This window comes from Dermacentor variabilis, chromosome 4, assembly GCF_050947875.1.
Source record: "Dermacentor variabilis isolate Ectoservices chromosome 4, ASM5094787v1, whole genome shotgun sequence".
NCBI lineage: Eukaryota > Metazoa > Arthropoda > Arachnida > Ixodida > Ixodidae > Dermacentor > Dermacentor variabilis.
The window spans coordinates 73,065,805-73,209,983 of NC_134571.1; the positions used below are offsets into that span (position 1 = coordinate 73,065,805).

The following is a 144,179-nucleotide window of genomic DNA, read 5'->3' on the forward strand; positions in this document are numbered from 1 at the left end:
CACGCATCCAAGAAGATCGGTTTGCATTTTTGCACACTGTCATTATCACTCCTTCAGAGAAGAACAGTAGAAAGAAATCCTACGCCGTTGTAAACTGTCTTGCGCTGATCCGTAGGGTTGGAGGGGCGGAGATGTGCTACGGGCGACCTTCTTGGCGTGAAGGGAAGTTTCTTTGCTGCCGATGGCAGCACATCATAGCCAAGCGAAGTATACACCCTAAAGATAATCAGTAGAGCACTCAGGTCGTGAAAAATGATCGGCAGATAAGCGCGCACAAGGACGGTGACCACTCAAGGCCGTGAAGGAAACTCGCCGGTGAACAGCTGCGGATGTCCCACGCAGACTCAAAGATCGTCCTTGTCAGAGGTTGAATCTGCTTTACTGTCAACTTCGGGATCCTAACTCGAGTCCTTATCAATAAATTCCAAGTGCAGGTGCAGCATAGTTTCGAGCAGGACGCTTTTCTCGCGACGCAACCGCGTGGGACGGTCATGGGAGCGACTTTCGATAACTGCACAGCGACACCGGCAGCAGACCTTGCCAGGATTTTACGAGAGAAGCGTTATCGAAACTCTTGGAAACTGGTTGAAAAATTTGGTTCTACATGCTGGATATGCGGCGGACCTTCAGAAATACACTTGGGCGGATAAAACGACTCAGACTCTAAACCAAAGCTCACTAATCAACAGGTGGCGTCACTTTCGGTTTATTACCGCTCAGCACTGTTAGACGGCAAAACCGGCGATATAATTTAATTCGTGACGTGGCGAGAGTCATTTGATTACGAAATTTTGATGCTAGTACAGCGTAATCGTGAGCAGCATGCTTTTTTCTAGAGCGCGGCAAGCGACAGCCACACCTCCTTTCGATACAGCTTATGCACATTAGTTAGCAAAAAGGTCCGTCAAAAATCACATCGCTGGAGTGCGAAAATTTAAACTGATTCTGAAAGTGCAATACCTGTACCAACCACTGGATGGCCTCATATGGATGAGAAACGGCTCCAATAAGTCGAAATTGGCGCTCTAAAGCATCGTTCAGCGGTGATCGATTTGAATAGGCGTGGTAACTAAAGAGTTAAGGCGCTGTGAGCCATTTAACAGCTGCGTTATCGATGGGGCGGACACGTATGGTTCGTACACGTACCGAAGAACAACATGCGTACGAGGAGCGCCGGAGGGAACAACGAGAATGTAAACGGCGCCGGCCCGCAACGACCACCGACGAAAAACGTTCCCGCGATGCTGAACGAAAGCGACAATCGCGAGCCCGGGCAACCATTCCACTCTGTGAAGATGGAATGGCAACGAAAGCGCTTTGCTTTTCGTTTGTGAGTTTTGACTGTCGTCAGCTTTCACTGCCATTCCATCTTCACAGAGTGGAATGGTTGTAATTTTTTCATCCCAGTTTTTCATACCCTTATGCACTCCTCGTTCGCTCTTTCAACCTCCGCTGTGCATGTTAGCTCGGTTACGCCGAGGAAGCCGATGCTCAACACAGGAACGAGCAGCCAAGAGGTGCGCTCTAAAAAAAAAGGAAAAAAAAACAAGCAATGCTGACAACTCTGCGACAACCCTGCACACACATTGGTTCCCTCAGCCATAGTGAAGAGTAGAAGTACGGAGTGGTGCGGCCTGCATTCTAAAAAAGGTTTACACCCTTAGGGGCTTATCTTGTCCCCAAACAATCGTCACCTGCCTTGCTTACATTTCCTCTCAAAAACTCTGCACTCGCTGCTTTCCTGTCCAGAATGCTGTGTCAAGCTCATAATGTGCAAGCTGTTCCCAACTAGGAAGTACCAGGCTCGCAGCATTAAAAAAAGGAAATGTGGGCAAGACAGATGACTGTTATTGTTTGGGGACAAAATAAAACCCAAAGGGTGTAAACTTTTTTTAGAGTGTAGCACAGGACGCACGCACAATGTTTGTGGGCAACGCAGGTTCTGCTACAGGCTGTGCCGGCCATCAGTGCGTATTCCCCACTAATTGCAACAGTTAAGTGCAGCTAAAAGGAATGTGTATAGTGCACACATAGCTAGTTCGTTTTAACACTCATGAGCTACAGCGCGATCATGAGCAGCACGCATTCGCATTCGGGGACGGCAGTCGCATTCCTTGAGCCAGTGACGATATGAGGAGAGTGGAAGCTGACCTGTTCATGTGATCTAATACTCCAGCACTCACGAGGACACTTCGGCTATGCTCAATGACGGCACTGGATTGCTACACCGGTACATAAGATTTCGCAGCACGGTGCGCTTTTTCTTTTTTGTAATTTGCCCTGATCTAATCAGGATCGACGTGCGAATGGACAAAAGATGTAGCTCCTGAAGTCAAGGCTTTTGAATTATATATTAGTCAACGAGGCTTTCGTGCACAGGCGCGAGCGCATGCCACAACAAATTCTACCTACGCTGTTGCATGGAAACAAACTTGCATTCATAAGGACATATTATGCAACGAACACGCTATGTGTCCGTCGGCACACCGCGGCAAACTCAATTAGATCTGTAGTAGAACCTGCCCGCAACCAATTCACGATGAGCGTCCTACGCTTGCCCACATGTTTACCCTTCATGATGGTTGGATGGATGATTGCGGGAAACCAACATGTCAGCATCATGTAAGAGACCTATAGTGCGATTCAGCCTGTTCAAGTGGATTACCTGGAGTGGCATGCACTCCAATTGCACAACCAATTGCAATTTCAGGTAGCTAATCAAAAATATTAAGTACTTCATTTTATTGCAATACCAATAATATGGACATTCCAGGCGAATTTCTTGCGGTGGGTTCAAACCCTGGTGGCCCTGAGATAGCTTATGGCTTCGTCTGTGCTGTTCTTGTGTGCCTAGGTCGCGTTAAAGCGAGAGGCAGCATGAAGGCGACTTTGCTCGCCACTGCTGCCGCTCTTCACCACGCCAGAGTTCTGACAGCAAGCGTGCGCAATCATCAAGAGAGATGTGTTCATGTTTGCCTGTGCATGCGTGACAATGCGCTTGTTAATTTAGCTAGTAAGTGAATGTTTAAAGCAGTTAACGTAGCTGATGAAACTAGCCTTACTTTGTATAGCCAATGCTTTGCCTGTCGGGCAAAACTGGGTCTTCGTTAGTTCACTTTCAGATATGCACTAAGACGGCGAAACTGAAGCTGAGCAGAAGTGTTGTCCTGTCTGCTTATCAGATATTATAGAACTAGGACTGCTTTCAACAAGTCCATCTTTTTAAAATGGGCTAAGAAATACAGTGCTGTTCCAGTTAACACTTCTGAAAAGCTTTTTCTAGCAGTTCATGACAATATTAACTGCAACACCAACGTATGATTTGCAATGCAATGCAGCTAGAAACCTGCATGGTCTACATATGAGCACACCACAGTACACCAATAAACTGGCTCACATCTTTAATTTGAAAAACATATAAAACAGTATGCACAAACATTTTGTATTTCAGCTTTGTGGCTGCTCCTGCTGCTTGCATTGCAGGTGCCACTGTCGATGGCCACCTGAGATGCAAAATTAAAAGTGACTAGCTACTGACACTGTGCAGCTGCTAGTAAATGTCTCCCAACATCTGAAAATATTGTATTGGAGCTTACTTGAGGAGAAGCAGCACGTAGTGGACATTCAGGAACTTATGCATGCTAAAGACCTATCCTAAAAGTAACAGTAACAGACTTGAGCCCTATGAACAACATGGCCCTGCTTTAAAACCTGTACACTAGCCAACACATGCACAACACGTCACGGTTCAGCACTTTTGCAACAAGAGAACCACCACAATGTAGACAGCTTCACACAGTTGTAGTATGACATACCTGGCTCTCAGGGACAACAGCAGCACAGATCTACATTCCTGACTCGAGCTAATATTGCATGCCACTGGAAAGTGCATGCATCGTGCTACAGCTAAATAACAGACATGCACCTTTGTCATCTCTGGGTAGAATCGAAAATGCCACGCCACAACTTTTCCTCTGAAAAAGCAGCCATTGGTGGGGGTTGCTGCTGCGCCACAAGAAACACAGACAGACAGGCACGACAACTATGAGCACCCGGCTATAAAAGTGCAGCTGCCACCATCAACCTGCTGCGCTTTGTGATGTTTTTGCAGAGCCATTTTGTAAAGGGGTGGAGGGCTACAATGGCATGTGGCCGAGATTTCAAGCTGCTGTCAAAGTGCTGCCCCCCTCCTCCCGTGTCATGTTGATGGGACATTTAAACAGTGGGTAATTTTTTCCCAGATGAAGGACAATGTCGTTTTGTCTCTTGCGAGTGTGGGAGGACACTTTGCTGGCTGATGGCTGAAAGGAGTCCCAGGGCACTGGGCTCGGGCTGGGCAAACTTCAAAAGATGTCCGGGCATGAGGTGAAGTTTCGGTCCCAGTACTTGCCAGTGAACTCCCACTCATCATCATGTGAGTGTGCTCCCTTCAAATGGCGAAACCACCTGAGAAGAAAACAAACATGTAAACATACGAGTACAGCTGGGCACTTATGAGTTGTGAATGCGAAGGCATTAATGTCCAATTGAACACAGCTGAGCGATCCTTCAAATAATCAACTCCTTGCGAGCAAGCTAGCCCGCTCAGATGCTAGGCACGTTTTGATTAGGCCTTACCAAGGCACAATTACAATGCAGGTGAGAGCTTGTGTGGACAAGGAACGTGTGGATAACATAGGCTTCTGAGAGTGAAAGCGAGGGTGATTTGGCATAGTGGTGATGCCTTCTCCCCTCACCTGGCGCACTACTCCAGCAGCAGGTGTGCCGTTTTGCACGCTTTGCTTCGATGAGGCATGCTCATGCTGTGGTGTTGCTGCCAATGGGAACTACACCAAGGTGCACCCATGACGCGGCGTCACAGCCAACGGGAATTAAGGAGCCAATTCACTGCTACAGACGCCAGTTTTCTTGCTTAATGAGCCATTTGGCATTTTTGCATAAAAATCCCCAAATGTATTGACACCTTGACTGTGAGTGTGTAATGTTGCAACTGACAGCTGTTGTGGAGAGCACGGATGGAAACCTTCCCAACTGAGATATAACTATTTCAATCTCTCTGCAAGCATGGATACCTTCAACTATAGGTCAGCAGAAGACGATACTCGCTCACCAATATTTTCTTATGCTACGCACTCACTCGCACATGTTCACCTACACTTCTCGGTACTCACTCAGGTTCCTATTTGCATTGTCTCATACTCGCCAATGTTCACGTTCACAGTCACTTTCATTCACACTTACGAGCAACTACTCACCCTCCTACTTGCATCCAATTTCACTCACTGGCATTCATTCACATACACACTATCACCACTCAAGCTCATACTCACATTTGTTCGTACCTACGTTAACAGGCACTCACTCCTGTTCATGATCCCATCCACTCAACTCACTGACACTACCGCCCGTTCACACTCTCGTCCACTCACACTTTCTTTACTAATGCTCTATCTCACGCCTATGAAGTAAGTGTGTAGTGAGCATCAGCCAGAGTACTCGTGAGTGAGTATACTGATCTATGCCTTCAACCGAGTACCAATTGCCACCCGAAGCTGACAACACTAGTTTGACATAAAGCTGACATGTATGACGCTGACAAAAGTAAGGGAGCTTTCCTTCAAGCTGCATTGGCCTGCAACAGCAGCGTCGGTGATAGAAATGACAGAAAAGTATGTGCCGAGTATTGACTCAGGTAGGCTAAAAAAGTGCAAGAAGCCGTGGGTGATGCCTAGGACTGAGATTAACAAGGAAAAGAAGACGAGTCTGCAATACATTAAAAAGAACACAAAGCAGTTATCAATTCAACAGGTTGGTCGAGGTAGCCAATGAATATGAAATTAAAGGACATAGTGTGAAGGGTCAGTACTTCAGGCAACTCAATGACAGTATGAAAACGAATCCAAAGCTTCTTTTGGAAATACATGAAAGAATTTGGATCTGACTCAACTGGAGTCAACGAAATTGTTCCTAATAAACAAGTCTTATCCAGCGATACAGCTAAGGCACCTTGTTTTAATGATTTTTCTTCATCCTATATTTTTACCCAAAACAAGCTTCAAGATATTACGCGTGAGGGCTCAGCCATTAATGCCACCTGTTGAGTGCGAGTGGTATAGAATCATTGTTAAAAAGTATAGATGAAACCAAGGCCCCTGGTCCCGCATATTGAAGCGTTGTGTCTGGCTAATCGCACTTTACCTATATCTAATCTGTACTAGATCTCTTTCTACTGGAGTGCTGCCTGAGGACTGGAAAAGGGCACATGTAGTTCCCGTTCATAAGGGTGGTTCAAAAAAGGGACAAACAACTATAGGCCTATTTCTTTAACATCCATCTCCTGTAAAATATTAGAGCACTTTATAAAAAGATATAATGAAACATTTATTACAACACAGATTATTAATTGACAATCAACATGGCTTTTGCAAGGGACTGTCCTGCACAACACAATTGATAAGAGTTCTTTCAGAACTTAGTGTCTGAGGTGGATGAAAATGGGCAAACAGACAGCGTTTTCTTAGATTTTAGAAAGGTGTTCAACACGGTTTGCCACCCACTTCTGCTTCACAAATTCACAGGGCGAATGTTGATCAGCAAGTGTGCAATTGGACCACCAATTACTTGTCGCAGCGTCGACAATGTGTGATACAGAAAACTACTTTTCCTTGAGTCGAGATGGCATAGGGTGGTCCTCTGCGTCCGTTTCAGGGTCACTATTATTTTTAGTTTATATTAATGACACTCCTGCTGGGATATTTTCATGTTTAGGTTTCTTTGCTGATGCCTAAATCATGTATAGATAAATAAGAAATGAACAGGAGTCAGGGTGTCTACCAAGTTGACATTTTCAAATTCTGCGAGTTTTCCAGGTTTTCCCCGAGTGCCTTTGCGAAATTCCCCGAGTGAAACAGAACTTTGTTTTATGTCAACACGGGCTGACACCATGTTGCCCAATGCTGTCACTTTCTTGTAAGCATGTTAAAAAAGAAAAACAATGCACTCTGTGAAGAAGGACGACCAGCGAAGCTGTGTATGTGGGCCCCTTAATGGCGAAATGCACCATCGCCGCAGGTCGGCCCGGCATTGCCCTATCTTCGGGATCAGCCCATATATGAGGAGTGCTTAACCCCTGCTTCACCTCCGCCACGGGTTGACCGGACATTTCACTATCTTCGGGATCGGCCCACGCATGGAGAGTGCTTAACACCTGCTTCACTTCCACCGTGGGTCAGCTCGGTATATTACTATCTTCGGGATTGACCTACGTATGAAGAGTGCTTGACGGCTGTGTTACTTCCCCCGGGGGTCAGCCCGGCATTACACTACCTTCGGGATTTTTTTCTATATGTGGACACGATAGTGGGGAAAGTAGCCCTTAACAGCGTTGCTGTAAAAACGACTTAATCCAGTTTGAATAGTAAGGAGTAGTGTTTATTTCATTCAAAAAGAAAACAGAAAGGAGGGGTTAGTAAATACACAGCGAATAAAATATATTAGAAAAAAAAAAAGGTAAAGCTCATTGCATATTGAGTTGAACATTCTCAAATACGAATAAAAAGGAGATGCATACCGAAGCAAATATTTTCCAATATGAGCTATTTTGCTATTTGTATTAACTGATATCAAGCTCATTGGTATGAGGCCCGAACTTTGTCACAAGTGAGATTCTCTCTCAACAGCTGGTAAGTCAACCTCAACTGTCCTGACATACCCTCAGCCCCCACACAATGCCTCCATGTTGCGTTTCACTGATTTAAGGAGCCTATTTTGGTTTCGATGAGGGACACCTGCACCTCGGCATCAGCCAACACTTAGTTTTTTGAGCTCAAGCTTCTTCAAAGAAGTGGCTGAATGCTTCCATTCCCGTTCATTCCTCAACGCCTAGGTCCTTCATGTTTGAGCCGTCCTTCCGCTGCGTGTTCGCCCCATGGATGACTTGAAGCATCTTCTTGGCCAGTTGTACAGTTAACTTCAGATTTTTCAGACTTCCAAGTTTCCGTGAAGACGTTCAAGAAATCGGGCAGTTCGAAAAAGGCAAGACGACAAAAAATGAATGCATGTCTTTTACTGACCTTAAGGGCTCCAAATGCCACAAACACATCCGAAAAATCTCTGAAGGACTGCGAGCACACTCATTATGTATATCAGTGCTCGTACTGTGACAGGAGATGGCAGGTACATGCGTACGTACTGAGCCCTGTGACAATTGCCCCTTCCCAAGCTTGTTATGCGTCAACGCATAATATTGCTGTGTTGAGGCAAAGCTGGCTTCCGGGAACCAGCATTATGCAACAAGCTGTGGTTTCCGAGCTTCGAAGCCAATCGTGAGGACCACAAAGGCTATTGCTGACAGCGGCGAATCCTTTCGATGAGAAACAGGGCACCGAACGGCAAGGAGCTTAATAGCGAAGGTCGAAGCAGCTAGGCCTAGCTTTGCCGCCGTGTTGGCTACGGCTGCCAGCGGATCTGCATGCGAGAGCACCGGCTTGAGGCGGTGAAGTAATCAAAATGGCGGCGGCGGTGGCTTTGATTAATACCATTTCAGATCTGGGGTCATGGCAAAAAGTAAGGGAAATCGGACGGCAAAGGGTTCTTGTATCCGAAATTTGAGACATTCTTATACGTTGACTCTACGGGGTACGGGTGGTACTGCGAAGCACTACGAATTATTGGGCATCCGGAAAAATTGGTCGTTGACTGTACACTGGCAACTCCTCCAGCCAACGACATGGTGTCAAAGACTATTCGTTACGATTCCTCTCTGTTACTCAAGCAGGCGTTAGCGTAACTTTCATTCCCAATTTCCCCTCATAGAAGCACAAATTCTCTGGGAATTCCAAGTTTTCCCGGCTGGTAGACACCCCGACCTGGTTTCTATTATTTCATGGTGCGACAAGTGGAAAATACAACTAAATATGAAAAAAAAAAAAAATGTGTTTATGTGTCCTTCACGAAAAAAAGACCAGAAAGAAGAGAAACCTGTTATTTTTTGAAGTGATATATTATTAACCAGCAATTTATGTATAAATATTTGGATGCAACGTTTTAGAGTAATTGTTCCTGGAATGCGCATCTGAATAAACTAGTTGCAAAAGCTGCCAGAGCGCTAAATTTCATTCGACGAAATCTGAAATCCTCGCCCTATACCCTAAAAAACACTGCTTATATTTCATTCGTTCGTCTGACTTTGGAGTATGCGTGTTGTGTTTGGGACCCTCGCTAGAAAACTGACCAAATTGACAGAATACAGAATAGAGCGTCAAGGTTCGTTCTGAGGTGGTACAAGCGAGGTGAGAGCTGCATTGAAATGAAAAGCAAGCTAGAATAAGAAGCGCTCTCCTCTCTCCGAAGAAAACTGCATTTAAAACTGTTATTTCAGATATATCATAACAAGACCGAAATTAACGAAAACACTTATCTCAAACTACCACACTATATATCTAAAGGAACTGATCATGACCTTAAAATTCAGGAATACCGGACTAGAATGAACCTTTATGCTGATTCCTTTTCTTTTTCTCAAACTGTAACAGAGTGGAATTGATTGTCGTACGACTAAGTGTGCTGTATTAATGAATATCTGTTTTTTCCCAAGTTGTAATCGCCCCTGCTTAGACACCCTTACGCAAAGCGGGGTACCTCTGAATAAAGAACAAAAACAAATCTTGATTTTCTGAGGGAGGATCTACAAAATAATGTTTAATACTATTGTAGGCAAGTGTCTGGATGTTTGGCAAAGAGTGCTGACGTACCAAGCATAAGCAGCCTTTGTCTAAATATCACTCGCAAACATGTTACAACACATCTGGGCATGTGTACTACATGCAACAGCAGAAGGCCACAGATTGGCAGGACCTCCCTCTGAAAAATAGCCTTATTTATAAATGAAAGTTAATTTTACAGTCATTTTTTCGTTAATGTGTAGTGCCTCCTATATCTTTTTTTTCCTTTCAGACTGCAAGTTTAAACAAAAGTTCCAATTCTGGGAAAAATGACGCTACATATTTAATTCTGGCTTTCAATCTTGCATGTTTGCAGGCCGCAATCTGCCTCCCCTATGGCAGAATCTGACTTCTAAACACAGAAAAGCTCGAACAACTTCTAAATTAATATTGGAGTCGCCTCTGAAGCTGCAGTTTTATTGAGACTCAAGTCACTGTTAACAACACACTAGTCACATTCAATATACAGGCAATCACACCCTCCCTTAATAAAGATTTGGATTATTAAGCTCTTTCCTAAATGTACAGTAAACTTCTGTTAATTCAACTCCGGTTAATTCAATATTTTGGTAAATTCGATCTAGATCGAAGGTCCCGTCTGGCACCCATGCCCAAAATTTTGTTATTTCGATCCTAAAAATGGCCTTCACATACCTGACCCCTATGTTCATCCCAATAGTGACCTGTTTACTGGCAGCATCTGTCTGAGCAAAGCTTAGTGAACAGTGAATGCGTTGAACACACATACATCTCTTGTCAAAACTGCCTATTTTCAACGTGGCCTAGGGATATTTTCATGCAATTACTGTAGCTCACAATGTCTGATAGTGGTATTTACTCGATTTTACCACAACAGAGCAAAACAATCGCGTTTGCAGCGATCGCATGCTTGGCCACATAACACAGCTGTATTGCGGCGAAAACTGCGGCAAAGCTGGCTTTAAACATAATGTATTAACGCAAGTCTACTGTATCTCATTATTAGAGGTGTACAAAATATGCATGAATAGAAAAATGCAAGGCTTGTTGCAAGTTTTTCATTGTTGCAAGTTTTTCAGACAGTTTTTTCGTCAGTACTGACAGGGCAATAAATATTTATAAGAAAGGTTGCCAAATTCTAAAGATCTCAGAATCTAGGTATCAGAAAATGATATTCTGATTCAGATGTGTGGCTTCCTTGGTTTACTTCTGCTAGCACAAGAGCCTTAGATGAGTGATTACAAAGGCACATGTGTCACTGTGTTTCTATCTTTGCATGCAGATGTGCTCTACCATTCTCTCTATCTAGCTGCTTGACTGGTAACTTGGAGCAATGCAGTTGCTTTGACAACATGAATTTTACGAGTTTCCACCTGCTACAGAGAAGCAAGTTAGGGCATAACCCTCACCATCTATAAATGTGGCTCTTTTGCTTTTCCATTTTTTTCCCCATCTAAATACTAGCTGTCACATGTTGTCAAGTTTTTTCCACTGCATTCTCGCAATCTCTTTGCACAATCTCGGCCAATTGCGCAAAACTGCTAGGGTAGGATGAAGGGAACCGAAGTTACAGACTGGGTCAGCTAGTTGAACACTAAAGGAGACATGCAGGCATTGTATGCATGGAAGTTGAAGTCTCTGCAAGTGAGCCTTAAGTGATGGTGGGGACAATAATGAGCCCATTTTAGTGATGGTTACCGAGTCCATGAATGTGATCAGTAGCTCTGTTGAGTGTAGTTGTGGAGACGGTGGCATTTAACTTTTCATAATCTCTTGTCCATAGAACACCATGTATACAGAACCTCAATGTAACGAAGTGTGTTTGTAGGCGATTTCAATATAATTAAATTTCACTTTTCCTGCGAAGAAATGCAGAGACAATAAATGGAAACTTCCGCAGACACAGACCATCAAATGATTTAATTACCAAACGGCTGCTTGCAAACGCACCTCTCAAATCACACGCAGTGTGACAAAAGCGACTGCCAAAGTGGAGCCGCATCATGTTCCGTGTAAAGTCCAAGTGCATTAAGATCCTATCGTGCCCCGGGCACTTTCTGTTTAGGCACGAGTTAAAGTGTTTGAGGGTGAGACGAGAAAGATGGCGGCTTCAGCAGTGCTGCCTTCGGGCGCGAGCGAAGGGAAAAAGAGGAGGGGAATTCGCTCACTGTAACGCGATCAAGCGCACGCATGGAGCGGAGCTGGGGGGTTAGTTGGCGCGCTTCGAGATTTCTGGCATGCATCTAGGCGGGGGCTGTGCATGGCTGTAAGCATGGCTGAGCGCATATGCAACGGCACACCCTGCTTTAGAGATAATCCGCCACGTATGCAAAGAGCGGAAATGCTGAGACTGCGTGGCATCATATAAGCTGTTTTACTGTGCACTTAGTATTGGAGGTTACATAATCTCGAGTTTCGGTGACTTGTTGGAGTGAGGCAGACAGGCAAAGGATTTGCTCCTCACTGCCAGCGCTCTTCACAATAGCGGTGTCCCAGTGCAGGCAATGCTATCGGCTGTGGGGGCAGAGTGCATGTGAAAGTGTGGCTGACTTCGCCAGCGTGAAGATAATGTCGACGTGCATGAAACCATATCATTTGTCGCCGACTCACAAATTAAAGTGAATTGTTTTCTCATTCAAACTTGCTTTTTTCGATTGCCCAATGATTTGGAAAGTTCTGCGGCCCCTTTCCATGTAAGAAAAATTGATCGGCAACTGTATTTATTTGGATAAAAGGTCGAATTTCAATACAACAATATTTTTATATAATGAAGGGAACTGCTGTTTTTACCTACTTTATTATATTAAAATTTAAGTGTACTATGCAGTAACTGTTTGGCATACGTTAAGCGACTACAGCTTAAGTGGCCAGCCAATACATTAAGTCCGATGGCGACAGGGTGAGGGATTCATCGTGACTATATTTAAAGCGGAATTACTTAAGTGGATACATATTAACGAAGTTTTACTGTATATGGCACCATGCAGCCTTAAGAGAGTTTGAAGTCCAGCTTTATGCGAGATAAGCAGAAAGAGAAAAGGATTCAAGTAAGAGCAAGTAGTCACCTTGGTTCCCAGATGTCCTTGTGCTTCTTACGATGTTTGCGTGCTTCCCTCTGTTTCTCTTCCAAACGATTTTTCTCAGCTGCAGCACCATCTGAGAAGGTAAGAATTAGGTAGTGTATGTAATATGCACTCAGTTCACGGTAAACTTGCAGTACTGGTGTGTCAGCAGGCACTCTACTGCTGCTACCAGCCACTGCACATTGACACCAACTCTTCCACTTAATGTTACACACAACACCTTGGTTGAGTGTCTACTGTCACGCTGGTATGAAAAGTGAACAGCAGAGTGTGTGGCTTGCACTACATGCTGCACCATCTAACTTGTAAATGTGGCCATGATAAATTGCTGCAAAGGCACGGTCAAGTACTCTCTGCACAAGTGGTTGAATGTGCATAAAGCAAGCATTATACATCAAAATTCAACTTAGTTGCTACAGAAAGGTTTGACTGTATTGAAAACAAGCATACCCAGATCTCCTGCCTCCAAACGTCGCATGTCTGGCCGCAGTCGGCAGTCAGTTGGGGGTAGCTTTTTCTCCATACCTTCTTCCATCTCATTCAGCGCAATGGCAAACAGAGTGAAGTTGTAATACTGCACATGAAACAGTGAATGGGAAGAGCCTGTTAGGAAAGCTGAAATCAACTATTGTGCTATTACCAACAGCTACAACTCAACTGCTGTGCTGAATGTACAGTTGGCATCGAACGTTAACAGACTGCAAGATCTGCGAAAAAAAATTTTCAAGAACTTCCTGACTAGCCAGTTAAACTGCACAACACTATGTAGTTTGCATATACAGCAGAACCCCCCGTTGATGCAATTCCGTTTCATACGATTTCCAGACGCCAACGTCCATGATCGAGAACGCAAAGAATGACCAAATACAGTTACGATTCTTTTTACAGCAAAGCTGTATGTGGCTAGGGCACTTCAGTCATCCATGAATAACACGCGAACTAGCACGTTGGCGCCCCTCGGCGCAGCCACGTGAACACGTTTGTGCCTCTGCTCATGCATTCGTCATCCTCGTCTCCTACCACAGCTGGCTCCGTTGCCACTCTTTGCTTAAGGGGGTACGAGCCATTCATTCACAAGGGGAAACTACAGTCATTATCATCAACTATCATCCTCAGCAATGGCTTGAGAATTGTCATATTCTTCCACAGCTTGCACCTTTGCCCCTCATCACTCCTGTGTAGAATTTTATTTCCCTTCTGTCACCGTAATGGGGAGGCCGCATCAAATTTAAAAAATTTACGGTGGTATGAACCGTTGCTTAACAGGGCATGAGCTATTCATGTCTTGTGTGACGGACGCATTCAATAACAGAGGTGATATGACAATGTGTGCGCATACCTATCATAACAATGACTACCGATAAGGACAATAAATATGTTCGTACCTTTGTTAAACATTTTATGTCACGTCTGTGTTGTGAGCTAAACAGCTTCGCTGGTCATCCTTCACAGAGTGGAATGGCTCATAATTTTTACCGTCAAATACGTTCCTGGAAAACGCAATCTTTCGGAACCAACATTCAGTATACAGTCGACTCTCATTACAATAGACCCTGATAATCCGACAAAAAATGTCCATTTTATCTGAAGTCCATAATATCCGAAACGCCTCACTTCTGAAATTTTGGTCACGATGTGTAAGAACGCTATTGCAAAGAGCGAGTGACAAACGTCCAAAGTAAAAAACAAACCAAAAGAAGTCAGTTTTACTTGAGAGGCAAAGCATAGATTGCGATAGAAAATTAGACAGCTATGCAAAGTAAGGATAGTAGTTTTATTGGCAGTATAAAGTTATAAACATTCATCTACTAACTCAATTAACAAGCATGGCGTCACACCCGGACAAGTAAACACGAATCCATCTCGCTCAATGACCGTGGAAAGTTGCTGTGAAAACTGAGTGAGGAAGCGCGGTAGCAGCAGCGAGAAAACTGACCTTCGTGCTGTCTCTCACTTCAACGTGAACTAAACATCAAAAGCACAGTGCATATGAAGCTACCGGCACTGGGTGCACCTTGTCCACATCGCTGATCACTTTCAAGATATAGCACCCATGTGGCCACACCATAAGCAGCAGCTGCCAGAGTAACTGCCCAAGTCCCTCACCTTCCCCTTGTGCCTCGTGCGCTTCCACTCCGCTTCCTGCCTCATGCGCGCAATACTGAGCCGCGATCATCAGCTGTCCCTCGCAAGAGCCTGTGTCGACACAGCAGAAGTTCGTTTTACATGCCTGATTTTGACAAAAATTGTCGCCAATTTCGTAAACTGTAGCCGATAGTCCGTTGTAGCACGGTTCATGAAAAGCAAACTTCATTGCATTATTAAAATAGGTAGAAAAAACTAAGGTTGAAATATGGTCCGTTACATCCAAAAGTCTCTTGTACGCCGGTCTGTTGCAATGAGCGTAGACTGTATTGCCACACTGCAATACAGTGTGATACATCTGTGGCTGCTAGATCCCATGTCAACAAGAAAGGAAACAAAGCACGCGTGTCATGTAAAAATGCTGGCACGCACTTTGTTTCATCTTCCAGCACCAGCAAATCTTCTCGCGGGTCATCGAATGTCGTATTCACAGCTATGCGATGAACACTTTTAACTATCTATTTCGCCGTGTGTGTGATGCAGTGCCTTCGGAAGCGCACTGCACATTTTAAATAGGTGATAACCAAAACACACAGCCGTTCCCTGTTGCAGGAAGCGCAAGATGAGTGCCATGTTTCACTCTGTCGGCAGCGTATTCCGACGTCGCTCACCAGCTCGATTTCGTTTTGTTTTCCCTTTACAGTTTCAAAACACAACACAATATGAACACAACAATGCACGCCTCAGGCGTGCATTTGTTGCAGCTGTTGATCCAGGCCGAATTTGAGGAACGCAAGCGTAAGCTTAGAAAACTTGCAAAAACGACAATGAGTGTCTGGCGCTGCTTGGGCCCCACAGCTATGTGCGTGTCAGCACTCGCGCTGCAACGATTCACACAACACTTTGCATAACGAAGATGTCAACTACAGTAGTCTGCCAAATTTTTTAATGACTTCAGATCGTATGTCTTTCCCAGCTAGTATGTTTCTTCTCGAGCTTTATTCTAAGAATGTAGGAACAAGGTTATGTTGTACAGTCGAACCCACTTATAACAACACCAGTTTTAACTATATATCGGTTATAACAATGAAAAGCTGCTGTACCGTCAACTTCCGTATGTTTTCTGTGGGGAAATAACCCGCTTACTACAATGTCCCCATGCCACCCTATCAGCTATAACGATGAAGTCTGGCTGCTGGGTGCCCGCCACCCCAACTGCCGCCGCGTGTTTCTTTCCATGAGAGATGCACGCCAGCCTTGAGCGTATCTCTCCCATCGCTCTTCCACCCCTCCGAACAGGAATGGGCTGCGCCCGTATCTCTGCTCTGCACCACCCTCCGAAACACGAATGGACCGTACCAACTGTGCTGACAACACTGCTGGCACTGCTCCCAGATTGCTCGTTCAGCCCTCACAGTTGGTTCTTTATTCTATGGCCCTCATTCTGCACAATTCAGCTAACGTATTAAGTCGCTCGTGCTTGTATTTGTTCACTGCATCGAACTCGTTCCTGGCCACCTTGTTTCTCAACCTCGTTTGAATTGCTGCGAAAATGGAAGATGATTGATCAGCCCGCTGATCATCGGCAATGCACGACATTGCTGGTGAAAAGAAAGCGTACTGCTATAGGTTTGGAAATGAAGTGCTTCTAACCGATGAGGCGATCGTTGCGAACATGCTTGCATCGGATAGCGATAGTGACGGCTACGATGGCAGCACTGACGCGGTAGGGCAGCGTGCCTCAATGTTTTCTCCCTGGGAGCTCCTGTAGATGATTCAGTCCCTCATGGACTTGTTTTCGCGAGGGACCTTCCACTTCACTGCCTGGAGCACCTGGATGCCTTCGAGAAGGATGTCAGCAAGTTTCGCATAAAGCTAGCAAGGCTGACGGACATGGTTTTCTCGTGCAAGCCAGTGGGAAAAACGTGCCGAGATGCTTGTGGCGATCTCACTCCAGCGTTTCTTCTGGATCTCTCAAGCTGAGATGCTGCCACGGAAACCTTCCTGCATTCCGACCACCAATGCGGTGGCTCGGCAGAGCTTGTGTGTCACTGGCCGCCCATGACTCTTCTTTGCAGTTGTTATAGCAGCTCCATTCTTGAACGCCGACAGCCATGGCTTGTTAACAACACGTGATTGGAGTGCGTAGAAAGCAGTTAAAACAGCTAAATGAGTCCACACAATCAGAAGCCGGATGGAGAAAAGTGGTGGGGTAGAGAACTGGCCTCCCCACCATTACTATTCTCAGAACAGCTATGACGTCCCCAATTGTAATTTTTGTTTCATGCAACCCAGTTATAACAATTATTGCTTATAACAATGGAATTTCCATGGCACTTAAATATTGTTTGTTATAAGTGGGTTCAACTGTACTAGTACAGATTGGACATTTGAACATTAGGCTGTGTGCAAGCCACAAAAATATGAAGCGTTTTCTCAAATCCCATGGTCCATAATCTTCTAAAAACACATGTACCTTCAGTTCACAGTGTTCAACTATGATGTGTCAGTTAATGTGAAAAATATGCCTGCTATTATTTTAGTAGTCAATATGACAGCTACAACAGAATATGCTTTACACATTCTAAAGAGCTCAACAAGAAGCAACTTGCGGTAGGTAAGCAGAGATATCAAACAGCACATAAAAGAAATCTGCTTTTTAGCACTGCACAGGCTGGCCTCTGCGTAGGGTGAGTAAGAAATTTCTGGCAAAGCATTTCATTTAAAGCTTTAGTGTACAATCCTGATTAAAAATTTAAGATCTATACATTTATAAAAACTGCTCTTGATTATTAAATAGTTCTTGCAGCAAGAAAAAGCTTGAAGTTTTGTCAGGTGAACAGCAAGCAAAAGCAGCTGAAATTTCAAGCATGCATAGCGCAACTCAGGCACGTAAATAATGAATGATGCGCTGCCACACCGACCCTGCAGAGCCCAAGATGAAGCACATCTCGAGTACAGATTTAAGGCCCGCAGGGAACACTGCAGATGTGGTTAATGTGGAAGACATCGATTCATACTGTAGTAACCCCCAAGCAATTCCTAATGCGGTGCAGTAAATCAGTAAATAATAAGTGGTAAAATAGCGCAATCATAATAAGATAGCCATATTGAGAGCAGTAACATAGTGCAATTGCAAAAGCAATAACAGTTGAATTGCATCACAAACAGTTTCTGGCAGAATTTTATTTCCTTTGTATTCATGGAAACAATGCTTGTTTTTGTAGAAACAAGAAAGAATGAAGTAATTACACATATTTATTTTGCTTACCAATGTAATTAAGAGCCAGTTTTTCCAACTTGTCACTAGCTTCACGCAGAATTCCGAACATCTATGCAGAACAGCCACTTCTGTGCAAAGGCCCAACCTACCATCAGTGAACAGGCCGGCCCATCCCCCACCTGAGCTTGTGGCGTCAAGCTCGAGACTAGCCTAGTGCACCAAAAAACACTTTACACAGGCTGGGACCAGGCTTTCAGGTAAGCACCGCAACGTGCAGTGCTCTATCTACTACTCAACTCAATATACACTGCACTGGTACTGTTTGAAGTGCGCTTGAGTTTTACAGGTGAGCGCTGCTTAATAAGCTCATTCCAAGCAACTGCAGCGGCATCGACTGCAAGAAGAATGCTCCTATGACCATCTAAACTAAAACAAAACTGAGCCAAGATTCAGTCAAGCGGACTTGTTGCTAAGTTGGCAGCAAAATGAATTGCAAAAAACTTGCCTAGCTGTCCACTCTATTAGAATGCCTACCTGGGCTGCATACTCCGGTCGTGGAGTGACTCGCCAAAGAAGACGGGAGTTTGGGATGTCGAGTGAGTATGTCGAGTCACTCTTGGGAATCTCCCCATCATCCAGGTCACACGGTTCAGGGCTCTGCAGTGGGAAACAACCAGAACAGTAAATGTGATTTTCTAGTCTAGAGTAGCTTGAGAGAATAGATAGCTTTCAAATTATCTTTTTTTTTTTTTAGACTATACAGAATTTTTTAAAGGGACACTAAAGGAAAATATTAAGTCAAGCTAAAGTGATAGATTAGTGCTTGAGAATCTCTAAGGCATCAATATTATTGCAAACAAAGCCTTAATAATAGAGAAATTACGTAATTTCCATGCTTTCTTTCTGCTTTGGACACATAGAAAATGGGTGTGCATTTGATTCGGGGGCTTGTTGGGATCGAGCAAACACTGCCAAATGAATCAGCGATCCAAGGGTTCCGGTGCAGTGTTTAGACTTGGGGACCCTTGTCTGTATACTTATTTTATCTACTGAATTGTGTCGTGAATGGACAATAAACTGAAACGGAAAAAGAAAGTAAGAAAAAGGAATGTGTCTCGGAATTTTTTCTGCCTTTGTTTAATTCAAAACACCAGATGATTAGATCAATTTTGCCTGTCCCGTCAAGGTTCAACAAATGAAAGCCGACTGTGTTAAAATTGCTATCCCCAACAACCGACTGATCGAGCATGTGGCTCTAGAACAGGAAGAAGCCAGACGTGGATTTTGCATTGAACATGGACATCTACTGCATGACTGCACTCTTCAGATCTTCGCTGTTGTGACTGATAAATGCAGCCATTGCCACTTCATTTCACTTTGTCTCACACTCACCCTGCCACGCATGCATGTGTGCCATATGTACACACCACTAGCATGGATAGCCTGCAAACTGTACTGTTGGCAAAGCACTGCTACCATATCTTTCTCACGGGCCTAGTAGGGCCAAGCCAGAAGAAACCACTTTATGCATTGTTGAAAAGGCAACACGCACCTTGGGTCCTGGCATGTCGCCCTGTGAGCCTCCCGTCAGGGAGCGCGTCAAACTGTTCAGCTTGGCATACATGCGCTTGGGTGTGTGCGCGGGACTTGCTCCCGCACTTGCTGATGTGGAGCTGCCCAGTGGAGGCTGGTCTGGCGCACGGAAGTTATGGGTCTGCATGTACTCCTCGTATTCTGCCACAGGTGCTGCCTTGAGGTAGTCTGTCCACTTGCCGTACAGAAAGCGCAGACGAGATTTTCTGAAAAAAAAAAAAAAAAAGCAGAACCTCACGTATTTAACAGACGCAAACAGAACTCAAGTCCTATGGACGAAATTTATGCACTACCTGGCAAAGTGGCTACAGCTTTCTGCTGCTAAGCAAAAGATCACAGGTTAGATTTCCAGCTGCCACAGCAGCATTCTGATGGACGCAGAATGCAAAAGATGCTCGTGTGCTCAGATTTAGGTGCACATTAAAGAACTTCAGGTGCTTGAAATTAATCCGGAGCATTCCCACTGTTGCATATCTCATAAATTGTTTGTTGTCTTGAGATGTTAAACCTCACAGCTTTATTTGGTTTCTGAAAATTGATGTGTTATTGGAAAATGGAACCCTGCCTAGCTTTTCCTAAACTTCACCATGGGCTGCAATGTCCCATGGTCATTTGGATGTGAAGGAATGCTTACACCAACACATACCAGGAATACTTACACCAACACAACAACTGCAGTGATCAGTAAACAAAAACTGTAATCTATCTCTTCACTATCTAAGTAAAACTACAACAGCAAAAGTCGAAACAAGCAAGCTGTTCTGTCAGACACAGAGTTGAAGCTGAAGTGACGAAAAAAATCACAAGTGATTGCACTTGTAGATGGCAGTTAAAGCACAATAGCTGCCATGCCTTCTTTGACTTCCCACTTTCAACTTACTGGCGAGGGAACCCTACAATCAAGAGTTTTATTGCATCTATAAAAATATTTATGCGTTGCCTATGCATCAGGAGTAGCAGCAAAGAAGAAACATCTAGGTGTATACTATACGACAAACATTGAGCCACTGTACAAAGTGGCATGGCATGATCATAGTTGTTGCTTTGAATTATGGTACTGTCGCCCGATTTGCTCGGACATAGCATGTCTTCACATTTGATCATGTGTGCATGTACTTGTTCCAATACTATCATCCTGTATTGCACTGTCGATGAATATGGTGACGAGACCACTGTCCAGCCTTCCAAGCATACAAAGCGAATTTTAGAGAAGTAACTTCGAGAAGCCAGTCTGGCATGCAATTTATAATGCTTCCGAGATTAAAGATTTCAACTTTAACCGAAAAATGCTAAGGAAATATTCACAGATAGGGAATTCATTTTTGTGCCTTTTCCACCTTTAAATGTCCCTTTCCCAATGAATAAGACTGAAACCTCTTTGCCTCACTGAAGTTTAAAAAATGCTCAGTAGTGTTTCATTTTCCATTAACAAATCAATTTTCAAAAATCCAACTCAATTATGGGGAGAACATCAGCTGTGAGGAGTGGCATTGCGGTTGCTGCGCTCTTACGTGTTTGTTCTCAGGAAGCCACGGCTAACGTTCCTTAAACTGACAGCTGTTATGCAGAAGGTGGCATGCTTTAATACTGCGTGTCCAGAAAGGTTGTAGCAGCAACACTCTTTTAGAGAGTGACTTCCTTTACACGCTAGGAATAGCATGTTGATGAGCATGTCCTTGTTGTGCTCAGCTTGACGAAGACATAAGATTTCATCATTTGAAGGCAACTTTTAAGAGCTATAAAATAATCAATATTTAGAGTTTACAGATCCACACAGTTTTCTTTTAGGCAAATCAATAGGAATATAGCCATTCATTAACAAGACATTATCAGCGGCTTTTTTGTTCTTGCAGGATGTGCTTGTGTTTGTGGAAAGATTCTGCAATAGCTCAGTTAACTAGGGCAAGCTAATGCAAACAGTGTTCTCACTACTGCTTCCATTACAGAATTCCTGGAAGCAGTAAAAAAAAAAAATCTAAAATCTGGTGGGTTTGTGCTCAAATAGTTCAGGAGCACTCGTAAAACAATTTAGCCTAAGCTGCATATTTGACAAAATAAACAAATGAATTTTGCTATTATGATGTAACAGTAAAGAATTTCACCTGCTTATATCACACATTTTCTTTTCGGCCTAAAATACCCGAATATACTTTGTTATGTCTTTCTTATATCCTGGACACTATGGCACGGCAAAACTCCTCTGGTCAGGTGTACGATCCAGTGCATTGGATATTGTATTGTACAGTGAATCGTACCGCGTGTCTCCTACTTTGTCGCACATCAGGTGTCCAATAAGGCGCTATACCATGGCAAAACAGTTTGCTTCCAGCTGCTTTTTTGGTCTATTGGTCACCGAATCGTACTGTGTGTCTACTACTATTAGCAAAACGTCTCAAGTCCAGCTGCTGTTCCGGTGCGTCATACGCCGTATCAGATGCTGCTTCGCAGCATATCTACTACTTTTGTCGCATGCTAGGCATTCGATGTGGTGCTACGGCACGACACAGTGCTTCGGATTTGGCTGCCCTACTGGCATTTGGACCAAATCAGATGCCGAATCATAGCGTGTCTCCTACTTTTGTTGCACGCCAAGCGCCCAATTTGGCGGTACGGCACGGCAAAATGCCTCGAATCCAACTGCCGTTTTGGCACAATGAACACCATATCAGACCGTGCCTCCCACTTTTCTCATAGGCTAGGTGTCCGATTTGGTGCTACGGCAGAGCAACGCGCCTCGGATCCTGCTGCTGTTTCGGATCATCAGGCGCCAAATCAGTACCGTGCGTCTCCTACTTTGAGGCAGCAAATTCAGGATGCGGTTATTATGTGAAGAAAAAAAAAAAAAAACTTTTTGATTGGAAAATTGACAGGTGTGTTCATTAAGCAAGTGTGTTATTGTCGAGTAAATGCGGTAACCAAAATTTCGGACGGCGCATGATGTTTCGGGCATGGACCGCTTGCACAATGCTGCAAACTTAGGCAGCTGTGAATAAAGTTGCCGTTATATCGAATTGACATGACAGTACAACTTTGGTTGCCGACTCCCAATAAAGTGGCATGGGTTAGGCCCTAGGAGCTTTAAGCAGTGCAACTGGCAGAGTGGCTGGTAACACAAGCCACTGCGAGAAGCTTGCCATCAGTATGTTCGCACTCATAGACCTTATCAGTAATTGAGCATGAGGTTAGACACATGGGCTAGATTGACAGGCGTGCTAGTGCAGTATGGATCCACATGCAGACCCCTCTGTGTGCGAGTAGTCTGGCGGCGGCAGCAGCTAGGTTCAGTTGGACCATAGTTGGCAAGCCAACGTACCACTCTTGCATGATAAAACCGATAGCATGGTTGCATCTTTGCAGCAGTGCAGAGTGCATATATGTAATGTATTGTGGTTCCCATCTCTCGTATCGGCACTGCAAGGTGCCGACAGTTATCGAATTCTGCAGGAGACCCTTTGCTGGCACATCGGAGGCTACCCGCTTGCATTTTTTTTTTGCATAAACCTGATCACAATTTTTTGAACACAGATTTCTGTGTGTGCTTTTAACATAACATATAACATAACAAAGATACTTTCATAACTAATGCGACTTCATTATAATGAAGTTTGACTGTATTACTACTTCGCCATACTACTTATTATTGATCATTAAAAAAAACCTTCATACACCGCAAATCCTTGCAACACTCCACCATCGGTGTGAACTTACTGCTTGTCAAAAATAAATCCTTCTATCCGGTGCAAATCTTTGTAGAACCAGCCTGCTTGCTTAAATGTGAGTGATGACGTCAGTCCAGACTTTTGGCAGACAATTTCCATAAGGCCATACTGTAAAAAGCAAGCGGAACATATGTTGTTACAGCAGAAATGCAAATGCTGGGTGCTTGTGCATACCTGTTCAAACCACAGCTTTCCCACAATGATGTTATGGATACAGCAGTTTACGTTGGTCCATGTGTATGACTCGCCATGCCTAAAATCAATGGAGAATGGACTGCCTTAGTGAGCTGATCAACATGGACATCATGACCAAGCACAGGTACTACAGTTGTTTAGAGCAAAGAATGTTACCACACAGGGCAATCGATTTCCACATATTGTCTAGCGAGAGTAATGCCATCATCAGAGAAGGGAATGAACAACCCTAGTTACCAGCATTATACAAACACCATCGATAAACCTGTTGGTCAACTGCTCTCAAAACTTTTGTCCAATGAGCTACACAATTCGAACCACAAACAGAATTGCAATGACATTGTACAGTGCATATTCTGCAAACTCCGATTTTAATAATAAAGGGCAAAAGGAAGCTATCGTTTCAATATTTAGATATATGAGGGCGAATCACAAAGTTATCCCCCCAATTTTTATTAGCCAAAATGAGGTGCATACAGGTAATTACTAATATATGTGCTATTCTACGTACCTCATATATTATTTTTCCACATAGTCCCTGCACCGGTTCAGACATTTTTTCCCATCGCAGCACTAAATTTCAGATGCCCCTGTAGTAGAATTCGTCCGGCTGACTGTCATGCATTTGCAGTTGTCATGCAAGTCTTTGGCCTTTTGCGAACTTACATCACCACCACCTCACATTTCTCAAAGCGAGACACTTTCCCCATACGTGGGCTGCATTTCACTGTGAATCAATGGGAGTTCGTCCCTTGCTCCATAGAAAACTAATCGCACTTTGTTGCTTATATGCCGTAGACATGTGAAGCACAACTGCCACCTTCAACAACTGACGGCAGCGCTATGCCATGGAGCTACTGACAGATAAGGCCGAACTGGTCCAAGAAAGGTCCACTGCTGGGAATGGATATGTTGATTTCGCATTTACGGCCGTAATTTGGATAAAAAAAGATATGTGCAAAGACTTTCTGATTTGCCCTCGTACCCGAGCACAGACTACAGTAAACAGGACATTGTGCAAGTGCTACAGGCTTTGCAAGATCTCAAACTAGGAAGGGCTTATCATTGGGTGTTGCAACGCTATCCTCGGAATCAGGTTACTCACGAGAGGAGCTCCACGGTCAGATGGCCTTCAGGTTTGATCTCGATCGACTTACCCCAAAACTTCAGTTTTGGGTATACGGAGCCATGAACCTTGAAGTGGGATGACTCGGCGTGGAATGCACTCACGGGTGGGTGATGACTCACTTGTTCGCACACCATTCGGAAGCCCACATCTTCTCTGCACAGAGAGAAATAGTAGTAGAACAGTCAGACGTAAGTGGTGCAACTGCAGGGCCCCAATGTCAAAAGCCACGTAACAGCCTCCCTCCTTTTTTGCTTACTCCAGTGAAGTTCTCTGGACAACTTCTGTGTTAACGCATGTTCACTGCAAGTCTGCCTGGCTTGCATGAACTTAAAAAAGAAAGAAAGAAAGAAAGGAAGAAAGAAAGAAAGAAAAAGAAAAAGAAACACAATCTTGTGTTGCACCTCACATAAGTCGTGCGTCATATCAACAACTAGGAAAGATAAAAACAGATGATGTGCACAGAGCTGGCACATCCTACAATACGGACACGCATAGCAGAAGCTGGCCTGCAGGGTCCAATATTAGTATATTATTGTACTCTTTCCTTGCTTCCCTTCACCCCAATAAGGCTTTGGGCCATCCTGTGAGATTAAATATTCATTCATTCATTCACACATTATGTAGATGAGGTGGCGAAGCAAACACAGCAAGCTATCTAAAATTCGGTAATCTCGTTAGCTCCATCAACAATCATCAAGAGCTAAATCAGGCATGGCATTTTCTTTATTTTTGGGGGGGGGGGGGCAAAAGAATAGTCATATTTTGTAGGACTCCCATATTCAGGACACCTAGGAAAAAAAACAGCCACTAAAAGATATACCATGGAAACCAACTCTTATGTTTCCAAACACACTCTACAACCTTTTGAAATGTAACTGCAGCCCTACAAAGATTTACCATTTTACATCATTGGTATGAACTATGTACATGTATATAGGGTATACAATGAAAAAATATTCCAAGCAACTCAAGATGACTGAATAGTATACCTTTGCTCACACTTCGTTACCATTTAAGACAGTCCAAAAAGTGAAAATTCAGTATATTACAGTCGACCAAAGTTATGCGATGTGTTCCCTTAAGGCATATGCAAGCCAAAATTATCCTCCCTAAACTACAACCGAAAAGGCTTCAAGAGCTGCAGCAAAGCTTGAAGCACTGCTACAGGTTATGGAATATGGAGTCGGCCACCTACCTGACTAGCTCGTATGTCTCACCAAGCAGTGGGTTGAAGGGTTTGCTTAATCGTTCAAGGTTGGATGCAAGTGCAGACACTGCGAAAGCAGTCACTAGCTGCAAGACAAAACAATCATTGGCATTTCTCAGGGTCTCATGCTGTACAGAACATTTCTATTTAATTTATATATATATATATGCAGTGTGCAATAGTAAACGACCTCGAATGTGAGCATGCAAATGTCCACTAGTATCATAAACATTCCAAGATTTTAAGTCAATTACGTTTGTTTTCGTACATTTAAAAAAAATATGCATTTACGAAAAGAATTTTCCTTTAATCCAAAACCTACAACCATGAGGCTTTCTTGATGTAATGTCACAGGTGCTACGATCCCAATGTAAATTTTATTGTGATAGCAATTACACGGACATATGAGGCACGTTTGCTCCAATGGTAGTGACAGCACATGTGAAACCCACATGTGAAGGGTTAGAAGGTCTCCAGGGATGTGCAATGCGGAATACTGTAATGATTCTACTCCAATTTATTTTATTATGCTTTGCCAGTGCTCCTCGGGGTGCTCCATCTACATTACCACTACAATCGGCTGCTAGTCGCGATTGGTTGATAATAAGGAATAATATTGAGCAAATGGGATCATTACATATACCATCTTTGATTTGTTCAAAGAATGCAAAAATATGAGGTAAACCATAGAATCATATGCTTGATGATGAGGAATCAAGTGACAACTGTGACACTGAATGCCACTGCTCACTATAGTCGGGTACAACTTTAGAAAGAAGAGGGCATTTACTCCTCCGAGGTGGAGGCACACGAGCACCCACTAATGGGCGCGCACTCTGGACTAACGTCATCAGCCGGACGGCTGGTGAGCCCACCGACGGAGAAAATGGGCGCCCGCGCTTCGAACTGGGTGAGGTCGCGTCAGCTGTGTGCTTCAGCCCCTCGTCAGAGTGCATTCCAGAACTCTTTGTGATGGTCTATCATGCCGGAAATATTACTACGAGCTTACGATACGGCATATGTGCCGCGTTCGTTTATTCTGAGCCGTGATCCGGCGAAAGAACATTGCAGCGAGCATCGCTGGCGCTGCGCTACGCTTTGCCTGAAAACAGGATCCCACGGCAACCGCTACGAACACACATCCTGCGTGTTTGTTCCATGTTGTTTTATTTCGCTCCCGAGTGAAGTTATGACGAGAAAAGTTTTGCAAAGACTGGTGCCTACTGTTAGCGGCGGGTGTGTTCGTGTACTGTGTCGCTGCGTTTTTCGACTGATGGGGTGAAGTGATGGAGCAAAACCATTCTCAGGAGAAATCAGAAAAGTGTGCGCACATGAAACAAACCTACGAGTGTCTCAACAGAAAATATTTGCAGAAGAAGCCTTCAATGCAAAGATTTGTCGCCGTCAACTTAGCGTGAACGATCATTGTCAGCAGTGAGATAACCGAGCGTCTAACAACGGTGTTCGAGCGTTGTGTAGCACCGTCGACTGATTGCTGTCTACCAGTGCTCACTGCACGCGCAAGCTGTAGAATGCGTGCTGTGAAATTGTGAAAACACAAAACCCAAAAATATAAATTTTATGCTATTTAAAACGAAGAGTATTTATTTAAAACGATGAATGAAGCATTTTTGTACCTTCCTGCCTCGCCCGTATTCTTGCCCCAGGTTTGTAATGGCTTCGATAAATGCATTTTATATAAGTACTTTTTCAATATCAACTGATTCATTTTAAGCTGGGAAAACGAGTAGTAGACACGCCGTGTACATGTAAACAAGCGAAAAAGCCATGCAGAGCTGCTTTTTCTACTTTTGTCACTTGCAATGAAGCTAAAGAGCAGACGACGAACAGCGTTGTAGAAGGCACGGGGTTATTTTTCTGTTGCTATACGGCATGTGCTGTAGCACATGAGAGCTCTACTAAACCAGTCATCAAAATACAAAAGTTTTTATTTATACCGAGAATTACGCGTTTCAGGAGCACGATTTTTCGAGTGGGAGTATTTCAGTCGCGGAGGCAATCGGCTGTCATGCTTCGGTCATCTGGGCGGTGCCTCCCCTTTTTTCTAAAGTTGTATCCGACTATAGAGAATTTTAAAGCATACACAAGGTTTCCATTAATTGTACAAATAACCCTTACCCACTGCAAACTATAGCAAGTTTAAGTGTACTGAAAGTTACTTTCCACGTAAAGTTGTATTATTGGTTTTAGAAAACATCTACCCCATTATGAAGTTGGCACATATGTATAACAGAAATCGAAATGAAAAATCCTTGTAATATTGGAGGCAGAGAACTTGCAAATTAAAATTTTATCCAAAGCTTTCTAGTTTAATTCCCATCAGCAGCATCCTCCCACTCAACTGCGGCCGCCTGCGTAGCAATTAAACTTTGGCACGACGAGGGCACAAGAACCTCTGATTGGCTGTCTGAGCAAGCGCTGCGGGCAGGTCAGGATCATTTTTTGCAGGGGTGTGTCGATGGTTCACCCAAAGCAGCGCGGTCATGGTAGGAAGAGCGATTGGACGGAGCCATGCTGCCGGATTTCCCCACTGCCATGAGGGAAAGACAACTTCTGGGAGAACTTCTGCGCCGCTTGTCGTTCGATATATAGGGAGTCTTTTGTTTGATGTAGGCGTGACTTTTCCTATATATATTCATTGTAACTATATCGTGTTCCGAAATTGTCCAATATACAGAATAATTTGATGTAAACAGGCTCGATATAGTCGGGTTCGATTGTAGTCTATTTTACCTTCAAATACATTTCTCCACTTTGTAAAAAAGTGGTTCAGGGTCCTTTAAAGCCACGAAATAGCAGTGAATGTTTAAAGTCATGTGGGCATCTAGTCAGCTACACCTAGTATCAGTAATGCAGTCTAGGCTTGATTGGTTACACATTCGTTCTCCATCTGCAAATGAAAGAGGCGTGTTTAGAAGAAACTTTTATAAGTGCTCTAACTGTCCCACACACACTCACCATAAAAAGACATTACTGGGTTGTGAACGTGCATTGTGTACCGAGATTGGGTGCATCTCTAAGAGGCAGCAATACGAAACGGCAAGCATAAGCAAATGTAGACTGTGTAGGACACAGATTCCTCCAAATCAGATGTGTTGAAGTAGAAGTAGTGGCTTCTCTTAGAGACAACTAAGCAACTGAGAAAAGTGTACAAAGGCATAACTGTGTTGCTGCAAGAAAATTGCATAGAGTAGGTTTTATCAGCAACAAACACAAGAACAGCTGCATGGATGGACATAACAGAGGATGGTGGAATATAGTTGTGTGATAAAGGCACATTCTTAAATTTATTTGAGAGTAAAATATTGGCAAACTTTTTATTCTTGGAGGATACAAGTTGTCTTTTTCTGAGGCACATGAAAACTGCCATAACACTTGATATTGTACATATTCTTGGTTGCAGTGTGAAACATCCTAGGAGCAAGAATCGAGGCAAGGCCCAACAGTATTAATAGCACTGCAACATTGATGCGGTTTGTCATAGTCATGGGACACTTGCTACCAATGCCATGTCGTGCAATTTAAGAATGCTCACGAGAAGTACACATTGCCAATCGAAAACTGGGACATCAAGACACACCCTTAGCAGCCAATCCTTTCAAATCCTGTGTCCCAGATCGGCAAATTAAAACAACTTTTTGGCTTTCTTCTCTTGTGCTCACTATAAAATGTGAACTATACTAGCATTATTTTTAAAGGGTGCCTCACCAGACCCCATAGCAAATTTTGGTTATACACTGGAAGTTGTTACGTGTCCTCTAGGGAGTGTTCTGCCGAAAAAATTTTTTAAATCGGCTCATTAATAGCAGAGACAGAAATGTTTCAGTGTCGCGAACCCCTGATTTCACGAGGCAAGCCCCACTGCTGAGCAAGACACTTTCTCCACTTGCCCAGTCTAGAATCTGCAAGCGAAATTCATTCCCTGCTTTCTCCCATACCGGACCTCAAGGATTGCGTGACGCGTACATCACGGGCCCTGCCTTAATGCTTTATTATTTTTTTCAGCGCTGCGCAGTTCTGCTAATGGTTTTGTGCGAGAGCTGTTGTGACTGTCTGGTTTCGCGCAGCGCACGATTTTGCACGCTGTGCACAAGGACACATGACTAGCGGTATCATTCAGTGCTAGACGAATACTAAGACAGAACAAGTGGATCGCAGAGCATGACCACGTGCTGGAACATGGCAGAAAATGGCGTAGTTTTGGTACCTGTGCACGTGACTGCACGACAGTGGGAACAAGCAGATGAAGCGGAAGTACATCCTTCTTGCTTCGGTGCGAAGTAAAACAAAAAATTTTCGTTTGTGTGTTTTATTATTTCTCTGAACTTCAATTCGTCAATTAAAGCAACAGATCACACAAATAACAGATGTTGCCTTGAATAATTCTCGAAGTCACGTGTCACCACGAGTGACGTGATACTGTGGACACGAGTACGTCACCATCCGGCTTTGAGCGCGGTCAGTGCGAGAGAAAGGGAAAACGGCATTCGGATTGAAATTTCAGACCTTTCCGCAGCGCGTATCAATGTAATTCTTTGTAAGCACGATCATTAGTGCGCATTGTATGCTCTGCGCTTGTCAGCTCAATATGGCCAGACCTGGTGAGGGGCCCTTTAAAGAAACGTAGAAATACTCCATAGCAGGCAAGACACCATCCTGAAAAACATGGCTGCAAGTTCAACATGGTTCACAATTCTACCATATTCTTTGAGTACCTCGATTCTGTCGATGGGGTCGGTAGCTTCATCGGCCTGAACAAGCAAGTGGCTGTACTCCATGTTCTCTGAAATGCGCTGTAGGAAGCTCAATGGCTCGTTGAACACAACGGGCATTGTGATCTTGGACAATTCCTGCATATGGCAAGGATACATGGCTAAGCATAAAACGTGCTCATTCTTTTAATGTAGGTCATAAAAACTGATACAAGTGAAATGACGACAGTCTCTTGTTTATGATGGCAAAATCAGGAAGCCAGAACGGGTTAAAAAAAAAAAAACAGTAATTTTACCACCTCTTGGTATGGTCGTTTGCCTTTCACAAATAAAATACTTCGTTCTTTAACCCTTTCAGGGTCATAACATCAATATACGGCTCCGAGAACAAGTCCAAAATGGTCGATGCCGTATAGTTACGGCAACGGTTATATGTTTAAAAAGCGCACCAATTTCCTGAATTTTTTTTTTTTTCCTGGCATGTGCTTCCATTATGTGGGAATACAGGGAATATTTTTCTCGCGCCTCTCTCTTTTAGAGCTAGTTTACTCTGGCGCGTTTATATACTACCACTCGTGCATTAAAGCGCGTGCGGGCGGGGGGCGATTTGGGTTTTGTTCCATGGGCAGTTTCGCCTTCTTACACTCGCAAAACTGATAGCTATCTCGTTACTAATTGCTCAGAGGATGACCGCCTGTTTCCCACTCATTTAGTGCTCACAGGGGTGCGCGTATAGGAAGGATGGTGCCGTGCATGCATTTTCTTTTCTTTTTTTTGAGATTCGCGAAAAGTAATTGCCTCTGGTTGGCAATAAGATGAAGATTAGCGGAAGTTTGTCAAACGTTTAGCTTTCTTGACGGGCACACAACCACAGAGTTTTCTTGAGTGCGCTCACCTACGCAGTTCGATTACGCTATGGACATAAATATTAGTCTAAGAGCATGAACATTTGAGACTTGCGAAATATTCTTGTGTACACATGTTCTAAGCCCTGAACTATTTGTATAACAATGCATCAAATTTTGAATTCTTATAAGTTTATTTCCTTTCTTTATTGTTGTTATTCAGGAATAAACAGTACATATATACCAACGCACAATATTTTTTTCTCACTTAACGGTCCCCCTAGAAATGCGGTAATTTTTTTTCGAAATAGGTCCCTCAAGCAAATTGGAATCTGCAATAAAAAAAAAAAAAAAAGACCCTGGGCGGTCGCATAAGGTGAAAATAATTGACTCTGAAAGGGTTAAAAAATTTTCAGTGCACCATATAAAATACACTCAGTCTTTTCATTTTATACGCTGTGGATACTGAAAACCCCCTTCAAGGTGTTTACCCACCTGTAAAAGTTTTTCATACGCACATCCAATAGGGAAATGGTAGAACAGAAGGACCCGAAACTTGGTTACATTTAGGTTTCGGCCGAAGTTAAAATAATGCATCTATCTCACCTCCCCATGCTCGGCGAAATGAATGGAAAGTGTGTTAATATGTGTACAAGATCAGGTCATAGGAAGAAAGTGAAGGAGGAGGTAAAACCAGGTAGCTGTCCATCATCTCCCACACCTCACCCCTACACTGCCCAAACACAGCCAGATGAAACTTATTCAGCAGTACTTACTGGCCTTCGTGCCTTTATGTGCAGACTGAAACACACTACATCCTGAACACACCAACACCACAGAAAACATAGTAAGGTTCAGATGCATCCTGTCAATGATGGGTGCGGTGCATCTGCTAAACCTAGCACCTGAGCAGACAAATTTTCATCAAACATTTAACTGTGTATACAAACAACCATAAGGTCCACTAGGGCACAAAAGAGCCCATCAAGCCTTGAAAGATAAACATGCCACTAATTGTCACAGGAGGCCTAGCTGAAGACACTGCTAATAGAAAGTACAATGGTGACAAGATGCAAACACAGCCAACATACAAATATAAACATTGGTGTCTGGAGCTGGCAACAACGAGCCGGAATTTCAAATATTTAGTCCGTCTTGCTAGAGGGCTTACGTGATCTTGTGAAAATGAGCATTTATGTACAATGTGAAATTTTAACAACCGACTCCCTAGAGTGTGTGCATAGCCTGTAACCAAACCTTTTCTTGCTGCTTTGTTAACCGACTTCGCAATTCGTCTGCTATACAGTGGACTCTGTTTAAACAGAACCTCAAGGGACCAGGATAACTCGTTCCGTTTATCAGGTGTTCCACTTACGGAAAGACATTGCAGAAAGCACTGCATGAATAAAAAGCCAACTAACCATGAGGACGGTGTTCCGTTTAAGCGGCAGTTCCATTTAAGTGCTTTCCGTTTATCGAGATTCCACTGTATAAGACACATTCATTGCACTGCGCGTTTTGGCTGATTTTTTACACTTCTCCACACAAGCCTAGCATATCTATGAAAAGAAAATCAGTATAGTTTTGTTAGTGCAGCATACAAACACCATGCTGAACAGCAGTCCACAATACTCCTCGGAATAGAGCTAAACTTATCGACTTGCCGTTCTTCAACCTTTGTATTGTTGACATTAAATCACCCCCCCCCCCCATCACCATTCTCAACAAATAAACTGGAATAAAGAAAACTGCACGATTGAATCTCTAGGTAAGACAACCCTGATTGAAGGAAAATTAGGAAATTACTGGAGAAATCGTACACATAAGCTGTGCATTCAAAAACAACTTGTTGGCAAGACAATGATCACTTGCTGCATTCATTCCTGCTATATATATGCTGCAACAGAAAAGGCAATTATGAACATAGAGCTATGGGTATTCATTCACCAAGCAATACAGTACTAAGGAAATCAGTAATGCTTTTTTGCTTCTTTTCATAGCCACTGAAATTACATTCCGTAGTCATCACTCTTATTAAAAAAAAAAAAAAAGAAACTTGCAGGTGATGCATTTATAGAGTTCGGTTGTACAGCTGCCTGGCTGGCCGTGAACATCATACCACAGCGATAGCTGTTCCACTTTACATCCTTATCTTGCATGGAGCACTTATCCCTGTAGATGCAACACCTTATCAGTATTTGGGTACAAATTGCTGTTCAGATTAGATATGTGGGGCTATACGCAAGTCTTTATTGAATGTGCAATCGACACCACACGAATCACTCCACAAAATGCATATGTCAGTTTTTGTAGTGAAGCTTTAAAATACGTGGAAGAAACAAGTTAATATCACGAGATTTGCGTAAAACGTTATCCTATCCTCAGACTTACCTTGCCTATGCACTGCTTCAGGATGCTCCATAAGCTGAAGTCGTTCTTTGAGAACATGGGCACTGGAAGATGTGTCCTGAAAAAGAAACAATTTTCATAAACCTTGCACAAACATATGTAGAATGTTACAAGTAATGAATTTACTAAAACATTTATTGGTTATATTGTTGCAAAAAAGTTATATATCTTTATGAATAAGTTACATATTCATTACATGTTCACATAACAAATTATTGCAATTGATTACACTTTTTTGCCAACCTTTCTGTAGGTGCACGCAGACTGCTTTGCAGGCTGCAGCACATTTCGAACGCGTGCCTTTCCATGAGCAAAGTTCCAGTAGTGCGTTTCCCGTACCATAATTTCCAACCAATGATTTTGGCTAATGCTATCACTTCTGTAGATGTGTTGTTTCAGGATGAGGGTCCAACAAAGCTGTGTCAGGTAAGTCTTCCGTTAGATGTGAGTTGTCATGGGCCCATGCCTTCATTATAAGAGTATGTTCGCAGTTGGCAGCTCACATGCTCGAGTGGCTGGCACAGTTCCCTCCACAGACATTTTCAGCTTTGTGATCACAAAGAGCGAGGGCTGTGCTCTAAGAACAAAGTTTGACAAATTAATTCAAAATTAAGTTATGGGGTTTTACGTGCCAAAACCACTTCCCGATTATGAGGCACTTGACAATTTCTCAAGAACACAGAGAGCACTTGAAGTGAATTGGAGAGGTGTGACGTGTAGTGGCTGAAATCTTTACATGCAGAAGCAATTGAACATGGCAGGTGTCACTTTTTAGAGCCAATGTCTGCTGAAGTTTAACCCTTTAACTACCAAGCCCGAGCTGTACTCGTCCCCACCACAGCTTCTTTTGCATTGCTTGCCAAAGACGAGCTGTGCTCATCAACTCAGTCCACGTAGTGCATTTGACACTTAACCACCTTTTGATGCTTTCAGTCTCTTCATAAGCTATTCAGATAATTACGCTCGAACCCTCATACATATGCTGAGGTGAAGTCTCTTTTTCGGGTTAGCTGTCTCAATTATATATTGGGTAATTATAACTTATAAGAGATAAACGACATATATAATTTTTTCATCTGAATGTATTACGCAATAATTTGGTGGGAAAATATTAATGGTAAATTTTGTACTTTTTTGCCACAGCACTTAGTAGTTAAAGGATAAATGATGTATAATATTAAGTAGAAATAAATGTTTTTCCAACCATCCGTTGCCTTTTCTGTATCCTTTGAGAAAATAAAATGGCACTAAAGGGAATGCTCCAAAAGTGACAATTATGTTTTAATGTATTGGTGTGTCACTTTTTGTAAAACCTTACTTGTAACAACAATTCCCTGCATTTTGGTGATAAGTATCTGCCAAATGACATTCATTCGTTCTTTAGCAATGTGTACAAGTTTGAGTCTGGTTTGTCATTAGAAGGGCAAACATCAGTGTCATGCGTGTCACAATGAGGAACGGCTTGAAGCTGGAATCTCACGGCAATGTTAAAAGGAGAGTGAGGTCTGTCGGGTAAGGTCAATAGCATCAAAATTCACTGTACAATAAGGCTGAAGAAAAATGTGGACATATGAGAAAATAGCAGTGTGTCACTTGCTTTGATTACCCCTCATCCAAATGTTGGTATACTACTGCAGGGTATTTGACATCTTTCATAGCAGGATGGATGTTGAAGGCAACAAAGTTTTGGCATGAGCATGGTGTTGCGGTATAAAAGCTCGGCAAACCACTTTTGAACAATGAGCCCAACAACAACAATAAGTCCTCTTCAAGCTGCAGCTGATATACAGGATGAATTCAGCATTGTAGAAAGTGTTAAATACCTAAAAAAAACAGGAAGCTTGTGTGGAGCCAAAATAAAGACAAAGGCTGGGCTTCAACTTTCAAATTTGGCACACCTGTCAACGTAGAAGCAAACAGCTGCACACTGCAAAACCGCACACTGCACAGCTGCGAAACCGCACACTGCCTCCCTGCACTGTATAACCTCTAGCTTTTGCACATCCAAGGGAAACTACAGATTCATTTGATTTGTACTCATAAACATATCAGCACTAAAAATACAGAATGGCTTTTTGATCAGATGATATAGGGTTAACCTTGCGATACCAACACACATGCTGCACATCAAGGACAACTGGTAAAAATCATTCCCCTTTATTTCTAGGCATGGAGAATAGTGTGTGTGTGTTTAATTCGATTTTTAGACTAATTCATGGGATTTAATATCCCAAAGCAACTCTGGGGCTTTGAGAGATGCTGTAGTTGAGAGCTGCAGATAAATTTTGACCCCCTGGGACTCTTCAGCATGTGCCAAATTCACGTGCACAAGCGTTTTTGCATTTCGCCCGCCTACAAATGCGACCGGGCATCAATTTCGCGAGCTCGTGCTCATCAACAGAACGCCATGGCCATTGAGTTACCGAGGCAGGTAAAATGTTATTTGAGTTAAGGATGAATTAGTGCAGTAATTAATCAGTTGCTTAGTTGACATATCATCACTGAAATTTCACTACAGCATACAAAATAACGCAACTGTGGCTGTTGTGTTGTTCCCTGCGCTTAAATAAATTTGAGGCATCAAACTCGATCGGCGTAATACATCGGGCGTCACATGGTTTAAACGCACGCTTACAAGTGCACTCGCATGCACAAGCACAAGAAATGGGCAGTTAAAAAGAAAGAAAGAAATAAAGAAAGAAGAAAGAGAGAAAGAAAAGAAGTATCCGCTAGTGAATCACAACTAGCGGGCTTCACCTGTCGACCCTAGAACCCTGCGTATGAAACTACGCACACGTGCACCGGCTGCATGGCCTGGAAGCAGACACACAATACAAAAAAAAAAAAAAAAAAAAGGAAGCCCGTATAGAATTTCAGCCTGATATTGCCGCTCGCCCGTCACCCTTGTCCCGTGCGCCGCTACGGGAGGTTCTTCCACTCGCGGCGCTCAATCGAATGCCGCCGCGCGACGACGACCTTCACGAGTTGCCGCCAGCAACCGCCGCCAGCAGCGACAGGACGAAAAGAAAGGGGAAGGGAGGGGGCGGCCCAAACGCACCGCCGCGAAAGGCATTGAGGCAAAAATGCGACCACAGTAGGGAACACCGAAGGCGTGGATCACGTGAAAACTCTTACCGTCATGCTCGATATTGCTTTTTTTTTACTTCACGAGAGAAGGGGCACGTACACGGGATCGATAGTTATTTTTGACCATATGAAGCAGACAGACAACAAAGACAGGAAGAGCTTAGGGCAAGTTAATTGACATGTAGGAATTATCAGGAAAACGGTAATGAATGAATAGAAAGACCCCCCTGCCCACCTCTATACAAAGCCGAAGGGGAAAAAAAGATTGTTCCAGAAAAGAGCAATCGGCTAGCTCTCAGTGGTGAAACCGTTTCCCTGACATGCGCTTAACCATGGCCATGGTTTCACGCTAGGCGTTGATTGTGCAAGGACAACGTGCAGCTTGTGCTCTGCTGCAAGTTGACACGAGGCTTTTATTTTTCCGACATGTCTGCGCGCATAATTTGCTTCTTGTACAGTACAAACGAGTGAAAATCTTTAAGACTTTGTTATGGCATTGTGAACCCTACAGAACGTGCATGTTATACCTTTCAGATTTATAGCCCTCCGTCAAGCATGGTCGATGGGCAGACGAAACAGCCGTCGCATCGAACACTACATGCACAGACAACTACACGAAAGCCGAGTGTTTCTACATCCTCAGTTATTAAAATCAAGCTCGTTAACCTCCATCATCCTTACGGTACAGGCGTAAAGACGTACTCACTTTGTGTGTGTATGTGATTATATATATATATATATATATATATATATATATATATATATATATATATATATATATATATATAGAGAGAGAGAGAGAGAGAGAGAGAGAGAGTGAAAGAGAGTGTGAGAGAGAGAGAGAGAGAGAGAGAGCTTTCTGATCGACCTTGGTGCTATTCGAATGTGTACAATATGTGCGTTCTTACGGTGTTCCTCCGCTCCCTCAGACTCGTCCTGCCCAGGGCTTACCGAAGAGGCACGGCGCGCGCCCTTTCATCAGTTTTCGATTAGCTCAGGTGAGCGTTGTTACCACAGAACACTGCTTCCAAAATGCGAGAGAAAGTGCAGGACGGAGGTATACACGTCCAACCCCAAGGGGGAGATGGGAAAGCGGTCCCTCGACGGATGCCATATTCACTGCGCGGCGCTTCGAACACAACACACCGTATATATCAGCAACGCTAGATCTCAATCGATGTCTCCCCCCCACCCTCCCCATCCCCTTCCCGGGGATAAAGACATGTGGGACGCGCCGTGTGTCTGTGGGGCCACCGCGCGCGGCCAGGGGTAAACGCTCTGTTATCCGAAAAAGGAAGCTAGCGAAATGAGCTGTCACCGTTTCCTGTTAGACCAGAACCGGACGAGATGGGCTTGGACAACGTCGTGCACGAAGCTCTGTTCCTTTCTTCCTGCTTTATAAGTGCGTCAACTATCCGTTGTGATACATTGACCCGCAACATAGAAGGGCGTAGGCGAAGAAAAGGAAGTCAAACAATATATATCTTGCTCGGAAAGAGGAAGAACACACCGCAACCAAAAGACTCGCAGAAATTGCCGCTCTAAACTTTTTCAGTCCCCAATTTCGTCGAGTCGCATCACAGATGGCCCGTTGAACTAGCTCATGGGAGGACGCAGGCCGCCAAGCAACACGCGCAGATATTAACTTTAGGCAATAAATCATAAGGGAAAGTCCGCTCTGCAATTACGCAAAGTGTACGTACTATAACGTTTGACAGCAGCACCGTTATTTGAGAAGGACGGTCACAATAAAAGAAAGGAAGATCGAAAAATAGAAGACCACCTGTGCGGTCGAGCCATGTCATCCAGCGAAGCAGGAGGCTACACAGCTCGCAGCGATGTTTCACGTATCGGTGGTCTCTCGGACGCTCGACCGGATACGTACAGTACTTCACATACGCGAACGAAAGAGAGATGCGAAACGAACAAACGCGCGCACTCGTCGAAGTCGCAAAAAGAAAACCGTCTCAGCTCCGTGGAGACGGCTGAAAAAATATGCGACACACTTTCTTTTTCGCAGGACGCGTCACGGGGCTTCGAGTATCATCGTCGCGGCGGCTGACGACCCTGCGCAGGGCCGTATGTAGTCGACAGCCGCGAAGCTCAATCACTGTCACAGTGAGTGAGGTTTCACTGACACCTGAGCGAGCACAGTACACTGATGAACGCACTGGTGAAGAAGCGAAGCGGCGGGTACTCTCGACGCTGTCACGTACGTCGTCTTGCAGAGCGGTGTTATTACTGTTCGCCAGTCCCCTCGCCAAACGCCGCTTCCAATATGCCCACGAAGAACTACCAGCGACGACAGGTCTCGCCGAAAAGCAGGACGCCTCCACCGCCCGGAGCGGCTGTGCGTGCGTGTGTGTATGCGTGCCTGCGTGATCCGGAGCTGCTCAGCGGAGCGGGAGCGAAGCGGCGCCCAACTTCTAGATGTCGAAGCGCGGGACAAAACAGCTCCTTCCAAACTCCCGGTAGCCGGAAGGAGGGGTGCTGCTGCTGCTTCTGCTCGCTGGCTTCTAGCGCAGGGTCGAAGTACGCGCGATATTCACACCGTGCTTAGCATATCACGTTGCCGGCAGCGGGCCACACAGTGTGCGCGAGCGCTCGCTCGCGGAAGAGGAGACCGGGCGCATCACATTCCAGAGAGAAGTCGACGGCGGTTTCGTTTTTCCTCCAAGTGGCGCGGAAAAGACGCGGGGGTCGCTTCTCCTCACCCTTAACAAGTGGCCGGACGGATTACTATAAATCGCGCCGACAGAGCGAAAATTTTAATTCGGGTGTGGTCCTTCCCTCCTTCCTTCTCCTGCGAGCGTTCGATATTTACCAGTGTCGTCGTGAGGTCGATCGGTGGCCGAAATGAAGGTCTTTCTTTCGCTGCCTCAAAGAGCTTCGACGGCACGTCAGAGCGGTGGCGCACGCACAAATCGCCCGGCAACGACGGCGCGGCAACGACGGCCGCGCGTCAGACACCGGTTCCAGAGTCGCGTTCCCGCTCTCCGGCGACGCGCGCAGCAACAACCGCGCAACGCTGGGGTCCCGGGGGGAACGCGGGCGCCGCGATCCCGTAATCACGTAAAGAGAGGCGGGCAGGACCGAGGCGGCCAATCGATGCTCGCACAGCTGATACGAAATCCACCTCGGCGCACTAACGCCACACGCCAGCGGAAAAAGGCAAGCGCCCCGATGATGACAGCAGACAGCCGCGGAGTGCGACGAGGCCCCCTGGTGGCAGGCGGGCAACGGGCAACCGAAAGCGAAACTGACTTTCGCGCGCGACGCGCGAAAGTCGCGCTGCGAAGCGTCTTTCGCCGATGCATGTATTTCATGTACGATGCGAGATGCATGACGGAAGAGAAGGCTGCCTCAAGCATGTTGACAAGCTTCCCCCAACTTTCACAAGGCCAATATAAGAGATCTATAAAGTTAATGAATATAAGTGAAGGAAGAATGTGCACAAGGTGTGTGTGTGTGTGTGTGTGTGTGTGTGTGTGTGTGTGTGTGTGTGTGTGTGTGTGTGTGTGTATATATATATATATATATATATATATATATATATATATATATATATATATATATATATATATATATATATATATATATAAAGATTATTAGTTTACCTATCACCACTGGATGGATTAAAATAAGAACAATGTTTAAGAAACATGGAAAGGGAAAGAAAGATATGTGCCACTTGCTACCAATGACTTTGCAGACCCATCAGTACACTGCACATAGAATGAAGCATGAAATTTTACTATCTGGATAAAAACACGTAATGAGAAAGAGCATTTCAGATTTCTACCAAAGTGTTTATCACAATTTTCGTTTCCTATACTACTGGTCAAGCTTATGATGCTTGCCTCAGGCTATTAACCAAAAATAGGATTGCAGCCCATCTGTTAACAGCAACAGCCCTATGTCTATTATTTAAGTACTTAATACCTGGTCATCTCGTCTAGCCTTTCATGCAAGTGTTGCACCAGCATGTGTTGCCTTAGCACTGTGTAATGATGTCTGCCTAGCTTTTGGTATGCGCATCAGTTGCTTGTGTATTTACTTTCCTTATAAAACATATTTTGCACTGCCCCATTCGACCTGCTTAGTGAACTTGAATATGTGACCTGAACATGCACTTTGTTATTTATGTTCATGAGTTTTTGTTTGCTTAAATTTTTTGTCTATGTACTAATGTACCCTTACCAATCAATGCTTCCTAGTGGAGCCTGTAAGGTATCATAAATAAACGAGCACATAGCATACCGTTCTGCCTCATTTTCTGAGCAACCTTGTTTAAGAAATGGAGCAGTGCTGAAACCAATGTTTTATAAGCTTCCCTCATGTTGTCAAAGATGTACACACACTCCACAGCATGGCAATGCTGAACATTCACAAAACGAGCTCTGTGGGAACAAGGCCCCAAATACATTGGTAACTAACCTTCCCCAGAATCCCCGATCCTCTTCCTTGGGCAGTGATGTGCACAGTTCTTCTGGCATGGTGTCTCCCTTTGTGGCTCCTACTTCCCCTGGAACTTGGTTGTCACTGCTTGGAGAAGCCTCTGCGACAGAGAAAGTCAGCGTTTTAAGGTAATACCGACACATGAGCATGCCGATTCCTAAATGGATACTAGTAATGAATTGCTGCTTTGATTGCTTTTTGAAGACTTCTATTGTTGAAAAGTCACTCTTTCCGCTCACTATCAACCACAACAACAGGATGTCCCATGCAGCCTCCCTCAGAAACAGTAATATTTCCAAGACTAATACATCACAAGATGCTAGCTAACTGGGACAAATTCTTAACTATGTGACCTTTAGCACACCCAAATTGCAACCACCAAGCAGTGATTTATGCTACAGCATGCAGCAGAGTTCTCCCGCGTTTAGCATCAGGACAACGCTTGGCCAATCAAGCATTGTAGAATCTTCTCAACAATGTCACATGCACAAAAAAAAAAAAAAACAGTCCACAGTTCATAAATCAAGTGGTGCTGCTCACATCTCATGGTGCGACGCGAACATGCTGCCCAAACTATCCCCGCACTGCAACTGACCAAACCAGATGCAGTGGTTAATGAACAATACCTATACATCCTGCATCACCAATTGTTACGCACAGCTTCAATGAATAAACGACGACAAAAGACTGTCATCCCGCATCAAATAACTGCATGCCTACATCTTACAAGGTGAGAACTACCAGATGGCATTCAAGGTTTTCAATGAACTTCAATGCTATGTTTGTACAACAGGTGCACATTCACAATTCGGAGAAAAGCTGTGCAGCTAAGAAGCAAGCTAGCACTCCAACACAACATTCCCTCTTTGAAAAAAGGCCGCAGAAAGGTAGAGCTGTTTAGCACAAAATCTGCCACCTTTTTTCCACATCAGTTATTCTTATTTCCAGTCGCTTGTATAACAAGGGAAACTTAGAAAAAAAAAAAAGAACATGGCGGTGTGTCGCGGTTGGGCGACCAACCACAGCCGGTCAGGGTCGACTAAATTCCGGTGCTTGGTTGGTTGGCTGGCTGGCTGCCTTTTGGACAATAATCGAATGCCAATATACAAGACCTCCCTCGCCCCTCTATTTTTTTTTTTGCTTTACCTGTTTAGTATAACAAAACATCTGCTAGTACGAACAATATTAACTCGGCGAACGAAGTCTGCTTGGTCGCACGGAAAGGTGACAATAGCATCTCGTCGTGCTTACGTGGCTTCCGCAGGGTTGCAACGATTTAGCCTTATTCACAAACAACAGAAAACAAGTTCCAGCGTTGTCGGAAGAAACCCACTAGAAGTACGTACCAGCCAGTTTAGAACGACAATAAGGGGGGGGGGGCACATTCTCCTCGTGGTCGATATTCAGTACTGGACAAAACAACGGTCAAGCCACGACTTGCTACGCATAGATCAATTATCGAGCCTAGCCCCAGGGAATAAATAAAAATATGGCGAGTATGTGCGCACAAGCTATTAATGAGACTGGACAATTCGACGAGAAGGCAGCGCCACAGATAACGGCTACGGTTCCCCACTCAGGTATTAGGATGATCAAAAAGACGCGGGCGTTTTTTTTTGCTGAGCTGCGCAGCGCCGCACGAGTGATCGCAGGCGCCGACATGCGATAACCATGCGTCCTTCGAAGCCTTTGTGCTGCACACATACTGTGAAGAGAACCAACCTGCGACCTGAAAGCATTCAAAGTAACGATGCAAGACGACGTAAGACGTTGCAGCCAGATGTGTGAACGGCCAATCGTGACAACGGTGAAAGAAAAAAAAAAAGAAGAAAAAAATAAGAAGGACGAGATACCGAAGGAATCGTGACCGCGACAGGATGGATGGAGATTTCGCAAGCACAATACGCGCCGGCTTGCAAAACGCACAAAGCAGCCCCGGAAAGCGATTGCGCACATGCCACGCGCTTCACTAACTACCGTAACACACATATTCAGCTTTGAAACTGACGTTGTAAACTTCGCAAAGCAAAGTATAAAAACGCGATTTCGGAATGCCAATTGGATGCCCAGTGGCGTCGGAACTCGTGGGATATGCAACAGGAAGTGGGAAACAAGATTATCAGAAAAAAAAGAAAGAGCGTATTACGGTTGCTAGGCGGGAAATAAAAGCATATCATAGGCTAGCCAACGCACGTGAAAGCAAACAAGTGGTCGCTGCGGAGGTGGCAGCGACTTTCCTCAGCGCGCACTGCGTGCTGCTGTTTATAGCAGGGACGGGGACAAAACGAGGAAAACTTGGGCAGAAACCAACGATCGGCCCAAGTACGGGAAAGCCCCGCCGGCACTATTCGACGACAATCTTCGTCCCCTCGCCGTTCGACAGCGTCACACCCTTCGCAACCTCCCAGTCATCGATTGGAAAGAGGGTGCATGAACCCGCGGGTGCACGCGTACCGACGGACGCGGTCATCCACGAAACGATCACAGCTGCCGAGATGTGCGCGCGGCGATCTTGGCAACAAGCGCAAGCCAGCGACGTCACATGAACTTGAGATGTCTCTGCCAGTCACCTCTGACGCTTGCCCTGAACCCTGCGATGACGACACCCGGCGCGTTCTGCGGCCTGAACCCGTACGTACCACGACGACAGTTGTGCTGCTGCTTTTCCGGTGCATACTGGCCACTGCTGCCTCCGCCATATGAGTAGAGGTATTCCGCAATGGACGCTAGCATCAACGCAGATGCGACGGAGACCAGCACAGATGTTCACAGGGAGAGAGAGAGAGTGGGGAGAAGCAACAACGAAGACGCTCCACGCAGGGTCGCGGAATCGACACACAACACACAAGTTTCGGGGCGCACTGAGTCACACAAGTCGGGCACAAATAACGGCGGTGCAACGGGTGGTCGGGTGAGCGAGCGAGCGCCGCGTAGTAGAGAGCGCAGCGGCGTCCGTCGACAACGCAGACCGACCAGACACGCCGCTCGTTCACGGCTGCTGCTTGTCGGATGACTCGGCCGCCAGCCGTTCGCAGCGGCTACCAACCAGGTGCGTTGTCAAGCGTGCACGCGCGCTCGGCAATCGCCTTCCAAACAGCGGGCCGACGGAGTTGACGGAGTCGCTCGGAGTCGACCCAGTGCGTGCAGTTGCAGGCTGGCATGCGAGTGAGTGCGAAAGCGAAACGAAAACAGGAAGACATAAAAGGAAACAAAAAAAAAAAAATTCACAGCGCAGCAGCGGGTATCAAGCAAAAGAAAGAAAAAGAAACAGTAAGCACACAACGTGGTAGGCACGAGCGAACAGTTCCGTTCCGGGCACAGCGGCAAAGCCAGTTTCGAGGGTCCGCGCAAAAAAAAAAGAAAGAAAAAGAAAACGCAACGGAAGAAACGCCGAAAACAGATAGAGAAAGAAGAAGTAAAAAAAAAGCGCGAGCCTCTGCGCGAGCGCAGCGTCATGTGGCGACACCTGGGAGTTATAGCGGGAATCGTCTGCTGTGCGGCGTCGCAATGATCGCGCGCTGCAGCGCAGCACCCAGGCCACGTCGCCCGCGTAAGTGTTCAGTGCTCAAACCTCCAATGCGGCTCTTGCTTGCAAGCATATTGTTTCCTCTACGCATCATAAACCATGATTTCCACAAAACAAAGCTTAAGCCTCAGGACCTCAATAAAGTTCTTGACTGACTGACAGACAAAACAGAACGGGCACCTTTGTCTTTCTCAAAGTATCAGGAAAGGTGCCGAAAACGGTGAATAACGCAGCAACGCACTTTTCGCAGGCCGGAATAGTTGGCAAGTTCCCTTTCAATATCTCGTCCTCTCCGGCCAGTGGTGTAGCCAGAATTTTTTTCAGGGAGGGGGGAGAGTCACCAATATGATCGGCGAAGGGAGCAAGGGGGGAGAGGTGCTGAGACGAAAGTTCTCAGTGTGCGGAACCATGGGAAGGAATGCTCTCCAGCGACCGTCAGGACGTCCAACTAGAGCTGATCCGACGGGCCCAGCTGGCAGCGGCATCCAGCGGAGCCCTGGACTAGGGGCAGACGGCCATTGCTAAGAAGATGGAAGACACCATCTGACTCCGGGAAATTCATTAAATTTTTCTAGAGCTCAATAAACGTTTTTCCTTCTCCTCCTCCTCCTCCTCTCAGTGTGTGGGTGGAGGGAGGCACATGCTCGTGTGCAACCGCCTGGCTACGCCACTGCCTCCGGCGACCATTTGATGTAACCTAAAGGCCCACAAACTTCTCATGAGAGAGGAAAGGAATAAAAAAAAAAATGTATAACTTAGAGATCTAGCATGTGTGTCAGCAGTCGGTGCATTGTTTGATAAAGTTGATCAAAAAGTAATTCGTTCTCACAATTCTAGCAAATTGGCAGCTGCCTATTTGCTCAGAACGAACAAACGAAAAAGAAGAAGGCGCTTCAGGCGGCAGTTAATCTGCATACAAGCGGCAAGGTCTGCGCGCAACTGACATTGCCATAAACTCGCGATAGCAGTTTCACGCAGAAGGCGGCAAGTAAAACTACGCAAGATAAGGAGCCTCACGGAGGTGGACAGAATGAACGGTCAGGTTTAAACAACCGGACCTGCGAGTTCCAGTGGGTATGGTAAGCTGATAAGGAAAAGTGGGCCATTCGTCCCGTATCAAAGCTAGAACAGCTGCAGCTATTCGTACCAGTCACGCACCTCGACCCATACAACGCTATATAGGAGATCGTCACGTCCGCTTGAGTGTAAGAGTAAGTCGGGCATACGTTGCGTAAACCGCTACGCGAGGCGCATGAACCACCATTCAAATTCCGGTTCAGGTTGGAATGATTGACGGGATGGAATACAGGTCAATTTTCAGCTGCTACAGGATTTGCTTTCAAATGGGGATGTGACAATAATCCCAATTAAAGAAAAGTTTCTTTTTCAACCAGTGATTTTTCTCCAAGGAAGAGAGAGTGAAAAAAAACTTATTTTTACGCCAGCGTCCGGCGCTTCTCCAAGGGAGACGAGCGTCCAGGAAGTGTATTCTGGTGGACTGTCCGCTTAGGCCGCTGCTGATTGGTTGCAGCTGTGCGAGAGAGGAGGAGACTAGCGGCCCCAGCCAATCAGCAGCGGCCAAAATGGACAGTCCACGAAGTGGACTCTTACAAAATATCCCCCCCAGGTAATAAATTTTTGAGGACGCTTAAGGTTCGCCGCCGTTAAGAATGTAACGCGATAGCGTTCGAAGACCCCTTACTGCTTTTCATACTTGCCGGCAACTGCAGCTTATGTAACCGTAACGTTTAGCGGGAAACGCTGGCTGCGAACTCTTTGCGCGAAGGCGAGCTTTCTCGTAGAAACGCGGCCTCTTGCGTGGGTCGATGTCCTTGTATTATTTCGCACTTTTAATATTTCAGTCTGAGAAGAGCTAACATAAAGGACATGCGCTGTCAGTATTTTTTTCGCATTACATTTGTTTGTGGGCTGTCGTTCTCAATATTCCGAGGAATAACTTTGTGAAGAATGAAAGACAAGGTATGAGCAACTTCGGTGGTAGAGAAGTGGTTGGGTATGCGTTGTCCGGAAGTTTGGTGGATTTTCCGCGATAAGGGCTCCTTCACGCTTTCGCGTTAAAAGCCGAAATCGATTCGGATCACTGCATCTGCGAGAGATTGGCAATGTGTCCTTCGTTTAATAATGAGCGACAAACAGTGAATCAACGTCGCTCGCTGTCGAGCCCAATGACCTTTCGACGATCAGTCCCGTGGACCCCCGTGTTCGCAGTACGTGCGTCACATGACGAATCTCTGAACGCCCGCAACGGCGGATGGAGCAGCGCTTCGGCGTATAAGCGGACAAGTTGCAGGAAACACAGCTGCCTGTGACCTCGGCACACTATGATGCGCAGTCAACAGCTCGACAATCTGTCAATTCCTGTTAGAAGCTAAAACCTTCAAGCGCAATTCCATACCTGTTTGACGCCCTCTCGCTACAACCCACGCGCAAACACGTTAACCACGGACACGCGCCGGTCATAACATGGACAACCTAGTTAGCAATACGATGACGACAACATTTCGTTCACTGACGTATTTGAGCCGTCTTTCTACGGGGAACGATGACTGCGCGGTGAATGCGGCGAACGACAGTGCTTCACTTGGCAAACCAATTACGATTATGTAGAATTGCGAAGTCGATATTTCGTAAATCTCACCTTCCGCTCTACGATTCTCTCTGCGACAAATATTGTTACTACATGTGTAGCTCTTTCATCGTGCCAAGTAGAGCAACTTAAAATGTGCCCTCTGGACCTTTATGCCTACAACATCATGTCACAAAGACGCCCAAACTTGGTTTTCTGCGACAATAATAAATCTCTAGACAGAAAAAGAAAATTATGCATGTCCTTGGCACCGGGAGAACATTCGTTAACCCTGCAGCAGTCATTTTCCTTAGCCATGTTTCATAATGATGAGCTGCGATGTTCTCCAGCAACGTAAGCAACGTAATTTTTTTCCCGTTCATTTCGTCGCCGGACTCATCATTGCTGCTAGCTGGGGCCTGAAAAGAATGCCGCTCTTGCTCTATTTCTCAATATTGAAGACTAGTTTTTGAAACGGGAGCTGCACAAGCAGTCATTCATAAATGAGGAAAACACACACACACACACACACACACACACACACACACACACACACACACACACACACACACACACACACACACACACACACACACACACACACACACACACACAGCCGATCTTTCGGTGTCTGTTACCAAACAGCGCAGAGTCATTATGAAGTCATTCGAACACCCTGTATAAACCAAGTAACGTGGTCAATGACCCACCCCTTTCGAACACACGATGTTAGTTTCCGTATAGGACGATATCTTGCGCGGATATATGAGTGATACATCGCCATGTTCGGGGCCAGCTCCTACAGTTGAAGCAGAAGATTACGCTACGTTTTGTTCTCTATTGTCGCAAGAGTAGAACGGGCATTCTACTCTCTCTCAGAATGGCAGAGTGAAAAGCCCATTTCACTCTCCCCTCCTTGGTGACGCAGTGAACAATGCATTTCACTCCACTCGACATTTTGCGAGAGTAAAACAACGCTTTGAAGAGTAAATCAGCCGCTTCACTCCTGCGATACCCTCCCTAGTTTTTAGAGTGTAGTTGCCACATTTCTACACACTATAAAACAAAATTACACCCTTTGGGTCGTATCTTGCCACACAACAATAACATCATCTGTCTTGTCCGTATTTCCATTCTTCAACGCTGCGAGCCCGGTACTTCCCAGTAACTAACGGCATGCGCGTTATCAGCATGACACAGCATTCTCAGGAGGAAAGTAGCGAGCACCGAGTTTTCGAGAAAGGAAACGCAAGCAAAGCAGATGACGATTGTTGTTGTGGGACAAATATACACCCGAAATGGTGCAACCATTTTACGAAAGGGTGTAATTTTGTTTTAGAGTGTAAGTTTACACCCTTTCAGTCGTATCTTGCCACACAACGATAAACGTCATCTGTCTTGTCCGCATTTCCTTTCTTTAACGCTGCGAGCCCGGTACTTCCCAGTAAGGAACGGCATGCGCGTTATCAGCATGACAGCATTGCCGACAGGAAAGTAGCGGGCGTGGGCGTTTTCAAGAAAGGAAACGCAAGCAAGGCAGATGATTATTGTTGTGAGGCAGATATACACCCCCAAAGGGTGTAAACGTTTTTTTAGAGTGTAAGAATGTACAAAGCTACACATGAGAACGTAAGCCAGGAAATGCACTCCTGGGGGGGAAAAACGCCGTTTCACCGCGTTATTCGCCATTAAGGACCCAGCCATGCCCCTCGGACGAATCTCTCAAGTATAAACGATGAAAAATAATGCATAATGGGAGGTTTCACAACATATACATATCGTTATACCTGTAATTTAATATTTTTGAGTACTTTAACACGTTTTTTTATACATTCTAAAACCTGGACAGAGTGTAAATATAAAGCGAAGTTTCTTTAGGAAAAGCCCCCCCCCCCCCCCCCAATGCGCGATTACTGCTCTATTCCAATATGGCTTCTTCCTGCGATTATGGCTTTTTCCAAGGGATTCCGCGCGGATCTGAGATTACAATATGGCCGGACGTGTTAACTTTGTGTAATTTACTTGCGAAGCACGCCTCGCATCACCGCACAGACATGCGAGTACGCGGTGCAGCGTTCTTTGGGGGCTCGCATCAGTGAATTGCAAGGCGCATTATACTCACAACCTCACGCATGTCTTCAATATACACACAGCGCGTACAGCGCATCACGTGCTTCGTCGTAACAGTCGATATCCGACGAGGTCTCCGCCTTCACCGCAGACGCCATTAGCAGGCCTGTGCCGCAATCGTCGCACTTGGTGCTATACGCGTGTCGCCTGCAAAGCCCGCTCCGACGACGCCTGCCTCGAGATAGACGTCATTTTGCCAGATCGCCCGGTGCACCGTCACACCGCGACGGGAGTCGCCGCCGCCCCCTCGATCATTTCAAGGTTGTTGAAGCAAAACAAATTTCGCTTGAACGAGGAAAACAAAGATAAAGGAAAAACAAGCAAGAAACCTCCCGTCGTCGATTTTTTCTACCGCGGCTGCTCTCTCCCTCTCAACTCGTACGGACTGCGCCACGTAAGACTAATGGAGGCGTTTCGAAAGCGAACGCCGACAGCACGAGGCCGCGGCCAAGGTCACGAGGGTGCACAGATGCCGTGCACAGATGTCTCGTGATGGCAAATCATTACACGTTAAATTGTTTACACGGCGCTTAGAGGTCGGGGCATATGGAGCACGCTCCTCAATGGGCACGGGGTGGCGAGACGGCTTGGCGAACCAGGGCCGTCGCCTCCCGTCGCGCCTATACGATCGCTGCGCGGGGCTCAAGGCGAGACGAGATGCCGCCACGCGACGCGACGCGGGCGAGCGGCGCTAACTTGGGCTGCGCTCCAAACTGCTTTAAACGGAACACGCGCTCGAACGGTGCAAAAGCCGTCACGCTGGGCTTGATATGGCGATCACGTTGGAGTTTGTTAGCAGCTGCAGTAAACAGGCTGAACAACCAGCCAACCAACTGAAACGGCGCGCGCCAAGCGAAACGCAATGAGAAAAGCAGGAAAATGCTGGGGTGGCATACTCTCGGACGATCACTGCGAGATTATGCGCGACCACGCAGCCCCGGGCACCTCGGGCGACAGCGTGACAGGGATGCTATAGACGCGGGCGCCTCTATGACCGATAATGGTTCAGTGTACGTTCCATAAGGGCCAGTCTTTACTCTGCTCGCGCATCTTCTTTCCTTCGCGCTTCTAAAGTTCTGCGAGAATGAATTTAAGTTTACTGTGTGATTTGGTCCCATGTGATAATTTAGCGTGCAAAAGTTAAAAAAAAATAATTTCAGCAAACGAACACCTCAGGCCGGAACCTAAGTTTATAACAAAGCGGGTGGCGCAACGTCTCCAGGGCACCCAAGGCGAAGCGGGAACATCAAAACATCAAAGCTAAAAAAATCAAACTCTACGACCAGAGGCGGTGGCAGGTGCTGCACGGAGTTCCGAACGCGTTGCTTGAGAAAGTGGCGCTCGAAGTACCTGTTGGCTTTCACGTACGGGTAAGGCACGGTGGTAAGAGGGAGCACCCCTCCCCCCATAACAGAGTGCAATATAGTGTGCAATATATATATATATATATATATATATATATATATATATATATATATATATATATATATATATATATATATATACTGTGTTCAAAGAGTTAGTTTAAGGAGTATGAAGGACGGTTAACGATTCTTATCTTCAAATTAATGCGTTGCCGTTGCCCATAGTGCTAATTAAATGTGCAGATGAAACTTGCCGACAAACCAGAGTCGGCGCGGAGGCCCAAGCGCCTTCCTCGTTCGCTTGCTTCGCGGCTTCAGACAAACACAGCCCATTTCACGAGCTGGCCAGTTACACGCTAGCGCGTAAAAGAGAGGCGCGAGCAGAAGAGACATGACGTGGGCATATCGTAAAAGCATGAGCGGTATAACGGCAGAAGTGAAGGAAACGTGACAGGACAGACGCTCAATGTAGACAAACAGGCAAGTAGTATCTTACCAAGTGTTTACTAAACGACGTAGACGCTATAACGTGATCTTTCTGCAAATTTTGAGCAAGAACAGTGCAGCGGTAATCGCAAGATCTTTTATTTCGAACACGTTAAGCGAAATATGCAGGACCGTGTATACATTCAATGACACCTTACATGCAACGGCGGTGCGAGCGCCAATAACGAGGAATTCTGATGTGCCGCAGGTAGGACACGCAAGCCGGTGTTAACATCGATGCATCTACGCGAGTCGTTCCTTGGTAGCCAGTCGCCATCGGTCGCCCGGCCTCTGTCAATAACCGCCTGTGTGAATGCGCCTTAAGACCTAACGAGAGCTTCATGGGCATCGCCATAATGTTCTCTGGACTGTAGTAATTACGCTTGAGCCACCCGTAACAGCACTACAGAAGAAGCAGTGCGTGCCTTTGTTCTCACGCGCAATCGTCCAATGAGGAGGTGCTCTCTCTCCCTGATGGAAAAGCCTTGCTATAAAGGGTACTTCGCTTTCGGGTAAAACGGCCGATAGTTCCCTATATTTGCACACCCAACAAATTCGGGTTAAAAAAATCGGGTTACACCCGATTTCTCCCTCAAAGGGCCCCTCGCCAGGTCTGGCCATTCTGAGCTGACAGGCGCAGAGCATACATTGCGTGATAACGATCGTGCTTGCAAAGTATTACATCGCTACGCGCCGCGGAAAGATATGAAATTTCAAACCGAACGCCATTTTTCCTTCTCATCACAGCCGCCGCGCTCCAAGCCGGACGATGACGTACTCGCGTCCCTACGCCTACGCACTCGAGCCCGCAGTGTGACGTCGCTCGTGGTGACACGTGACTTCGAGAATTATTCAAGGCACCATCTGTTATTTGTGTGATCTGTTGCTTGAATTGAATTGAAGTTTAGAGGAATAACAAAACACACAAATGGATGTCTGCGTGCTTTTTGTTTTACTTCCCACCGAAGCAAGAGAGATGTACTTCCGCTTCGTCTGCTTGTTCCCACGGTCGTGCGGTCACGTGCGCAGTTACCGAAACTATGCCATTTTCTACCCTGCTCCAGCGCGTGATCATGCTCTGCGATCAGCTTGTTCTGCCTCAGTATTCGCGTTGCACTGAATTATACTGCTAGTCAAGTGTCCTTGTGCACAGCGCGCAAAATCGTGCGCTGCACGAAACCAGACGACCAGAACAGCTCGCGCGCAACGACATTAGCGGAACTGCGCAGCGCCGAAAAGAAAACAAGAAGGCTGGTTCCGTGACGTATGCGACACGCAATCCTCGAGGTCCGGTATAAGAGAAAGCAGGGAAGCAATTTCGTTTGCGGAGGCTAGACGGGGCGCGTGGAGAAAGTGTCTTGCTTGGCAGTGGAGCTTGCCTCTTGAAATCATGGGTTTGCGGCACTGAAATATTTCTATTTCGGCTATTAATGAGCCTACTTGAACATTTTTTTTCCCCGCAGAACGCTCCCTAGAGGACACGTAACAACTTCCAGAGTATGACGTAGTAGTTCTGCAGAAACCCGCAGTACTACGCAGAGTATAACCAAAATTTGCTATGGGGCCTGGTGAGGGCCCCTTCAATACGATTCAGAAGCCTGTTTTTATTTGTCCAAATTTCACCGTAACTTTTTTTCGGTTTTTTTATTACTACTTTGAAAGTCACGCAGGTTTTCTTTTTCTTCTATACTTCTTATTTCAGGAATATATCCTTCCAAATGAACTTTCCCCCGTTTTTTCTCCGTGTACAACTTTCCACGTCAAGTTTACCTTCTCTCTCTTTCCCTTATCACTTCTCCGTACTGGCAGCCGACGACTTATAGCTCTCTGGTAAATTTGCGTTCACCGACCCTTTCCGATAAAAAATAAATAAATTTCTTTGGAAGAAATATCCGCGTACTTGATCCCATGGGTAATCAACGCTGACGAGGTAGGTCAAATGTGACGCTGTCCAAAGTCAGTGAAGGTCTTCTCTGTTGCTCGAGCAAATCGCGACACGGCTAACTCTGGCTCAGTGTGTAGTGGGACAAAGGCACGCAGACACCGATAGTAGGATAAGCAGGCGCGCCTTTGTTTTCGCAAAGCACGCTCAGAGGGCGACGCCCGGCGTTTGGCCCAAGAAATTAAGTTCATGCGTTTATAACGCCCACGATATCACGGTTGGCCGATTCACTGTATACATATTATGTAGTTCTATAATTGTAACTGGTGTTACACGTGAGCCGCCTTAATTGGGAGCTGCACTGGCTTACAGCTCGGATAAGCCTTTCTATTTTTTTGTTTTTATTTAAAGAGCTTGAACTTGCTCAAGTCAGGATGAATTTATTCGGACATGCATTTCTCCGGCCAGACCACGCTGTGTATGGAACAACCGTTTCCAACTCTCTTTCAATATTTTCTTCTTAACTTCAGTACTTTCCGTTGAGTCAGCCTGGGCGGCGTTGATCACGTTTTTCAGATTTTTTTTTTTTTCTGCGACCTGGCGTGTCAAACCTTTTTCAGCTCTGTTGTTCTGCGTATAATGACAAAAAGACGGTTAACAGTGTGCGCTTTGATATATATATATATATATATATATATATATATATATATATATATATATATATATATATATATATATTCACAACTTGCGCTTAATATATTGCACTTAAGGTCCCCTATACGCGTGCACGCGTGTATTAAATCTAGTGGTGCGAAACGAGGCCAAAAATATGACGGTCCCGCCTTCGTCACATGTATACAACGCGACGCCACGAGCGGCACTTCCGAGACTGCTTCCCGAAACGCATAAACCACAATAGATTCCAACCAGCTATTCTCCTGTATTCGTCTCTTCTTATACAAATGACGCCCTCTTCAATTTAGTGCTTCACGTAGAATGCAAGTGTTCACTTCAGATTTTCAACGTGCCTTTCGCTCTTTCCGCACCCCTACCGTCGGCGGTATGGTAGTATAGCCCGTCTCACTACAGCGCGAGTCACAATGCATTGATTGGCTGATGGCGGTTAGTCAGTTTGCCGAATTAAGCTAGTGCTCAGGAAGCGCTAGCAATTTCACAGCGGACTCGATCAATCGCGGGAAAGCCACATATGTGTCGGTGGTGTGTCTTAATTATTTAGCTTAATGAGCCTACGATTCCCCGACGTTCATTCTAATAATAATAATTGTTTATTCGTTCAAAATCCGCTGTACACCAGTGCGTTGGCTCCTGAAAATGTCGAAGAGCGGCGATTATCAGCGAGAAATACCTCATACAAATTGATCGAAGCGAAAAAAAAAATACTGAAAATCAATATTATCTGTATTTTATGCATGCAATTCCTGAATGGCAGCTGTGAGACCGGTACCATTGTTCTCGTACGTGAGACATTCCCTTACTATAACGTACAACTATTCTAGTAATTATACCGTTATAATATTAGCATAACGGAGACATAAGAGAAAAAAAAGAAGACTTAAAGCCGAAGAGCAAAGCTGGTGGCGACATTCTATGACGCCATGCATACAGCCAAAGCACGCATTGTAATCATTTTCAAATGAGCCGGAAGTAAAACTAAACCGAAGGTATACATACAGTCACCAACGAAAGAACGCGATGTTTTTTTGTGAACGCTGCTTACAGAAAATACGGCTCTTCTGCCTACACACAGCTCACGAAGATTTAGCCGCAGTGCTTAAAGTCGGGAGGGGGGGGGGGGGGGGGGCTCCGTTATTTAAGGAGGGGTTTCTGTCAGGAACCGGCCAAAACCTACGTAAAAGTCTAGATATATTCCGTGACCTTTTTTACTGTCAAGTCCTGCCACTCAACACTTCAGTGACGCACACACACACACAAGCAGGCGCTCACACTACGAGCCCCCTCCACCGACGGGAGACAGCCCTGCTTTAGCCGCAAGACAAACAAAGACACCACAAAAGAACAGCACGCCGCCAGCGCACGACGAAAATGCGCTCAACACGTGAGAAGTATAATTGCAACTTCCTGCTGGGTCCCGGAGGAGCTGAAGGGCGGCGATAAACTCCCGCGCTACTTGTGTGTGGCAATACCGCCCGCCCGTCAGATTTTTGTTACGGGATGGGATGATAAGTGCACAGCCTGGAATGCGATTTCCCTTATCGCATGCGAGAGCTGAACACAGGGGAACTCACGAAGGCTCGATGATGCTCTTTGCATTTACACAGGCGTACAGACTGACTGTCTTATCACGTGCAACGATACATCGTATAGGTACGAACGATACGCTCTGACGCGAACGAGTGTGTCTGCACGTGCATTGGCAGGACCGCATTCCCGACAGCCCACGCCAGTTGTGGCTGCCAAGCCAGAGTCACATGATCAGGAAACGAAGTATACATTTCGCGACAATCTGCGCATTTATGTTTATCCTACTTGGCTCTCGAATGCACGCCTCTGCAGAAAGCTGTTCGTCCTTGATTAGCATTCATGCATAGCGTGCAAGCAGTGTTTGCCATGTTCATGCGTTATTAAAATGCGCATTACTGAAGTTAAAGAAAAAAGAAAAGAACGACAAGTTTCACCAAGCAGCGTTGGTCCACATGGCCCTTCATTTCCCACGAAGCGCAGGACCTTTAGAAGCTTTCTTGATGTGAACAGAAAGTCATGCAGAAGAAGAGACAGTTGTGGCAAGACGATTTTAGAAATATTTGAGATACATCTCTAGAGCTTATCTAGATGTTACTGGGCAAAAGAAGAAATATTGCACATTCACCAATTGCCCGAATACTGCCAGATATTTGCTGGCAAAATTGAGCTAAAAAAAGAAAGTACATTATTAACTTTTGAGAAAGAATATATAATGGTGATAACCGAGGAAAACCAATGTTTCCTCCAATAAATGTTTGTACACAAGGTTTCCACAACATGTATGTCACTTTTGATGTGTGGAGATTACTTATTCGCTGACACTCCCTCTAACAAGCGTAACGAGCGTTTAACATTCATCTAACGAGGAACCTGGAGTATGCTTTTCATGGTCCAACAATGTTGCAGTGCTTACAGTGTGAGACATCCTTTGAGTAGCATCACAAAGCTGGGCAACATGCTTCCACTATTTACAAATACACTACCGTAGTTCATTGGGCAGACTCGCAAACAAAGAAATAAGTTTGAATAACACTTGAGGGCCATTAATTTCAGCTAAGGTTTTGTAAAGTGGTTGTGGTGCTAATTGAGATAAGGAATGTTCGTCCTTTCTAATCCCATGCCAACTATCCCAACAGCAGAGATTGCATTACTTCAGCTCAGATGTTTTTTAATGATTGTATGAATGGTTACAGCCATTAAAATTGCTCTAACCTAACTACATTTATTGGAAAGTTTAACAGTGAGTCAGTTTATAAATAAAAACTCTATATCTAAAAAGGTTCTTAAGAAAGCTTCCTGCAAGATGTTTTCTGGACCACTATAGTCTATTTCGTACTTAGCAGGCAACATTGTGGAAGCTAAGCAAATAGTACAATTGCTGTAGTCTCCCTCCAAATGTTTCGTGGTGCAGTTGTTTTTGACCTGTGACAATTTTCATGGAACTGTAACTAGTAGATGTTAGGTTAAGTCAAATCAGATATTATTTGGGCTGTTTGTGCTTCCAGTATGTGAGGGCTATGAAACAACTACTTCATATATCACAGCCACTGCTGGTGGATGTAAGGATAAGTCAAATCATAATGCAATTTGTGCTTCCAGTAGAGTGCTAGCCATGCACTGTGGCTACTGGTTGCAGAAATATGTCACCTGGTGGTAAATAGGTTCAATTCTGTGACACCTTCCACATCATACATATGTCATAATTTGTGACAAAGTATGGTACTTAGTGTAGCATCAATGTACACGATGCACTGTTATGTGTTTCTTTCATATTTAGCACATTACTTTTTTGGTTGCAAATGCAAGCAGCAAGAGCAGTCACATTACATGCTATGCATGAAATGAAGCACTACAGTTGTAAACCTGCTCTAATACGTTTTTCACGAGACCACGGGAACAAAGCGTTAATATCCAAAAAACATATTACGCCAACATGCTGTTAAACACTAAAACAAAGACGCGCTGCACATGGCTCAGCCTCTAAAGGGTTTACAGTTGCTTTCTGATAATGCTGACTCAACGGTGACTGCCTAAACGTATGAATAATTGGGATTCGGTGGAGAATGAGTGACCTAATTTTTCTACAAGTGTTTGAAAACAGTGTGTTTTATTCTCAGATGAACACTTTCGGGGATGCCTTCATCTTCACATGACTAGCGCCAGCTGCACCGAGGTCTGCAAGCGCCCACATTCTTGGCGCAGTGACGAAATAGTGATGGCCGGTCGACGCATCTGGCACTACAAAAGTAAAAGCATCTTTGGAAGTGGTCGCCCGAGAATACGACCGAAGTTTGTCAACAAGTTGCCGTGTGCACGTATGCTTGCTTGCAGCCTGGCTATTCTGTATTTCCACCGTTCATGCTGATGATGATATGTGATGTTTAATGGCACGAGGGCCAGGTCTGGCCAAAGAGCGCCATGCAAGTGCGTATGAGTATTTAATGGGACAATGAAGTGGAAAGTATTGAGGGAACATGGCTGTATATGCGCCTAAATATACAGCCGCTGTGCAGCGCGTAAAACATAAATGTATTCAAATTATGGCAATGGCTTTCAGCCACTCATGCTGCCACTACAGGTAAAACGAAAGTGCAGTCAATGCATGTACAAAATATTCATTCTTGATACTGTAGCTGAGTTGACCAAGCTGTGATAGCTGAATGATTGTGAGATTCTTGGCAACAGTCATTGTTCGGCACTTTTCTAACCCTTAAAGTGGGTCGACACTTTGTTTGGTCGAATATGTTGATTTCCTTATTTTGCCTTCTTTTGATAAAGCATGTCTAGCTTTCACAAAATTTGTAACACATATGTATGCGCTTCTGTAATACTTATTTTACTCGCCGGGGTGGCTTAGCGGCTATGGTGTTGTGCTGCTAAGCACGAGGTTGTGGGATCAAGTTACAGCCGCCGCGGCCACATTTCGATGGGGGCGAAATGCAAAAACGCCCAAGTCTCGTGCATTCGGGACATGTTAACCATCCCCTGGTGTTCAAAATTAATCTGGAGTCCCCCACTATGGCATGCCTCATAATCAAATTGTGGTTTTGGCACGTAAAACCCCAAAATTCATTCATAAAATACTTATTTAATTCAATTGTGTAGCTGCGCTTACTAAAAAGTTGGCATGCTCCGTTGTCAAGTCTATTTCACATGAAGCTTTCATCACATAAAAACAACTTGTGCTCGACACAAGTTTCGATTTTGGTTTTGCGACTATCTTTAGTCATAAGGTAGATCTCTGTAGCGCTTTTTTGCACCTCTTTTGTTCGTTAATGGTGGTGCACACTTTTCAGAGAGTTCCCTGTGTCTTTCAAGGACCTAGTTCGTGCCTTTTCCAGTGTCGCTGATGGGGTGAATGCAAATACTGACAAAAAGACAAGCTTTATAGCAACTGTTACAGTGCCAATGTACTAAAGCACCTAGGGATCACATATGGACTTTTATGTGCTTCTATGAGCACACTATCGATGGACCTGCACCGGGTACAGAAAGCAAGTTCAAACTGAATGCCAAAGCGAAATGGCAAAGAAAGGACTGCAAAAACAGACAGAAAGGCTACTTATAATTTTGACCACAAAAAACACTATAATCCTGGGACGTTTTGATAGATAAAGCAGTTTGACAACACATTATTCGCATTTTTCTGAGAATGCAATTTTAGGACACCTTTGTACCTTTTTCTAAAAACAAGAAATTGTTGGGTGTATGTCAATTAAATTTTATGAACATCTGAGTGAGCACCTCTTACAGCTGCAGAACTAGAATGAATAGCCACAAGCTAATGAGAGTTTGGCAAATAAATAAAAAGCATGTCATAGAGGGAATGGGAGCAGTGACAACGGCATGGCTCCAATGCTTCGTTTTTTCACCGTGCAGGCTGTGCTGTCACTCATTGTGACGTCATCCTCAGCTGCACCCTGTGGCTTGCTGACTGATCTTGGCCCAGCGGCTGAACTTCCTGGAATTTTCTGCACTGACAGCTTCTGCACATCTGGTTGTGGTTTCCCACTCACAGAGTGGCTCGTCCACAGCCGTCCAGCGTCATTGACAATGCCATCATTACCCACACTGGATTTTAGAAGCCAACACGCCTGCTTTCCCTTCAGTAAGCATGGGAGCAGTGACAACGGCATGGTTCCAATGCTTCGTTTTCTCAGCGTGCAGGTGTGTATGCAGTATTCTTTGCACGCAAAAAGGAGCGATGATCGCTGTTTGTTACTGTTCCTGTGCTCACGGGTTTGCTGTGATACTGCTTGTGATTGTTTTTCGCTATTGTTTTTCGTGCTATTGCGCTCAGGTGACATTGAGTCGAACCCGGGTCCTACAACTTGCTCCGAGGCCCTCCTAGATGTGGATAGCCTACCAGACAATCCATCTCATCAAAGAAGGTTATGTTTTATCTTCTGAAAGAAGTACATTTTCGTATGCTGCAAGGCTTGAAAGGTCAAGCTGAAATAACTGCGGACATAAAAGCCATTAAAAATAGTCAAAAGAACATTGAATCAAAGTTAGCTGGCATGCACAAGAGGCTTGATGAACTCGAGGAAAAGGCCACGAAATTTGACGTTAGTCAAGAACTTTCATACTTAAAGGAATTGATGGATGAGCTGCATAATCGAAATGATTCTCTGCAGTCTCGTTTTGATGAAGCTGAAGATAGATCAAGGCGTGAGAACTTAATATTTCGGGGTATACCAGATGCTAAAGAATCTTGGGCAGATACCGAATTTAAACTATTGGAAGCATTGACTGAGGTCGTCGACTCGTGCTCTGGTGCTTTATCCAGTGTGCACGCTGCATGGGCATTTTTTCACATGATAAGTGTCATCCTGTCATAGTCGAATTTACCGACTCAAAAATGAAAGAAAGGATTGTGTAATGAATTCAAGTCGAAAGGCATCACTATCAGTGAAAATTTCTCGCCTGCAACATGCTTGGCTCGAAAAAAAAAACTGTTTGAATTCGGTAGAACCCATGCTGGCCCTCACTTTTTTAAACTATGATACAACAAGCTATGCTACAATAACCAATGCTTTATGTACAACGCAATCACCGGCACTGTCGATGAGGTCGTGACACGTGCCAAACATGGTGTGCAGGGGACAGTGACCGCTGACACTGCCAATGGGATTGTCACACGTGGCGAAGCCAGTGGATTAGATACCGATTCTGTATTGGAAGTTGTATCGTAGGGAATCACGAGGGGTAGTGGGAAGTTATCTCTTATGTCTGTCCTTTTCACCAACATCAGAAGTGTTCTTAATAAACATGCTAACTTATCTTCCGTCATTGACACATGTACACCTCACATTGTAGCACTAACAGAAACCTGGCTCCTAACGCACATGTCTGATTTTGAAATCTTTCACGATGCTCATCACTACTCGATGTATTGTTCCGATAGGACGGCAAGACGTGGCGGTGTTTCGCTTGCCATTTCAAAAGATATTCTTACTAAATGCATTCAAATCTGCAGTGAGTTGGAACTAGTTTTTGCCTTGGTAGTCATTGACCATCTGAAAATAATTATTGTTGTATGCTACCGCCCTCCATCCTATTCGTCTACATTTACTAACGAACTACTCCAGGATGCTATAAACTTAGTTCGCACATGCTATCCAACATCACCACTTTTTATACTCGGAGACTAACTTTCCAAGTATCTTGTGGACTGCTCATCCGCCTTATTCATCGCTGGCCTTGTCACAAGCTAAAGATTTCTTAGATCTATGTACATTGTTTTCGCTAACAAAGTTGGTAACGCAAGCCACTAGGACTGTAACAAGTACCACAAATACTCTAGATTTAATCCTAACCATAAATCCAGAGCTAGCTACAGATCTAACATATTTGCCAGGTATCAGTGATCATCTTCTGCTCAATTTCGTTATTAATATGCCACGTCCTAAAACAAATAAAAAAACATCCTAGACTACAAACAGGCTAACTTTGCCGCTATTAAGAGGACACTAAAGGTTACTATGAAGTCAAGTTAAAGTGACAAAGCAATGCTCTAGAATGTCTAAGGCATCAATATATAATCGCGAGCAGAGCTTGAGTAACCGAGAAATTAAGGTAAATGCATGACACGATTTGAGACTGCCCAGCGACATTCCGGTACTAGCCCTATGACGAAGGCACTCCTCATCATAATTTATGTCACTAGTACTCAACTACTCGTATTAAAGAGATAAAGACGGAAGAAAATGCTACTTGTCTACTTCTATTCGATTCTAAGAAAAAATAACATTTTGACGTTACCCTTGAGTAGTATGGGTGATCGAAAGGCTTCGTTTTCGCTCAACTCTGCACACTCGACTTTGCGCCGCGCGCGCTTTGGAGTTTCAGTTGCTTAGCTATCGCGTCATGCTGCGGTGGTCCTGCTGGCTTGCGAAACTTGCATTTGGAACAAGCAGTGAGAATGCCATGTCCATGTGATGTCGTAGGATGCGTGAACGGTCCGCAGAACTTGGCCAAGGGCAGTTGCAGCAGCGAATCCAACGTTACTTATCACTGTATGCCAACGAGTGAACCTCTCCGTTCGAAGTGGTTAAGTGCCGTACCTCTGCCACAGCGTGCTGGCAAAGAGCTGAAAAATCATGCAGTGTGCTCGATGCACTTTCGTCCAGAGGATTATGAGTTCAACGCCGACTTACTGAAGTCGTGTGGAGTGCCTTTCAAAGCAGGCCACCATCGTAGTAGTATGCAACAACGCCGGCAGCGCGAGCCCTCAGCAGCAGGTCACGTTCATCATTGCTTAAATCGCTGAAGTCAAGCCCGGAATCGAGAGCCAATGTGTCGTTGTCAGGGTCATCCATTGCAACGAGCGTCGAAGTTGGCGTCATAAAATGAAGAACCAGCTTATAGTCGCGCACTTTCCCTTCCGCTAGCCACCATAGTTCCACTTTCACACTGCTGTTGGCTCTGTCTTGGCTCTGTTTCTGACCGTGCATTTGTGTTTTGCACAGAAAAGCCGTAGCGCCGTCTGCGGGCGCCGTTTTACTCATTGACCGAGCAACGTCGCTATGAGACCATGACGTCACCAGTCCTCGATCGGAGGGCGGGCGATTTGAACTGCGCTAGAGGTACGCGGGCGCTTCAGAACGCATTTTCTCTTAAAATAAGTCTCTTCTTCGCAAGAAACAAGCGTTTCGAGGTTTCTGGGATGGTATTTCAACAGTCCACGTTGACTTAGTATTAACCTTTAGTGTCACTTTAATAATGAACTATCTGCATTTGTTGATCATTTTCTTGTTAATTTCAATAGTTGTTCTGTCGAAGAAAATTGGCTACTGTTCAAAACGAAGGTACACCAACTATTAGACAAATATATTCCTAAGCGTGTCGTCGCCTCTAACCCTCAAGCACCCTGGTGCAATTCATACATCAGGCGACTATCTAACAAAAAGAAATGTTTGTTCCGTCTAGCCAAACTTCCACTTTCTATTGAGCGATGGTTGACATACAAGACTGCTTCTGACACATACGTGAAAACGCTGAAACTTGCAAAGAACAACTTTGTCTTCTACTTTACCATCTATTTTGAAAACAAATGTTAAAAAGTTCTGGCGCATTATACATCCTGCACACAACCTTTAATAACATTGCAAGACACCTCCGGCAATGTAATCCCAAATAATTTTTGTGCTACCACACTGAATAGAACATTCATTGAAAGCTTTTCCTCGAGCACAACAGTTGATCTTCCAGATATGCCGCACCACAGGTTTTCCATTATGTCACCGATAACTATTGATGCTCCTGGCGTTGCTAAATAATTCGAGTTTTTAAAACATGATTCATCTCCGGGGTGTGATAAAATTAGTTCTAAATTCCTAAAAAGTAGTTGCGCTTGTAGTTCAATTATACTAACAAAACTTTTCCAGCAGGTGTTTGATTCATCAAGCCTCCCTAGCGACCTCAAAAACGGGAAGGTGGTCCACTTCAGAAATCCGGTAATAAGCACTTGCCTCAAAATTATCGCCCCCATTTCATTCACTAGCACATGCTGCAAATTACTAGAACATATAATTTTTTTAAAACATCGCCACCTTTAATGATGATAACTCTTCTTTTTCTTCTGCGCAACATGGTTTCCGCCAAACATATTCCTGCGAAACGCATTTACTGTCATTCACTGATAAATTACATTGCACTCTTGACAAGTCATCTTGCACCGAGTGCACCTTTTTAGACTTCTCGAAAGCTTTCGATAAGGTGTGCCATCAATTGTTGCTTTATAAATTGAGTCATCTTAATCTTGATCCACATTCTTTAGATGGATTCAATCTGTCCTTCTCAACCACTGGCAGTTTGTTTTCACTAATGGCACAACCTCACCGCTTACTAACGTGCTATCTGGTGTACCACAAGGATCGGTCCTCAAACCACTTCTATTTTTAATTTATATTAATGACCTTCCATCCACCCTATCTTCTGCCAGCCACCTTTTTGCTGACGACTGTGCAATTTTCCGAGAAATACGTAACATCAACGACATTAATACTCTCCAGAACGATCTTAATTTGTTCAAAACATGGAAAATAGAATTAACTATTAACAAATTTATGTTCATGCGCGTTTCTTGCTGCTCTAACACTTCGCCTTCTTGTCTTAATAGCATTCCTCTTGATTCCGTTGCATCCTATAAATATCTAGCCGTACATATATCATGAAAATTAACATGGAATGCTCACACTGAATACGTTACCAATAACGCTAATCGCATGTTAGGGTATTTACGCCGCAACTTTTCTGCTGCTCCATCGTCCTTAAAACTCTTATTTTATAAATCACTAATACGACCTAAACTTGAATATGCATCATCTATATGGGAACTTGGGCATGATAATCTCGTATCTTCTCTCGAACTTATACAAAATAACTTCGTTCGCTTAATCTTCTCAAATTACAACCGTACCGCAAGTATCACAGCCATGAAAACTAACCTTTCACTCCCGCCTTTAGAATCTTGCTGGAAAACCAGTCGCCTCACTCTATTCCACAAGGTATATCATCATGTCACGCTACACGGCAATTTTGTTTCACCACTGGAATACATCTCCCATCGCATTGACCATCGGCACAAGGTTGGCATAAAAAAATGCAATAGTACTAAAGCTGTTCAGTCCTACCTTCCCCAGACATCTGTCGAATGGAACCGCCTCCCTCACGATATTGCAGCCATTGAAGATAAAGATTTCGCGATGCACTAACAACCTTTGTTTATTTTGGAGAATGTTGAAATTATGTTCTAACAAAATTCACTGTATTGTATTGATTGCCTTTGTAACCTATATTACCCACTCCCTTCTGTAATGACTTTGGCCCTGAGGGTACAATAAATAAATAAATAAAATAAATAAATAGTGGTAGTCGCATTACGACAAAGGAGGAAAAAAAAAAGTCTTCCTTGCCCTAACTTCTTTAGGTATCTGCATAACCCTAGTTCCAAATGCGTAGCATAGTACTGTCCTTTTCGTAAACTTGGGGGAACTGTTAGACTACCGTATTTACTTGGATAATGATTGCACTTTTTTGTTTAAAAAATTTACGCAAATTCAGGGGTGCAATCATTGTGTGGGTTAAATTTTCCGCAAAAAGAATGAAAATTTGTTTTTTCATCCTGCACTTGCTGCAGGATGACAACAGGTCAACAAACAGGCGGCTGCTGCTGTAACAGTGCGGGATGCCAAAACAAAAATGGCGGCCGGCGGAGCAAGCCAAACGCGCCGAACGAATTTTTTTCTTTTCGTGAGTATATTACATGCATTGAAACAGCTTCTTCCGTATCGGTAATGAATGACATCGTTAATATCGGCAAGTTTGCGGCTATAACGTAGCCATGTCCTCTTTGAGGGGACAGAAACAGAGATGGGTGCACTTAGCTGCCAGTGACATAGAAACACATGGCTGGCATGCTGCGGAAACTGCGGCATTTGTCCTTGCTACTATCCTAATACAGCACGTTTCCGCTAAGAATGGGCGAATATCTTAGCTGTGTTACAAGCGTTGGCGAATGAATAGGGTACACTTCTAACGTATCAGTGTAAACGTGGCTACTATCGTTGCTGCTCGCGATTTGTTGCATGCCCACGAGTACAGACGAGAGGAATTAGAAGGCGCCTTTTTTGTTGTTGTTGTTGTTGACCACAACCATTATAAAGCCTATAAATAATAAAGCCAAGGCAAGTTTGGTTGTAGCTTTGTTTTTTTTTTCATGGAACTGTGGAAAGTGATGAAAGGAATGAAATGGGGCATCTGCTTAAAGGGCCCCTAACCAGGTCTGGCCATCTCGAGCTGACAAGTACAGAGCACACAATGTGCGCTATAGAATGTTAGCGCTAACACTAACGATCGTATTTGTAATGAATTACATCACTACGCACCGCAGAAAGGTCTGAAATTTCAATCCAAACATCGTTTTCCCTTTCCCTCCCGGTGACTGCGCTCCAAGCCGGATGGTGACATACTCATGTCCCTACACCTACGCACTCGTGTCCGCAGTGTGACGTCGCTAGTGGTTACATGTGACTTCGAGAATTATTTAAGGCAACACCTGTTATTTGTGTGATCTGTTGCTTTAACTGACGAATTGAAGTTCAGAGAAATAATAAAATGCACAAACAGAATGTCTGCGTGTTTTTTGTTTTACTTTGCACTGAAGCAAGAGAGATGTACGTCCGCTTCATCTGCTTGTTCCCACGGTCGTGCAGTCACGTGTGCACATACCGAAACTATGCCGTTTTCTACTGTGTTCCAGCACGTGATCATGCTCTGCGATCCGCTTGTCCTGCCTCAGTATTCGTGTAGCACTGAATTATACCTCTAGTTATGTGTCCTTGTGCACAGCGTGCAAAATTGTGCGCTGCGCGAACAAGACAACAGCCCACATGCGGCGCTGTTAGCGGAAGTGCGAAGCGCAAAAAAGAAAGAAAGAAAAGAAAGAGAAAAAGAAGGTGGGGCCTGTGACATATGCATCACGCGATCCTTGAGGTCTAGTATGGAAGAATGCAGGGAAGGAATTTCGCTTGCGGAGGCTAGACAGGGCAAGTGGAGAGAGCGTCTTGCTTGGCAGTGAAGCCCACCTGCTGAAATCGTGTTCGCGGCACTGAAATATTTTTATTTCAGCTATTAATGAGCCAATTTGAAAAATAATTTTTCCACAGAACACTCCCTAGAGAACATGTAACAACTCGCAGCGTATGTCCAAAATTTGCTGTGGGGTCTGGTGAAGGGCCCTTTAAGAATGTTTGGTGCGTGCAGACTGCTTGGTATGCCTCAAAGAGTCGTTCAAATGGCGTTCTAGAGATGGTAAGCGTGATCATCATTAGCTAGACTTGGCACACGACATACCGCTGCGGCAAGTTTGGGGTGTGATCATTACACAGGAAAGAAGAAAAAAATCGAATTTTGACGAAAAAATTCAGGGGTGCAATAATTAAGCGAGTGCAATCATTACGCAAATAAACACCGGATTATTTCTGAAAAAGAAAAATGGTACATTCGTGATAAAAAGAACAAAAAAAATTAAAACTGAGAAGTTTTTTTTATTGAGATTTCGACTTTTATAGACAGCACAGCTATAACTAATACCACATGGAGAATTTAAAAAGCACAACCATGTTTATGACTCCTCTTATTGCTATTCTTCTGGACTGCCTTTCAAGGTCTCCCCCCACCTTAATCACTGTCCTCCTTGGTACAGACATGGACAGCAGAGTTGGCACCACTTGAAGCTGCCTGAAGAAGTCACCCAACACTGTGTAGCTATTTAACAGGTAAATGAACAAACGATATATGCACGGGACTCTTACAACAAGCAGCAAATGTAGCTGATGTGATGCAGCAGACGCAGCCTTCCACACTTAGCTGCTTGGCTCGACCCGATTTGTAGTTTGGGTGTAGTCGGAGCCTACTGGATCAATAAAGCATCACTCGTTTCAGTTTTGAGGAGGCGCCGGCAACATGGCTGATGACCATACCAGCAACATATTAAAATGAACATACTATTGCCATTACTTCGAATTCAGGCCGAATTGGCAAGCGGTCAACGTAGATTTCGAATATTAAATGGTGTGGTGTAAGGTGTCCAAAATTTCAAAAATTTTCACCAAAACCGTGGTGCATCGAAGGCATGCATTGGTGGTCAGAAGTACATAGCTAGGATGTCTAGCACAGTTGATAATTTTCTTTTAGATTTCTTTAAAGTTATACATGGTACACTTGATATTTTTTATAATTATATATGCCAAAGACACAATGCATAATGTGACAATGTTGCGGTAATAGTGACAAGGGAATTCTAATACATAGGTGTCCTTGATTCCTTTGCTGGGACCAGGATTCAGCAATGTTATACAGTAGACTTCCATTATTTAAACACAGGTTAATTCAATTTTCAGTTACCTTCTGACAGAAAGTCCCGGCTGGCTTTCATTATTTTAACCCTGAAATTAGCATTCTGGTTGGTCATCACAAACTCGCCTGACCCCAACGGCAACCACAGGGGTGACTTCAATAACTGCAGCATCCTGCTTGGCAGTGCTTAGAGCACAGTGAATGTGTCAAGCGCACGCCATCTTGTCAAAAATGGCTATTTTGGCCTGCCCCAGGAAGATTTTAAAGTGAGAACAATAGCTCACAATCAATTATTACAATATTCAACTAATTCTAATGCGGGATTTTTTTTTTTTTTTCAGGAAAAGTTGTCCGGAAATTGCTTGGGTGAACCAATCTGACACGAAACCAAAAGTGCGTTCAAGGCATTCGCAAAAGCTAATGTCAGAGCCAGCCTAGCCAGCATCATTGCCATCACAGGATGGTGACCATGGATGGTGAAAGTTCTCGCATAGCATGACAATGATTATGAGCCACTTCCAGTCCAATCATACAAGCGCTTTCAAATGATAAGTTATTGCACACATTAACACAGTGGCAATAAGTCACATCAAATGTTCTTGGCGTCTGGAGAATTATAAGTGTCGCAGGACGAACTACCGAACTGGGTGGTCTAGGCATGGGCCACCATCTCGTTTGGGTTTGTTGTGGAGTTTTATTACAAATGCAGAATATCGAACGCGCTGTGGACCTTATGGAGGACAGCTTGTTGTGGTTCTTCATAGACAACACTCCAAGAGTGATGATGATGGACATTAAGCAAATAAATTTCCATACTGTGAAGGTAAAATTAACTGATTTTCTCTTTTCTTTTATTACCAGAATCAGATAAATACTATGTTTTTCTTGTTAAAAAATCAGGTGCGCGTTTAATTTTTACTTTGTTAAGGAGTGTCACGAGCTGAAGTAGAAGAAGACAAAGTATATATACTAGCACAAAGTGGAAAATACAGAAAAGTAGCGTAGACAGCACGGCATTTACCCTAAAAAGAAGAGAAGAAGACAGCGTGCCTCCCGAGGGAAAAAGAAGATGGACGACAAGAAAGAAGAGGAGGAAGGCGGACATGGCCTGGAAGGAGCGAGGTGTCGAGTGGTGGTATACCACTAGAAGAAGCGAGATAGGTGCCTAAGGACACTGCAGAAAGGCAGTGAACCGGTGGCGTGGGCGCCGAAGACCCGAGCAGGAGGAGGACACCAGTGGCATTGCACCAGTCTGGCTTGATCCTCCATGCCTCGCAGCTGTGCCCGTAGTCTCCGGCAAAGGCTCGGTCCAAGGCCAACGGCCCCGTCCTACGCTACGGTGACAATCTTGCCCTCACCGGCGGCAATGCTCAACAAGCCAGGTCTACCCTATGGAGACAAACCCTCAGCAGAGATGCCAGTAGTCCACCGGGATATATGAAAGGACTACACCAAAGCAGACATAAGCACCCCATCACACTTTACTTATTGGGACACTTAGCGAGAAATGAGAACAGGATGGTTGAACTAGTGAAATATATTCGAGGGAAGGGGAGAGACCAAACTCAAAGTGTAACCAGCTATCCGGGTTTATGCAGATTTGATGCGGACTTGTGTATTGCGAGGTAGTGTTATAAATGTGCTTTGTGTGTCTTTGTCTGTATTCTTTACGTTAGTTTTCTAGTTTAAATCCATAAAAGTGTTTGAACTACTGCATAGACTGCTTACAATGCAAATCACTAGATTTATAAATTTCCACATTATAAGCAGTACTGCACCGTAACCCAAACAACATTTTGCAAAGTCTGCATGCTCGAGAAATGTAGACCAAGTAGCCGCATTTGTCTGGAAATTGAAGTCTATGACCGGGATGTGCCCTCATTTTCATTGACGAGGTGATTCCTCCATTTTCCAAGTGCCATACAGCCACTGCGAAGCATTTCATTGACTACGGACCAAATCACAACGCTGGCTACCGACTCCCAACGAGACGACGCTGGTTAGGCCTAGCCGGCAGGAGTGTTGAGCAGCATGCTGCTGTGGGAAGCTTGCGCTTGATAAATGTTTGTACCCATAGATGAATACACATTGATCTGACAGGAGATATGCGCACAGGCTGCGCTGATTGCAGCGCACATGAAGCAGGGTTCACAGGTGATTCACCAGCAACTACTATGAATGCGTATAGCAAATGTTTTTATGTGCGCATACTGGTATAAGAATGGTGAAAGGTTGTGCGAGGACAAAATTCCGAACAGATGCAGTAGTCGATCACAGTTTAAACTGACAACGTTGTGAAGTCAAGCTCGCATGCACGATATCTGCACTTTGTGACGACGCGCACATGCAATGCGACAGGTGAACGCAGGACGTACTCATGGCCTAAACCGATTTTTCCCCTGTGCTGGAATTGTAAAAAATATCAAATTAACTTTACCATCGAAATAAATTTTTACAGCCTGTACGATAATTCAGATGTTCAAACTTCATCTGCTTTCCGCACACAAACTGGAGCCAAAGAGTGCCAATCTGCAAGCGTTTGGAGCAAACTGCGCGCCACTGACCAGTGGCTAGAGCAAAAGGTTCTATCACCTAAGCAGCCCCTGCAAGCCTGCTGAGCCAGCACACTGCTGCCGTGTATTTTCCCCTCTTCGTTCCTTCTAGGTTCACTCGCTCTGCATCTCCCCCTTCTCCTTTGCATCGCCCTCCTCGCTCTCCCATCTGCTGGCGCACCTCGTTGAGAAGCGCGCTCACTGCCTCACTTGTGTGCGGGATTTCCCAGCAACCCCACTATAACCAGCATTTCATCTCACACAGCTGCACTATAAATGGTGTGCATATGTAAATTGAATTCTATGGGAAGATAAACAAGAGTCAGAAGAGACCACATTATATCTAGTCCTGCGCTGTAAGCAGTTATGTTATAAGTGGCCTGAGCTGTACTTGAAGCCATGTGTTAGAATTGGGGCAAAAACTGACAAATTAGTCAGCGGTGTGTTTTGTTGTTCTTCCTGCCTCTTTTTAAATTTGATCCGCTAAATAATTTGACCAATTTCGTCAGTCCCATCAGGGTCGAACTAACGAAAGTCAGAGATTGTACCTAGGAAAATGCACGAACGAGGAAGGTATCAGTGGTGGTCTACTGTACCCTTTTGTTGTTTTTCACCTTCAGACTTCCAACAGTAGGGTCGAAGACAGATAGGCAAGACTTTTTTTACAAACAATTTATTTTTCATAAAGCTTGACACAACATTTCAACCTTTTTAAAACTGTAGAACGAGACCAAATGTGTAAACTTCACGAAAAATGCAGAAGTGCTGGTAGGTTTGTATACCAATGCTGAAAAACAAGCCAAACCTGACAGTAGACATGAGCAGCACTTACTGACAACTTTACAGTGCAGTGACAACCTTACCATGCCAAGTTGGGTGCACACGCATAGGAGACTCTCCCACTCACCCCCTTCGAAGGCATCGAAGAATTCCTCTTCAGATTCGTTTTCCGGGATGTGGTTGAGGCGTGGATTGCTTAGAGTGCACTCCAACTGGTGGTGCTCTCTTGCAAGGACGCTGAGGCTTTCCTGCAGGACCCGTGATCGCTCTCGTTCTCGTGCCAGCTCAGCTGCCCTGGACTGCATGCAGAAGAGAAGCAACAGAACTCGAGCTATACATTCTTCGTTAACACAAGCACACTAACTAACTGCAAGGTTTTTGCAGTTGTATGCAGTGTGGTTTTCGTAGTTCCTCCCATCCACCTCATACTTCACGCTGCTTGCACGACCATCGTAGTTTCAAGTGCGTTTTTGGGCACACGAAAGCGTTTAATTCTTCAGCCCTCCCAAACTTCAGTGAACTGTCGAACAATCTACCTGACAATATTAAGGTAAAAGCCTTATATGCCCCATGAAGCGGAAAATGCAGCGAGCATCTGGCGTTAAGCAGAAGCTTCAGCTCAGGACCAACTTCGATGCTGCCTACTCAAATAGTACATGTTAAACGCAGGAACGCTTTTCTGAGATAACTGGGCCGATTTTAAAGAAATTTGTTGCATTTGCAAGAGAACATTAAATTCTAGTGACTTTTGGAAGCGGAATTTCGATTTAGGCCTGAAATATTTAGAAGGAATTTTCAAAAATTGGTAAGCTTAAAAAAGTAGAAGAAGTAAGTTTACAAATTCGTAGCTCTGCACCTAGAATAGGTATCACAGTTCTGTAAACTGCATCCATTAGAGCATCAAAGCAGACAAATTTTATGTCAGGTTTTGTATTACACGAATTTGTTACATTGTCTACAAGGGTTTTACAAAATTCCTATTCATATATTAGTGATAAATTTGAGAGCCATGTGCAATACATCAATTTTGTCCACTCTAGATGTGCTATTATGTACTTTATGCAATTTACAGAATTATCGTTTTTCATTGCCGATCTACAGAGTTGTAAACTTCATAGTTTTGTTTTCTGAGAACTTGCGATATTTAACAATTTTTATTAAAAGATTGATGGCCTAAATAAAAGATTTGCTACCAACAGTCACTAGATTTTAACTTTTTCTTTTAACTGCAACAAACACTTCATGCAGTAGTTGTCAAGAAAAACTATTTCTCCTTTCCCATGTATTTAGATAGGTGCCCCCAAGCTAAAGCTTCCTCTTAACATCTGATGGCAAGAAAACCCATGACCAAGTGATGACGTCACCTTCCCAGCGCTAGACCTGCTGCAGCTTGCACTGCGAAATCACACAATGAACAGACAAAGCGTCAGACAGACGTTGTGGCTCACTCGCAAAATTGGATTAAGGTGGATTAAAGTAGATTAAAGTTGGTACAAATTAAAGCAAGACAAGGTGGATTAAAGTGGATTTGCTTCATGGATTAAATGGACTTGCTTCATAATAAGCTCAAATGCATAGAATTATGGTGTAACGAATGGCTGATGACATTAAATACTAGAAAAACCTCACTACTTTCTTTCCATCATAGACAGCATCACCAACCAGGGAGATACACCATAGTATACCATAGTATACGGTTCCGAAATATCATCTGTTGAATCATATAAATACCTCGACATCACCTTTTCAGCTACCCTAACTTGATCCCATCATGTCTTTAACATAACCACTGACACGAATCAAGATGTCAGTTTTTTATGCCGGAACCTAAGACTCGCTCCCTTATCAGTAAGAGTACTAGCAGAGCTGATAGTTGGGTGAGATAGTTGGGCTTGTGTATCCCCCTTCACTGTGTCCTTGTCAATTGTGCGTGCAAAATATTTCACTATGAAGAATAGTAGCTCACATTGCATAAGTATGTCTGTCATAAGTTCGATTATGCATGCTCTGTCTGGGATCCTTATCAACATAACCTACCTAATACACTTGAATCAGTTCAAAACTGTGCAGCCTTGTTTATTCATTCTGAATATTCTTATCATGCAAGTGTTTCTGAACTAAAAAGCCGTGCCGGTCTTGCTAATCTAGAATCTCGACGTCATATTTTCAGACTGTCTTTATCACAAATTCTATCATTCGCCACTTCAAATTTCAGCTATATTACTAGCTCATCGCCAGTCCAGCTGCATTAACCACAAAAAAGCCGTTTAAACCCCCCCCCCCGCATGGACAGCTTCCCATCTACGCTCATTCTTTTTTTTTAAACTGCAAGGGACTGGAACGGTCTGCCTGCATACGCTACGCACCACTACGACGCACATCAATTCACACCTGTTCTCGAATTGCTGTTTTGCTAAACTTGGCCCATTCCTCATGTAACACCCCTTCTCTGGTGCCTTTGAGGTGTAATAAATAAATTAAGGTTGGCACAAATTAGAGCAAGGTGGATTAAGGTGGAGCTTTAATTTAAAGTGATAACAGACAAGTGCTAACGCTTTTGCATTAAAATCATGTAAGGATACTTAAGTGACTGAATCATCGTGACAGACGGAACGGTACTTGCCAAGCGCGTCTTCAAGGTGTCGTGTCTCTCCGAGAACGATGCCAATCCGAAGTCACAATATACCGGCCTTCCCATGCATACCCCAGCGCAGCAGCGCCAGATTTCCCTCTAGGTAATGTAGTGAGAAACTCTATGCATCGTACCATATCGTATTTACTCGCATAATGATAGCACTTTTTTGTCAGAAAAACTGATGCAAATTCAGTGGTGCGATCATTACGCGGGGTAAATTTCCCACGAAAAAAAAATTTATTGTGTCCCGCGTTTGCTATGGGATGCGGGTGCGGGACACCAAAACAAAAATGGTGGCCGGCAGCGCAAGCCGAATGCGATTTTTTTTTTCTTCTCGTGAGTACATTACGTGCATTGAAACAGTTTCTTCCGTATCAGTGATGAATAATATCGTTAATATCGGCAAGTTTGCGGCAATAACGTAGCCATGTCCACTTTGAGAGGACAGATACAGATGGGCGCACTTAGCTGCCAGTGACAGAAACGCATGGCCGGCGTGCTGCGGAAAGTGCGGCATCTGTCTTCACTACTATCCTAACACTGCACGTTTCCGCTTAGGGTGGGTGCATATCTTAGCTGTGTTACAAGCGTCGGCGTATAAATAGGGTACACTTTTAACGTATCAGTGTAAACATGGCTACTATCATTGCCGTGCACAATTTGTCGCGTGCTCATGAGTGCAGATGAAAATAATCGAAAGGGCCTTTTTTGTTTTTGTTGACCACAACCATTATAAAGCCTACCCATAATAATGGCAAGTTTGGTTGTACCTCTTTTTGTCATGGACGTGCGGAAAGTGATGAAAGTAATGAAATGAGGCATCTACTTAAGAATGTTTGGTGCGTGCAGACAAGTCGTTCGCGTAGCATTCGACAGATGGTAAGCGCAATCATTATTAGCTAGACTTGGCACACAACATATCGCTGCGGCAAGTTCGGGGTGCGATCATTACACGGGAAATAAAAAAAGTTGAATTTTGACGACAAAATTCAGGGGTGCGATCATTACGCGAGTGCGATCATTATGCAAGTAAATACGGTACTTACATGACAGTAAGCTCAGCTACCTTTTTTTAACTTGTAAATGGCGGGAAGGCTTGATTTACAAACAAAACCAAAGCATGGTATTGCTATTCAATAAAGGCGAGACGAATGAGAAATGAGGGATGCTGCGGCGTGGTTACAATTTTGTTTGCTCTACAGCTCTACCTTAGCATTAGTTTATTCTATGTGTTTGTTAAAAACATTTATCACATTTTTTTAGACATTTACAATGGACCCAGTACTCACGCGAGTGTTGATAGTTGATGGAAGGATCGCTGTTCCAATCGCGGTGGCACTGACACTCTGAATGGCAGCACTTCCGGGGAGTTTTGATGGTTGACAGAAGAGTCGACACCACTCACGCTCACTCTTAGGCTCTTTGTTTGACACATTTAACCTGACTGCTAGCCATGTTTTATTGTTGTGCTTCCGTCAATTGTCATGAATGCTCCATGTCTGATAAGTCTTTGGTGCTCGTTCACAGCAACGTTAGGAGGGCTGCCATTCTTTACGCTGAAGAAACAAATAAGTGCGAGGCGGGCTGCAAGTCTGACGTTTGTACTCTTCAGTACTACCAGTGGCTGGTAGTGGAAGGCCACAAACTTACACTAACAGTGCGTGTGAAAAGAGCCTCCCTGACGGAAGTGTGCAGTTGAGTGCTTTCTGCATGGGCGGCTGTCCCACATGATGTCATGGTGCGACCGTTAGTGAAGTGCGAGCTTTCACTGGACAACAACCTGCTGTAGGACTGCAGCAGTGATGACAACAGCAGCGCTGGCGAGGAGGTTGGCAAAAGTTGGGACGAGTGGTCCAGCAACTAATAAACTTTTTTTGTTGTAGAATCCGCCCAAGGGCCCACCCCCTTGTTTCTCTCCCCCAACACGCCATTTAGAGGGGTTGACTTACTTGACTTACACAATCACGTGAACTTGGTACTTTGTGACATAAATGTCTAAGAAGGGGAAGGGAAGGTTTCAACCCAAAATTTAAAAAAATCTTTATTTGAGTTATGGTGCTCAGAACTGGCAGATACTATACAGAATTTTATGTGTTTATAATGAATACGAGCACTACTTTTGTTGATCTCATTTGGTTCTAATTTTATGTGGTTCAGGTTTTATGCACGCTTACCTAATTTTCAAATATATTTTTTCCGAAATGTCAGTACTGCAGATTTTATTAGACAAGGTATCAGCGGTTTCTGCATGATTCAAGAGATGCAATAAGACCAACCTTCTTGCTCTTGTCTACCCTAGAACAAAAGTTGCAAAAATTCAAAGAATACATTTAAAATATTGAAGAAAGAAACAACAGGAGTGTTCCCTCCCTTATGTTATCAAAGAAATGCATGATGCATACCTATATCTTTCATATGTAACACACTATTTTTTGGTCGCCATTGCGGGAACTGAGAGACGTCTGTCCAGACTTCATAGCCTTGCCTGCTATGTATGAAACAAAGTACTACAGTACTTTGTAACCAGTGTCATGGAAAGAAGCCACCAGCGGGAAGAGAGGAGCATTAGAATGAATGGCGCTCACCTCTTCCTGCTGCTTGAGCAGCAACGTGCACTTGGAAAGGCTGCTGGCCACAGACCGGGACAGCAGCAGCAGCTCGTGCCACTGGGACAGCAGCTCCTGGCAGGGGCCAATGATGCCCAGGCGGTGGGCATCCATCAGGGGAACCAGGTTGGCATGCAGTGAGCCCGCCCTATCCACGCCCCGCTCCAGAAGCTGCTGCTGGGCCTGTGCTGTCTGACAGGAAGAGGCAGACATGGCGGAAAAGGAGTATCATAGCAGCACCTCAAGTTCACAAATGGCCAATGCTGAAAGCTGGGCTAGCTGGTTACCAGCACTATGAAATATGGCTTGAGCACTAGGGAAAACGGAGACAAGAATGTTCTGTGCAGTTCGTGTTCCCTAGCGCTGTAACTTTGTTTTTATAATTTACTAATGATGCTAAATTTATGCAGTTGTGAAGAAAATAAACTTCATTGAAAAGAATGGTCTGGCAGTTTTGGTTGTGATGGCCTTAGGTGGTGGCTCGATGTCCTTGGACTCGGGTGGCCTCTTTGTCTTGTTGGATGGCCCAGAGCTGGTCTTCCAGCTCTGAACTTTTGAGCGCCGCCTCCTTTGAGATGCCATTGTGAATGATTTTTATTGAAGCACCTGTCAACTCTTTAGGCAGTTATACACAAACACACTGCATAAAACGTATGGGCAAAAGAATGCCAACACCTCGAGCAACCATAACTCGGCACACTCACTCATGAGTATGTTTGCTCATACTAACTCGTGGTACGTGCTGGCTGCATCTGCAAAACTGAACAGGTGCTGCATGGTGCTCAAACTTTTGGTTGTCGTTAGGGTTGCCACCTTTTCAGCGGTGTTCCGAAGCAGAGTTGCAAACTGACCTTGGTTCTAGTAACTCTGGCTGCGATGGCATGCACTGAAAGGCACGCACACTGGTGCTGAATTAGAGGAGAACTGGAAAAACAGCAACTGGGGTGCCGATATGGGGTCAAACTGGCAGCCAGAACAGTGAGAATAAAAAAAACCAAGAAGGGGGTCGAAGCCCATTCACCCCCCCAAACTCAGTTCCTCCTTTCCTCACCGAGTAGAAATTCAGATAGAGTGACAAGGATAAAAGAGAAGCTGAATGTGAAAACACGAGGGCTAGTGGTGATTTGAAGGGTGAGGGGGGGTTATGGGTGTGATGCCCCCTCTCAAGTAGATGCACAAAATGTCTTTGCCGTCACACCAAGACCAAATAGACAGAAGCGCATGTGTGAATGTGGAAAAAGCCACTACATTTGTGGTTAATCAAAGAAAGAAAGAATTCTGCTGGCCACACTGGTGATGGAAGACACCTGATTATTGGCCAGCAAGGGGGAGTTGCAATGAAGAAGGAACAGAATAGGAGAAAGCACAGAGTGCGGAGCAAAAAAGTGCCTATTTCCAATAATGACTGTACTTATAATAGTGAACATTATGAAATTTTACTCAGACATTTCGCATCCCTTGCCGAGGACGCACTGGCCAGTGGGGATGAATAGAGCGAGCAGACAATTAAGAGAGTCCATTTCAAGAGAGGCAAGGTGGCGGGCCAATGTATCTAGTAAGATTCTAGAAATTTTGGGGGGGCCTTAGCTTCATTCATGGCCAGTGCTGAGGGATTTTCGAAGTGAACACACAAGTTCATCTGCGTCGCTGCTCCTCCAAGGTATGCATGCCTATGATAGGCACATATCAATCATCGGAGCAGAGAGAGAGTAAAACTTTATTGAATGGAAATTGATAAGGATGCAAAAAGCTCTCTGAAGCAATGCACGTAAATGAACACAAGAATGAAGGTGGCGCAAAATTAGGGACATCAGAAGAGCACCTCATCACTGCCCATTCCCTCGACACCAGATGGCCGTGGCCAGTGGCCTTACAGTTCACCTACCTTATCAGTATATGTGCTGTTTGCTGCTGAGAGCCGATCCTAACAAAACACCTCCGCAGTCTTCAGAACATATGGGTGTCAGCAGACAGAACACGTTCAAATCTCTTGGAGCTGCTAGCCGTTACTTTACTGAATACTTTGAATGCCATAATTTTGACATAGGCTTAACACAGGAAACAGCTCTGCTTCAGATTGTCTGCTTCAGATTCCAGAGTGTGATCGAACAACGATATGTGTCGGGTGATGAATACAATGCCATGATTGCAAGTTCGTTCCAAACATCTCTTCAAGCAAGCTGGCCAGCAGGTCACCGAAAGTGAGTGAAACTTGCATCATATGATACTATTGAAGTGCTGGTGCAAAGCTTCGTTCCTGAATTTAAAATGTAGAAGAATATGGCACGGGCACAACGCAGGGAGAGTGAGTAATATGCGATTTGCAAAACAGTATGCGCCTTCTTACATATGTAGTTGAACCACTCCCTCACTAGCAGATCTGGTTGGAAAACAAAGCTTATCTCCACTGTTACTCGGGCTACAACAGGTCTCCTTTTGCTCTTTGCCTTTCTTTCCATTTCTATGAACATTTCTTGTTCTCGTGGTTACCTAGCTGCCAAGAGGGAGTATACTGTTGCCATTTAACAGCCTTTCCTATCACTGAAACCTAGAAGACTGAGTAGTGGGGTTTGGCGTGGTAAAGGTGAAGCTGTTCAATGGTAGCATATTTTTCTGAGCGTCTGTGTACGAGCATACTGTGGTTGCAAAATACATCTCTTGCATATATGTAGAATATATCTGCAAATGGTGGGCCACTATGGGTTACATTGTTCACTATGGGTTTGTAAGCGATGCTGCTTGTATAGATGCTTGGAAAAACAAGAAGCACTAAATATGGAACTGAACAAGAAGACACAAGATTGCATGCTGTTTTGTTTTTGTTTGGTCCCGTGTTAAGTGCTGTTCATTTTTCCATGTCGCATACCAACTAGCTCATCAACATATGTTATATAAATGCATCAAGTTGTAAACGAAATAGTATGGCCCTTTTTTTTAAATATAATTTTTTTTAATTACCATAAACATGATAGCATAACTTGAGATGTGGCTGCACACCAGAACAATGAAAAGCTTTTGTCAGAAATTAAGCGAAGTGTTGTTTTGGCAACAAAAAAATGCACATCCTCGTTAATAAAGCATGCTTTTTCGGGGAGTGCTAGGAGTTTGTGTATTTGTGTGGTGTGCAACCTCTCTTTCTGGGTCTTTCTCATATATATATATAGAGAGAAAGGAGTGAGGGGAGGGGGTAGTGGCCGTCAGAGAGCACCCCCAAAATAAATTTCTGGCTACCCCACTGTATCCAGTCTTACAATGCCATACTAGACAAGGTAGTGGCTATTTGTAAATAAAAATAAAAGTACCGTCTTTTTTTTAATTCTTTACAGAAAGGTGGTCTTTTGTGCCACAAAACTTACCGACAGAACATCTTCGATAGAGCCCAGGGGCACTAGTTCATCCTCCTCGCTATCCGAGGCTCGCATGCCCTGATGCGTGTAGTGCCGGCTGAACTCAATGTGTTCCTTGAGCTTGGCCACCCACTTCTGCAGGGAACATAGGCAAAGTGCCAATATGAACTGCCATCAGAAGGTCACTGAAGGCAAGCTCTAAACCAGGATAGAGTAATAAATGTGTCAGCCTTATCTTTAGGAACTCTGTCACAGAAGACATGGCAAAGCAATGCTAGATACTTCATATTCCAAAATCAGTGTATAACGCGCACCCTTTCCTGTACTGTTTAGTACAGGAACAGTCTGTACTGTTTTAGGACTTTCGTTTCTTTCATTTTCGGATCTTTTTTTGCTGGCAATCTGTACTTTTCGTTGTTGTTTTTCTTTGTTGTTCCCACTCCTGTAAGAGCCTGTAAAGGCTTACAGTATTAATAAAATAAAAATAAAAAAATAAAATAAAATAAGAGATGCCACCATGAAGGGCTTCAAATTAATTCTGTTCTCCATTTGTTTAATAAAAAAGTATTAAAGAAAGGAACTGAATCAGTCTGTAATGGCATTAATTACTAAAATGATAGCCTAGTAATAGAAAGGTAGAAAGCCCGAGTTTCCTAATTTTGTGCCTGAGCTGTGTCACAAGCAGTACCACTGTGACGTCACAAATTTTACAATACTTTCATGTATATGGGTCATTTTAGGGCAGGGAGAGCCAATGAAAAGTACCAGGGAGAACCTTCATTTACTTTCGATTGCAATCTGGTTATATATGACCATTTAACTACCATTGGCCATTGTCCTCGAAAGCCTTCTAACCTATGTAACTTGCTTCACAAGATTTATTATAAAACATATGCTAAACTCAATGTGGAGCAGGGACCTCAGTCAGGCTGTTAACGCCTTTAGTTTCCGAGTCCTCGTTATTGCAAGAAAAATGAATAGACTTCAATGAAATCAAGGGAAACTGGTACAGTCTTTTTTTTTTTTTTCAGTGGCTTTCATTGTTGCATCCCCTCTTATACACTAATCTTCTGCTCAAGGTGAGACAGATCTGTTTGGCTGGCCCGCCAACAGCATAACATACCAATCCAGCTAATTTAGCATTTCTTTTCAGTGTGCCTTTATAATTTACCTAGATTTACATGGCTGCCTTCGCACAATGACCCTGTTGCTACTGTGGTTACTGAAGCTTCCTTTACGACCCGCGACGTTTTTTGCTCAGCAGCACTCATGACATAAGAGAGACCAGTGTGGTTGGTTGGCGAGGGCAATGACTCACTAACCGAGGAAATGAACGCTGAACTTCCTGTCCTTTCACAACTACGCACCTAAAGCAAGTGACTAACATCAATGTCCATCCATGCAATCCGTGTATAGTAGTGTCACTGTGCCAAAACAGCAAATCGGGTATTAAGCAGACTCGTGTAGGTTACGGAAAACAAGTAACTAATCAGAATTACAATTACTACTTTCAAATATGTAATTGATTAGAGTTACCAGTTAGTCTGGTAGGAGAGTAATTTAGCAATTATGAAAAAGTAATCCATTACTTTAACATTACTTACCTCCCTATTTTTATTTACATTGCACAAATACAGTAACGAGCTCGCCTGGCTCTTTCAAAGTGTCCTCTGTAGACCTTCGTAAGTTGTTTATCTTCACTAAGACTTGCTTTTCAAAGTTATCTTCGGTAATCTTCCATGGTTTTTTTTTAAGACATCAGGAAGATACCTATAAAGAAAGGGGTCAGACAAGGAGACACAATCTCTCCACTGCATGCTTGGAAGAAGTATTCAAGCTATTAAACTGGGAAGGTTTAGGAGTAAGGATCGACAGCGAATACCTCAGAAGCCTTCGGGTTGCCGACGACATTGTTCTATTCAGCAACACTGCGGATGAGTTACAACAAATGATTGAGGACCTTAACAGGGAGAGTGTAAGAGTGGGGTTGAAGATTAATGTGCAGAAGAAAAAGGTAATGATAAATAGCCGGGCAAGAGAACAAGAGTTCAAAATTGCAAGTCAGCCTCTAGAGTCTGTGAAGGAGCACATTTGCCTTGGTCAACCAATCACAGAGAACCCTGACCGTGAGAAGGAAATTCATAGAAGAATAAAAATAGGTTGGATCGCATACGGCAGACATCGTGCGCTCCTAACTGAGAGCTTACTGTTATCATTGAAACGGAAGGTACACGATCAGCGCATTTTACCAGTGCTGACATATGGGGCCGAGATTTGGAGACTGACAAAGAAGCTTGAGAACAAGTTAAGGGCCATGCAAGAGCGATGGCAAGAAGAATGCTAGGCATAACTTTAAGAGACAGAAAGAGAGCAGTTTGGGTCAGAGAGAAAACAGGTATAGGCAATATTCTAATAGACATTAAGAGGAAAAGATGGTGCTGGGCAGGTCATGTAATGCACAGATTAGATAACCATTGGACCATTAGGGTGATAGAATGGGTACAAAGAGAAGGGAAGCACAGTAGAGGATGGTAGAAAGCTAGGTGGTGCGACGAAATTAGGAAATTTGAGGGTGCTAGTTGGAATCGGTTGGTGCAGAACAGGGGTAATTGGAGATCGCAGGGAGAGGCCTTCGTCCTGCAGTGGACATAAAATAGGCTGATGATGATGATAGTTCCACTGAAAACTTGCTTGAGAGAAGACTTTCTCGAAGAGAAAGGCTGTGTAGTAATGTATAAACACCTTGCTCACAAGATTGTAGTTACTTAGTGCCGCGATGCTGGGGTCTGGGTCCAGTGCTTCATTGTAGCTGGGCCTAGGGGAAGGTGCTCCTGATAGGGCAAGTGAAAAACTGCAAAGTTGTCTATGGGTTATTTCCTGACACCAACATTTGAAGTGGCCGTGGCTATCGAGCCATGGAAGCGATGTTCCAGCTTGTTGACTACTATTTCGTGAACTGGCATCTTTCACTCGTTAGCCATTTAGACTTATTAATTGTAATGGATTCCAGCAAACGTTCACATTCCTAGAAAAGGTGACCAAACCTGCAATTAGATTAAAATGAAGCTGCTCAGTATTCAGCCATAAAAATACTGTTCGCGTGCTACAATTGCAAGAATAGATATACGAGTGACATTTTAGACAGAAAGATACGAGTTTTACGGCCAAAAACTTGCGCCTATATCAGAGAAATCATTGAATGCACTAAGCTAAGGAGAATTGAGCTGAAGCTATTGCTGCCAATGAAGTACACTTAAAAGCCCTTCCAGGATAGAGAGAGAGGGGAATTCATTATAAGAGAAAAGCTCAAAGGTTCCATTTCCAAGAGAAGTGTGCAGGTCTGCCAGCCTGGCATGTTCAGGTTATCAAGGTGCAGCTGCAGGACAGTGATCGTCGCAAACAGGTAAACCACGTACACATTTTCATCCCTTCAAAATTTAAGCGCTCAAAGCTCTGTCGCCTGTTATAGCTTGTTTCATCAAAGACGTAACTGGTTATGGGCAATTAGTTACTGAAAAAGGTAAATGAATTACAGCAAGCTTTACCGAGCAAACAAGTAATCATTAAATTACAATATTACAAAGAGATGTAACTGATTACGAGTAATTAATTATGTGTAATTCGTTACATGCAAGCCTGGTATCAAGAGCACCAAACACAAGGTGCACTGAACAGAACATGGCAAATTAATAGCATCAATTTGGTAGTACAATGAAACTATTAGATAAAACGTTATAGTATAAATGCACTTTAATGTTTGACTGATTGATTTAGTAATCGATTAGATATGATGTCACAAAACTGTTTCATTCCAAAACAAAAAAAAAATTCTTGCTTGTTACTGGCTCTCTGCCCTCTCAGCAAGAAACAAGTGGCAAAATCTGTAATCGCTGAGTCTCATCTCAAGACGAGGTCAAACCCTTAGGCATGTTTTGTCGTAATTATTGAGATTGGCCATTTGTTTTCATGTTGCTAGGACTACAGACACAGCACCAAGGCGCAAAACTGGTCTGATTTCTAATTATTAGATAGCACTACAGCATTAGCACTGGTAATGCGCTGACAATGTGGAACGCAATAAAAGCCTAATTGATCACTGCATCATTAATTTGCTACCCTGCTCTAGCATGGTACATGATGACACTGGTGAGCAAACGCGAAGTAGCTGCCGAGCAGACGCTTTGGCGCAGGTGAACATTTGTAAGGGCATTTGCCTGCCTGTACTAAGGAGTCTGCAAGGTAACTGCCGGGAGAGCATACAGGTAAAGCGAAGCCCTGCTGTTTCATGCATGTAAACGCAGCTTATGGTTACGGCGTCAAAACATTTTTTACGCCAATCCACCAACCGTGGAGCATGTAACCGGATGGCAAGCAGACGCTGAGCAAATGACGCGGCGTGGATGAGCACACCTCGAGGGGCATTCAGCCATCCCATTGGCTAAGAATTCATGTAGGTTCCACAATGCTGCAGCCAGCATGTGAGATGGAGTATAATGGCGGCATAGTCATTTTCGCAAACAGCACACACAAGCCCAGCTTGCTTGTATTAGACATGAAAATTGTTATCTGTGGCTCATGTGATGAAATGCACCAGGGGACAAGTCGCATCACACACGGCTAGCACTTTAGTCTTCACATGAACAATGACTGGAGCCGCCATTAGTTGGGCAAATGTGCAGTGCGGAAAAGTGCACGTGCGAATTATCAAAAGTGTCTAGTGCTTATTACAAAGAAAGAGCACATGTCATCCTAAATATGCCAAGGCTCAAGTGAGAATGTTTTGAGGACTTTTCCTAAATCAAAAACGACCAAAACGCAAGAAAAACTTCTATATCCTCGATGTCACAGTCATGCATCAGTGCTGAAGTTTCAAAGCTAAAATCAAAACATGGAAAGTTTAAGCGTCATTCACTCTAGTAACCGATCATCCCTTTGTCACAAAATGAACATGAAAGAATATTTTACTGATCTAAACAGATTCCATGTTGGTCTTTAGCATCCTTTCAAGTATACGTTACTGCGTGTGCTATGTGAAGAGCCAACAAAATTATGGTTACCATGCGGTCCACCTTGTCATTTTCATCTGGAGGAACTGCCAATCTTTCAGGAGGATCCTCAGGAAAGAGTACTGCAAAGGCTGCCTCATCGACAGGATCACACTGCAAAATGAGATAAGGGAAGAAAAGCCTAAAGCCTCCCAAATGAAAACCATGGGACCATCTTAGAACTAACATCAACGCAATGGTTGCAAATAACTTCAAGTTTTAATGGAAAGTAACATGCTATTTTCATGATAGAACTTGTATTGTTTCTTTCCTGGTATTGGAAGCGGAGCCTGTAGATTACCTATAGATACATATTTAAATAAAGAAGCTATGATAAAAGCATGAAAGACGGCAATCAAACCACCTTTGGAGAAAAGACTGTGCATGCCGAAGCATACTGACTACAATATGAAAATCTACAAGATGGAGGTTAAATGGGCAGAGTAAACTTAGCAGTTGCACTGAAAGGTTAACCCTTGCACATTAACAATGTAGCCACCATCTGAAATTGGACCCAAATATCATGTGTTAATTGAAGGTTGTTGATGTGCAATGAGAGCCCCAAGGTGAAGGAAATTGTTGTGGAAGGCTCCCAAGTAAAGAATCTCAGAAGTGCTTCTTGTTCTATTTAGGGCAGCGTAACTCGTTTGGCTGTGCAAGTCATAAGCATCTATTAAATTTGACAAAAATAGATAATTTTGGGCCAGATACTATTATGTCGATGGAATGATTGACCGGTAGTGTTTAACATCCCAATGCAAAACTTTTACTATCAGAGATGATGTAGTGAAGAAGGGCTCCAGATTATTGTGACATCCTATGGCTCTTTAATGAGCGGCTCTCCTCGAGTACTCTGGCAATGCTAGACTCTCTCACATGCCATAGTGCTTATCTTTTCAGTGCGGCTTTCTTATTTCCTGACGTCCGGATTTCCCCCATGATACACACGTGATGGCAGCAATCAGTGTTGTAGTTACACAGCCCAGACAAAGGATGGCATGAGTGTTCTGATGCTAGCACTCCCTAATGATTTAGAACACTTGGACATGAAAGGAATTTGCTTCCGGATCTACAGCTGTAGGACAGTGGCACGCTCATTGGCGTTTCCGCATTTTACTGCTATCAAATGCGGTCACTACAGCATAAAACTGAAACCGCAACCTTGTGCTCAGTAGGAGAGACGTCGAATTTCCCTAATTTTCAATGGCTCTGTTTTTAGGAAAAATTGAAAACAACATAGGTTTCATGCTGTTTACTAAAAAAAAAAATAGAGTGCCCCACAGTGCCTTGAGCGCAATGGAAGACAGAGCAATTCCTCCCTCGTGCATGCGAGATCTGAGCCATCATCATCGGCGCACCAATGCATGCTTTCACTCACACATACAGCATACGGCGCGCGGCCACAAGGTTACAGCACTTGGACTTTATAGGGGACATTACAGCGATGCCGACAATTGAAATGCGTCTGGAGTGCCCATATAATTGCTATCACGATAAAACTTGTTGTCCACACAACAAATTTTTTTCTTTTCCCCCAACCATTCACATCTGTACTCAACAGCAGAACGCGCCAGCCAATGAGCAGTCATGGTGAATGCAGGAACATTGTTTTACTGAAGAGACTGAAAATTCTTAAACCTGATCTTGTGAAGCCCCCCAAAAGCAACAATGAGTACCCAGCTAGAATGAGGGGATGCAAACAATTTCATACCTCAACTTTAGCAGCATCCAGATAGTAGAAGCGTTTTCGACGCATCCCAGATACAGCATCACCACTGTTAAACGAAAAAAAAAAAGTGCCAATGATTGCAATATTCCCTAATGCGAAATTTGAGCCCAGCTGTATATGTTTTCATTTCACAACATGTACTGAGGCATCGCACCAATCACCATACCGACTAGCAGAGCCACGACTCATGGCACTACATATAGACCGGCCACACAGTTACTGCTTACAGGCAACTGCAGCTTATGCAGCCGTAATCTTTACCAGGAAACATTTGCGGTGAATGCTCTGCCTGAAGGTGAGCTTTCCGGTTCTTTTCCTTTCCTTCCACTGCAGGGTCAGTGCCTCCGCTGCCATGGACGTGAGCGCCATGTGGTAAGTGCTTCAAGGTGGCTTCCTCCGCTTTCCTCCTCGCAATCTGTTCGCTATCGCCGTATTTCATCCACAATTACGCTCCATGTTCCCTCTTTCAACATCTTTCGTTGGGCTCGTTTGGTCCGTTACACCGCCGAGGTATGCCGATGCTCAACACAGGAACAGATGCTTAAGAACTGCACTCTAAAAGTACGAGACTTGGGCTGTGTAACACTGCCTGGCAGCCAAGGCGAGCAGCTCATAATGAAAAGAAAAGAAGGGAATGCTACGCTTTCAGACTGGATGTGCCGGGTGTGACAATACAAAGGAAAATATAAATAATAAATAATTAATGCACACAGTATACAAATAACAATTACAACACAGAAACGTCACCTCATAAGGGCAAATCAGGAAGCCTTTGCCCCTATCTTTTACTAGCCAAAGTAAGGTACATACAGTGAATTACAAACATACTTACTATTCTACATACCTTACACTATTTTTCCACACAGTCCCCACACTAGTTCAGACATTTGTCCCATCGCAGCACTAAATTTGAGATGCCCCTGTGCCATGCCGTCATCAGTCAGTGATTAACGCGGCCTCCCTGAATGCTCATTGTCATGCAAGTCTTCGTGGCCTTTTGCGAAATCAGGACACCTTTCCCCATATGTGGGCTGCATTTCCCTGTGTATTTCGATAAGTGTTTTTCCCTTGCTCCGTAGAAAACGAATCACACTTCGCTGCTTGCACGCCGTGGTTGTGGGAAGCAAACCGCCATCTTCAGAAACTAACAGCAGCGCTGTGCTGCGGAGCTACCGGCAGATAAGCTCAAGCTAGTCCAAGAAAGATCCATCACTGGGAATGGATATGTTGACTTCGCATTCACAGTCGTAATTTGGCTAAACTAAATAGGGGCAGAGACCTGATTCGCCCTCGTACTTCCCTTGTTACACACACACTAATAGCTAATTAGCATGTGAGCCTGTAACAAGTGTAGTATGAGGCCCCTGTTACAACCCTGCCCTTTTGTACTTTACTGATTTTAGTAAAATCTTGGATAAATTACTGTTTTCAATGCCAGCATGCCAAAAAAAGAAAAGGTGTGTTACGTGTGCACTTTTCAGGGCCTGTACAGAGCAACTAAATGGTCAAACTAAAAAACTAAAACTAAATATAACTTCACACTGCTTCCTCTGTGCCAATCAAACAAAGCTGTTGCATGATATTTCAGCTGCCCTGAATGTTTTAGAGAAAACACTGTTGCATTCTTGAATAAAAGTCGGCAGTGCACACTAAACTACCCGCAGGACAGTTGAGGTGTCCATCGACAAGTGAAAGAGTCATGATGACCGTAACGTATGCTCTTCCATTCTTTGCTTTTGACTCTTTAACCCCCAAGCCTGACCTGTGTTCATGCTACCAATTTGTAGAAATAATAAACATGGACAAACACTACTCACCCATGCTGCAGTTTCCATTGCTTTAATCACTTTGAATGGATCATGCGTGTCTGTTCATCCCAGTGCCTACTGCCAGGTTCGGGTACTCGTGTATATTATTTTGCAGTTTGCATTTGTCTTGCTGTCATGTGCTGAGAGAATATTATCTAATACTTTCATGTATTGCGAGAAAAACTGCCTTCCTCAGAGCACAGTTGGCTATTCAATGTCTTCACTGAGAACAAGGAATACAGCTTAAATTAGATTCTTTTTTTTTTCCCATGACCACACTACATACTAACTCTTAGGGAAGAAAAAAAAATTGACCTCTCTTTTTTAGTTTTTTAGGAAAGATACTGGGAGTTACACAATAAGACAGCAACTAAGTAACCACATATTTCCTTTAGAAATTAGTATGGCTCACATACTGTGACAGGGGGAGTAAAGCCTGCAGGCCCCATATCAGAAGCATGGGAGGGAGGCCTGCTTCGTCATGCCTATTTCTACTTGAAGTTAGAAATTACCTACCTCAGTTGTGCCAATCGATAGACCCCAGACCACTTGTAGATTTTTGCAAAATTTCATTAAATCTGGCTACCACAAAGAAAAGTAAAAAAAAACTAAGAAAAACAAACTAATCAAATCCCATAGATGCATTAAAAAGATATAGTAAGAATTTTTAAGAACTTAAAGACAATGCTCACTTAAATCAAGTTTTGCTGCCTACGCATGTTCTCATCGTACTGAGCATATGAAAACTCACCGTGAACGAAAGAAGGAGAGCACGCCTCGATCCAGAACAGCCCAAACAGGACGAGGACCTAGGAACCTTTTCCTCTGCAACAACCACACCACTGTCATAATCAGCAGCCTATTTTAGGTTCACTACTGAGCAAAGGCATCTCCCAGCTATCTCCAGTTACTCCTGTTAAGCGTGAGCCAAAACCAACCTATGCCTGCAGACTTCCTAATTTTACCACTCTAGTCAATCAATCTTCTTGCAACCTTCACTCTACATTCTCTATACTCTCACTGTTAAATTAAAAAACTGTTTATCCATTCTGTCCTCTATACAAGACCTTCCCAAAATCACATCTTACAGTCAATTGCACAATAATCTCCACCAGTGTTAGATGTCTAATCCACGCTGTTGTATGCTTATTACTTAAAACGATCATTTTCCATTGCATCACATGTGTTACATAGCTTCTTGCAAGTTTCTTTGTTTGAGCGTTGCAAGTTAGTACTGACACCACTGTGCATCATCTGTGGCCTACGAAGCCAGTTTGCCGTGCTGTTATTAGTATGAAACTAAGACGACCTGTGTACTGAATGTAACACTGAACGATAACTCTGGCTTTTTAAAATCCTTCCAAAGAAACAAAGGGAGCGACATTTTCATTGTTGATTTATAGAGAACCAATTATTATGATTCACCAATCTTCACTAAATTAAAAACATGCTCATCAATGGGATAATAAAGCATGACAAACACAGCATTTAGTTGGAAGTAAGTGCTATGTCTTGCTTTCTTCTTTGTCCAATGCGTGTGAAGTTTCTTCCATTTAATGAAAACCAGTCCAACTACATATAGTACTAACTAGCACCAATGACATGCCCTTTTGTGCAAGTTCTTCTTTTCATTTTCATGAAAGTCCACAAGAGTTGTCAGAGCACCATATTCATAAGTAGAATCGATGTTCATGCACTATCATGAATTTATGAGTCTTAATACAAGAAGAACAATTACATATTTTCTAAAAAGAGAAATTGAAATAAAATGTCAGCCTACATGAAGGAGGGAAGAGCAGTTTTATGCTGTGCAGTAAACTGTCATGCACATACAAAGTCAAGTACAAAATGAGACACAAGGTAATGACCAAACATACCCTAAGTAAGGGTCCTTCGTGCCTGCTGACATTCTTGCGTAGCTGACGGATCGGTTCCACATCAAGTATCTGTCTCATCTCATCTGTCCGGGCCAAATCAGATGCCAGCTGCTCTGTAAAAGAGAATGCTAATGAACCTGTCCGTAATTGCCTCGCAGATGCTGCAACTCTCGTATTGTTACCTGTTATTCCCTACTAACACACCATATGTTAGTTAGCACATCTCCTGATATTTTGTGTCTTAAATATTTTAGGTAGGTTATGCTGCGTCTCTTTTGACCTTCCTATTGAACACTGTTCTTGCAGGGAGCAGGCGATGTTGTATAAGGAGTCAGTTCATCTCCAAAAGGCTACACTTGGACAGTGCAAGTACTAACACAATGCCGTGATTAGGTTTGCTTGTATCCAAGAGGTTCCAACAAAAATTAAAAGAGGAAACTCTGGAACTGTGGTTGTTCAGCTACAATGGGAATGACGGAGAGTAGATGGATTTGTATATAATCCATGTTTGTGGCTTCAGACATTCTTGTAGCATTACTTTAATTTTTTTAAAGCTTCCAAGAAATCGCATACAGTATTTCTAAATGCACGAAAGCAACAAGTCTCCACATGTATAAATAATCAGTGCAAACTGTTGCATCTGTAATGTAATATATTTTTTTTATATGATCAATTTGCAAAGCTACAAAGGTGTCAAGCCAAAAGGACAATGTTTACGCCAAAATCAATGTACCACACATTCCCATGCTGGCTGAACAGCCATATTTGTGGCCTCTGTAGACACTAGCAACAGGTGTTTCCCTCTAATAATTTTTGTGAGGGGGACTATGCCTGCACCAACTCAACCCAACACCTGCATATATACATGCACATACACACAGAAATGCGTACCTCTGTGATTGCGCAAGGTTGAGTCAATTCCACACTGCAGGAGGAAGACAGCCACTTCCGTGTTGTCACTGTATGCTGCACAGTGCAAAGCAGTGTTGCCAAAGCCATCAACGCTGTTGATGCTTGGCGGATGCCTCCCACGAAGCTGATTGAATGTTGCGAATGCAGAGACATAAGAGAGAGAGAGAGAGAGAGAGAGAAACTAAAGAGAAAAGTAAAGCCCTTTTATACAGAAGCTACACCTGCTTTATTCTACATCTAGAAAGCCCCATTGTGTGAGCCAGACAACGACTTCATGTAGCTTGGCTCAAAATTTTACCCCAACAAATTCATTTGGCAGAAATCAATCAAAATGGAGGTAAATGGGTAGACACCTGCACGCAAGGCACTCGACACATGGCTATTTCTTTGAAGAAGAACAACTTTATTGAATCCAAGACAGCCGTCAAGAACTATGCCAAAGGAAGACTCCCGCCAGAAGCGCCGAGAATTTTAACCAACTTTAGTGAGGATCGAGACGTTCACATTATATGGGCACCCGCACACTCCTCCCTTCCCGGGAACGGAATAGCGCACAACCTGGCTCGAGAGCTGGTGGGCCGAGCAGGTGATATGCTAATACTGGGAACGGAGAGGGACCGGATGACCAGCTTTAACAAGATCACCAAACACTATAAATTGGGAAGGGTCCCATTTCCCCCCAGCACACTCCTCGCTAAGTAGATGGCAAGCAACGGCATGGCGCGTCTTACAAACAGATACATATCCGAAACCGGTGGCCTACCACCGCTACTACCCTGACCTTTACACGGATAGATGTAGATTCTGTCAAGATAGGGCGGGCCTACAACCTATGGTTTGGGCTTGTCTTCGGACACCCACACAGAATAAAATACACAAGACCAGAGAGCAGTAGGAGACCGCGATTATCAGCTATGCATCGGAAGACCAACTTAAGGCGTGGTGTATATCTGAGTGGTATATATAGGTGGAGCCCCTATTCCAGGGCCCCACTGGCTTCTGCGGCTCGCTTGGCCCAGTCGAAGGTCACCAGCTGGCTTGCCAAGTCCAGTTCAGTGAGTCGCGCCTCTTATGACCAGTTAGCGAGCGAGTCCGTAATTAGCGACGAGATGGTGTGTGCCAGGTACCTTGGGAATTCGTATGTGATGTGCTGGAGTGTCTGTGTATCTTCACGCCAGGGACAATTGTCTTTGTGTCTGTCGGGTACATCTTGTGTAGCTTGTGCAAGTGAGGAAAAGTGTTCGTCTGTAGTTGGCGCCAGTCCCTTGCCTGCGCCCTGTTGAGCTTGAGATGGGGAAGAGCCTTTGTTCGTCGGCCGAGTCTTTGCATCTCCAGCATTCCTTGTGGCATGCCAGGTGTGGGGTGTCCGTTAGGGCGGAGTGATCCGTGGCTCTGCCTATCATATCTCGACCCTGGCGGTCCACCCTTTTGTTGCTGTCCACTCTGGCATGTTCCGGGCGACAGGTGATCCCATGGTCTCGTGTCAGTTTTGGTCCCAAGGATGCGCATGACACTGGCCGGCAAAACTCCCCATAGGTATAGTCGGCATGAGTCCAGAGAGTTCGTTAGTACTTGTATGTGAGCCGGCCATTTGCTTCGGAGCAAAACCTCTCCTCCGTGCACATAAAACACTGTCATCAGAAGCAGAGTGTTGCTTTTGCATGCTAAAGAAGGCAAAAGATCAAAAACTAGTTTCTTCTAAAAACATAGGCATCTGGGTGCATCTCTCTATGGTTTTGAATTACTCTCCCAATGCAAAAAAACTTCTCATTGAGGAGTAAGCTGGCGTTGTGCCCCTGTCGGTGCCAGTTATCAGCCTTCTCGCCCCATATTTCCCTCCCAGTTCATTGTATATGTGTTTTCTTATCAAATATAAAATAATAATAATCACAATGCACAGTCTAGGCACCATGTTGCATCCACAAGTAGTACTACAGCACAAAAGGCTGAACAAAAAGCAGCCAAGCCATCTCATATAGGGTCTGATCAGTATGCTACTTTGAGGACTACTGCGGCGACTTGGTTAATTCTTGCTTTCACTTTAAAGCCTCATAGATACAAATATGACATAGGCATGATTTCTATAAAATAGTGCAATGAAATGTTACTGCACTGACTTTTGGCACAGTCAACAGAGATATGACAGTATCAAACAACTCACACACACGTTTCTGATTAACGGCTCTCAGCAGTTCATTCCAACACAAATGGAGTCAACAACCATTTCCCCTATTTTTGCACTTTGTAAATACTAAATAGCTGTGAACCTGGCAGAATCGTGCATTAATGAATAACATGATGTCATCTACAACGTACACTCAAAGTTGAAATTAATTTCTGTGCCCTTTTAAAGTGCACATGATAAGTACCGTACAAGCATTTTCGCATTCCACCACAAACAATGTGGAGACAATGGCTGGGAATCGAAAGTGCGGCATTGTGATCAGCAGCAGACACTAAGTCACTATAGTGGGCAAGTCTACCAAAAAGTGAAAGGGTTAATTTACAATATAATGAACTTAGCTTGGTGCAAAAAAACCTATTTGATTGACACATACCAGACATTGTATGGTTTTCATGTTCCCTTCCTTAGAAGCAGCAAAAAGTTTGTCAGCCTTTTTCTTTGCGTCAGCAGTTTCCGCAGCTGCAAAGAAAAAGAAAACCTTGAAGAACAGCACCAACACTCCATGCTTAACAAAAGAAAAAGACAGTCCTTGAACTGATTTTTGATCTTGAACTGATCAGTCCTTGAACGCTACTGCGATTTTCTTCACCTGCCAAAATGCGTTTGATATCTTCATCCTTAGCCACTTGCCGTGGAGATTGCCCCTCACAATTTATGATGAAGACATCTGCATTGTGTTTCAGAAGCAGCATCACCAGGCCCTGCAAAGGAAGTGTGTGCAACATTGCAGGCTCCAATAAGCTGTAAATAAGGCAAGGAACCCAATGAGCAGTAAATAGAGCAAGGAACCCTATTGCACAAGGCTTTTCAATAAATAAATAAATAAATGTAAGAAAAAGAAAACATTTTGGTGATTTCAGCGTGAACAAAGATTAAAGCAATACTGTGTATCACAAGTGGATGGTCAAATTAATAAACCGCATTTCATCACCGACTGAAACAAGGACTAGATTTAAACATCAGCATGCTAGACTTCATTCAGTGGATGTTTCGACACTAGCTACATTTCTCCATGAAAAACATGTAGTCAATTCCGCTATTATTATAGGCGCTCCCTCTGCATGTGACATGCATATCTGCAGTACAATCCACTCCAAATTAGTATTTTGATGCAAATTGCAGCTCAGTTCTGACACAGAGGTCTTGGCAATACTTTTTTTTTTACCAGTGTAGGCCTACCTAATCGTCACACCAAGCACCCTCTTGCGATGAAACTGATGATACATTTAAGTCATACTGATTTGAACACTAGTTTGGTGTTCCCTTTATTAGTGGATTAGAGTCTACATGAGCAGAATTCAATCACGGCGTCAGTGAAGGTGCAGTGGATCCCTTTGATCTGGCTACCCTTCTGGCTACCCAACTTCTGGCTACTCAAGGGCTGCCAGAGTGGACAGCCAGACATTTGTTTTTCTCTGGTCGCTCCGCCTACTGGGCAGCGCATTTCAGCCGTACATTCATTTTTCTTGGGCTGGACAGTTATAGTTACCCGTGGACTGCCAGAACTTGCCAGGACAGTTTTCGTCTGGCATCTGTCTTGAAGTCCTCCAAATAGCAGACAACAAAAAGAGGAAATGAGTACTCACTGCCATCTTGGTGAGAACTCGGCAGATTGAAATGTGGGTGCTTGAGGACTTTTAGTTCCCTCAGCCAACTGACAACAACAACCGCCAACCTGTGGCTTTCATTACTTCTGGCGTTACATGTTAAAGACAGTTCCACCTTTTGAGATGCTGTGATGCTAGAGGCGGCAAACGTTTGAAGTTGTTCGTGCTTGTCCAATTTTTTTAATCACATCGAACAGCACACAGTGCACTCATTCGTGCTGTTTGAGCTAATCGACTCTCGCAGGCCATAGACATTTGTTTCCCCACACGTTTTGGTGCTTTTTGGATTTACTTTATATCAGATGGTATCCCTTCTCATACGTCACATGTTATGTGGTGGTAGTGTACCTCTCTTTATTGCACTTAATGAAGATGGTTGTGGTTGCATCTAGCCGGCGTTTGCTCCATCGGATGCTTGGGTGCATGAATGGCATAAAAACCGATGTGTTCCAACCAGGCTGTCAGTGTAAATGGAATGCACTGAGTAATTGCCAGCCGGTCTATAACTACACGCAAGTTCAGTTATTGCTCTCATGATTGATACTGTTTTTATGTGAAACTTACGGCGCTTGGTTGGTCACCAACGGCATGTGAAATTATGCATTTTCATATGCCTTGTCACAAGTCCTGCAAGCCCTAGGTCGTTTAGCACAGGGGCTAAAAGAGAGGCACCAACAGACAAAATGACTTTTAAAATTGAAGTACAAGCAAGGCAGCATAAAAGTTTATATGTATTAAGGTACCCTGTACCAATCCTCTGCCTTTACAGTCTTGCCAAATGAAGATAGAACGCCAACTCATCAACGTCAGTAGGTGAAGGGATTGCCGTGAGCAGCTTTCCTCGAACGATCACTTTCAGGGAAATAATCACTATCGCGAGATTTCGCATCTTGGCACCGGACGCGTTGGACAACATCTTGTACTTTTTTAAAGATAGCTTGGCTTTGCATATGTCTTACGAGTTGCACGAGGTCTTGTTAAAGTAATTATATCCCCATAGGCAACACACATATGAGCCAACTATACCAAGTGTGCAGGCCGCTGCCTATACCAGTAGCATGTTTACATTTCTACCAACTTTCCAGGCTTTCGATATTGCAATTTTCGGGTTGTCTTGGGGTGCCAGCCCACGTGACCATGACATCATTTCCTATCAGCGCAGGAATGAGTTAGCTAAAAGAACTCCTAAAATCAAAGAAGCCGACTATCTTACACTATTATGTTACAGGCCACCATCTCCGAGCTGGCACTAGGTCTGCTCATTCAACTTAAGAAGTGAGGTGCCAAGATAGCAGGTGCATTGTACATGGTGCAAACTCAAGTGTTTCTGTGCTAGTCTCTAGCTTTTTGAAGTATAGTGGCTAACAAAAAAAAAAATTTCTTTGCTCCCTGGTAGTTTTCTGCCCTTGCCATCAATGTGTGCCAGCTTCTAACATTGGTGGTCTAAAATTTCAGATGGCAGTAACGTTATAGCCCCGACCTGATGCCTGTGGCATGACCTTTTCCTTCTTTTTTTACGGCTTGATAATGACTATGCAACCTCTCATGCACCCCATGTCGAAGAGATGCGAAACGTACTGAAGAAGAGAAATATCACCAACAGCAGAACTGTTCACGAAAAAAAAAAAAAGAAATTGCTTGATCTCTCTTTTTATGGGAATTGGTCCTAACAGACAAGTGAAACATGCACAGGTTGCGGCATAAAGACTATCACAAGGTGTATGCCTTATATATAGTCTACGCTCGTTACAATGGACCATATTCCCCAGAACATTCCCCAGAGGGCATGTAACAACTTCCAGCGTATAACTGAAATTTTCTATGTGGCCTGGTGAGGGGTTCTTTAAAGGTACACATTTTCTTGTTCTTGCACTCACACTCACCTCTCTGCCTGTGTAAGCAGCCTTGTGCAAGGGGGTGTCTCCTTCACGGTTGATGACATCCACATAGGCTCCATGCTGCACAAAGCAGTAACACCGAGTCACCAGACACATTGACACAGTCAAGATGGCGCCCTTAATGTGACACTGAAGAAAGATAACTAATCAGCTTAGACTAGCGAGGTTACTCTTTAAAAACACCATTAGTATTTTTTTTGGTGGAAAAGAAAATTGAGTATGAGCAAAATAAAGCTAAATCATACTTCCCTTTCTCAAATTACATGCCCAAATGGTTTTTTGTCCGAGATATTTTTTGTTGTGTATTTTGCTTCTTAAAACAGTTCAGCATGTACGTCATAGCAACGGTGCAAAAAAACACACATTCATGAAATAAAAGTCAGTTGGAAGTTTGTGCAAGTGCCTATCCTTTCACATCCTCGGCCTAGCTTTGCGTCCAATACCATGATAATGTGCCAGTCTGAAGTCATGAATATTACGGTCTATTGGAATACCTGGGCCCTTTTTTGTGCAAGTCCCCAAAGTTACTGGGCTCAGCCTTGGCTTACTTTTGAATTCAATGCAATTCTGTCTTTATTATCAATTAACTATCACCGAGATGACCAACAACATTTGCGAGGAGTAGGTGCCTGACCACCCTTTTCGCAGTTTCATACGTATAACCTATGAATCTAGCCATGTGTGGCCAAACCATTCCAAAGTCCCTTCTCTAGAGCCCAATTTCACAGGTAATACAGTGCCTCAACTTGATCCTTTCAATCTCAGGCAAAGCTTGCTTGCCATATCTTGAAGTTCAGAGTGTCCACACCAATGCTGCACATGTTAGGCGACTTAAAGCTGGACATGATATCTACACACAGTCTAAACAAGGCTTTAAAGGTGTACTAATGGTGAATATATAGTTAACCTAAATTGGTTGATTAGACCTCTGTAATACTAAAAAGGTCCGTCTGGCCGTAAAAAAGCAATTGTTTTTTGAGGTCCTCCTAGCCATATAATGTTCCCCTCTCTTGTACGGCACATTTGAGGGTCAAATTATTGGTCATCTGCTTCCTTCACCACTGAAAGAACAACAATTAAATGTCTTTTCTACAATGCTCAATTAACCATGCATGCCTTGAACTTAATTTAAATTTTATTGAACTGATATTACTACAATATTAATAATTTCACATAGGTAAGGGTCTCAAAGTCATGGACTGGACAGTAGCTATTTTCTATAAGTACTAAATTTGCTTTTTTATGGCACTTAAAGGTTATGATAGAAGAGTTGTGTGACACTTCTTACGTCTGATTGTTCATGGGGTTCAACATACCAACAACTCTGGGGCTTTGACAGATGCCACAGTGGGAGGCTCTGGATTAATTTTGAACACCTAGGGTTCTTTAACCCTTTCAGTGTCACTGACATATAGGAATGTTCTTGCGTTTCAGTCACAAGGGGGATGCGAGGACCATACTAAGAGAGCATTTGCCATTATCCGTGTCATTTTTGTCCTTGTGCATAAGCAAAATTAACTGCTGTGCTCGTTTTATAATATCCAAGAAACAAAAACACGACACTGAAAGAGTTAATATGTACCTGTATATAAGTAGGTGAGCATTTTTTGCATTTAGCCCCCATTGAAGTGCAGCCGCCGTGACCGGCAGTCAAGCCCGCAACCTAGTGCTCGGCAGCAGAAGGCTATAGCCACTGACCTGCCATGGCAGGTTGCTCCATCGCCTGCTACGTCTTGTACATACTACCCTATTATGTGTTTTAAGAAAAGTCATATTATGATATAGTTAATTTTTATGATAAATCTGTGCATTCCTCACATGTAATGCAAATGGGTCTTGCTGGCAATAAACTATATCAAAGGCACTTGAGCGTATCTATACAGTCGAACATCGTTACAACACATTCGCACCAGACACAAAAATACCTTCCTCATATCAAATATTCGTTGAAGCTTACAATTGTTACATGCTGGTATTGGCAAAAAATGTTGTAATCTACATCGTTATATCTGTGTTTGTTAAGTCAAGGTTTGACTGTACTGCCATTGAAAGGATGGCTTGAATGCTCCCATCAGTTTTTCTTTTTTCCACTTGATCCGGGCCTTTCTAAATTTCCCGCTTAGAGAACTAAACCTGTCTGTTTTAAAAACAGAGTAAGAAAGAAGGTACAATCCCACAGGCACATGAGGCCTCACAGTCAGGAGCCTAGTACCACAAACTCAGCAGTTTATGCTTCGCAGTGTGTGTCACATTGTACTTTCTTTGCTGTGCAGCGTACCGCTCAAGCAATCCAGAGAGAAAGCTTGGGCAAGAGCACAATTTTATGATGACTCATTGAGCAGGCTGGCTCTCCATTGTTCTTTTTGCTAGAAATAGGACAAAGGATTAAACAAGGATGACTCATATGCAAGCTCTGCTGCCAACTAATTTGATTCAGAAGCATGTACTTACGTAAACACGAAATGGGGGATGAAATCATGACTTAGAAGACCATGCGAAATTGCCAAGAAAACAATAAGGAACAGAAAAGCAACAAGGAGGATCATGTGGCAAAGGAATTTGTTGCGAAAATTAAAGCTACATTAGTAAATTATGTTCCTACAATAATTTTTAAAAGGCCACTCTTACTGCGAAAGGAGGCTTGGATAAGTCCTAGAGGATGCAAAAATGCAAATTTAATTTCATACAGCAGCTTACCATTACAATGTGCATTTTGATGGCGTTTGCTGAGATCTAGCTAACTTTTAGCGACAAAAATGGACTACATTGAATTCTGAAGGAGTCAAAGACTGAACTTGGCCTGCTTTAGGAACTTCTACTGCATTGATACAGCCAAAAACATGAAAAAAAAAAGATACTTTGATATCTGCGACATCCTACTGATGTAACAGCACTGAAGTGCTCACATGGAATACAGTAAGAAAAGTTTGGACTTCATTTCCTCTGCGAGTAAACAATCTCTTACCGCTAAATAACAAAAACAAGAGTTTGAGAAAGTACTAAATCAGTTAAAAATAATTTAGCATTTCTCTTGAGTGTCCGTTTAAAGGCCAGCTACTATGAAATTTCTCTTTGGTTAAGTTGGCTATAAATGTGTAGTATACACTATTGAAGCATCTTGGCAAAACCACAGGGCTGGCAGTTGTCCAATTCATTTTTGTTAGCAGCTTTTAAATAGTGCCTAAGCCAACGACATGTGGAGCTGGTGGTTAGCGGATATGATGGATGTCCCGGCATGCTGCCTTCGAGATTTTTCAACATGCTGCGGGAAGCCACAGACTGCAATGAATCCCAGAGGTCATGCATCACATCCGGCAAGTGATAATGGCAGTATTTTTTCAGTTTTGTTATAAAGACTTTGTACATTAGCAAGCCTTTAATGACACATCCAGTGATATTTCAAACACTGAATTTTGCCAGGAGGCTGCTTTATATGTAAGATATCTGAAGTGACCTTTTAGGCAGACCAAAATTTTATTGCAGTTGGCCGTCAGACACATACACAGTATGGCCACAGTGAACACCTTTATGAAGGATACATCAACAAGGCTGATAAGATGTTATGATCATGCTTATGTGCTACAGATTTTGCATATCACCATGTATCGTAGTACCCAACAAATACGGCATCTTCAATAATAGCAATACAGATTGCACGCTCACACATGTTGCCGCATACCATTTTCGCTGCTTGAACTACTACTGTGTCAATGAAAAACTTTTGTAATACATTACACAGGTTAACATTCTGGTTGACATGTGTCTGTATAACACAAGACTTCAGTACACACTAATGAATTAAGATGTATTTGGAAGGTTGACAGAGGTATTACGGAACCTCGTGGTGTGGATCAGAACATTGGGTGGCTCAGTGCCTTAGCATCAATTCAGCAATATGGTTGTATATTTTTGTTTTAGATTCATTTTAGAATGTGTACCTATTTGTTAAAGTTCTTAGGCGTAGTTAGGTATGTTTGCTGCTTTTGTGACCTTATATTCCTCTCTCTACAACCGTTTTTATTGTAGATTTCTGTCCCTTCTTCGTATTCTATTACATTGCACTTTTTGCATGGTTACAGTACAGTTCAGGCGTCCACTGTAAAATGAGATATCTAAAATGTCTGATTATCTTTCCTACCTATGGTTTACAAAAGATTACTTCTACTACTACTACTACATATAGATAGCAGCACTATATGCAGTGAAAGGATTTATATCACTACTTGTCACACTGCACACAGCACAAGGCCTTCCAATTCGTGAGCATAAGACCATGGGCTACCTCCACCCTATCTTTTGCAGCAGTGAGGTTAACACAATAGCACTTGAAACAATTGCAGTGAAAAAAAAAACAATGCATCTGTCTCTGTGATGCATAGTTCTATTACTACATTTAAATACTGGACAACATAACATAACTGGATAATATAACATGCTCAGCATCAATTAAATCTTGTTACAACATAGGGGCTGGTTGAAAGCAATACACAACACGTTTGCTTACGCATAATTACACAAATAAATAAATACATTTGGCTTATCTCAGCTCACCTTCAACCCAACAAGACATATAAATCAATCGTCCAGCTCGCTCGACCTCTTGTTTGCCACGCATCCTGACAACTTTTCTGAACTAACATTTTTGCCCGGGCTTAGTGATCATGCCATAATTCACGCTACTTATCAATTTCATATTGCATATCTCCCCAAAATAAGAATGATCATAGTGCTCTATGACAAAGGTGATTATGTTGAGTTCAATGAAAAGTTAACTCAGTTCAGTTACTCCTTTCTTGAAATGTTCCCATGCCGTTCCGTTGAAGATAACTGGTTAAAGTTTAAATCCAAAATGCAGGAACTAATGAAAGCCCATATTCCTACCATCACTGTAACTGAACGGCCCTCATCCCCTTGATTTAATAACGGATTAAACGCCTGAACAATAAAAAGAAAAGGCTTTATCATATTGCCAAGTAATCTAACATGCCATGCGCATGGGAAAAGTACCGCTGCATTGACAAAACGTTTCAATCACAAGCTAACAAAACTAAGCGATCATTCTTTTCAACCTCACTTCCTGACATGCTACGTAATAACCCTCGTCAATTCTGGAAGGTTGTCAATCCATGCCCAAAGAAATCGATAAAAATGCTTGACCAAAATGGCATCCCTATCCCTAATACTGAACTTGCAACAACAGTTCATTCAACATTCTGTTCAGTTTTTACAAAAGAATCTGAAGGCAATCATTATTTTCCTAACCCTCAATATCCTCTCCATGCTAGCCATCACGTTATAACCTGATGGCATTTGCAGTCTAATAGAATCTTTGAAGCTAACTTCATCGGCTGGCATTGAAGAAATTAACGCGAAAGTGCTTAGAAACACAAAAGATGTCACTAGTGTCCTCTTATAACACATTTTTCAACAGTCACTCTCATCTGGAGTGGTGCCGCAGGACTGGAAGACAGGCAAGATCATTCCAGTCCCCAAAGGAGCTTCTTGAACGTCATGTCTTGACTACCGGCCAATTTCCATTACGAGCATTTGTTCCAAACTGATGGAGCATGTCATCTTTTCCCACATCATGAGATTTTTAATTTCTAACAACTTTTTTCATCATAGTCAGCACGGATTTCATAAGAATTTATCTTGCGATAATTAATCAACTTGCACTCTTTACAAATGACATCAGTTCCCAATTAGACCTTAATGTACCCGTAGACTCATTGTTTTTAGACTTTGAGAAAGCTTTTGATAAGGTACCCCACAACCGCTTTTTCTTGAAACTTTCAGTCCTGAATCTCAATCCCCTAATTTATAATTGGTTGCGCAGTTTTCTGACCGGCCGGCAACAGTTCGTTTTTGCAAATAACTTTTCATCTCCTCTGTCTCCTGTGCTTTCTGGGGTTCCTCAAGGTTCTGTTCTTGGCTCCCTTCTCTTCTTAATCTACATTAATGACCTTCCTAATGACATATCTTCTAACATACGCCTGCAGACAATTGTGTTATTTACCGACCCATTAACAATAGCTCAGATATCCCTGTCCTGCAACGTGACTTACAAACAGTTGAAAAATGGTGTAAGACATGGCTAATGTCACTAAACGTAAATAAAAACTCATTAATCTCTTTCAATTGTCGGCATTCTTATGTAGCACCCTCATATCTCGTAGGTAATTCAATAATATCATCTGCGACCTCTTATAAATACTTAGGGCTTATTTTAACGCATGATCTTTCATGGTCCTCTCACATTGATAAAATAACTAACGAGGCTAACCGCACCTTAGGCTTTCTCTGGCGGCATCTGAAATTTGCCCCTCCTTTGGTTTTTTAAAAACTCTTGCCTACAAATCTGTGGCAAGGCCCAAACTTGAATACACATGCTCAGTTTGGGACCTTCATCATACTAATCTTTCTAAAATCCTTGAATCTGTCCAAAACCACGCAGCCTGATTTATCTTCCATGACTATTTTTCATATACTAGTGTCACAGCGCTAAAATCTAATGCGAATCTTCCTAGACTAGAAATGAGGCGTCAAGTGTCCAGGCCCATTCTATATCACAAGTTGTATCATGCCCCAATTGGTAACAGCGTCATATCGCCAGCTCACCGCCATTTATTCCGGACCAATAATTCAAAGTCAGTATACCCCCCGCATGCGCACACATCATCCCATATTCATTCGTTTTTTCCACGTACAGCGAGAGACTGGAATGATTTGCCTGAAGAAGCGGTGGACCACTACAGTGCGACTGCGTTCAGGACTGCCATTGAACACATTTTTCTTTGAAGCTGCCCACCCCTCATGTAAAACCCCTCTCCAGGGGCTTTAGAGGAATAAATAAACAAAAAATAAAGAATACCATAGGATCCTGAGATAAATCACAAATCGTCCATACTGACCTCAAGCAGAAGTTCAGCCACATCAAAATGTCCAAAGTAGCAGGCCAAATGCAGTGGCGTCCAGCCCAAGTTAGCCTTCTGCGTACCTTGATGAATAAAGTGATAATCAGACTGTGGGTGCCACTTTTAACTGCATCAGTGGCTTCTTTAAATCTAGGTGCTAAGACACTCCCCAAAATTGACGTAACTAAACTGTTGAACGTGACGCCCTGTGAAGTATTTTAAGTTCCGGTCAATATCGATTACACATTTTAAAAAGTAAGTATGCACGTAAAATGAAAAAAAAAAGAAAAAAAGAAGAAGAAAAAAATAGGGCGTGTGTGAGATATTGCCGCTACCGACGCAAGGATTGAAAACAAGCTCAGCTTCCCCATACAAAAACGAGCACTGCCGGGCTGAAAGAGCTGAAAATACTTGTTATTCCTTCCATTGCGCAATCGAAATTAATTTTGGCACTCAGACCAATGCCTCCGTTCAGACAAACTGCACCAGTGAATTCATCAGTGAATACGTCGACAGGTGAAGAGCACGTTTAGTAACGAACCTAGGTAATAGCAGACAAAGTGACAGGCAAGACACGAAGGATGTCAGACGTTGAAAAGTCGAGAAATATAAAAGAGCTTGAAACCTGCCTTTGCAGTCAACATTGGGGGCGACTTTTTTCGCGGCAGCGTTGTTGAGGAGGTTCTCAACAGCAGTGTACGAGCCCAATCTCGCAGCTTGCAGTAGTTCTTCTTCAGGGGATAGCTCGATAGCACTGCCAGCGTCTTCATCGTCCGAAAGAACGCTCATGATCGTCATCTACGTAACGAGAGACTCACTCCGTTCTCTTGACACCCGAGAGGCACGCCGGAGCTGGAAGCGATGATACGACGATCTTACGTAAGTAGTACACAACGAGCGCGCACAACGCCTACCAGCCTCCCCCTCAGGCACAGGCTTGAAAGCTGACGCTTCGCGTAGCATACAAACTACCCGCGCGTGGCGCGTGTTCGCCGAACACTTTTAAATCTGCGTAAACAACAACAAAAAAGACTTCTGCTGGTAGTCAGCCGCAGATCGTGCAACCCAGCCACAACATAGAATGAAGAACCAGACACGAACACCGCAACTGCTATCACGTGTCTGCTGTTGTCAAAAATTTTACTGCATTTTTTACTTTTTGTGTGCGGTTAAGCACCGCACTTGCGTAGCAGTAACTTTAACAAGCAAACATGCTGAAAACATAATAATTTATTAACTAAATATACTATTGTTAGTCATTTAATAGAGGTAATCAAGATTCATAGCATTGACTTTCACAAACAAGCATGATGCAAAAATAAGCATTAATTAAAGCTATATAATCTTATTAGTCATCTAATAAACGCAATAAGCAATGAAACATATAAATTTATTGAGTTATTTAAGTTCAGCATTTTGCTTACGAAGCGCTCTCACGCCGCCAACCGTAATCCCGGTATCACCACAGGCAAAATGGCGTTGCAGCAGTGTAGCCGAGCCGTGAGAAACTTCCGATTTCTGCCATGTTTAAGGTAGGAGCCTTACTCTGACGTTGTCTGTGGCGCTCAAGAAAGAAAGAACAAATTTAAATGTGGCACTTCGCAAGCGGCCTATTTCCATAGTGGTAGTAAACGCTGTTTGCGAGACTGGTTATGCGGCGCTCTAGCCCTAGACGACCTAGCGAGACCGAAGGGTCAACGCATGCTTTACTATGTTGTCGGGTGTTTACTGCGCATCAGTTTATGTGGATAACTGGGTGCAGCACGTATCCGTTACGGAAACATTAGCTGTCACGTTTGCTACCTCGAAAGCCATGTTTGTAAACTGAATAATGCGTGTTTTACAGCATGCTGTTTCGTAGGATTGATCGAGTTGCGTGTCGCATGGTTACGCCGTTAATGGTGTCGCTCATTATTATTATTTTCAGCCAAGCACGGTCTTCAATGTCACAGTCCGGCGAATGGGGTAGTGGCTCTGGAAAGGTGGGTGCATGTTTCACTTGCTTGCTGCATCTCCACCGCGGGCCACGATCACCATTGCCTCACGAGTGATTACTCAGAAAGCCTAATAGCTTTCTTCTCTGCCAGTGTGACTTCCTGCATCGAATTGGCGAGCTATGCATTTAAGCAATGTGCTGGACGTCCCGGACCAACATTACTGAGCTCAAGAGGGCAAGTTGGGTCAGTTGGTTAGGATTCATTTTAAGTTTCGTAACAGCGCAACACAGTACACGGACGAAAGAAAGGTGTGACAGCGCCGTGTTGTCGTTTAGTCCGTGTCTTGTGTTGCGCTGTTACGAACCTTACAATGTTGCCGAGCTCGTGGGTGCTGTAGATTCATTGCTTGTGATCATTGCTTCTAGCAACGGTCTTATTATCCTTGTGTTTGTGTCGTCGTTTGGGAGAAATTACTCAAGGAAGCCATGATACTGTTCATTGATAGGCGACATTCTTGCTTTATTCTTTTACTTTGCAGGGCGGCGGCGGTGGTGGCAGCGTTCGTGAGGCTGGCGGAGCTTTTGGCAAGATGGAGGCGGCTCGGGAGGAAGAGTACTTTCGCAAACTGGTCAGTCCGAGTGACACTTACCATGCCTGTGCAGACCAATGGACTATTTGGCCAGTCCGCTCTTAGTATAGTTAGTTAATCCATTTTTACAAGATGCGAAGGGAACGTGAAAAGGAAAAGTCAGGCAGAAACCATGTGATGATCATTTCTCAATGTCAAGCGATAGTTCCTGTTTAATCCTCATGAGGTATATGCTGCTGGAGGCACTTAGGTATTGCTTAGCTCTATTGGCAAATGCTCTTAGGCATGTGCATGCAGTGACCTTGCGTTGTATCCAGGATTGGCTGAGTTTAGTCAACCAGACAGCCATCCACTCAAAGTTGGGGCAGGAGAGCTAATGAAAGCTTAGCTTTAATCACTTTTTATCGGAGTCGAGAGCATTTGAAGTTAAATAAGACTCTTTCAGAAATATTTTGCCGTAAAAAATTCTTCAATGCGTTCAGCAGAAGCAAAGCTGTTGGCAATCCAATCTATTGTTTGTAGTGGTTCCGCACCTTCTTCAATGATTTGCACTGCAAAGGCTACTGTGAAGTGGTGTGTGCCTACAAAACTCCGCCTACTGAAGGTCACAGTGGCGCGCAGTTCAAATTTGATCTTGTATGTTCACACGGATGCCGCTATTTCCGATTTTGGTGCAAATGCAGTTATCCTCAGTGAGCCGCAGTGTGTTCAGCCAGTGGGCTCGTCACAGCACCCAGCGGTATGCGCGACAGGGTTAGAGTGCGCGCTCGTGCTAATGTGCTCCAGTCTGGCTGTGCTACGTTCTGCATACAGACTTTGTCCTCCACCAGCTTGACCGACGGATATTAGCCTCATCCAACTTGCACATTTCGCTATGAATAGCTCAATCGTTACAAAGCGAAGTCTGCCAAGGCATCTAACCAAGAGTGAGCACGCACTGGCAAGCGTGAGTGCGGTCTGACCTTAAGTTTCACATGGTTCGAGGCTAGTTGAGTGTCCGAAACTAGTAGAAATTAGCAACACTCGACGGCCTTATCGCCATTAAGCAGGCTGGCCAAAATTTTTAAACTGTGTCAATATGTATACAAAATAACAGTAGGAAGAAGCACACTGATCCAAACACCCTTCTTGATTGATGTCAGCCATTGGCCAATAGCAGCCGTGTATGGGAATCTGCTATATTACAAAATAAAGATTCCAGAGAAGAGTGAGGAGCAAGTTTCTTTTGAAAACAAAGTGTTTGAGAGGAAGCTGACTTCGCGCTCCATTGGCGAGATCCATGTGCCATGCACGATTGCAAAATTTGGCTGAGTTGTTCACAGCATATGCTATCCGCAGACGGCGTTTTTTCATCAAGACCAAGTGGTTGTTCAGGGCGCCTTTAAAAGCCTACTGAAGGTCAACAGCCTAAAATTGCACCAGCAGTTCCATGTATGGTGCATAGAAAAGCCATCTTGATCTACACATGCATTCTTTGAAAATGCATAGGTAATACAAAACATTTTTAAACTCGGACACACAGAGGTACAGTCAAGAAAATATCCTGAGTAAGAAAAAAAAGCCTTCAAGTTGGTGAAACAAAATTGTACTTGCAATGGTGTGAATGGTGAAGTAATGCACTTCTGCAATTCTCTGCTAGATTGCTCACAATGAAAGGAAGTGTAAACCTTGGTATTTGCAAACTACAATTTGTTCAGGGTGCTAGTGTTAGGTTAATGGAACACAAGGTATCTGTCAGAACATAATCCATTTATACCTAAGGTGACCAGACGACCTGATTTAGGTGGGACATATCCTGCTTGCACTGCTGTGGTCCCACTGCTTACGCGTGAGATGGTGTTTAGACCTGCTTTGGCCTCTCCTTGCTCCGCATTGTCCAGAAGTTCCTGCCCTGTGGATCGGAATTGATTGTATGTTCTCTCGGGTGCTGGCACCATCTTCAATAAAGACTCAAGAGGGATATGGCTAAGTGAAACGGTGCCAAAAGTGAGGCCGCCAGCACCTGTTATCTTATTATGGTTCATAAAACAAACCGTTCTCTTGCCCCCCGCATGATTGGTCAGAATGGTGGTTTTGTTGATGAAAGCACGGTTCTAATTAATCACAAGATAACCTGTGAACTGTTTACTTTTCCAAACTGTTGCATGATTGCACCATTTCTAGAATGCACAACTACTTATGGCTCATACGGTTTCTCAATCCAGCAATGGACTTCTCAATGCATTGGCTAACAGACTTAGCTCAGGCAGAGCACTGACCATGTTACCTTTATGCCATCCTGATTGTCATGTATGTGGTGTTATAAACACGTAAAGTAATGCTGAAACACAAGTGAAAATTTATTTCAAAGCTTACAAAAGTCTTCCTATTATAAACAAAACTTGAAATAGATGTTAAACCTCATTTCGATCTCCATCTGAGACCAGGTGAGGTAGCATTTATTAAACTTCACATTTCGAGGCCTACTCAGCTCATTCCTCAAGGATTAAGCAATGAATGGTGGCACATCTTTGGTCGACAATGAAGTTACTTATAAAGAAGTTACTTTGAAAAAACAGTCAGATCAGAGTTGAAGGTGGGTGCTTTTCAGAAAGGGGCTTGGCAGTGTTGTGGCATTAAGGGGAGAAATTCTCACAGTAGTTGCAGCTCACAACAGAGGTAATGCATGCTCTAAAACAACAGCTTATGGAAAGTAAGAGCCTGACTTGGACATAACTCCCAAGAATATGGGGACGTGCTAAGGCATCTGTAGTTGACTCTAGGCTCTTCTGCCGTAAATGGCTTCTGTTTTACTGCTTATGTTGTGTCCAGTCAGCATTGAATCTAATCAGCCATACTTATTTTAATTTGTGCATGATGACTAAACTAAGCAATGGGAAGTGCTTATGGCTAAACATTCTGAGCTTTTAAATGGCAAAACCACAATATGAGGCATGCTGTAGTGGAGACTGCAAATTAATTTTGACCACCTGGGGTTCTTAACGTGTACCCAACGCATGGTACAGAGGCGTTTTTGCATTTTGCCCCCATCGAAATGCGGCCGCCGCAACTCTCGTGATCTCGTTCCCTCAGGCTTAGCAGCACAACACCAAAGCCGCCATATGCCACCTTGGTGTACGTTTAGGTCAAAAGCAAATAATACACTAGTATTAGTGTCTTAGTGGTAAGTATTTTGGTTTGAGGGGACACGAAATTAATAAAATTTCCAAGTGGCTTTATTGGGGTCAACTAATTAAGGCACCACTTGCTAGCACAGCATTCTTTCGTTACTCACTCAGGCCATTACATAATACACCATGTGCAACGCCTAATTTGTGCTTTAGGCAAACGGCCAAACTGAAAAAGAAGAAAATACAAGGAGTCTGTGCTACGGCTTGTACTGTTCCTGTGACCTGCACCACAATGCAAACAAACTTACGTTGCCAGGAACAGGCGAGGTTTCACTTGTGCTGACAGAGCAGGTGACAACACACTGCAGGCCCTGTTTTTGGGTCTCGGCACATCTGCACAAGCACTAGTTTTCTTGGCAGTTACATGTGGCACTCGACAGACTACGGGTGTTTTGTATTTTTTCTAAGAGTGGACGGCCGTGTACAAATAAAGATTGCGCAACCTTTTTTTAAATGTGGGATTCGAGTTAGTGTTGGGGATATAGCGTGTTGCATTTGTGCATTCTTATGCTGAGGGCCTCTGTTGGTTGGCCACTGATTCAGTTTTATTTCTACACTTTCTCCTGCAGCAAGCTCAGCAAATTTCAGTGCTAAAGGAGCACATTGAAGACGAAATCAAGCAACATGAAAAACTTATCAAGCAGCATCAGGAGGAGATCGAGAGGCACAAGAAGAAAATTCGGGATCTCAAGGAACACTAAGCTGGAATTTTCGAGAGCCCGAGTCTCCGTATATTCCATTTTTGTTGATTTTTTTTTCTTTCCTCTTGCGTGCTGTGTGCGTGTAATGAGCAAGCCCCCAGTGAGCAGTGTTTTTGTAGCTAGGGTGAAGTAAAGAAGTTGCAAGGTTGTGTCATTGGTCTCACTTTGCATTGTGCCTTACTTTTATGGCTGGAGCATGCAACTGATGGATTTGAGTGACTTTTGTTTATTGAATAAGGTTGATGAATGACCAGCTAAAGCACTACTTACTATAAGAACTTGTTCTTGGCCTTGTTCAAATTCTTTGGAGGACTTGTTTGCTGCCATAAATATGGCACAAGGCGAATTATAAAAGATGAGAAGAGTGGTGCCACTGACACTTCAAGTTCGTGTTTCTTTACTCGCAGAACTTAGTGGCAATAAAGGGAAATCTACAAGGGTGGACAGATGTGCTGCTGTTCCAAGTGGCTCTGTCAAACGTTTGACAGTGCTTCCGTTTCTTTACTGAATCAGTATAGCTTGTTACTTGCGACAGTTTTGTATTTGCCAAAGCATGGAAGAAAGAAGTGAAAAAGAGAATCTAATATAACATTGAGTGATGTATTTTCTATTCCAGCGACACTGTTTATGGCTAAGCTTCCATGCATATGTTCTGGATCAACAAAAACATCAGCAATGGCTCACAACCCCCTAAGCAAGCAGAAAATGCAATGGCTTATCCCTCTTGTAATGCAGAGGCTATATATATAGTGTTTTACTTAACGTGAGCCAAACATTAAAAATGTGCAAATGCTACGTCGTTGGACAGATGTAAGGTGGTGGTGCTTGCTGCTGCTTGGAGAAACTCTTATTTTTTGCATTTGGCCGAGTTAGACAATTCGTCCTAATTAATAAGTTTCTCAGTTATAGTTAGATTAAACGTGTCAGTGAGAAAATTGTACAATGGGTAACATGAGAAACTCCCGGCACCACTTTCTATTGCTCGATACGTGCTGTATAAAAGTATTTTTCCGAGTGTGAAAGAATCCCATTAGTACATGCAACGTGCCTCGAGCAGCCAGTCGTGTGGAAATTCCTGAATTATCTGTCGGACAATCCAGCATTGTCCAGAACTAGAAACTTTAATTTGACTCATTGAGTCCAACGTGGTGTAAGTCCTTGGCTTTGGAGAAATAGCAAATTTCTTTTTTACCACGTCTCTCTGCAAAATACACAGGCCTATTACGAATAGGGAGCGAGCACGATTGCAAAATTAGACCGTAAGACCTCCACTAGCTATAATGTCAGTTAGCCATGTAACTTTCTGAATCCATGAATAAATGTAACACGTATTATGCACATCATTTCTTAGCCCCAGGGTAAAGTTCTTTCTTTCTTTGAAGAGGACCAAGTCTCTTGAAGGTATTAATTGGTGTTGATGAATCGAGAGTTAGGTTGGAGATGAGAAACTTGGATATGTATTGAAGCGAAAATATTTACAAAGTCAAATGCGGAGCTTGCAGAACAACAGAAAAGAAACAAGTAGACAGCACCTTAGTCTCCTGCTTTTCCATAGATCCTAAGAGAACTGTCGTTATACATACGACAAACTGAGTCTCAATGTTCTACCACCAAGTGGCTATGGTCCGGATTAGCAATACATCATACGGAGTCTTCCTGATCTGTCAGCTTAGTGGTTACATCCTAGACTGGAATGTGTTCCGTACAGCCTTTAAGTCCATTTTAGTAAACAAAATGTCGCAGTTTAGTCTGAAAGGCAAAGATTTGATAGCAAATTATTTGACATGTATACATAGTAAGGATATTAGTTTAATCAGTCATATAAAATTGTAAACATTCGCTTACTAATTAACAAGCATAGTGTCGCATGCATGTAGGCAAACATGAACACATTTCGCTCTATAACCGTGGACTCTCGTCAAAATGCTAGTGTGAAGAATGGCAGCATCAGCGAACGAACTGCCCTTCATGATGCCTCTCGCTTCAACGAGAACTAAACTGCGAAAACAGCGCACATGATGCCACCAGCCCACGGTGCTCCTAGACTGTACCCATCACAGATCGCTTTCAAGATGGGGCCTGCACGGCCACACCATAGACAGCCGCCACGTATGGCACGGTCGATGCGTATGCATTTCGACGCACATGTTGAAATATATGTGAAGCGTTTAGTAAAGCAGTGAATTAAATACATTACAGTAACAGTGATGCACACAATTTTGTTTACTGCCATTCTATGCGATGGAATATATGGTGGAATGTTCGTGGTTATCCACCACAAAGATCACAATTTTACTGTCATGTAATTTTTAGGTTTCTGCAATGCATCATTCAAAGGCTGTGCTGAAATGCAAACTTCAAATCAGAAGGATGCACAATGTGAGATGTATATGCTAGCAGCAATGTCACAAGGACGAAGGAGATGTATGATGATTGAGGAAAGAATGGTAATGACAGGTGTGTGCACAGAAAGTTACATGTATCGAGCAACATTTAGCAATTCTGAATCTCTTGTATCACAGTGGGACATGCGCATTCTGGAGGATTGGCCAAGAACAGGCAGCCCATCAGCAACACATACTCAATGGCTAAATCAAAGAAAATAAAGTAAATCAAAGAATCCATCAAATATAATTAATCATTCCATTAATGTGCTTTAGAGATGCCTAAGTGTTCTGTAATAAGTTGGTCTTTGTTATGCAGAACAGAGATGCACATATTTGGACAGCATACTAGGGTTATACAAGTCACTTAGCTGGTACCAAGGCTGGGCAGAGGCACATTGAAGTTGTATCGTGATACAATGCAAGATACTAGTGCAATTATTGTATCCGATACTATACTTTCCATTTGTATCTTAAGAGACCAATAAATTTGCAAATTTCTTATTATATATCTATATAATGCAGCACTAAATGCATATGCATAAAGATGTTTGCTTGGAAGTTTCATAACTCTGACCAACCTTGTTTCATTTGAATGAAATGTGAGCATCTAAAGATATTTGTCTTTCTTGCTCAAAGTGTAATATTTTCATTCCGAAACAATTTATTGGGGTTACTTTAGCTGCTTAACATGAAAGCTCTTTATATGCTGCGCTGCAGTGGTTATCACTTATTGCTTTTGTGACTGATGGGAGTCGCTGCTCTGCTTGCCGACCCGCTTGCAGGTCACCATTTAAACGTCAATAAGAAGCCTTTGCACGATGGCGTAAATACCGCTATGGAGCTTTACCTTGTCCATATACGTATTACCATTTACGCAGTACTGGATCACCGGACAAGTGTACAGCAGGAACAACGCTGGTAGCGACACTTTTGTGATGCATCGTGTATACAGAGAGCACATAAAGCTGCAATGACCTTTCATATTCTACTTATATTCATATATTCCCATATATATATATTCATATTCATATATGCTCATATTCTACTTATCTGCCGGTGGTGACATATTCGTCAACGTGCAGTCCTTTTACGATTTTCTTTTTCTTCTAGAAAACTTGTGCAGCCCAAAAATGTTTCACATTACATAGTCCAAAAAATTGCTTTTGGTGCTTGTGAGCACAAAATACACAACACACAAAATAGCCTACTTATGCACAAGTCTCCCGGAAGCAGTGTTATCTATGCTTTGGTTCACAACAGTCAAACTTGCGTCCACAAGCTCCTTCAAATCGCTGATGTGTAAAAGCCACTATGGGGGACCAGCGCTGGAGAATCGAGCTGACACACAGCACGCCCTTGCGGATGTCGCGCGCATTGTTTAGTCATACAAACAGAAGAAAATGGCCAGTGGAGGTGTGGTGGGGGACGTGCAAAATCAGCAAAAGAAGTTCTAAGGCCTGCGTCATTCCTACATGGTTAATTGCCACAACTAGAAAAGCCATAATATAGCCCTAGCATTCTATTACTTTTTGCGAAAACTAAAAGCACGAGTGATGGCAACGTTGGATTCAGGCAGGCTCAATCGCACGCCGTTCCAACTATTTCTACAGCTTCTGCGGCAAAATATGTGTGCGCATTTGATTTTATCAAAAGCGAAAATGACAATGCTTTGCATACAATAATATATACATGTTTCTAGTGCAAGAATGCATACAACCTGCATTTCTTCCGGTGATTCTAACAAATATTAGAGAATTTTAGTGCGTTTGGTATTCCGGCAAGCACGGGTGGTTTGCTGGTTGAGCGATGGAGTAAATGTGAGCGACCAGATTGGTGGCGCCAGCTGGTGGTGCAAAGCTCAACCACACAAAGCCAATTACTATATTCTGCTTAACTGCTGGCGTAAATTTTCGACAGCAGTGTAGTCGTATTAACCATTACGCCGCTGCCTAAAATTTGCACCAGCAGCGAAGCAGGATATTGTGGGTTACTGCAATTTTAGCTCTGTGTTTGTCTGGTTGAACTCTATGCCACCAGGTGGCTGCACCACTCCAGCCACTCACGTTTACGCCCCCGCAAATCCGGCAAATCCGCCCAAACCATCCCTGTTTGCCGGAATAGCGGAAAGGCTAAAAGTCTCTATTAGTGTCAGCCAGCGTATAGCTGCCCACTGGATTTCCAGCAGGGTGTGGTGCCTTTGACAGCGCCTGGTGACAAAATGAAAAGGAAGAAACTGAGAATGCTAACGACGTAATCTCACAGCGAACATAAACAGGGTCCACTACGTGTTTACTGCAGGAACAGCATGCTGACAGTGGAATTTCCTGGCAACGGCTGCGCCACCTGTAGCGTCGAAAGCGCAACTGTGGCACTGATCTTACTTCAGTCGACGGCATAGAATCCAGCTGGCGCACGTGTTGTTGTTATGACCGCGTGTGAGTCGAAACTTCTGAACCACGTGCGCCTCCGTCCTGTAGGTGGACGTTCTCATACCGCTGTTTTATGATGGCAAATGTGCAAGACATCGAAAACTGCCCAGGAAAAAAAGCTTGGATACGGCGGTGCTGCTGCGTCAAAGATTGTAACGGCCGCGCAGGGCTGCCTGCTCTCCGACTCTACAGAAATGGCCGGCCGTGGTTTTGAGCTCGCGCTTCCTTACTGGAGGATCGCACTAGAAAGTATTGTAGTCAGTAGACAGAAATTTTTGGTCGAGAAAGAGTCTTCCCGGGAAGCCGACTTACGTATTTTTGCAAATTCTCCATATCTTTTAGAGCTAATTATTTTGCTGTACGAAGCGTACTGCGTGGTGGCTGCAGGTGCTCTGGCTTGCGTGAGTTGCTATGCGGCTCTCCTTGGGTTCAGGTTGTCGGATGCAGTCACCCGAGTCTTGGCGGCCGGAGCGGCCCAAGGTCATGCTGGTGCCTCGGCAGTTGTAAACTAAGTACTGCGGTTGCTTGGTGGAACATAGCAGTCTAATACAATTTTTGTGCAAGTTGTTTAAAAGGGCCTTTTAGTAATTCGAAAAGATATGACGCCTATCATCCGTGGCCAATGAGGCTTTGCAAGCGTGTCAAAACAGCACCACGGAAGAACACGTTTTGCCTACTGTAACAAATGGTTGGCCAACAGCACCTATGCCTAACGCTTAATAAGCTCAGCCATGCCTGCACACTCAATCGAGCTGCTTGATCAAAGCATAATATGATAGTTGAGTGTACTCAGGCCAGAGATACGCTGTAGTTGTGTTTGCCTTGCTGGAAGTGACATTTCGCCAGCACAGTCACACTGGCGACTTCTTTCACGCGGTGAACGTGCCCGGCAGCGTAGAGCTTTTCCCCTTTACTACGAATGGCAGGGCGTATCCGACCGTTTAATTTTGAGATTGGTCTGAAACCACACAGCACAACTTGCGCCATTTGTTCGTTTCAAAACAAGCATGAAGATGCGATCACGTTGGCAGATCCGCGTGGGCAGCATGAGTAACGTGGTCCATCAGTGTCAGTTTTGACGGAAGGTGCCGCGAGAGGCGCCGACGATCGCTGCTCGGACGCGCTGCCTGGGTGTCGGGAGAGGCAGTTTAAACATTGGTTACGCAGCTTGTATTCCGGGCAGAATGATGTCCGCTAGAGTAAAGTGACGCGTATTGTTCATTTTATTAAACACCATGCCTACGGTATAACTTTTAGCACCAAAGAGAGTGTCCATACAAGTCAAATTCAGCTGCACTGCAGCTGCCGGCGCCGCAGATATCAACATGTTTTCTTCGAGTGAAATTCTTGCGAGGGGGTAAAATGGCAACAACAGTAGCAAAATAGTGCTGCTTGGTAGCGTCGGCGGTTTGTTCTGAAGCGCCGCCCGCTACAGATTCGAAGTAAACCGCAAAAGGCCTAGCGACGGCATTGGTGGTGAGCGATCAGTGATCGGCTTCCGGCGACGCCAGAGCAGGCCAGAGCGTAGTGGCTTAGTCGCGACCACTCCTACGTCGCTGAATGGCCACGTCGCTATGCCGCAGAGAGATACTTTTTGTGTCAGGGAGATCTCGTCGTTTGCCAACAAGACCACCGTCGGCCGGCGGTCCGCGAACTGTTAACGGCGTGCGGCGAGTTGCCGCGCCGTTAACGTGGATGCGCCTTTAATTCCGGTGCATGTGGACGCCAAGTGGCTCCAAGGAAAGCAACGTCACTCTGCTCACGAAGGAACTGTCTCTATTTGCGTCTGGAATATGCAGAAACGGAACAAGCGATCGCTTAATTGTTTCGCTGAAACCAAGAACTGTCGTTATCAGGTGTCGTTTGCTCAACCTATAGAAAACACTTTACTGTATGCAATCCTTGCCCTCCTCGAGCTCGAGTGAGCCGATACTTCTGGAACCGTACGGCAACACGACAGGGGTATACGTTGCCGTTTTCTGCGCAAGACACTTCTAGGGCGTTTTCCACAAGTGAATTCGTCCTTGATGATCGTAGCCTCTTCACTGTTTTCAGTATTCACACTGAGAGGAAAGACAAACAGGTCAAACTCGCCAAGATTATACAGTTTCGCAAACGGTAAAAACAACGTGCTCCACGCAGCCCTGCGTTTGATTAGGAGACTAAAGTTGCGGCGCTTTCTCACTTACGGCGCTGAGGGGCGTTTTTCGCAATTTTTTTCACGAGTGACGCCGAAAGGAACAGACGTGCCGGGTGGGGTAGCCTTCTCAGCGCATCAGGACCAGCGTGCCAAAGCGATAAGATTTATTTGATATTTCGCTCATTTGTTTTTTTGGGGTGTTAATTAGGTTAGCCGAGCAATCTTCATAAATTACTTTTCATGCTTTTCAGTTTCTAAGGCTTTTGCTTAGATATAAGTAAATAACGAATAATTGTATTTTTTTTCCACAAGTAGGGTTACTTTGTACTGAACCCACGCGCGCCTTGTTCTGAGCGCGAGCGCTTTTACGCGTTGCAAGAAACGCGGTTTGAGTCTGTACTCGAAGCGAGCGGTGCAGCTTTTATCTGTATAAGATGTGTGTGCTACGGTCGCGGCTAGACCACGCTAGACTATCTAGAGCAGTAGAAGGATAAGCTAGTTGTGCGGATTGAAAAGCTATAGAAGGAACTCAAGTGCGAACATAAGCAGAGGAAGTAAGTATTGAAGAAAAGCTCTAGTCAAATTGAAATGAACCTGAGGGGGAGCCATTCCGCAAAGCAATGGTGAACGCATGGCATAGAGATGGTGAACGCTTCGATGCGAGCATCGCTAAGCGGAAACCACCACGCCAGAAAGCAGCGGCGGAAACGCCAGCGGTGGTCATTGACGAGCCGGTCGCGGAAATAAACAGAGCAAGGGTAAGACAGTATGAGGAGGGGAGGGCATCAAGGCCTCATGTGCTCAGGTGCAGCTTTTGGTGGCAAGGAGGAGGAAAAGCGCCGAGTTGTCGTCGTTCGGGATTCCAACACGCGTAAAGTATAACCATGGCATAACCGGCGATAACAGAGAGGGTAGGTGCAGGCGAACGAGTCCAGGGCCGGGATAACGCAAAACTATTCCAATATGTTTTTTTACCGGCAAGCGTAACTGGCAACTCTTCAAATTGGCGGTGTTTGTCCGAAGCTGCGAAGCAAGCAAATGAGGAACGCGCCTGGAGATGGAGAAAATCGCGCGCCGGGGATAGTGCTAATAGTGTGAAGGAGCGCGCTCAGGATGGATGGATGGATGGATGAGGCTCAGCCCTTTAAATCGGGCGGCGGCGGCGCGCGCCACCTAGCCTTGAATGGTACTATATGCATGCATACCTGTGTATTTACTCCTTTATTTTTGCGTTGATATTATCCACCAATAAGATAGCCTCCGTTTAGTTATTTCTACCTGTTCAAAGTCTATTTTACCTTCACTGTCTTTAAAACCCAAAGCTTTGAATAGTTCCCCGTTGCATTCAACTGCAGGGTGAAGTCGTTTACAAGAAAGTATCAAGTGTTCAGCCGTTTCCTCCTCCTCTCCACACGCCCCGTACAACAAGTCTATCTCCTGGTATCTGGCTCGGTACGTTTTAGTCCGCAGTACACCTGTCCTGGCCTCAAACAACAATGAGCTTCCCTTAGAGTTATCGTAAATATTTTCTTTGGCTATTTCTTGCCTAAACGTCCTGTATGTCTCTAATGCTGATTTGGTTTGCATCTCTGTTTTCCACCTACCCCTCTCTGTCTCCTTAACCTTTTTCTTGACAGATGATTCCTTACCTGTCACCCCACTACTGCTCAAGTATATGCTTGCCAATTTTCTAGTTCGCTTCCTCCAACTTGTGTCAACATTCCTCGTGTATAAGTAAGTGAAAACTTTCCTACCCCCCCACATTTCCCCCATTTTTTCTCAATCACTCCTCAAATGCTATCTTGCTACTAGCCTCTCTGCCCTCGAAAGAAGATCATCCCAGATCCCCCTGTACCCCAAGATTTGGTGTCTTGCCATGTGCTCCCAGAGCGAGCCTACCCACACCACGTTGCCTAGTTTCCAACTGTGCCCGGGTCTCTGCTCTCATACATAGAACTGCATTGGCAAAAGTCAGGCCCGGAACCATTACCCCCTTCCATATCCCTCGTACTACCTAGTACCTATTGTAGTTCCACAGTGCCCTACTCTTCATAATCGCTGCACTTCTGTTACCTTTAGTCGTTACATAATTTTCGTACTCTGTCAGATACTCAGTTCTATTATTTATCCACACCCCAAGATACTTGTACTTATCGACTATCTCAAGCGTGGCCTCCTGTATCCTATGCCCGCCGCTAATGTTATCATTAAAAATCATGACTGCTGATTTTTCTTTGCTAAACTTCAAGCCTAATCTGTCTCCTTCTGTACCACATACCACATATGTCCATCAATCCCTGCAGATATTCTGTATTGTCAGCCATTAATACAATATAATCCGCATACATCAGTCCGGGTAATGACTGTTCAATCAATTTTCCTTGTTTGAAAAATGATAGGTTGAAGCCGAGTCCGCTTTGCTGTATTTTGGCCTCTAATCCTTGTATGTACAGCATAAACAGACGTGACAATGGACACCCCTGCCTAAGCCCTCGCCGAATAATTACAGACTCCGAAACCTGCTTTTCCCATTGTATAATCACCCGGTTACATCTATAGATATCTTTTAAGAAATTGGTTACTCCATCCTGCACTCCTAAAGTTTCCAGAATGTCCCACAAGCCCTCTTGAAGTACACTGTCATAGGCTCCTTTGGTATCCAAAAAAGCCAGCCATAGGGGTCTGTGTACCTTTTTAGCTATTTCAAAGCACTGTGTCAGTGAGAACAGATTGTCTTCTAGCGTGCTATGCTTCCAGAACCCATTTTGTATCTCTCCAAGCACTCCCTCGTTCTATACCCATGCCTGCAGTCTGTCCTTTATAATCTGCATAACGACCCTGTAAACCATTGACGTCCCTGTTATAGGCCGGTAGTTATTTATGTCAGCTTTGTCCCCCTTTTCCTTACATATCATTCTCATCCTACTTAGCCTAGGATCCAGGAGGGTAAAGTGGCTCCCCCGGTCCTCGCTTGCGAGCAGTGCCTACCACTGCCGTACTAAGTCCGTGACCTGTAGAAAAAGTGAGTTGACGTTGCTTGGCCTAGCCGTAGATTCCCACGTTATGCGGGCCAGCGTGGGTTTTGCGCCGCACCAAGGGCAAGTGTCTGTGTAGTATGTCGGGTGCTTCTTTTGTAAGGGGCTTAGGTGTGGGTACGAATAGGTTTGTATGCGACGCCAGTCCTGTGCTTGTCTTCTGTTTAGTTTGTAGTCCGGAGGGCCGTAGGCTCGTCTCTCCCTCCTCTGGTGTTAACAGCGCAAAACGTAGACGGGACACGAGACGAGAAGACGACACTACTGCGCTTGTGGTGTCGTCTTCTTGTCTCGTGTACGTTTTGCGCTGTTAACACCAGGATGGAAAACCAACAAGCCCAAGCTGCTATTCTAGCGAAATACATTTCCCTCCTCTGATTCTGTCCCATTCCTGGCCTGTCTGCGACCTGTGTGGTACCTGGCAGTCATATTTCGTAGTGTGGGTGAGACATTGACGTGCTCCCTCAAATCTCGAGACAACAAATCTGATGTGTCTCCGCAGAACAAGAGTCGAGTGTTGTATCCCAGACAACAGAGAATACAGCGGCCCTGGGGCGTATAGAGCTCAGCCTTTCTCTCAGCGATATCATAACCGCAGCGGCATGTTCTTCATATTTGTTGTAAATACCCAATCGCTCCAGGCGCTCCGTGCTGACTGTGTTCGGGAGTCCCAGATCAGATTTGTATGCCTTTCTGATAAGGGTGTCCATCTTCTTCATTTCAGTCTAAGTTTTTGGAACGGAATGACGTAAGTGATGTGGCTAATCGCAAATGCTTGCACCATCCTAATTGTTTTTTCTTCCGCGAGCCCGTTGCGGCTGCGTCCCATTCGCCACATCACACGTGTCACAGTCTTAACGGTTGGTTTTAGGCTCCGAATTGTGGCATTGACGTTGCCGTTCTCTTGGATGAGTAAGCCAAGCACTCTCATTTGGGTGACTTCAAGAATGGCCCGGACGTCGAGATGTAAGTATATCTTTGGTGTGGCAGCTTTCTTATGACGCTTGCTACGTACTCGCATGAACTATGATTTTTCGAGTGCGCACGTCATACGCGCGTGCTTGGTGAAGTTTGCTACCTTGTCTATGGCCTCCTGTAGTAGGCCTTGCTTTTCTCCCTAGGAACCGCGATGTGCGCACAACGTTATGTCATCGGCGTAGATTGTACAACCGAGGTCCCGTGCTTGTTCGAGTTCTAGGGCCAGTTGCTTCATCCTGACGTTGAAAAGAAGCGGTGACAAGGTTGAGCCCTGTGGAGTCCCTCGTTTGCGCATTGCAAAGATGTCAGAGCACGTACTGCCCAAACCAATTGTTGCCTTCCTGTCGCGAAGGAAAGTAAAGACGTACCGAAACACCCTTCTTCCGCAACCTATGTCTTCTAGACCTTCGAGGATTGCTTCGTGAGAAATCGTGTCAAACGCTTTTTTGACATCGAGCGCCGCAACTATCCTGGCTTCTTTGCTTCGTGGCGGGTCCAAAACGTCGTCGCGAAGCATAATTAAGGAAGGCGCCCGTGCCGACACGGGTGCCCTGAAGCCGAGCATAGAGTCAGGAAAATGTTTATTACACTCGATGTAGTTGCTCAGTCGAGTTATGATCACCTTCTCAAAAAAGCTTCTCTGCGCACGACGTGAGCGATAGTGGACTCAAGTTGTGCAGATCTCTGGGTTTAGCTGGTTTCGGTAGGAGTATGATAGTAGCCTCTTTCCATTCTTCCGGTACTGCCCCGTCGTCGGACCATACACTATCGTTGAAGTAGGTTGTAAGCTGCCTCAGTGATTCCTGGCTCAGGTTGCGCAGCATCGCATTTGTAATGTGGTCGGGACCCGATGCGGTGTTCTTCCGGATAGATTGTGGGCCGCATAGACCTCTGCCGTTGTTATGGGTGCGTCCAACTCCGCGTTGTCTGGTTCCTCATAGTTGTACCGCACCGATTTTGTGTCTTGTACTCCTATGTACACGCTCCTAATGTCCTCAATGAGGACACCGGTCGTGCCAACGTATTCATGAATACGAATAATGTGAATACGAATACGATGAATACGAATACGATACGAACGCCGTGTGCCTGGTAGCTTCTTGAAATCGTGGAGCCGCCGGAAACGGGCCTAGGTCCAAGATGATGGTGTCCTTGGGTTCCTTCACGGTTCTGGTGATGCACAATTTCTGTCGGTTACTGGAACTATAACCAACGAAAAACATGGATATTGCGGAGCTCGAAGCGGGTGCTGCTGCACTCCTCGGCGCCGCCTATCGGTCCGACCTACAACGGGGCGTTCTACTCCGGCGGCTGCTGCGTGTGGCGTGGCCTCGCCAAGCCCTGTCTTGAATACGATCTGTGATGCGGACAGTGTATAGCATCAAGGCCGATAGCGCCGTGTGCGCTATAGCACCCATACGCTTGCACGTCGCCCGCGTTCACGAAGTGAAACGTAGCTATAGCTTTTATTCAAAATCCGCCATTCGCCTTCCGTGATATGTTAAAATGGCTCGGGTCCAGCCCATATGGGTGGGGTCCGAGCCATTTTGACCTATAACGGAGGGCTAATGGCAGATTTGCAATAAAAACAGATTGGAATAGTTTTACGTTATCCCGGCCTAGGTTAGCGCGCTTCCGAGAAAATCCATTAGGGAGGTGATAGCTAAAGCCAAGGAACGCATCTGGTACACAGTGGAGGAGAGGTACCCAGCTGGTGACAATGGGCGGAGTGATTGACGTACTGCAAGGACGAGGGGCAGGGATCGCGAAGCAAATAGCGAAAGGGGTCACCGACCTTCGGAATGTTTCAAAGGAAGTACAGGGTCCTGAACATTTAGCCGCGCGTGTTCGAAGAAAGATTTTCCACTCACCGCTGCACTGTTCTTGCTCAAATTTTGCAGAACGATCCCATTTTTGTGTAGACTTCGTTTAATATGACACTTGACACTGTTAATTGCCAATTGCCTTGTTTGTGAGAAAAAAATGCAAATTTGCCCACGCTTATGCATGGGGATGCAAGCTGCTGCCCGGACGGCGCAAGCATAAACTTGCGCCGCCGCCCGCCGTCAGCTGCAGAAAGCATCGTTTCAGGCAGGGCAGTCGCCTGTTACAGGAGCGGGCAACACGCTACTTTGTATCTGTAGCTAATTTGTGCATTACCGATGTAATGGTCAACGGTTTATATGAATCAACTCTGTCTTCGCCCCGCCCCCTTACCTTCATAAATTAAATTAATTCTACTTTGTCGCCAACTATTTGGTATTCGTCTATCTTTTAAGATTTCTTCTACTGCTTTCAACAAAGCTTTCTTAAATTTTGGTCCGATTCATGAATCAGCCTAATGGGAACCTCGTCTAGTCCTTTGTTCGCGTGCTTAGGAATTTTCTCTTCGGCTTTCTTCCAGTTGAAATTTTCCAGTACCAGCTCCTTTTCCATCTGGTTCTCATTCATGCTGCTTTTCCTCAAATACAACCTCGTCATTGCCTTGGAATGATTTGGATGTTACTTTTCCGATGTACTTTACTGCCGCGTTCCATTCCAGTTTGTTTTCACCTTCGTCGAGTATATGTTGTGTTGTTCCAGACTGCATGCCTAATAAGTTTATGTGGTTTCAAAATATTGTAGGTGCGGCCTTCTTCTTTTCACATATTTCTGACAACCAACGTTCACTTTCACCTTTTATCTTTTCTTGAACCACAATATTAACCACACATTTTTTTTCACCCGGCATATTTTCCATTTTTTGGCGACTTTATACTGTGGCAACTGCGCCTGCCTGTGCTCTCGTGATGTTTTCTGTCTTTCGGCGATCGCTTCTCGCATCTCCCTGTTCCATAAGCTTTTCGGTTCCTTTCTTTCTTTCTTTCCAACGAACATGTTGTTTCTTTTTCCGTATTTTTGTCGTAATTACACTTATAAGCTCGCTATATTCCCGCTCTTTGCTTGGCCATTTGCCAAGTTCTTTCTCGACTCCTGTGACTGAATTTGTTATTTTTTCAGCGTTCAAATTCAGACTGGTCATTCTTTCCTCCTTGCTCTCTTTCCGAACTACATATCCCATTTTCAACATGATGCGTTTATGGTCACTCCCTGTGCTGCTATACCCTTCCTCGTCAATGACCATTTGTCTCAACTTATCATAAATTCCTCCTGTCAGCAGACAGTAATCGAAATCCGGTTGCCAATTTCGCACTTCCCACGTGGTCTGCCCATCACACTCTTAAGCCCTGTATTCATGATAACGAGGTTATGTTGCTCGCAAAGATCTGGCTTTGACTTCCCGTTGTTGTTGGTATAACCGTCTAGATCCTGTCTGTGCGTATTCATGTCAACTAGTAGAATAATTTTGGCGTCATTCTCGAAACCCCTAATGGCAGCACTTAGGCATTTCACTAACTCTTTATTCTTCTCTCTGCAATTATTTCCGGCCTACAAATACGTTACGCTCAGCCAAGTTTTTTCCTCACCCATTGTGCATGATAACCAAAGATGTTCTTAACATTTTGAATTTACTCTTTCCCATTTTGCTCCCTGATGTATGACCATTCCGACTCCGTCTCCCTTTCTTCCCGATTTAGTTCTGCTGCACCCTTCCCAAACACAATTCTCAATCACTGGCGGCTCTTCCGAGTATCTAAGGTGCGTTTCTGTAACCGGATACATCGCTATTCGTTCTCTATTTATTTGCTTCTCAAACTCTACACACTTTTAACTTCTTCTGCCCCCCTGCATGTTTATGTAGTCTATTGCATGGCGACCTCTCTTTCTTACTTGCCTTCTTTTTCTGTTGACGGCGAGGCTATTCTGACGTTCTCCTAGGGGACCTTTTCTTTACTACCTACCCTGGCCTCCTTCTTCCCCAAGAAAGCAACTGCGTGACCAGCAAGTCGCCAGCCCACTACTCGTCAAAGCCTTCTCGTCCAACCACCATACCTTTTCACTCCCTGTTTACTTCTACAACCTCGAAACGTTTTTCTCGGCTGAATCTCCATATAGCTTCATTAGCAGCCACAACGGCTATATGTATGTCACTGTCACGTACAGGCACCTCCGGCACCGCGCATACCACGATCTGCACCTGAGGGAACATATCGCGTAAGTCACCTACCCCCTTCGCCAAGCGCTGGTCTAGTCCTGCCTCTCTTCTGTTTAGCATACCATTTGGCCCACTTTCTACTATCTTTTCTTTTGCTCGCTCCATGACAGCGCCAAATGTCCAGGGTGGACATTTGGCGCTGTAGTATGTATCAGTAGTATATCCCTACTGCCACTCTTCTGTTTTTGAACGGTAACTTGCCTCCGTTTTTGAGGGCTAACTGGCGAGGAAATGTTCTCCCCTGACGGGCGTCTTTGCCGTTACGGAGACGGGACAGAATGTATGATGGCTATGAGAATCAGACCTTATTGCGATCGCAAGGAAATTCATCAACTGCTGTTGATGAAAAGTCGTGGTTCTTCGCTCGCTGTGCGCAATTGAGGTCGAACTAAAACGACAGCCACGCTTTGGACATTACCAATGAGAGCTCCCAGGGCGGCGCCGTAATGCTGCTCTCTGCGCCGTTGTGAACACACTCTCACGCAAACGTTAGAGAGGCGCTATTCTCTATCCTAGATTGAAAGGTCTGTACAGTGAAAAGAAACGTTAACTTCTTGAAATGAAATTGTGAATGACCAACAAATGCATGACTACATCGCGGAATGCTTATGTCCCATCAATGTATTCTAAAATAAATTTGAGAGGCAACCTTTTTTGTTGTACTTCCCTTTTCGCGCTCGACCATCCTTCTTTCTTGATTTGCGGAGAAGCACAACAGGTTGAAATGCGATTATACTTTTAATACTTTTCTCAAGACAGAGAGAGAAATGCAAATGAGAGAGAGGCAGGGAGATTAACAATAGTTAAAGCCTCCGGTTTACTACCCACCTTTGTCAAGGAATTATAGCTTCAAGCTACGCCGACATTCAATTTATTTTTTGCATCCTTCGGCAAACGCCTTAATTCCTTTGAGGCTTGGTGGATCGGCTTGGAAGTGAGACGTAGTACGTCCGCTTGGAAATGAGTCGATGACCGTAAGCAGGACGGAAGGGCTCACTTTTAATACGCCGCTAAGTTTTAACGTTGAATAAATTTGAGCAATGGAACACTTTGTTCTGTTCACGACACGTGTGCTTCTTAAACAAGAGTATAGTCCATAGTAAAACGCCGGAGCTCACTGAAGACGTAAAGATGGCTTCACCATAGAGTTACTCTGTTAGCAGTGAAACAAAATTTCCATTGTTCGAATGAAAAAAAATGTTTGAATCTATTGCTCTATTTCCCGTTCACTCTGCTCTTGTAGCCATTTGTGCAATTCTCTGGTCCTTCTCGCGCTCGCGCTAAAGATAAACCGAATGAGGGTGAGTATGAATAATTCTTCTTGGAGAAGAAACACGCGCATAACGGGGATTACAGAGCCTTAGTGCAAAAGAATACAGATGGAAATAGAGTAAACACACACACACACACACACACACACACACACACACACACACACACACACACACACACACACACACACACACACACACACACACACACACACACACACACACACACACACACACACACACACACACACACACACACACGCACGCACGCACGCACGCACGCACACACGCACGCACGCACGCACGCACGCACGCGCATTCATCATTCTTTCATTCCGAAGTGTTAATTAAATAATTTTAATTAGTGAACTTGTCATTATTGCTTTAATCGCAAACATAGCACGCACGCACAGGAAACAGTCTCATTCCGGAATACCGTGCACGGAGGTCGTTAGCCTCTTGCCATACATGCAAAAGCGACGCTTTCACGACGCTGTAGGAATCAGACGAGTGGCAAAAGCATAACTCATTCTGATGCGCACAGGACCTTTGAAGACGTTGTTTTCCCCGGAGGGCCCACGGCATTCAGGAAGAGAGCGCAACGCCTGCTGATAGCCTTCCTGCGAGACACGGGGCTCATCGACACCTGGTGACACATCCCTGATCTCAACTTGAAGGAGGATCAGGCGGAACAATTGCCGGCTATGTATGCCAGGCTAACCCCGCCTGCTTCAACATCACCACCACCACCACCACCACCACCACCAACTCATTCTGATGGTCTGGTTTGGTGCCTATTCAAATTTACGGGAATGGCATTGATCTCCGGCGTGATCGCGGAGGCCACGGTTATATAAGCGCAGCGTTTTCTTCACTCGAGGGGCGGCGCTGTACTCCACTTGATGGAGAGTGAAGAAAAAGCTTCGAGTAGAGGCCAGTTTGAGAATATATATACGACCACAAATCTTGCCCCGTTTGGTATGTATACGATTCGGGCCTTGGCGATAGTGTCTCTTTTCGACGATGGGTTGCTGTTCCCGAGTCTCAATAAGAAGCCAAGTCGCTGCGGAATGTAAGGGGACCGACGGGGCGCGACTCATAAATCATAAATCGTGTTGCGCAAACTTACAGCGCTAAGAGCAAAGAAAAACGTGCCAATGGCACATAATGAATTTATTACCATTATGATATACTGCACTTAGCCTGTGGTAGAAGCAGAAACGTGCAAAAGCTTACAGTTCATTTATGAGCCATTTGGTCACACATCATGCACTAAGTATGACCATATATATATGAACGAAAAGAAAGGAGGTTAACCGAGGGGTCCGATATTTATTAATCATATCAGAAGAAGCCAACAAACGAGGCCACCAAGGACAACATAAGGGAAATTATTTGTATTTACTAAATGAATTAAAAAAATGATAAATTGATGGCAGTGAAAGTGTATGAAAAGAAAACTTGCCGCAGGTGGGGAAGGTTCTCACGTCTTCGCATTAAGCGTGTGATGCTCATCGTTCACCCGCTAGAACTTGTTAATTACAATATGTTCCATAACGTTATTAGTTATAAACTTAATTAGTGAAATGTGTTAATTAGTCGATTATGCATTTCAATTTTTTTGCAAGTATTGTCCGCCTCTTCGAGTAGACTAGCTCATGGTCTAGAATTGTGCTAACACCACAGGCAGCTTAAAAAAGAAAATGTTTGAAAGTCTTCGCTGAAACATCTTGTATAGATTCGGACTTCCCAAAGACATAGAGGTCGAACCGAAGCGCAATATTTAGTTTTGTCAGCGCATAACAGGCGCGAAATTGCGAACGACTGAACGCTAACGAAAGATGGGGCAGGGATACGGTGCTACTCGTTAAGTGCCGAATGTTGCAGTCTACCGGAAAGTAATCTTGTATATACTAATCACATTTCACAGCTACTGATAGTCTACCGAAGGTGTGTTCATTCACAAAGAATAATTGGAGAAAAACTTACTAGTCAGGGCAATTTTAGTTTGTTTTTCTCGCCTAATAAAAGAGACGCCAAAGAGAAACAGTAAATCAGGTTCGCTGATATATCAAAACGCATTGTTGGTCTAGTTGGTATATATCACTCTTTGAAAAGACATTCTACCGGGTGTCCCAGTTAACTTGGACCAACACAAAAAATAAAAAAGAAACCAAGAGCTCTATAGAAATCGTACCGACTGCATAGTAGCCGTAGTCGTGTGTACTTAAAGCCACTCATTCTTCCATCACGAAGTATTCAGCGATTTTAATGAGTGAACTTTTAATTTTTGCTTGAATCGCAAACATATCAATTACAAAGTTGTAGGGCACCTCAAATAACCTCCGGATCAAGCATTTGTTTCGTGCTCAGCTTTCCCTCGTTGGTTCTACCGAGAAAAAACAAAAGCGCGCGAAACATCCAAAATACGAAATAGATACGCGCTCGCGCGCCGCTACTCAAGCGCTCCCAAGCGAATAGCCACGGATACACGGCTTTAAAAAGCGGCGGCAGCTCGATACAGGGCTTCACGCTATGTGATGGTCGAGGCATCAAGAGAACACGCCGCTGACGCATTGATAAGCGTATAGCGGAGCCGTAGGGGGATTTCGAAGCCGGGGAAACTGTGACGGCGCACTTTGGACTGTAATTTTGCGCACTGATCTTTTAAAACATTGGTTGGATTTCTTTTGTAGCTTTGCTTCATGATACGCGGAAGTTTAAAGCTATACCGAGCGCCTCATGATCTAGCAAAACATTCTTGCGTCCGCAGATGCTGACGCTTATCGCAACGCGCTAGTTAGGTCATAGATTACGTCGCGTAACCTCTCGGGCCATATCCTACATGACGGAGCCTTATACGATGCGCCGATAAACGAATGCAGCCGTATATCTTTCAAAGATCACTTGGAAGCGCTTGAGTAGAGGCGCGCGAGCGCGCATCTATTTCATATTTCGCGTATTTCGCGGCATTTTGTTTTAGAGCGCAGCTCTTTGGCGTCCGTTCCTGGGTTTCGCGTCGTCGTCGGCGTTGTCGTCGGCGTTGTCGTCGGCCTCGTAACCAGCTCCGCCCCCCTTTCATCCCCCCAGCGCTAGCAGCGACCGACTGATACCGCTGGATGCCGCTGACGCCGCTAGAGAGTCAAGATAACGTGACTGCATAGAACACCGTCGCCGCCATGCAGAAAGAGGAGGAAAGGGTCGCTGCTATCTCTTCCCTCCTCCCTTTATCGTGTTGTCCGCTTGCTGCGCGCGCTTCTGCCCCCATCGTTTGCCGCTGGGTGTACACGCCGCCCCCCTCCGCTTCCGCTTACTGCTGGTTGCTCTCGACGGCGGCGATGAGCCTCCGCTTCGGCGGCGCGAACTGCAGGGTCTTCTCGGCGGCGGCGATGAGCTTCTGCTTCAGCCTCGCTTACTGCTGGTTGCTCTCGACGGCGGCGATGAGCCTCCGCTTCGGCGGCGCGAACGGCAGGGTCTTCTCGGCGGCGGCGCTTAGCCTCTGCTTCCCCCACGGCTGTGACAACCTCGCGAGCCACTTGTATAGATCTCGTCTTTGAGAATCAAGCATTGGTGTACCAAGTCGAACATATATCAGTCTATTTCTCCGACCACAAAGCTTCCTTCATGACTGTCAAGAACTGTTAGTGGAGTCTTTGTTAAAGGAATACGTGTGAAAAATAAAAAAAAAAATTCTGTGATAGCGCATACATGTGTTGCTCGATTTCTTTGCCTCAATCTATCCAAAAGGTGAAACAGCTTATTTGCTGCGCTCAAATTTCGCATTAGGAAGTAACGTAATCGTCGGTAATTTTTTTCTTTGAGAAAACAACCAGGCACACTTCAGCACGAAATGCTTGATTCGGAGGTTATTTAAGGTGCCCTACAACTTTGTAATTGACATGCTTGCGATTCAAGCAATAATTGAAACGTTCACTAATTAAAACAGTTAATTAATTAATACTTCGTGTTGAAAAAAATTGGTGGACGCTTAAGCTTCGCCTTCAAGAGTGGAACGCGACAGCGTTCCCGTCGACCCGCCAAGGGGTGTAAGACAATGGGCTACGGCGCAGCGACTACGCGCCCCGCATCGGACGCGGTGAGCGTCGAGAAACGCAGCGATCGGCGCGACAACGAAATGTGCGCCTGAGCAAGCGACGCATGCCTGAGCCTTAGAAACAGCTCGTTTCTAAGGCAACACCGCGTTCACTAGAGGCGCTTTTGTACCGCTTTGAAGCATCGAACTCGTGGCTCAGTGGTAACGTCTCCGTCTCACACTCCGGAGACCCGGAGACCCCGACACCGACACCGACGACACCGGCTTTTCTGCGACACGAGCTCCTTAACGCTGTCGCGTTAAAAATACTGGCTGTAAGTACACGTGACTGCCGCTACTATGCAGTCGGTACGATTTCTCTAGAGCTCTTGGTTATTTGAAAAATCTAGGTCCAAGTTAACTGGGACACCCGGTATAATCGCTGCTGGTCGGTGCTCTTGGCTTATCCAATGCACTTTTCCAATCTATTTAAGAAGAGGTAAGTCAAAGCTAAAGCTGTGTCTGTGCGTAGTATTGCAGGGACCCTTTAGCAGCTTACCGTAGCTGCGCAATGTTCGATCAAGCTGTATCAGATGTCCGGTTCGACTAATACGACTCCCTGTGTGCGGTAGCTACGTCGTTCGCTATTTCAGCGATACTGCGCAATTCACTTTTCACCCTTTTGCTCGTACGCTCTGCTGAATGAGGCAGTGTTCGTTTCGCCCGAGGCGACCGCTGTCTGTGCGGCGCTTTTCGGCGATGAGTGCGATGATCGCGCCTGAGGATTTAGTATTACCACTTGACATTCACTGGTCGCAGCGGACGCAGTTTGGGTATTCCAGAGCCCCTATAGTGGAAGAGCTTTAGTCAAATATTTAGTTTGTTGACGTATAGGGTTATTCATGCCGCTTCGGAGAAATAAATGCGAAACGAATTAGAAAACTGTTTTCGTAGGATTTTTTTTCCCGTGTTTGAGCACAATATTTAATCAAAACAGGTCAGTAGGAAGGCTGCCGTGACATCCCTGACGAGCCACGTTGCCGTAGGTTCCTCGTCGATGCCGCAAGAGCGTTTTCTCACGCAAGTTACAGCGCGTCCAAACGTTGAAAAAAAATAGCACGCGCGAATTGAAGGGCCGACGGCTCATTCTCCGCTAAACGGCCTTAACGGACGTGTCATTAGTGCTGATTCAACCAGAATCACAAATGCAGCAATGTCAAAAGAGGAGCGCAAAGCGGCATAGGTAAAACAACAACAGCAACAAAAACAACAACAACAACGACAACAAACAAAAAGAAAACTGCGGTGTGGGACCAATAACTGGAACTTAAAGAACAAAGGGAGCGCTGCTCCTTTCCAGGATGCAATTGCTTGTCTCGCGTGTAAATCAATTTTCCCGATCTCGTTGTGCTCCCCGAAGAAGCACGTTCACTATGGCTGCTCGTGTGCCAGTGGAATGAAAGCAGTGGGAGCACGATAACTCTCGAAAATAGCTTTTAATTTGACATGATCAGGCGTTCACCAATAGTAGTTGCCAGGCTCCACTCTCGTTCAGAGTGAAAGCGAACTATCGGCATAAGAAGTAAAAATTTATAGCACACACGCGGAAGAAAAAAAAAATGCACGCACACGTGTAGAAAGCAAACGTGACAAAATAGGCACCTAACGAGTCATGCATGTATGGCCGGTAGTTTGCACAAGTCAGGGAAGGTTGCGGTGACTCGGGGGTGCGTATGCGTGAAGTTGGAAGCTTGTCCTTTCTGTAACTGCGACCGGGGGACGCGCGTATTTTTTGTGGCATTTAAGCTGTATGCGGAGCGCGAAAAGAAAGCCGAGTGCGTCCTTTGAAATTCTTGTTTAGTGAACAAAACTTTTACAAACTGAACAAATAAATTGAGTAAAGCGAAAAATCGACTCTTTACATAGGGGCGTCAAATTTAAACATACAGAAAAAAATAGAGAAAAAGAAAGCCAGACAGAGGGGGCTTATCCCGTGCTTTGTACCCACCATCAAATTACTCAGCTCGGCTGCTCTGCAGAGAATTCCCAAGAACGAACCCGAACAAAACACTCTTTAAGGAATGAATAGCGAAACGGCCTGGGTCGTTGAACATAGACAATCCCCTTGCCGATTACTTGCGAACCACTGACGTCAGTTCCGTAAAGAATGAATGCTGACAAAAAACAAATAGATAAAGGAAACGATACAAATGTTGCCAATACGAAAAAGAGAGAAAGAACACGCTCTAACACGATAACAAAAAATAAAGAATGCGTGTTCATTGAAAAATTCCATAGTTCTTTTCTTAAGTGCCTAGCTCAGACGCGTCTCTTGAAACGGTTGCAAAGTCACGAGGTTATGATGGCACGCACCGCACACTAGCTACAACACTGCAAAAGAAAAAAAAAGTTGGCGCTTTGTTAGCAGAAGAAATGAACAGGGCCTATAGCAGAGACTTAGCCACGTCTTTGCAAGCATGACGGAGTGACGAGCACTCCTCTTCACTCAATTTTTTCTTATTGCTTATAACATTGTTTTCATGTGATTTGATTCTTTCAGTCACGTTGTACTCCCGCGCTTTACTTGCGTCTCGTCTGCTCTTAACTTACGTTGTTGCCACAAATGGCGTACGTGCGACATTTCCAATCCAATTACAGCGTCCCAACGTAGAGAATCAATCTGTGAACAGCAAAGGATGGTATGCGGTGGAAGGTGCAAAATCGATTCTGACCAGCTGGCGTTGATCGGCGCACGTCAGAACGTTGGCACACAGGCTACGTAGCGGCAGAAGTTACGAAGAGAAATGCTGTGTAGCCTGAGCGAACACGCATCGCATCATCTAAGGGCAAGAATGATAAGCTCTGTTTCCGGGCTGTCAATATGCGGTCTGATAATTGTATCGCGCTGGGATTCAGCAACCGGCGGCCCGGGAGCAGGATGCAAGCACAAGATCATGACACTGCATGCACTGACACTGCATGACACTGCATGCCACTGCATGGCACACTGCATGACACATGACACACACTGCACTCATGATACTGCATGCACAAGGCATGCAGTGTCATGCGGCGTTCAGCAACGACTCGTGCCAAGTCTTTCTCCGCAGACTTTGTTATCACATGACGGTTTCAACATCATATTTACTCGCGTCGTTACGTAATGCAATAGGCCGGAACGCACTATTTAGCAGGAAAAAACTATAGAAAGAGGGTGCGAAATGCGTAACCTGCAAAAAGACTACTGCCATCTTCGATGCAGAAACACGGTTTTCGACGAGCTCAAGTGAGGATGGCCTCGGATAAACGAAGAGCAGAGGAAGTATTACTACACAAAGTTCGCGACTCACCATTAAACAGTCAATCGTCTCGCTATGCATTTCTTGTGTACGCACTCAGTCAGTCAGACCTCAGTGTATATGGTCTAAATTATCAAGCAAATTCAATGACAGTCAGTTTTACATGACGCTCACACATCGGTTTATTGATATCAAACGACCGGCTGTTAAGTGAAAGCTCGCGGTGGCAGGCGAGGACGTTCGGTTTATGTTTGGTAACATGATCTTTATGAGAAAGTGCTGAAAGAAACACACCCTCCCGGCTCCCTTTTTGGTCACGCTTCCTGCCTGTCAATACCCTGCGCCGTCGTGGCTTTTACCAACCTTGAAGACCTGCCCCTCGAAGCTGATGAAGTGTGGCGCACCCCCGTTACCGCCACTCACCTCGATACCGGCGTTTTCAAGAGTCTTACGCACCGCGTTCCAGTTCCAACGGTGCAACGGCAGCACCCGTGCCAGCTGTTCTAGTTCTTTTGGCACGCGGTACGGCCTTCCCTTTCTTTCCGTGAACACACTGACGCTGAATCTGACCGGGAACTTGACCAACCGGCCACCGCGAACACGCATACCGTAGAACATGCCCTGGTCATCCACCTTCAATTTGTGGCCCGCTCGGTGAAGCGCTGTGATGAGTTCGCCGTACTGGAAGCCAGGCAGGAGCTTGGGCAGGCGGCCGATGTCGTCAGGTACCACGAACTGGTGACCGCGGATGGCAACACGGAACCTATTTGAACTGTCGTCACCGCTGCCTCGGCCGTAACTCGTAGGTGCTTTCTTCTGGTGGGAAATTTTGCCGCCATTGCCAGGTACTGGAATTACTCTACCGTGAATTACGAAAGAGACGATATCGTCGCCGCTCGGCGTGAGATTCACTTTAACGCCGTTCGACTGCAGAGTCTTGACGAGCAGAGCGATGACTTCAGGACCGCTTGCGCGAACGGCCATTACAAGGTCCTTGACGTCTTTAGGAAGATGATACCAACGGCCGTTGAGCTTGACGCTTACTACTGACCCCGATATACCACCTGTGCCTGGACTATGGAATGTATGCTCCGGATTCAAGGGAAACGTTTGCTTCTCGCCGTTGAAGCTCAGTGTCACTTGGTCGGGTCCCTTGCGGACGTCAACGCCGAACGTTTTGAGGTTGTTCAGGATCTTGTCGATAGCGGCTTCGTTTCTGATGGTACGAAGCAGTTTGACGAGGCGTGGAATGTCTTGCGGTATCCTGTACTCGACACCGTTGATACTGAACAGCATGCGAACGCCCACAGGAAGTTTTATGACGTCGTATCCTTTGTGGGCCGTCTGCAGCACGCCGTCGGGTCCTGGCACAAGCCTGTATCCTGAATTCTGAATCGTGCGGAGGAACTGATCCAGCGGTATCTTGCGTTCCTGGATTAGGCGAACGAGTTTATGATTGTCCCTTGGCAGCATTAGGCGGTGGCCTCCAACTTCTATACTTGTCTTAGGTTGCGGTTTGATCGGATAGCGCTTCCCATTGAACTCAATAGCGGTGACGTCGTTGTTCGGACCGCGAACCGGGATTATTCCGTAGTTGTTGTAGAGGACGGTGAGGACGTCGGTGGGCACGCCGTATCGCTCCAGCTGCGTAACGATGGATGGAAGATCGCGTGGTATTAGGAAGTATCGTCCTCCCAACTTGATTCGGAGGCGAATGGCTACCGGGAAAGGAATACGAACGCCATCCCTCTCGATACCCACTACGTTTCCAGTGTTATTGTCGACGACTACCGGCACCTTGGATCTCTGGAGGGCACTAATGAGCTCGCCTACTACCTGGCTGTCCGGTTGTGCCAAAATCCTTTCAAGATCTGCAGGAATGTTGTACCTTCTTCCACGGATAAAGACGGGAACAGGTATCACAGAGCGCACGGGAAAGTTCCTTCCTCGAAACTTTATTGACCTTATTTCTCCAGAAGGCGATCTTTGAGGGCGTGCGCCGAATGTCTCAAGAATTGGCAGGATCTTGTGAAACAGCTGCGGTCGTTTTTCGATGCTTCTTACCAGCTCTTCCATGTCATTCGGAAGTGTGAAAGGACGCCCGTTTACGACGATTCTAGGAGCAACAGAGTGCGGCAGTCCAGTTTTGTGGTCAAACAGCGTGAATGACGAAACCCTGCCTGTGTTATCGGGCGTCACTGTTCCACCAAGCTGGCGAATCGCTGTTGTCATTGCGGGAAGTTGCTCAGGATGCTGGGAGGCGAAGGTGGCAAGCTTGTCGGCGTCTCGCGGCAAGGTGAAAGTGCGGTGGTTGATTCTTACAGGGAAGGCCACGGAGATCGGTCTAGCAAGGTTTACCCGCTCTCCGTTGATAGTGACGTGATCAAATGGCCTTCTTAAGTCTGGAAACCTCACTCCTTTATTAACTAGTATTTTGTAAACAGGCACGAATAAACTAGGATTATCTTCCAGATACTTCAGGTATGAACGGACGTCCCCAGGAACACGCCCATCTTTAGATGGAACTTTAACGTGATCTGGAACGCTGACTTCTGGAGTTTTCTCGTTTGCCTCAGGAGTTGGAAGTTCATCGGTAGGACGAGCTGGTTGTCGTTCCGATTGACTGGAAGGCGAGAAACCTGAAGGTTTCGAAAATTTGGAATCGGGACTCCTGGCTGGATGAGAAGGGAAGAGATTTGCCTTGGAAAAGGGGGGATTGAAATCACCTGAACTGGAAGGCTCGGAGGAGCCTTCAGGACTAAAGTTATCAGGGTTGCTGGGGTTTTCAGATTCACTTGGACCGAATGGTTTGTTATCTCCTGGTATACCTTCTTCAGGCTCTGAAGAGCTGTCCGGCTTTAATGTTTTAGAACTGAATGGAAAGTCATTCTGAGGGCCTGATTCACTTGGGCTGAAGGGTTCGTTATCTCCTGGTATATTCTCTTCAAACTCTGAAGAGCTGTCCGGCTTCAGCGTTTTAGAACTGAACGGAAAGTCATTCTGAGGGCCTGATTCACTTGGACTGAAGGATTCATTATCTCCTGGTATACTCTCTCCAGGCCCTGAAGTGCCGTGAGGCTTGAATTTTTTAGAATTTGACGGAAAGTCATTCTGAGGGCCTGATTCACTTGGACTGAAGGATTCATTATCTCCTGGTATACTCTCTCCAGGCCCTGAAGTGCCGTGAGGCTTGAATTTTTTAGAATTTGACGGAAAGTCATTCTGAGGGCCTGATTCACTTGGACTGAAGGATTCATAATCTTCTGGTATACTCTCTCCAGGCCCTGAAGTGCCGTGAGGCTTGAATTTTTTTGAATTTGACGGAAAGTCATTCTGAGGGCCTGATTCACTTGGACTGAAGGATTCATTATCTCCTGGTATACTCTCTCCAGGCCCTGAAGTGCCGTGAGGCTTGAATTTTTTAGAATTTGACGGTAAGTCATTCTGAGGGCCTGATTCACTTGGACTGAAGGATTCATTATCTCCTGGTATACTCTCTCCAGGCCCTGAAGTGCCGTGAGGCTGGAATTCTTTAGAATTTGACGGAAAGTCATTCTGAGGGCCTGATTCACTTGGACTGAAGGATTCATTATCTCCTGGTATACTCTCTCCAGGCCCTGAAGTGCCGTGAGGCTTGAATTTTTTAGAATTTGACGGAAAGTCATTCTGAGGGCCTGAAGGTAGCAACTCTTCGGGGCTTGATTGATCAGAAGTCTCAGGTAATGACGGTTTCTGGGCTCCATTTAAAAACGGCTCAGTCTTTTTCGAACGCGGAAGTTTCTCAGTTGGACTGGTCGGTTCAACTTCTACAGATTCAGAAGATTCAATATCACTAGGAATCTTCTTCTCTGGTTGCCCGGAAAGTTGCGGTTTTGAGCGTTTAGCGCCGGAAATCTTGGAATCCAGGGGCCCTTCTGGCCTGGAAGGTTGGTCATTTGACGGCCCGGAAGTTTCAGAATCGAACGGTTTTGGAAAGAAAAACTCAGGAGATCCGGAAGCTTGTGGACTGTTCTGTCGTTTGCGTTGTCCAGGGACTAAAGGACTCAATGTGTCAGGACCAACTGGTTTTTTAAAAGGTCGAGGCGCCGAAGGGCGAAACTGGTCGGGGAGGCGAGACAAAGGAGCGTCTAGTACTGTCGTTTGCTGAGGGTTACTTCCAGGCGTTACGGCATCTTCCTGCAAATCCGGAGACGAGAATCGCTGCTTTCCGTGTGGTAAAGATTTCGGTCGTCGGTTCCGAAGTATATCCAGAAAGATGGTTGACAGCTCCGGAAAATTATTGAGTGCGTTTCGCATCTGGGATTTGACTTTCGAGGGTACAGGAACCTTCTCCCCGTCGATGATTATCTCGTCGTCCGGCGATGACGGCCGAGTCTCGGTGAGATCATTTATAATTTTGCCCACCTTCTTGGCGGCCGCGCCACCGATCACCCTCACGCCCCTGTCGGTGGGCACGACAAACGTTCCTACGCACTCCAGAGGGCACTGAAAGTGGCAGTGACCAGTATGGAACGATGCCAACAACGGCAGCAGTGCAGCCTGCAGCCGCAGGAGAGCGAACATTGTCTTCGAGTTGAAGATGTGTGTTGGAAGCACAAGCAGACGGACGCCTCCCGGCCGCTCTCTGAAACAGATTAACGTGTAAATCCACCTTCAGTTTGGTTGCCTGGATAACGATTATCGTGCTAGCTTAGGAAAGTAACACTAAATTAGTTTGTCGTGTTAGAATCCGGGACGTTTAGCAATATCCATCTGCTTTCTTATTTTTTTGTCGCGACGCAGAACTGACGTGCTTGCTCCTGGGCTGGCTGGACATAATGGTCATACTGCAAGTGAAGCGTAAAGAACAGGGGCGGATCGAGAGTACAATAAATGCGCTGTGTTCGATTCTGAAACTTTCGCCCCGTCAAATGACCAACCTCCCTGACTCGACGGGCCTAGTTTTTTCGGCCCTATAAAGGCTCAAACAAGCGCTCTCGTTACATTATCCATCTGCCCCTGTCTTTTGCGCTTTGCTTGCAGTATACCGTACCAGCAAGGCCGAATTTCTATCCCCATAATGGTCATTTCGTAACTGTAAAGATAATTCAAGTAACTAAGTAAAACGTATTAGTGTACTAGTGTATGCATTATAATACATTTTTTATATAAGTAGTATAGCCTGGAGGAATGTGTGCCGAAAAGTGTTATTACATAACTTCTGACGGTTTTGGCAAAAACTTGGCGCGTAATCGATCATGTCACCTTCCTATAGCAGACGACATAAACAAAGGCAACAGACAACGGCAGTGCAATGAAAACCCTCTGCATAAACGCACTTGTCCAGAAACGAGGAAGATACCGTCTTATGGTCGAGCAACCGTCAAGCAGCCGCGGATTGAGGAGTGCTTAGAAACCCTCCTTTCATTAAGTATTCTCTTTCGACACCCCTCTTTTCTTTTTATCACTGCAAGACGAACAGCTTGTCCAAGTCAGTGACTTTCACCTTTGGCAAAGTGCAAGCTCTTGGTTTCCGCAATCGCTTTTTAATTTTCCTGGTCCTCCACGTAATGTAATAAATCACTGAATGAGAGCTTTTCGTGATTCGTATGCGAAACCAATGATAACATGTGACGCCAACTTAGAGTGAAATGGGACCGTATTTGGTAAGGATAGCTTGACTTGCGATGCTAATAATTTCTTATCATTCGTAGCCGCGAGCCAATGACGAAGGGTGCAACAAAACGAAAAATGAAATGAATCTTTGCAAAATGTGGCTCCTGGATAGTTTTTTATATCTACGGACGTAAAATCAGCCTTTCGTTCTATATATAGCGTGCCAGCGTCGCATCACGCTTTCGCATTATAGCATTCAGGTTCTTAGTTGTATATTGGTTCGCCAAAGTCGCAAATAGATAATTGAATGCGTCAGGACAATTGAAGCTACAGGCTCCGCGGAAAACCTTGAAGTAAGAAAATGATCGCCCGTAGCCAGAAGGCTGAAAATACATCCGTCGAGCGTAGGCTTGTATGTGAAGTGATGCCGAATAGTGATGACCCCTCTCATACTGCGTCGTCAGGGATTTTGCTTATAACAGTTGAATCTACATAGAGTAGTAGGATTACGAGCATAGACATAAATTTGACTAAGCGCGCTGCTTTCTAATGCGTTCGAATACACCTGCCCCCATTCCTCTCTCATTTGAATCTTTCAATATCTTTGTAGCTTTTAACTTGGCAAGTAATCCAGCTGCGATCGTACCATGATTTAAAACACATCTCGTTGGTTTAGTTGGTTGGGCATATGTCATAAGTAAAGTGCGATTAGATGGAGAAATGCGACGCGACAACACGCTGGAAAGGCTCGTAGAAACAGAAATGAACAAAATCAGAAACGCATTAATTGTTCCTTCAAGTAGTCCTAAGAAATCTGTTCAGCTAGCCACGCGCATCCAGCAGAGTGGAGATTCCAAGAGCTGTGTCTCGTCACAGTTTTAAGTTCTTACTTGGTTTGTGCACGCTGCCTGTATTTGTTCGTACCGTTACGCTCCTTTATTCTAACTGTCGCTTGCACTTGCATTGCTCCCCTTTAGTGAAAGCCAGAACACGAATGACACCCTGCCTGAACATTATTCCCGATACTACTGTTAATTCATCGTTACGGACGTACTGCAAAATGGTCCTATTAGCGTCTTCAATTAAGCGCTGTTGACAGCTGCCTTGAAAGGGCCTTTAGATACAAGACTATTCTGCTAATGAAGCTCGATGAAAACAACCGTCTACTGGAACGGCGACGTCGTTCCGCTCGGACAAGCTCCCGTCACCATTTACACGCCCAGCGTCTTCGTACGTACACACAAGCCGTGCGTTCATACACACTTACGTCTATAGCGTTGACGTCCCCAGCTCCAGCCGCCTCTCGTAGTGCCGCCTGCTGCCGCCGGCCTCCTTATTGTATTGCTAGCGGAGCCAGCGGCTCCAAGCCGCAGATAAATCTGCGTCCACACGAAGTGGATCGTTTCGTAAAGAAGAAGAAGCTGCTGCTCGGAGACTGTTCAACAGCTCCTTGTGGTGTTAGCCCGAGGGGGGGGGGGGGGCTCCCCCTTGTCTGCAAGATCGACCTCTTGTGTCTGGCCGTTCTCTTCCCCTAGTCAGCATACAGACGCTCGCGTTCATACTCGCTCTTCTATTAAGAGCGGCTTTGTTTATTGGCCGGAGGGACTCGCGGAAATACGGTGCCGCGGCACTTGACAGCTCCGCTAGCTCCACGTCAGCCGCCTTCAATGGCCGCCCTAACGAACTCTCGCCGCGAGCCCGCCGCCATCGCTGCTGTTGCGCCGCCGCGCCAATCTCGCGTGAGACGTGAAGAAGAGAGGTTTAGGGAGAGGGGGCCCCAACGGGGGTCTGCCTGTTGTCTTCGAAGTACTGTGCAGCGACGTGGAGCCCTAGCTCGCGTCATTCAGCCGCGAGAGCGATCGGGGCATAGCGTTGATATCTCTCGTGCAGCGTTTTGTCTAATTGCAGCACACCTTTATGGCACCCCTGACGACACCGGCGGCGAGCAGCACGTTTCGAGAGTCCAAATTCTGTGAGGCACAGTCACCGAACCTGTCTCTGTGTTGGCCTGACGTACTCTTGGATCGCTTTTCCGTCACCGTCACGTGACTGTAGCCGCGTGCGCAGCTCGGGTCTGTTTGACATCTGCAAACTCGTTGCGATGCCCATTCACGCGGTGAGATCTCGCAGCGTTTATTTTGTCTATTGCGGGAACTGTTGGTGTCTCGATATACAGGATGTTTCTGCAAACAAAACCAGAGTGCAAGGGGAAGTGGAATATGCATAGATGACTCTGTTGATTGATGCTGCCAAAAGAAAGTACAAAAAGGTTTTCAGAAATCGCTTCGCAGATTTGGAAACCTAGCCATTTAACGAGTCGATTTATTCATCTAACAGACAGTAGCAAAGACATCAGACACAAACGAAGAGTTTTGAATTAGAGATCATGCAAACGCCGTATTTGCCGCTGCTGTGCGTTCGCTGATGCGGGTGACTATATCTTTCTACAATTCGTCTTACAGCCAAACCCGCTTCGTCGTAACAGCCATGCCTAATGCACTATCAAAAACTTGTTGCACATCAGACAGCTGCATATGAAGTGAGAGAGCATAAATCCTTTTCGCCTTTCACTTCGTCCGTTCGCGCTTCATTATGGCCGGATAATGCGTATCCGCAATGAACGCCGTCTGCACCCTTGGTAAACGCGCAGGAATGCGTGAGACATGTGGTCTGACACGGAGCTTCGTAGTTGCCGGTAGGCTGTTTGTAAGCAAGTACAAACAACACTGCAGTGTGGGGTATAGACGAAGAGAGTTGACGCCATACAGTGGCCATCTACATATTTTTTTCTGTTGTATCCGCTGCTTTCAATGAAGCAGAAAAGAATGAAAACCTTCCCTTTCGACAAAATTCGTATCATTTCGTAGTTTGTCGTTCCACGGCAAGATCACTAGCGTGAGGAGTACAGTTAGTACGACTACCATCTATTTTTGTCTGTACCGAAAATGACAGCATCGTCCCTGCATCAGTGTCACGTGTTGCGGTAACGTTGATGTGGCACGTGAGTGGAAGCTACAGAGGGTAGCCAGGTTGCATCAGGCAAACCCTGTGCCCTGTGTCTCTCGGCGTCTGCTCGGTGGCGCCATTGAAGGTTCAAGCACCAGGGCATAACTCATTGCTCCAGTACAAGCGTCAGATTATTGTAAAACAAGAGCAAAAAAAAAAAGAGAATTATTTGTATACGCTATATCGCTGTTCGTACAAGAACAAGCGCCAACCAGTTGATATAATGGACATGAAAACACAGCGAGAACAGCCGACAAATGACAAACGCTTCTTACAGACGAAAAGCCTTGTGAATTAGGTCCTAGACAGAGTTTAGGCGTCGTGCGAAGTAGAGAAAAAAAATTTTTTTTTTTTCGCGTAAGAAGTGACAGGGAACCGCAATGCGAGGGAATTTCGCATCGCAGGCGGGACAAACTGAAGTATTGTGCGTGGAGGTTTGCTCAAGACAAACCACATGATTCGATGCTTAGTACGGACATCCGAGAGGCTCGCAGGCACTGCGACTTTGCACCGGCATATGTGTTCATACAGGCGTCACAAGGGCTGCACAGAATTAACCATGCGGTGCGTCCTGGGGGGGGGCTAATCTCCTTCGTGACGAGAACAGCGGCACCGCTGGGAGAAAGGGTTGTTGCGAATGCGAGAGGGCGCGTTTCGTTAAGTCTGGCCATTGTTGCTGGCCGAGCCGGAAAATTGAGATTCATTTTTTTTGCGCTTCCGAGCGAGCACGCGCTTATGTATTGGTTTGGGCTAAAGTACGACGTCGTCGCCGAGACTCGCGACATAGGTTATGCGCGGCGCGATGCATGCAAGCCGCCGTATGTAATGAATTCGACATTGTGTCGTTTATGCGTGCATCGCGCGTGTAGCGCTTGTGAACGCAAAAAAAAAAAAAAAAAAAGCGGCGCATGCGTTTTGGGTATATACATTATTATTTCTTTTCGTTTAGTTAGGACGAGTAACCGAGTGGTGCAAGTTTTTTCCTGTTGGTTGCTTTTTGCTATCCCTTCGTTCGCGAGGTTTTTCAGGTATAGAGGCCCTGATGGCGCGTTTTGTGGGATCTCGTTGCCTCGCGTAAAAGCCCGACGGCGTCGAATATATCTGTCATTGCAAGCATCTGCTGGAAGCGTACTTCAGGTGAAAAAAAAAAATTGCTATTTTCGGAATCGCGGGACCTATACAAGGTCCTTATTTTCGCGTTTCCTTTCCGTACTACAAAGCCTGCGCTTCCTTTTTGCTTCACTTTTTTATTCTTTTGAAGTCATCTGGGTGACTATTATTACATACTTCTTTTATTGGCTTAGCTTCGTGGTACTGTTTATGCAAGTAAAGCGTCGCTATTCGAGTGAGCGCGTGTGTGTGTAAGCCTACCTCATAAGTCTATATACAGCTCCTATCGCAACACCGGTGCCAACGAATCGCTCGCGCTTGGTACGTAAGACGCAGTGACCACCATCTGCGTGGCTAGCTTGCCGCAGCACAGCCGCGCTGTTGTCCCGGCCTTTGTCAATGGCGGCGTCAGGTGACCGACAGGCCGCTGGCGCGTGACAAAAAAAAAAAAAAAAAAAAAGCTTCAAGCCGACAGACCCGCCT

At 44.6% G+C, this 144,179-nt stretch overlaps 2 protein-coding genes across 4 annotated transcripts; one reads left to right on the top strand and one right to left on the bottom strand.

The window, feature by feature from the left end:
* Positions 1-3,386: 3,386 nt before the first annotated feature.
* Positions 3,387-105,036, bottom strand: LOC142579363 (oxysterol-binding protein-related protein 1-like). Of its 2 annotated transcripts, none has more exons than XM_075689469.1 (25): positions 104,553-105,036; positions 103,921-103,998; positions 96,995-97,069; positions 94,094-94,205; positions 93,878-93,963; positions 91,299-91,443; positions 90,408-90,520; positions 89,282-89,355; positions 86,705-86,768; positions 85,006-85,107; positions 79,958-80,083; positions 76,581-76,793; positions 71,488-71,659; positions 41,447-41,567; positions 33,905-33,980; positions 30,672-30,806; positions 25,924-26,021; positions 24,705-24,881; positions 23,579-23,657; positions 23,394-23,512; positions 19,645-19,891; positions 18,627-18,749; positions 13,235-13,358; positions 12,767-12,857; positions 3,387-4,446 (listed from the first exon to the last, which is right to left on the bottom strand). In XM_075689469.1, exons 1-25 carry the CDS (start codon positions 104,691-104,693, stop codon positions 4,344-4,346), a joined length of 2,994 nt encoding a protein of 997 aa, XP_075545584.1. In that variant the 5' UTR covers positions 104,694-105,036; the 3' UTR covers positions 3,387-4,343. The 2 variants fall into 2 exon arrangements, with proteins under 2 accessions (XP_075545584.1, XP_075545583.1); XM_075689468.1 differs by having other exon boundaries at positions 103,921-104,006.
* A 297-nt stretch (positions 105,037-105,333) lies between these two features.
* On the top strand, positions 105,334-110,469 carry LOC142579364 (uncharacterized). 2 transcript variants are annotated; one of them, XM_075689471.1, is made up of 4 exons: positions 105,334-105,455; positions 105,851-105,905; positions 106,399-106,488; positions 110,189-110,469. In XM_075689471.1, exons 1-4 carry the CDS (start codon positions 105,397-105,399, stop codon positions 110,318-110,320), a joined length of 336 nt encoding a protein of 111 aa, XP_075545586.1. In that variant the 5' UTR covers positions 105,334-105,396; the 3' UTR covers positions 110,321-110,469. The 2 variants fall into 2 exon arrangements, with proteins under 2 accessions (XP_075545586.1, XP_075545585.1); XM_075689470.1 differs by lacking the exon at positions 105,334-105,455 and adding an exon at positions 105,620-105,738.
* The last annotated feature ends 33,710 nt before the right edge of the window (positions 110,470-144,179 follow it).

Coding starts and splice junctions, on each gene's coding strand:
- LOC142579363 (XM_075689468.1), bottom strand. CDS start 104,721: ATGACGATCATGAGCGTTCTTTCGGACGATGAAGACGCTGGCAGTGCT. Junction 91,444..93,877: donor TGAAAACCATACAATGTCTG/GTATGTGTCAAT, acceptor ACATTCAATCAG/CTTCGTGGGAGGCATCCGCC. Junction 26,022..30,671: donor ACCCCATCGACAGAATCGAG/GTACTCAAAGAA, acceptor TTTGTCTTGCAG/CTAGTGACTGCTTTCGCAGT.
- LOC142579364 (XM_075689470.1), top strand. CDS start 105,635: ATGTTGTCGGGTGTTTACTGCGCATCAGTTTATGTGGATAACTGGGTG. Junction 105,739..105,850: donor TTTGCTACCTCGAAAGCCAT/GTTTGTAAACTG, acceptor TATTATTTTCAG/CCAAGCACGGTCTTCAATGT. Junction 106,489..110,188: donor AAGAGTACTTTCGCAAACTG/GTCAGTCCGAGT, acceptor TTTCTCCTGCAG/CAAGCTCAGCAAATTTCAGT.